This window comes from Cyanistes caeruleus, chromosome 3 (genome assembly GCF_971803275.1).
Source record: "Cyanistes caeruleus chromosome 3, bCyaCae1.hap1.1, whole genome shotgun sequence".
In the NCBI taxonomy this organism is placed as follows: domain Eukaryota; kingdom Metazoa; phylum Chordata; class Aves; order Passeriformes; family Paridae; genus Cyanistes; species Cyanistes caeruleus.
Window position 1 is genome coordinate 1,003,196 of NC_141703.1, and position 136,846 is coordinate 1,140,041.

The 136,846-nt window shown below is 58.6% G+C and overlaps 4 protein-coding genes across 31 annotated transcripts; 3 read left to right on the forward strand and 1 right to left on the reverse strand.

Moving 5' to 3' along the window:
* Nucleotides 1-2,494: 2,494 nt before the first annotated feature.
* Nucleotides 2,495-12,588, reverse strand: RHOG (ras homolog family member G). Its single transcript, XM_086883837.1, has 2 exons — nt 12,474-12,588; nt 2,495-3,703 (listed from the first exon to the last, which is right to left on the reverse strand). The coding sequence occupies exon 2, from the start codon at nt 3,671-3,673 to the stop codon at nt 3,098-3,100; it is 576 nt and encodes a 191-aa protein (XP_086739963.1). The 5' UTR covers nt 3,674-3,703; nt 12,474-12,588; the 3' UTR covers nt 2,495-3,097.
* Nucleotides 12,589-15,883: 3,295 nt separating this feature from the next.
* STIM1 (stromal interaction molecule 1) lies at nt 15,884-89,759 on the forward strand. 25 transcript variants are annotated; one of them, XM_086883852.1, is made up of 15 exons: nt 15,989-16,138; nt 16,391-16,568; nt 44,226-44,356; nt 49,725-49,839; nt 54,286-54,397; nt 55,573-55,688; nt 60,679-60,856; nt 63,061-63,238; nt 68,615-68,782; nt 70,305-70,405; nt 71,085-71,320; nt 77,342-77,408; nt 77,644-77,714; nt 80,068-80,086; nt 87,052-89,759. In XM_086883852.1, the coding sequence occupies exons 2-15, from the start codon at nt 16,445-16,447 to the stop codon at nt 87,599-87,601; spliced, it is 2,166 nt and encodes a 721-aa protein (XP_086739978.1). In that variant the 5' UTR covers nt 15,989-16,138; nt 16,391-16,444; the 3' UTR covers nt 87,602-89,759. The 25 variants fall into 25 exon arrangements, with proteins under 25 accessions (XP_086739985.1, XP_086739966.1, XP_086739982.1 ...); XM_086883847.1 differs by lacking the exon at nt 15,989-16,138 and adding an exon at nt 73,513-73,593 and having other exon boundaries at nt 16,244-16,568; nt 44,223-44,356; XM_086883840.1 differs by lacking the exons at nt 15,989-16,138; nt 80,068-80,086 and adding exons at nt 15,893-15,952; nt 73,513-73,593 and having other exon boundaries at nt 77,342-77,714.
* A 2,338-nt stretch (nt 89,760-92,097) lies between these two features.
* Nucleotides 92,098-109,237, forward strand: RRM1 (ribonucleotide reductase catalytic subunit M1). 3 transcript variants are annotated; one of them, XM_086883865.1, is made up of 19 exons: nt 92,098-92,343; nt 93,436-93,546; nt 95,347-95,524; nt 95,971-96,071; nt 96,659-96,718; nt 97,389-97,428; nt 98,527-98,689; nt 99,455-99,596; nt 100,128-100,211; nt 100,479-100,640; nt 101,160-101,239; nt 101,666-101,867; nt 102,360-102,509; nt 103,391-103,612; nt 104,499-104,575; nt 105,407-105,542; nt 106,539-106,634; nt 107,554-107,742; nt 108,205-109,237. In XM_086883865.1, exons 1-19 carry the CDS (start codon nt 92,341-92,343, stop codon nt 108,391-108,393), a joined length of 2,385 nt encoding a protein of 794 aa, XP_086739991.1. In that variant the 5' UTR covers nt 92,098-92,340; the 3' UTR covers nt 108,394-109,237. The 3 variants fall into 3 exon arrangements, with proteins under 3 accessions (XP_086739991.1, XP_086739992.1, XP_086739990.1); XM_086883866.1 differs by lacking the exon at nt 92,098-92,343 and adding an exon at nt 92,355-92,500 and having other exon boundaries at nt 93,458-93,546; XM_086883864.1 differs by lacking the exons at nt 92,098-92,343; nt 93,436-93,546 and adding an exon at nt 94,434-94,997 and having other exon boundaries at nt 95,200-95,524.
* A 17,992-nt stretch (nt 109,238-127,229) lies between these two features.
* On the forward strand, nt 127,230-130,268 carry SPANXN2 (SPANX family member N2). 2 transcript variants are annotated; one of them, XM_086879510.1, is made up of 2 exons: nt 127,230-128,639; nt 128,755-130,268. In XM_086879510.1, exon 2 carries the CDS (start codon nt 128,780-128,782, stop codon nt 129,965-129,967), a length of 1,188 nt encoding a protein of 395 aa, XP_086735636.1. In that variant the 5' UTR covers nt 127,230-128,639; nt 128,755-128,779; the 3' UTR covers nt 129,968-130,268. The 2 variants fall into 2 exon arrangements, with proteins under 2 accessions (XP_086735636.1, XP_086735635.1); XM_086879509.1 differs by having other exon boundaries at nt 127,282-128,699.
* The last annotated feature ends 6,578 nt before the right edge of the window (nt 130,269-136,846 follow it).

Below are 136,846 nucleotides of genomic sequence, written 5' to 3' on the forward strand. Positions count from 1 at the left end.
GATGCAGATCCCTGCAGGGTGGGGATCTCTGGGGTGTGGGCTCTGGATCCTGGCTGTTGGGGCTGTGATGTAGGACGTGGCCCCCGGGTGCCGGATGGAGCCTGGGAAGGTTCAGCGAGGCTGGGAACTAGCCGGGATCTGGGCTGGAGGCGTGGGACTGAGCCCAGCCTGCAGCTGGCGGCCCTGCTCCCCACCCAGCTCTGGGGACCGCTGACTCGGCTGCAGATCCTGCAGATCTTACGGATGCTGCGGGGCCAGGGGCCAGCCCAGCCCCAGGGACAGACCCTGGAGCCAGGAGGGCTGGGGAAGGGCCAGGGGCAGGGGAGCTGCCAGAGGCTTGGTTCCTCCTGTCCCGGGCCTTGGTGGGGCCCTGCCCTCGCTGTGGCCGCTCTGGAGCAGCTGGGAGGGGATGAGCCATGAGCTCATCCTGCTGTGCTGGGCCAGGACAGGGCTGTGTCCCACTCATGGCATCACGGGGTCCCCTCCCCATCCCAGCACCCACTTCTAAACCAAACCCCACCTTGTCAGCCCCACAGCAGGAGCAGGACATGGCCATGGGATCCCCACAGTGGGAACAGGACATGGCTGATGGGATCCCCACAGCAGGAACAGGACATGGCTGATGGGATCCCCACAGTGGGAACAGGACATGGCTGATGGGATCCCCACAGTGGGAACAGGACACGGCTGATGGGATCACCACAGTGGGAACAGGACATGGCCATGGGATCCCCACAGCAGGAGCAGGACATGGCCATGGGATCCCCACAGTGGGAACAGGACATGGCCATGGGATCCCCACAGCAGGAGCAGGACATGGCCATGGGATCCCCACAGTGGGAACAGGACATGGCTGATGGGATCCCCACAGCAGGAACAGGACATGGCCATGGGATCCCCTCATTGGGAGCAGGACACGGCTGATGGGAACAGGACACGGCCGTGTGGATCCTCGCATGGGCAGACCAGGACAGGGCTGTTGGGTGCCCATGGTGGGAGCAGGATTTGGTGCAGCCGGGACCCAGGAGCCCGTGGCTGTGCAGCGGTCCCGGGGCCGTGTCCCGTGTCCCAGGACAGGGCTGTGCAGCTGTCCCGTGTCCCAGGACAGGGCTGTGCAGCTGTCCCGTGTCCCAGGACAGGGCTGTGCAGCTGTCCCGTGTCCCGTGTCCCGTGTCCCAGGACAGGGCTGTGCAGCTGTCCCGTGTCCCGTGTCCCGTGTCCCAGGACAGGGCTGTGCAGCTGTCCCGTGTCCCAGGACAGGGCTGTGCAGCTGTCCCGTGTCCCGTGTCCCAGGACAGGGCTGTGCAGCTGTCCCGTGTCCCAGGACAGGGCTGTGCAGCTGTCCCGTGTCCCAGGACAGGGCTGTGCAGCTGTCCCGTGTCCCGTGTCCCAGGACAGGGCTGTGCAGCTGTCCCGTGTCCCAGGACAGGGCTGTGCAGTGGTCCCGTGTCCCGTGTCCCAGGACAGGGCTGTGCAGCTGTCCCATGTCCCAGGACAGGGCTGTGCAGCTGTCCCGTGTCCCAGGACAGGGCTGTGCAGCTGTCCCGTGTCCCGTGTCCCAGGACAGGGCTGTGCAGCTGTCCCGTGTCCCGTGTCCCAGGACAGGGCTGTGCAGCGGTCCCGGGGCCGTGTCCCGTGTCCCAGGACAGGGCTGTGCAGCTGTCCCGTGTCCCATGTCCCGTGTCCCAGGGCAGGGCTGTGCAGCTGTCCCGTGTCCCGTGTCCCAGGACAGGGCTGTGCAGCGGTCCCGTGTCCCGTGTCCCAGGGCAGGGCTGTGCAGCGGTCCCGGGGGGCTCCACGGGGCACAGCCGTGGGAGGGCCGGAGCTGGGCTGTGGCCGGAGCCCCCCGGCCCGCTGCCCACGCCCGCCCCCGGCTCTGGCTGCAAACGGGAGCGGGGAACAAAGGCGGCTTGTGGCGGGCGCCGGGTCTCTGCCCTTCCTGCAGGAAGGCCCCGGGGCCGGACAAGGGGCCCGTGTCCGGGTCTGGCCACCTGCCAGCACGTGCCGGGGGGGTGGCGAGGGGGTGGCGAGAGCGGCTGGGGATGCCACCGGTCCCTCGCTGCTGCCATCGCCGGCCACAGGACACGGGGAGCCCCAGGACACCCCTGAGCATGAGAACACGGGCTCTGCCCTCTACCTGCCACTCCAAAGGCAGTACTGAAGCTGGGGGTCACTCAGGAGGGAACCCCACTCGTGTGCCAGTTCCTGCACTGTCCCTGTTCCTGTCCTTTACAATGTCCCCAAGCCCCTGAGCGGGAGCTCAGCTGAGCACAGAGATGGTGGGGTCAGGACTGGCCTGGAGGGACATCCCGAGCTTCCCCTGGCAGTTCCCCCTGGAAGAGAGCCCTGGTGGGCACCATGAGCACCCCCAGCTTGGCCCTGGCCATGTGAGGGGTCCCAGGCCAGCTCGGGCCGGTGACACCCCTGTCCCTCCAGGGAATGTCCCCACGCCCAGGAAGGGTGGGTGCGCATGGGAGAGCACAGGACACGGTGGGCCTGGGCAGGTTTTTATTTAAGGAGAAGCAACTCTGGGGGCAGCTGGTTACAGGTGAGTCCTGCTGCCCTGTGGAGCTCCAGCACCAGGCAGGGCAGGAACTCTGGCCACCCTGGCTCTGCTCTCAGCAGGGCTGGAGGTCCCTGCTGTGGGGCTCACCCCAAACAGCCCCCAGAAGCCACCAGGATCCCGGAGCAGGATGGGGCAGTGCCAGCAAAATGCTCCGGGCTGGCACAGAGGGGCTGGGGATGCCCTGTGCCCCAGCTGGTGTAGAGGGTGGAGCTGGCAGGTCCCCATGGAGGACTCGGGGTGGCAGGTCCCTGTGGAGTGCTCAGGGCTGGGGTGGGGCTGGCCCACCCTGGGCATCCCCTTCTCAGGAAGCGTTGCTGTGCCGGGGCCGGAGAGGCGAAGGCTGACAGCCAGGGCGCGGAGCCCCGCTGTCCCCGGGCGGGCGGCCAGTTAGTGCAAACAAGGTGTGAGTTATTAAAGCTGCAGGTTTGGGCTGGCCCCGGCCCCAGCGAGGCTCGGGGCGGCACTGGGGCGGGTGGGACAGGAGGTGTGGGGGCTGTGGGGCAGGGGCAGGATCGTCTCTCGGCAGCCCTGTCACAAGAGCACACAGGGCTTCTTGGGCTTGGCCGGGACGGGGTTGAGCACGGCCCTCACGGCCTCGGTGAACACATCCTTGATGCCCTCCTGGTTGAGCGCCGAGCACTCCAGGTACTTGACGGCGCGGATCTGCTTGGAGAGGCTGATGCCCTGCTGGGTGGTGATGGGCGCCTGGTTCTGCTCCTTGAGCCGCTTCATGGTCTCGGGGTTGTTCCTCAGATCCTTCTTGGTGCCGACGAGGAGGATGGGCACGCTGGGGCAGTGGTGGCACACCTCGGGGTACCACTTGTGCTTGACGTTCTCGTAGGAGGGCGGGCTGGCGATGGAGAAGCAGATGATGAAGACGTTGGTCTGGGGGTAGGAAAGCGTCCGCAGGCGGTCGTACTCCTCCTGGCCGGCCGTGTCCCACAGGTTTAAGTTAATAGTCCTGCCGTCCACCGTGTTCTGGGCGCTGTAGTTGTCGAACACGGTGGGGATGTACTCCTTGGGGAAGGCGTTGGTGGTGTAGCAGATGAGCAGGCAGGTCTTGCCCACCGCCCCGTCACCCACCACCACGCACTTGATGCTCTGCATCCCGGCGGTCCTGGCGTCCCCTTCAGCAGCCTGCGGGAGGAGAAGAGCCTCAGGGAGGGGTTGCTCCAGGGCTGGGTCGCCGTGGTCCCCCTGCTCTGACACCCCCAGGCCCGGGAGGGGTCACACCCCCTTGGTTCCCATCCAGCCCAGCTCCCGTATGAGCTTCCCAGGCAGGCACATCCCCCCAACAGAGCCCCTGCAAGGGATCTGCCCGCCGTGACCCAGGGGTGTGTGTGCCACCATGGACAGTGTGCGTGGGGACCACATCGTCCCCAGGGTGCTGCGTCCATGGCAGCCAGGCTGTGACAGCGCCCCGTGCCAGCCCGTGCCGTGCCAGCCTGTGCCGTGCTGTGCCAGCCTGTGCTGTGCCAGCCTGTGCCGTGCTGTGCCAGCCTGTGCTGTGCCAGCCTGTGCCGTGCCGTGCTAGCCTGTGCTGTGCCGTGCCAGCCTGTGCTGTGCCGTGCCGTGCCAGCCTGTGCCATGCCAGCTTGTGCTGTGCCGTGCCAGCCTGTGCTGTGCTGTGCCGTGCTGTGCCGTGCCAGCCTGTGCCATGCCAGCCCGTGCCGTGCCGTGCCAGCCTGTGCCGTGCCATGCCAGCCTGTGCCGTGCCGTGCTCCCAGCCCGGAATGGGACGGAGGGAGCAGGGCAGGGACATTTCTGGGCTGTGGCAGCCCCGATCCTGCCCACACCAAGCGGGGCCGGAGCCGGTCCCGGGGGCAGGGGCTGTGGCCGGGGTGCGGCCGCTGGCGGGGCCCCCGGAGCCCACGTCCGCTCCGCAGCTGTGTTTATCCCCAGCCCCGGCGCGTTTTCCTTCCTCTGAGTCCCTCTGCAATTCCCATTAAGGGCGCATCCTGCTCCCCTTCCTGCTGCTGGCCGGAGCCAGGCGCTGCCCGGCCCAGCCGGGGGCGCGAGTGCTGGGCTGGGCTGGGCTGGGCTGGGCTGGGCTGGGCTGGGCTGGGCTGGGCTGGGCTGGGCTGGGCTGGGAGCCCACCCTGGGGCCGGCAGCCCCTTTCCCCCCGGGGTCCGGCCACGGGCGGCTGGTGCCCACCCAGCGGGCACTGCAGCCCCACTCGTGTGCCCGTGACAGGCAGCGAGCGGAGGTGCCGGGGCGGAGAAGCCGCAGTGTCCCCGAGGGTCCCCGTTCCCCGGAGCCCCCTGGGGAAGGGGGAAGGGACCGAGCCCCGCCCCGAGCCCCGGCCGCTCCCTGCCCCTCGGATGGGGAAGTCGCTCTTCCTCTTCCCGGCCCGACACGCGGCCTCCTGCGGCCGGGGCTGTGCCCCCCGCCCTGTGCCCGAGCCCCGGGACCCGCACGGGGGCTGCCCCGCAGCGCTGTGCCTCAGTTTCCCTCTGCTTCCACGGGCAGGGGATCCCGCACCCTGCTGTGTGAACGGGGAGCAGCGGGGCCAGCACAGCCCGTGCCCCCTCCCCACCCCCGCAGGAAGCCGCTCGCAGGGTCCCAGCGGGACCAGCGGCCACAAAGACAGTGTCCCGGCCTCTGGCCTCCGCTCCGGCAGCAAACACAGCCCGCAGTTCCCTCACACCGGATCGCAGCGGCTGCTCAGCCCCGGGCCACTGGGACCCCCTGGGCTGCAGGAGCCAGAGCCACAGCAGCGTGGTGGCAGGAGCAGGGGAGAGTGAAGGGGACAGAATGAAGACAGTGGGATCAGGATCAAGGAGAGCAGGAGAGCGAGAGGAGCTGGAGCAGGAGCTGGAGCAGGACAGGAGGAAGTGGATCACAGCACTGGGAGCAGGAGCAGAGGCAGAAGGAGCAGGGCAGTGGAAGGAACAGGATCAGGGTCATGGGACCAGGATCAGGGGAACCACGATCAGGACTGTGGGAGACCGAGGTCCCTCTGTGGCTGCACAGGGCCACCCTCGGGGACACGCACCTTCCACAGGGGCTGTAACTGCCACCGCCGTGTCCCCTGTGCCCCTCCTGTCCTGCAGCCACCCCATCCCTTCACCCAGGGCTCCCAGGGCAGCCCCTGCAGTGGGACAAGCTGGCCTTGTCACCCCAAGGCCCCGTTTGGCCCATCTGACTCAGTCTGGACCCTGAGCACCAGCCTGGCCCTGTGCCCATCCCACAGTGGGACATGGCTCACGCTGCTCATGCCGAGCCCAAAGCCTGCAGCCCCAAACTGTGGGCACCTTGGGGTGAGCTGCACCTGGCAGGAACCATCCCCATCCTCATCCTCATCCCCATCCTCATCCTCATCCCCATCCTCATCCCCATCCCCATCCCCATCCCCATCCTCATCCTCATCCCCATCCTCATCCCCATCCTCATCCTCATCCCCATCCTCATCCTCATCCCCATCCCCATCCTCATCCCCATCTTCATCCTCATCCTCATCCTCATCCCCATCCTCATCCTCATCCCCATCCTCATCCCCATCCTCATCCCCATCCCCATCCCCATCCCCATCCCATCCCCATCCCCATCCTCATCCCCATCCTCATCCTCATCCCCATCCTCATCCCCATCCTCATCCTCATCCTCATCCCCATCCTCATCCTCATCCCCATCCCCATCCCATCCTCATCCCCATCCTCATCCCCATCCCCATCCCCATCCCCATCCCCATCCCCATCCCATCCCCATCCCCATCCTCATCCCCATCCCATCCCCATCCCCATCCTCATCCTCATCCCCATCCCCATCTTCATCCTCATCCCCATCCTCATCCCCATCCCCATCCTCATTCCCATTCCCGTCCCCATCCCCATCCTCATTCCCATTCCCGTCCCCATCCCATCCCGATCCCTGTCCCCATCCCAATGTAGAGGCAACACTCATGCCCATGAGAGCATCACCACGGAGAGGAGGAGGGAAAGGAGGAGGAGGAGGAGAGGCTGAAGGTAAGGGGTCACTTCTCCATCACCCAGCACCCCTGGCGCTGTGGAGCCCCAGAGTACCCCCAGGTTTGTCACCTCCAGGCCACGGCAGGACCCGAGGCCTCACAGCCAGGAGTTTTGGCTTCTGCCAGCCCTGGCACTGCCAGCACCAGGTACGAGGTGGCACAAGGAGGGGACCGCAGGCACGGCCCACACTCACAGGGCGAATGAGGAGGGGCTGTGTGCAGGGCAGAGCCCCCGCAGCAGCTCCAGGTCTGTCTGGGTGCCAGGGAGGGGGATGTGGGTGCAGGGGCCTCCGGCTCTGGCACAGCTCAGGTTTGCAACCACAGCCACCACATCACGGCCCCGACCGGTCCCCACGGCCCCTCACACTCATCTGGGGAGGGAGCTGTGCCCTGCCTCCCGTGCCCTGTGCCCCGAGTCCCCCGGCAGGGACAGGAGGGCAGGCAGGAGCCCTGCCAAAGGGCATGTCCATTCCAGGACAGAGCCAGGGCTGCCGGTGGCATCCTCATGGTGCCAGGCAGGGGCTGGAGATCGCCCGTGTCCCGGCAGCCACGCTGGGGCTCCCGAGGGTCCCCCTGGGGGCCAGCATGGGCCAGTCCGGGGACACTGGGTGGGTGCCTTGGCCCTGGTGTGTCCCCACCGCCTGCTGCCAGCACAAGGCCAGCTCTGTTCTCCCAGGAAATCCGCGGCCGGCAGCACGTTTAACCCCTTGTGGCCCGGGGTCAGAGCGGCCTCGTGGGGCTGAGGGGACAGCCCGCGGGGGACACGGCCCATGGGGGCACCTGCCCCTTGCCTGCCCCACGGGAGGGGGCCCGGAAAGGCCGGGTGGGCTCAGGGGGGCGGCACCGTGCCCAGCGCCAGGGGGACTCTGTGCGATGGCACTCGGGCGGTATTTGGGGCGCTGGGAAGGGGGGCACACACCTCTGTGTGTGTGTGGGTGACACACAGAGATCCCCCCTCCCATCGGCACCCCCGGCACGGGAAAAGCGACTCATGTCTTCAGCAGAAAAGGGAAGCAAAACCCTCTGCCAGCGCTCCCGGCCGGGGCAGCCCCCGGGGGTTTCCATCGGGGAAGTGGAGCAGCCGCCCCCGTCAGCTCCTGTCCCACGGCCCCCAAACCTGAGCCGACCCCCCTGAACACACCCTGCACCCCCCAGGCACCCCCTCCCCGCTGGCACACCCCACCTGGAGACCCTCACACCCCACCTGCCCCAGCACCCCGCCCTGTGCACCCCACCCTGCCCCGGGCACCCCTCCCCAGCCGCCGGCTCCATCCCGGCCCGGGGATGTGCCCAGCTCCACCCAAGGCTGGGGTCACCACCCAGTCACTGGGGTCACTCCTGCTCTGGGGGGGCCGCCACGGCCTTGCCCCGCTGGGCCTGCCACCAGCTCAGCAGCAGAAAGAGGAAATTAATAAAAATACTAAAATCTCTAAATCCCAAGCAGGGACCCCACAGGGGTCCATGGCTGTGGTGGGGACCCAGGGACCCCCCAGGGGCCCCCAGCTCTGCCGTAGCAGCTAAAATAACTTCCATGCTGAGTCGGAGGATTTTGATTTCCCTCATTTTCCAGCTGTCGTGACTAATTTCCTCTTTTTATTTCCCTCCCAGGCAGGGTCCTGCTCTGCCCCTCGCCAGGGCCATGGCCACTCCTGAGCCTTGGCCTCTGCTCCAGGCGCTGCCAAAGCTCTGCAGCCCCAGGGCTGGAGCCTGAGCCAGGCCGCTAAAGGGGAGGGGGTGACCCCCTCCTTGACCTGGCCGCTGTTCCCAGCAGCCACAGTGCCAGCAGCAGTGGGATCCCGGGATGGATGGATGGATGGATGGATGGATGATGGATGGATGGATGATGGATGGATGATGGATGATGGATGGATGATGGATGGATAATGGATGGATGGGTGGATGGATGATGGATGGATGGATGGGTGGATGGATGGGTGGATGATGGATGGATGATGGATGATGGATGGATGGATGGATGGATGGATGGATGGATGGATGATGGATGGATGGATGGATGGATGGATGGATGGATGGATGGATGATGGATGGATGATGGATGGATGGATGGATGGATGATGGATGGATGGATGGATGGATGGATGGATGGATGGATGATGGATGGATGATGGATGGATGGATGGATGGATGATGGATGGATGGATGATGGATGGATGGATGGATGGATGATGGATGGATGATGGATGGATGGATGATGGATGGATGATGGATGGATGATGGATGGATGATGGATGTATGGATGGATGATGGATGATGGATGGATGATGGATGGATGGATGATGGATGATGGATGATGGATGGATGATGGATGATGGATGGATGATGGATGGATGGATGGATGGATGATGGATGATGGATGGATGGATGATGGATGGATGATGGATGATGGATGGATGGATGGATGGATGATGGATGGATGGATGGATGATGGATGATGGATGGATGGGTGGATGGATGGATGGATGGATGGATGATGGATGGATGGATGGATGGGTGGATGGATGGGTGGATGATGGATGATGGATGGATGGATGGATGGATGGATGGATGATGGATGGATGATGGATGGATGGATGGATGGATGGATGGATGGATGATGGATGGATGATGGATGGATGGATGGATGATGGATGGATGGATGATGGATGGATGGATGGATGGATGATGGATGATGGATGGATGGATGGATGGATGGATGGATGATGGATGGATGGATGATGGATGATGGATGGATGGATGATGGATGATGGATGATGGATGATGGATGGATGGATGGATGGATGGATGGATGGATGATGGATGGATGGATGATGGATGGATGGATGGATGATGGATGATGGATGGATGATGGATGGATGGATGATGGATGGATGGATGATGGATGATGGATGATGGATGATGGATGGATGATGGATGATAGATGGATGATGGATGGATGATGGATGGATGGATGATGGATGGATGATGGATGATAGATGGATGATGGATGGATGGATGGGTGGATGGATGATGGATGGATGGATGGATGGATGGATGATGGATGGATGGATGGATGGATGATGGATGGATGATGGATGGATGGATGATGGATGATGGATGATGGATGGATGATGGATGGATGGATGGATGGATGATGGATGGATGATGGATGGATGGATGATGGATGATGGATGATGGATGGATGATGGATGGATGGATGGATGGATGGATGATGGATGATGGATGATGGATGATGGATGGATGATGGATGATGGATGATGGATGGATGATAGATGGATGATGGATGGATGGATGGATGGATGGATGGATGGATGGATGGATGATGGATGATGGATGATGGATGGATGATGGATGGATGGATGGATGGATGGATGGATGGATGATGGATGGATGGATGGATGATGGATGGATGGATGGATGATGGATGATGGATGGATGATGGATGGATGATGGATGGATGGATGATGGATGGATGGATGGATGATGGATGGATGGATGGATGGATGGATGGATGATGGATGGATGATGGATGATGGATGGATGATGGATGGATGGATGGATGGATGGATGGATGATGGATGATGGATGATGGATGATGGATGGATGATGGATGGATGGATGGATGGATGATGGATGATGGATGATGGATGGATGATGGATGGATGGATGGATGGATGGATGGATGATGGATGGATGGATGATGGATGGATGATGGATGGATGGATGATGGATGGATGGATGGATGGATGGATGGATGATGGATGATGGATGGATGATGGATGGATGGATGGATGGATGGATGGATGCATGGATGGATGATGGATGGATGGATGATGGATGATGGATGGATAGATGGATGGATGGATGATGGATGGATGGATGGATGGATGGATGGATGATGGATGATGGATGATGGATGGATGGATGATGGATGATGGATGGATGATGGATGGATGGATGATGGATGGATGGATGATGGATGGAGCCAGGCAGGCCAGCCAAGGCTCCAAGGCCTCCTGTGGAGCTGTTGGGTTCCAGTGCTGGGCAGCAGCACCGCACTGCTCCGGCACCTCTCTGGGCCACGGCCAAACCAAACCAAACCGAACCCACTTCCACGCACGTGCGCACAGCCCACACCTGCACCCATGGCCAGCACCACCCGGCACCTCCACAGCTTCCCACAGATGCTCCTGGCACCTGCAGCCCTGGTGCCGGCCCCGTCCCACTGCTCTCCCACCACAGCCCATCCCCGTGGTCCCTCTCCCACCGCTTTCCCACCACAGCCCATCCCCGTGGTCCCTCTCCCACTGCTCTCCCACCACAGCCTGTCCCCAAAGGCCACAAATGGTACCGGGTACCTCAGTGACTTCTCCTCCCAAGCAGAGTGGAGGAAGCCCAGCAGGCCCCAGCACCCACCCACACCCCCACAGGCTCTAGGGGACCCACAGGGGTCCCTGCACTGGCTGAGTGACCCAGTGAGCCTGGGGGAGACCCCAGGGGGACCCCACAACAAGCACCCATGTCAGGCACCCCACCACAGGTACAGCCCTGCCACGTCCTGGCTGCTCCACACGGGTGGCAGCGCCTGCTGGGACACGTGGGGTCAGTCCAGAGCGGTCAGTGGGGTCAGTGTGGGGGGACAGTGGGGTCAGTGGGGTCAGTGTGGGGGGACAGTGGGGTCAGTGTGGGGGGACAGTGGGGTCAGTGTGGGGGGACAGGTCAGGGGGTCAGTGGGGTCAGTGTAAGGGGTCAGTACAGAGGGATCAGTGGGGTCAGTGTGGGGGGACAGGTCAGGGGATCAGTGGGGTCAGTGGGGGGGGTCAGGTCAGGGGGTCAGTGGGGTCAGTGTAAGGGGTCAGTACAGAGGGGGTCAGTGGGGTCAGTGTGGGGGGTCAGGTCAGGGGGTCAGTGGGGTCAGTGTGGGGGGTCAGGTCAGGGGGTCAGTGGGGTCAGTGTAAGGGGTCAGTACAGAGGGGGTCAGTGGGGTCAGTGTGGGGGGACAGTGGGGTCAGTGTGGGGGGACAGTGGGGCCAGTGTGGGGGGTCAGGTCAGGGGATCAGTGGGGTCAGTGTGGGGGGTCAGGTCAGGGGATCAGTGGGGTCAGTGCAGTGCAGCAGTGCTGGGGGGAGGTCAGAGGGGTCAGTGCAGTGGTGGTCACTGTGGGGGTCAGTGGGTCATTGCACGGGAGTTGTGGGGTCAGAGCAGTGGGGAGCAGTGCAGTGGGTCGGTGATTGGGGGTTCGGTGCAGGGGGTCAGTGCAGGGAGTTGGTGGGTCCGTTGGTCAGTGCAAGGGGTCAGTGGGTCAGGGGTCGGTGGGTCGGGACAGGGTGTCAGTGGGTCAGGGGTCAGTGGGTCGGTACAGGGGGTCAGGGGGTCAGGGGGTCAGGGGGTCGGTGGGTCGGGACAGGGGGTCAGGGGGTCCCGCGGGCCGTGCAGCGCCCCCCGGTGTCAGCGCAGCCCCCGCAGAGCCGGGCCCGGGAGCGGGGCGGGGGCGCGGCTGCAGATTCGGCGGGGCCGGGCCGGGGGTCCCGCCGAGGGGGTCGGGCCGGGCCAGTTTCTGTCCCCGCTCTGTCCCGGCTGCTGCCGGCCCCGCTCCCGGCCACAGCTCAGCTCCTCCGGCAGCCCGGTGCCCCGCTGTCCCCGGCTGTCCCGCTCTCCCTGGACCCCCGTTCTCCCCGGCGCTCCCGTTCTCCCCGGCGCTCCCGTTCTCCCCGGCGCTCGTTCTCCCAGCCCCGTTCTCCCCGGAGCTCCGTTACCCCAGGCAGTCCCGTTATCCCCGTTGTCCCTCTCCGGGCGGGTCCCGCTGCCGCCGCCCCCGCCCCGGCCCCGACAGGCGGCTCCTCCCGGTCCCCCCCGGACCCCGGCCCGGCCCCCGCCCGCGGGACCCCCGGCCCTTCCCGGTGCCCCGGGCCCGCACTCACCCCGGGGCATGGCGCGGCGGGGCCGGGGCGGCAGCGGCAGCAGCACGAAGAGCAGCACGAAGAGGAGGACGAGGAGGAGGAGGAGGAGGAAGTCTGCGGCCGCCTCCGCCGCCGCCCCGGGCGGTCCCGCGAAGAAACTTCCCCCGCCGCGCCCGGCCCCCCGCGCCCGCCGCTTCCTTCCCCCGGCCGGGCCGGGCAGCGCGGCCCCCGCGCCCTCCGCCACCGCCCCGAGCCGCGGGCACCGCGCCGAGCCTGCGGCGGGCTCGGGACACGACCCCCGAGCAGGGACCCGCAGCCCCCGGGGCCGCCCGGGCAGCAGGGACCCCCCTTCTGCGCCCCCCGAGCCCCCATCCCCGAGCCGCCACCCTTGACCCCAGTCCTGCCCCTCCAGCCCTGGCACCCATCCCTGACCCCCAGCTCTCACCCCCCGACACCCCCTCGGCCCCCTCGGCCGGGGACAGGGCTGGGGACAGGGCTGGGGACAAACTGGGGACAGGGCTGGGGACAGGGCTGGGGACAAACTGGGGACAGGGCTGGGGACAGGGCTGGGGACAGGGTTGGGGACAGGACAGGGGACAGGGCTGGGGACAGGACAGGGGACAGGGCTGGGGACAGGGCTGGGGATTGGGCTGGGGACAGGGCTGGGGACAAACTGGGGACAGGGCTGGGGACAAACTGGGGACAGGGCTGGGGACAGGGCCACGCCGGGGCGGCCCGGCCAGCCCAGGGGTGCAGGGGGTGGGGAGGGAGGGGAGCGCACCCCACTCTGGGTTGATATCGGGGGGAGGTGACACCCCCGGCCCGTCGGGGATGGGGTGACAGCACGGTGGGACCGGCTGCTCCTGGGGAACTGGGGATCCGCTGCTGCAGCTCGGGGGGATCGGGGGTCCCGGGGTTCTGTGGGAGCGCCCCCCGAGCTGTGCTGGGTCAGGGCCAGAGGAGCCCGGCTGCTGGGAATCCCCACAAGGGCCAGGTCCCCCCGCAGCACCCGCAGCCCTGAGGGTCCCCGGGGCAGCAGGGGTTTGTGGGGGGCACCCGGGGATGCAGAGGAGGCAGTTCCCCGGAGCGAGTGGTCTGTCCTCATCCTCATCTCGGGGTCTGCAGGTGCGGGACCCCCACCCCAGCTCCAGCACGGGGAGCAGAGCTGGCACCCAAGGCAGACTGGCCAGGAGCCAGCCCCGTGTCCCCTCGAGGGGCCGGCCTGGGACCCGCATTCGAGTGGGGACGTGCGGCTCCGGGCTGGGAGGAGTTCCAGGGACCGGGGTGTCGCTTCTTGGAGCGGGACAGGACGGGAGCAGTGGGACAGGAGCAGTGGGACAGGACAGGAGCAGTGGGACAGGACAGGAACAGTGGGACAGGAGCAGTGGGACAGGACGGGAACAGTGGGACAGGAGCAGTGGGACGGGACAGGAGCAGTGGGACAGGACAGGAGCAGTGGGACAGGAGCAGTGGGACAGGACGGGAGCAGTGGGACAGGACAGGAGCAGTGGGACGGGAACAGTGGGACAGGAGCAGTGGGACAGGAGCAGTGGGACAGGACGGGAACAGTGGGACAGGACAGGAGCAGTGGGACAGGACGGGAACAGTGGGACAGGACAGGAGCAGTGGGACGGGAGCAGTGGGACAGGAGCAGTGGGACAGGAGCAGTGGGACGGGACAGGAGCAGTGGGACAGGACAGGAGCAGTGGGACAGGACGGGAGCAGTGGGACAGGACAGGAGCAGTGGGACAGGAGCAGTGGGACAGGACGGGAACAGTGGGACTGGACGGGAACAGTGGGACAGGACAGGAGCAGTGGGACAGGAGCAGTGGGACAGGACAGGAGCAGTGGGACAGGAGCAGTGGGACAGGAGCAGTGGGACAGGACAGGAGCAGTGGGACAGGAGCAGTGGGACAGGAGCAGTGGGACAGGACAAGAACAGTGGGACAGGACAGGAGCAGTGGGACAGGACAGGAGCGGTGGGACAGGACAGGAGCAGTGGGACAGGACAGGAGCAGTGGGACAGGAGCAGTGGGACAGGACAAGAACAGTGGGACAGGACAGGAGCAGTGGGACAGGACAGGAGCGGTGGGACAGGACAGGAGCAGTGGGACAGGACGGGAGCAGTGGGACAGGACGGGAACAGTGGGACAGGACAGGAGCGGTGGGACAGGACAGGAGCAGTGGGACAGGAGCGGTGGGACAGGACAGGAGCAGTGGGACAGGAGCAGTGGGACAGGAGCAGTGGGACAGGAGCGGTGGGACAGGATGGGAGCAGTGGGACAGGACGGGAACAGTGGGACAGGACGGGAGCAGTGGGACAGGAACAGTGAGACAGGACGGGAACAGTGGGACAGGACAGGAGCAGTGGGACAGGAGCGGTGGGACAGGACAAGAACAGTGGGACAGGACGGGAGCTTCCTGACCCCCGTGGGCTGCTGGCTCCGGGCACTGGTGGCACCGCTCCAGCGATGGCACCGGGGGCAGGTGGCCATGGAGGTGTCACAGCTGCAGGAGGGTTGAAATTCCCTCAGCCCCACTGCGAACAAAGAGCCACATGCTGGGACCTCAACGTGTCCCTGCCCAGAGAGCGGGGCTGCTGTGACCTGGGGGGTGGGACATGGGGTGTGTAGGGTGTGTGCCATGGGGTGTGTAGGGTGTGTGACATGGGGTGTGTTATGGGGTGTATGAGGTGTGTTATGGGGTGCGCTATGGGGTGTGCTATGGGGTGTATAGGGTGTGCTATGGGGTTTGCTATGGGGTGTATAGGGTGTGTTATGGGGTGTATAGGGTGTGTTATGGGGTTTGCTATAGGGTGTATAGGGTGTGCTATGGGGTGTATAGGGTGTGTTATGGGGTTTGCTATAGGGTGTATAGGGTGTGTTATAGGGTTTGCTATGGGGTGTATAGGGTGTGCTATGGGGTTCGCTATGGGGTGTGCTATGGGGTGTATAGGGTTTGCTATGGGATGTGCTATGGGGTGTATAGGTTGTGTTATGGGGTGTGCTATGGGGTGTATAGGGTGTGCTATGGGGTTCGCTATGGGGTGTGCTATGGGGTGTATAGGGTTTGCTATGGGGTGTGCTATGGGGTGTATAGGGTGTGTTATGGGGTGCTATAGGGTGTATAGGGTGTGCTATGGGGTTCGCTATGGGGTGTATAGGGTGTGCTATGGGGTGTGCTATGGGGTGTATAGGGTGTGCTATGGGGTTCGCTATGGGGTGTATAGGGTGTGCTATGGGGTGTGCTATGGGGTGTATAGGGTGTGTTATGGGGTGTGCTATGGGGTGTATAGGGTGTGCTATGGGGTTCGCTATGGGGTGTCTCGGCCCCGCCATTCCCCGCTGTGTCCGCCAGGGGTCGCTCTGGGCCAGCGCCGCGCGGGCGGGGGTGGAGTCGTGGGCACGTGCCCGCCGCGCTGGCCCCGCCCCCGGTGGGTGTGGCCCGGTTGCGCTTGGCCACGCCCCCTGTCAGCGCGCGCGCGGCGGCGCCAGGGCCCGGTGCGTAGCGCGGCGCGCGGGGGGGCGGGCGAGACCACCGCGGCGGCGGGGAGGGGGGGGTGTGCGGGGCCGTCCCGGCACAAACAGAGCGGGGTTTTCCGGGGAGCACCGCTGCGAGAAGGCGGCGGAGGGACGGAGCGGGCCGGGGAGACGCCAGCGGAGGTGGCGGGAAGAACGGTTATCCCGGTAGAGCGGCGAGAGGCCGGCGGGGTTATCCCGGGAAGAGACCACTGAGGGCGGGGGGACTGGGGCTGTCCCGGGAGAGACCACTGCGGCGGGGGGAGCCTGTCCTGGGAGAGACCACTGCGGGGCGGGGGGGGAGGCGGAGGGTTCCGGTAGCCGGTGCGCGGCCGCAGCTCGCGGCGGTGCCGGGATAGGCGGGACAGCCGGGATAACCGGGACAGCCGGGATAACCGGGATAACCGGGACACCCCGCAGCCCCTCAGCCGGTGCCGATGCCGAGGAGCAGCTGACGGCGGCGGGGACGCGGAAATGGAGCCGCGGCCGGGCCGGGCGCTGTGCGGCCTCTTCCTCCTCCTTCTCCTCCTCCTCCTGCAGCATCCCGGCCGCGCCGAGCGGGCCCCCGGCTCCCACCTGGACGACTCGGCCATCGCAGGTGAGCCCCGTGCCCGCCCCGCCGGGCTCGGCCGCTGCCCGGGGCAGGCCCGGCACCCCCGGCTCCGCTCTGGGGCCGCTCCTCCGGATCTCGGGCAGGAGCCCCGGGCCGGGCCCGCTTCGGGACCTCGCAGTGACCCGCGTTTGTTATTGCAGCGGGCTCCGGCTCTTTGGGGCAAAAGTTTTACGCTTAAGCTCATTTAAAATACTGCGCTCCTCTTCGTTAGACCGCACGGACCGGGAGCGGTTCGCGGCATTTGGGATTATTCGTGTTACTGATTTTCCCCTGTGGTAAGGAGAGGCTGGCAGGGAGTTGGGATGTGCCGAGAATGCCGGTGTCCGGGTGTTTTGGAGGACGTTCCCAGCCGTGGGACCCCCGGAGCTGTTTCCCCTGGCTCCCCCAGGAGCGCTGCCCCGGCCCCGGGCCCCGCTCCCCGCCCGCAGCCCCCACCGCCCGGCCCGGCCCCGGGTCCCCCCGGGCCGCTGCGGCCGCCCGGAGCCGTGGCAGTGTCCTTGTGGCCGTGCCCGAGGTCAGCGGAGCCGGCAGGAATCCGGCTGTGCTCCTGGGACGGGACCCCCGGGCCCAGCCGCAGCGGGGCCCCGGCCCCGGCCGTGCCCGCAGCGGGGGAGGCTCGGGGCTGCAGGGAGAGCCGCTCGGCGGTGCTCGGTGTTTGGGGGAAAGGCGTCCCGGGAAGGGCCGGGCTCGGGGCACGGAGCGGGGCCTGTGGCTCAGCACAGCCCGCTGGGTGAGCCCCGGGCACGGAGCCTGGCCGGGGATGGGCTCTGTCCCTCCCCGGGACCAGGGGCTCCTCAGCCGCTCCGCCCGTGCTCCTGAGCCCTCGGGCCGCTTCGCCTCCAGTCCGCTCCACTGAGGAAACTGGATCTCTGCAGTCCTTCTGGAGCAAGCCGTGTGCCCCCAAGGAATTTGCAGCGCGGTTATTTTTGGAGGCCCTGCAGAAGTGTGGCAGCCCGGGTGAGTGAGCTGCTGCCTCTGCCCTCAGAGCGGCCCCAGCGCCGGGACATCCCCCGCGGCTCTGCCCGCTGCCTTCGGCTCCCTGTGGGCCGTGCTGTGGGTGCTGCTGCCTTCCCAGAGCCGCCAGGGATTCCCGGGGGGCCCCAGGCGAGCGGGGATGGGTGGGCTCGGGAGGGATTCCCGGCCCCGCTCCGTGTCCCCGGCCGGTCCCTCCGTGCCCTCCGCTGCCTCCCGCTCTCCTCGGAGCTCCTGGGGCTGCTGCCCCCGGGTCACGGCAGGGAATGTCCCTGCTGCTCCCGGGTCACGGCAGGGAATGTCCCTGCTGCCCCCGGGTCACGGCAGGGAATGTCCCTGCTGCCCCCGGGTCACGGCAGGGAATGTCCCTGCTGCCCCCGGGTCACGGCAGGGAATGTCCCTGCTGCCCCCGGGTCACGGCAGGGAATGTCCCTGCTGCCCCCGGGTCACGGCAGGGAATGTCCCTGCTGCTCCCGGGACGTGCTCTTGGTGCTTGCCCTGGAAGCAGAAGGTGCTGCTCGCTCTGAGGCTGAGGTGAGTGCTGGGCGCCGTTCTGAAACTGAAAGCGCTCGGGTTTGACATTTTCCAACGTGCAAAGGTGCTTTTCCTTCCCTTTTGTTTTTTAAATTCTTTAATTAGGATGGCAGGACTTTAATGATAAAATGTCAGCAGCGGGGAAGTTTTTCAAACGATGCAGGGAAGTGTTTGCAGAGAAGCCTGAGCTGCAGCGCTCCTTGGGCTGCCGAGATCCCTCTGCACACTCAGGGATGCATCAGCAGCTTCTGAAGAGGATGATGATCCCTTAGTGAATGATCCCAATTCCTGGCATATATTTTTAAGCCAGAGTTTGTAAGGAGTGGGTTTATCCATGCAGGAAAATCCGAGTTGGTGACTGAACCCCGGGGAAAACCAGATTTTCCCCTGGCTTTGACTCACTCGGAGGCGAATTGAGGCCTTAATCTTTGATCTGTAATCTTTTCCTGCCGGGATCAGGTTGAAGTTTGGCTGCACCCGCAGGAGTTTGCCCTTGCCCAGCGGGATTTGGGATCGTGTGCCCGGCCCCACCGCATTGTTTGAACCTGCCCTGGTTATTTTCAGCCCCAATTCGTCAGGCTGCAGCCCCCCCCGGACCTTTTCACACCCCCGAAAAGGGGGCAAACGAGGCTCCTGGGGACAAACTGCACTTTCTGGGAATTTTTTTCCCCTCTTTCTGCTCATTTGCTGTAATCTGGCTGTCGCCCGAGTCAGCCAGGTTTTGGTCTTCTTTCTGGTCCTTATCAGAACATCCTCGGGGTTGTGGCCAGTGTTTTACACAGGTGTTATGTGTGCCATCAAAAATGTGAGCCGTTGTTTGGGTCAAAGGTGTTAAATTTCATCTCATTTAAAATACTAATCTTGCTCAGTTGGCTCTTCCTCCTTAAATCACCTCCAGGCTGGAACCAGTCTGTGGGATTTAGGGTTATTTTTATTTTAACTGTTTGCCCTCTGTGCAGCCCAGCAGAGCTGGGCTCTTGTTTGTAGGAGATCCAGGGAAAGCTGGCTGTGGAGAGGCAGGCTTTGGGTGGCTGGGGTTCATCCCTGGTTCCCTTAGTGGTGACAGCTTTTACCTGCCCCATCTCCTGCAGTCATGTGGGAATGGTGCAAGTCTGCATTGCCCTGGGCCTTATTTCACTGTGTGTGGAATTCCTTCCTGGGGTCTGGGGCCTCCTGGGTCCCTGTCCTGGCATCCTTGAGGCAGGTCAGGGATCCTGGTGTGGCTTTTCCCTCTTCCCTGCAGCAGTTCAGAGGTGGGCTGTGAATTGGGATTGATTTTTCAGAGGTGGGCTGTGAATTGTGTTGGGATTGAGGATTTTTCAGAGGTGGGCTGTGAATTGTGTTAGGATTGAGGATTTTTCAGAGGTGGCTATGAATTGGGATTGAGGATTTTTCAGAGGTGGGCTGTGCATTGTGTTGGGATTGAGGATTTTTCAGAGGTGGCTGTGAATTGTGTTAGGATTGAGGATTTTTCAGAGGTGACTGTGCATTGTGTTGGGATTGAGGATTTTTCAGAGGTGGGCTGTGAATTGTGTTAGGATTGAGGATTTTTCAGAGGTGACTGCATTGTGTTGGGATTGAGGATTTTCAGAGGTGGGCTGTGCATTGTGTGTTGGGATTGAGGATTTTTCAGAGGTGGCTGTGAATTGTGTTAGGATTGAGGATTTTTCAGAGGTGGGCTGTGCATTGTGTTGGGATTGAGGATTTTTCAGAGGTGACTGTGCATTGTGTGTTGGGATTGAGGATTTTTCAGAGGTGACTGCATTGTGTTGGGATTGAGGATTTTCAGAGGTGGGCTGTGCATTGTGTGTTGGGATTGAGGATTTTTCAGAGGTGGTTGTGCATTGTGTTGGGATTGAGGATTTTTCAGAGGTGAGCTGTGAATTGTGTTGGGATTGAGGATTTTTCAGAGGTGGACTGTACATTGTGTGTTGGGATTGAGGATTTTTCAGAGGTGGGCTGTGCATTGTGTGTTGGGATTGAGGCATTTGGGGTGATGTGGAGCTCGTGGCTCAGGGTGTGCCGAGGGCTGGCTCAGGTCTGGCAGCTTTTCCTCTTTCCACAGCAGCTCCTGTCTCTTCCTGGCTCCTTCTGCCTGGTCTCCTGTCTTCATTCCTTGCTCACAACATTTCTTGGGTCATCTTTGCTGCTATCCCAGCGGTTTAAAAGACAAGTTCAAAAAGCATGCTGAGAGTGTCTGGAGGGCTGTGCCCATCTCCGTGTGCCTGGAGCACCCTGAGCTGCCCTAAAACCCAGGGAAGCTGCTGGGGACACAGTCAGGGTGAGGAGGGGGCACTGCAGCCTGTCACTGATTGCAGAGGGGGAGAACAGAATTCCTGGGTGAGGAGGCTGTGCCCAAGCCCTGCCTGTCCCTGCCATCCCAAGGCCCAGGGCTTCCTTGGAAGTGAATCCTTTGCTGCAAAACCTCTGCCTTGGGAAGCGATGGCACTGGGCTTGGAACCTGCACTGAGAGCTTTTGGCATCTGAGCAGGACGTGGTGGCTCATCCTGCAGGTGGGAACAGCTGGCTCTCCGTCCCTCCAGACCTACTGTGCCCTCCTTGCTTGGATAAAATGCCTTTTAAAGGAGATTTTGCTGTGAAATGACTTCCTTGGAGGAGGGGTGCACGTTCACTGAGTAGAAGTTGCACCTGTGAGTGGCAGCTTTGGGTTGGGCGAGGGAGACAAAGCAGTTGTGAGAATTCTTGGAGAACTCTGCCAGGATAAAGTCCATGTTCTTCCCCAGCTCAGCTGGAAGCCCCAGTGGATTGCACTGCCTTGGCTTCCTTCAGGAATGAAACTCATCTCGAGGAATTGCCATTCTGTGAGGTGGAAAAATTGTGTTTTGGCAGCAAACTGGCCCCATGTGGAGGAGGAGGAGGAGCAGGGCTGGCTGGGCAGCACTGGGGCTGCTGGGGAGCTCCTGGCTCCCTCCAGCTCATTCCCTTCTCTGCTTGGCCCAGAAACTTGGAGTAATGCTCAGCTGGATCAGAGAAAGGATCTTAATTTAATTTCTTGTTATACTGATTTATTTACTCCCCTGGAAAGCAGCTGTCTCCATGTCTCCTGTGCCCCTCGGGTGGTCCCTTCCCACGGGGGGATCAGGGGGAGCTGCTGGGACACTGGGGGGCTGCGGGGGGAGCTGGATCTGCTGCTCCAAACCAGCCCCTGGGGCTTGGCCTTCCTTCCCCACGGTGGGGCAGGGACACACATCCATGGGGAGTGCAAGGCAGCAATTCTTCTGCCTGTTCCATCCTTTGCTCTCAGGAGGGGATGGAGCAGTAAATGTGTGAAGAAGGAGCTGACATCCCTTGTGGTGCAGCTGCAGGGTCTGGGATCCCTTCGTGGTCCTGGAGTGGAGCCTCATCCCAGGAGGAGTGGGAAGGAAAAGCACTTTGTGTTTCTCTGGCCTGCTCAGATGGTGTTTGGCTCGTGGGCTGCCTGGGCGTGTTGTACATCACAATTCCCTGTGAGAGCTCTCTGCTCCTCTGGGCAGGGGCTGGAGGGATGGGTCAGCCCCTGGGGATGTCTGGGGACAGCCCAGGGGAGTGGAGGTGTCCCCCAGGGAGGTGCAGTTCATCTTCTGCCTGGGCTGTGGGGAGGGAAGGCAGCTGAAAGCCAAATGCCATCCTGGTGTTTAGGGGCTGCCCAGGGAGCTTTGCAGTGCCCATCCCTGCAGGTGCCCAAGGAAGGGCTGGATGTGGCACTCAGGGCTCTGGGCTGGGGACAAGGTGGGCATCGGGCACAGCTGGGACTCCCTGGGCTGCGAGGGCTTTTCCAGCCCCTGGGATCCTGGGGTTCAGTCATTTGTTAGTAAAAAATCCCTTTGTGTGAGCAGGTGGCTGAAAAGCAGCACTTTTCCCTGAGGTTACCCCTCTCCTGCTGTTTGTCCCACTTGGAGGCTGAGCTGGTGGAAAAGGTTCTGGCACTGGCTCCTGTCCCTGGTGGTTCCAAGCCCAGGGTCAGTGCCAGGCCTGGACACCCTTTGGTGCTGGACCGTGCCCAGCCTGGCATCCTGCTCCCAGAGCCCTGATTGCACAAACTTATTAGAGTTAAGAAAGCTGTTTCCTTCATTAGTTAGCTTTGCTTTAAATCCATTGAGGAAGAAGTGAACTCCTGAGAGGTGGAGCAGTCAGGGGGGTTGGGGCTCTCCCTGGGCAGCTCTGGGATTCCCACTGGAAAGGCCCTTTGGGACCAGGGAGCCTCCTGTTCCTGCCTGGTCCAGCTGTGGGGAACTGGAGGGGCAGGAATGTTCTGGAAACAGGCGATGGGAGCTTCACTGCTCTTGGGTGAAGGTCTGGGGATCCCCCTGGCCCAGCTGGAGAAGGAGGTTCCATCACTGCTCCCTGTGTCAGTCAGGAGCTCCTGGGGATAAACCCTTCCCTGGCAGGGTGGGCAGGGGCTGGGATGGAATTGCCAGAGCAGCTGGGGCTGCCCCTGGATCCCTGGCAGTGCCCAAGGCCAGGCTGGACACTGGGAGCAGCTGGGACAGTGGGAGCTGTCCCTGCCATGGCTGGGCTGGGAATGGGTGGGATTTAAGGTGCCTCCAAGACCAAACCAGCGTGGGATGCTGTGAATAATGGGGGTTTTAGCCTGTTTTCTGTCTTCTCCCTGTTCCAGATGCATCCCTGGGACCTGCTGCTTCCCCCTCCCACCCTCCAGACTCTTTGCTGCTGGGATTTTTTGGGGCTGTTTCCTGTGGAGGCAGTGCTGTCATGCTGAGTTGTCTGCTCTGCTCCCATGGCTGATCCAAGCTGGGCTCTCTGGACCACTTTAATTTTCCCTCACCTTTGTTTCCCCAGCCCCTGCAGCTGTGCCTGATTAATTCTCTGGCACCTCCGGAGCTGTGGTTCAGTTTTAGGAGCTGGTGCTGGCAGGGAGGAAGAACTCTTTAATTAAAGCCAGTGCTCTGTCAGTGCTGCAGCACATGGGAGCCTTGAGGAGCTCCTGCCTCACACTGTGCCTGTGCCAGGGCCTCGCCACTCCCAGGGAACAATTCCTGCCCAAGATCCCAAGATCCAGCCCTGCCCTCTGCCCCTGGCAGCCATTCCCTGGCTCCTGGCCCTGCAGCCCTTGGCCCCAGTCCCTCTCCAGCTCTCCTGGAGCCCCTTCAGGCCCTGCAAGGGGCTCTGAGCTCTCTGCAATAATCCTAATAATACAATTAATGATAAGGAGTGTGGCAGGACTGTGCCCAGGAGCTTGTCCTGGCAGTCCTGGCCGAAGCTCCAGGCTCTGCAATTGATGGAAAACCTTCCAAGGAGCATGAAGAAGTCATTGGGAGCTGCACGTGGTTCTGTCCCCAGGCTGTCCCTGCCTGCTTGTTTCCCCTCCATGAAATAGTACCAGGGTGCTTGTTTGTTTGGATTATGGACCTATTTTTAAGTAACCCATTTTTTCCACTTTGGAAAATGCATTAACTCACTGTGTGTCATGGGCACCTGTGGGGTTGGACTTTGGGAACCACCAAGTGCTCCTTGGCAGTGTCTCACTAGCCTGGGTGGCTGCCCCTGGCACACACACACATATATATATATATTTATCATATATGTTTTTATCTACACCTTGCTGAGGTTTGCTGTAAGAGACATTTGCAGGATCCACAGAGACTCTTCCTTGGAAGTGCACCTTGTCCCACCAAGGGGCTCTGCACGTTCTCAGCTCCACCATCCCTTCACCTCCGCTGGGATTTGGAAATTGCTGATCCCAGCAGCTCCCAGAAAGTGGACACAGCAGCAGTGCAGTGCAAACGGGGATGTTTGGTAACACTCACACACATTTTGCAGGGTAAGACACTATTTTTGTAGCCCAGAGTTTGTTTTTCCCTGGAGGATGGAGTTTTAAGGTCAGTTTAATTCTCTGCAGGTCTGGAGCTCTGGTGCTGTAAATTTGGCATTTCTGGGGGGGTAAAACCACAGCAAACAGGAGAACTCGGGGAATGTTCCTCTCTGAGCTGCAAAGGAACAGCTTGCTGCTTGGAACAGCCTGCCCCTTCCTAGGCAAGGGAGGCTTTGGATTGCAGGAAAGGGAGGAATAATTCAGGATTAAAGCTGCTAAGCAATGCATGTGTTTAGATCTGTAAGAGTGCCAGGACATAATTAATGGGTGAGTAAGCCAAAGGGAAAAAAAGTGATTTTTAAACTGGATTGAGATGGATGGAGGATAAAAACTAATTTTTGGGGGGGACAGAAATAATTCTGGAAGTATTGTGCTGCAAGCAGCTGCTGCTGTTGAGGGTGCCTGGGTGGGTTTGTTCTGGCAGCTGGAAGGCAAAACTCCAGGTTTGGCACCTCGTGCTTGTCTCAGAGCAGCTCCAGGACTGCAGGAGAGGTGAGGAGACCTCCAGGCCAGGCAGGCTGTGCAAGGGTTAATCCCTCTTAATCCCCTGGGTGTAATTCCCACTGCTGGGGCTGAGCTCAGGGGATGCTGCTGAGGGAAATGATCCCATCTCAGGGGGGCAGATCCCCCCGGAGCTTCCCAGGTTGGCATTTCTGGAGCTGGATCCGAGGCCAGGGGTGAAATGGCTCATGAAAGCTCCCAAACCTCGGAGTGTTTGGGGAAGGTGGCAGCAGCTCCTGGGATTTCACTGTGGGTCTGGCCTGTGAACTGCAGAGCTGAGATGTCCTCAAACCTGTGGAAGGGATGAGGAAGGGAGTTCTTGTCCGTGCCATGCTGTGGGATGTGTGGGTGCAGGTGACTGGCCTGGGGCTCGGGTCACTCTGTCCCAGCCAGGGCTGGGGCACAGCGCAGCTGCTGGTGCTCCCTGGGGGTTTGGGGCTTGCGTGATGCCAGGCTGTGCAGAGCAGCCCCATCTCTGCCTTGTCCTGATACCCAGGCTCTCAGCTCCCTCCTGGAGCCCAGGCTGGCTCTGCTGCAGTGCTGGCAGGATGAAGAGGTTCCTCATCTTCATCAGGGAGTGGCATTCCTGCAGCCTGGCCTGCTGCGTCAGTGAATTAAGCTGTGTCCTGGAAGGCCTCTGGATGAAAGAGGATGTGCTCCCAAAGAGTGAAACTGGTTTGGAGATGCTGATGGTTTAGTGGGAATGGTGATGGCAGCACACCTGGCAGAGGGATCTCCTGGTGGGGCTGTCCTCATCCCATCCCATCCCACTGAGGGTGCTCTCCCTGTCCCACCCAAGGCTGTCCCCAGCCCATCCCAAGCTCTGCTCCTCTCCTGGCCTCTGGTCCTGCTGCTCTCAGAGGTTTCTCATGGACCACACTGTTTCCTGGAGATTTGCACTCTGGGTGTGGAGATAAACAGGTTTTCCTGTTTGTTTCATTTGCTGTATCTTTAACACAAAAAGAGGGTGGAAAGGGATTTTTGTGGGCATCCAGTGCTGTTCTCCTGCACTGCAGGGTGATTCCTAGAGAAGCTTTCCTGACATCAGTTGGTGTGAGAAGTGGGGGTTGCTGGTTATTTTTTCTCTCATATTTAATTTTTCCTCTTGGGAAAGCAGAAAAAATGTTTCATGCTTCAAAGGGTGAGGCTCAACCCTTGGAGTTTGTCATGTCAGAGCAGGAGCCTTAATGGGAATGTCTGGCATTCCTGTGCCATCCTGGAGATGGGTATCTTCAAAGGTTTGCTGGATGGGGCAGTGCTCTCCCTGCCACCCCTCCCTTCCCACGGGCTGGCCTGGGGCATGCTCCTTTGGCACTGACCCCTCTGGAGCTGGGGCAGGAGAGAGCTCGAGGCAAGGGCAGGACAGAGCTTGGGGCAGGGACAGGACAGAGCTTGGGGCAGGGACAGGACAGAGCTTGGGGCAGGGACAGGACACAGCTCGGGCAGGGGTAGGACAGAGCTCTGGGCAGAGCTCAGGACAGAGCTCAGGACAGGACAGAGCTCAGGACAGGACAGAGCTCAGGACAGAGCTCAGGACAGAGCTCAGGACAGAGCTCTGCTCCCTGCTAGCCAGAGTCCCCTGCTTTGGAGAACTTGTCCAGCTGGTTTGTTTTCCATCCCAGGGCTATTTTCAGCTGCTCAGCCTAACAAGGTGAAATGGCTGAGATGCTTTCCTGCTCCCTGGGACTCTGCTGGGAGGAGGTATCCTGCTGTCCCACTGTCCTGCTGTCCCACTCTCCCAGCTCACCCCAGCCAGGATCTCTGCAGGACCTTTGGCTCTTTCCTGTGTTGGGTTTTGGGCTCTGCACAGGCACCCTGAGCACAGGGAGCCCCAAATGCCAGCACTGGGATGGCCTGGTGCCCTCCTGAGAGCTGGGGCAGGATCCAGGACAAAGCTGAGCTCTGCATGGGAGGAGCAGCAGCACAGCCAGGGATCAGCACAGGGCTGTGGGATGTGCAGATTTGGGTCCTGAGGACAGCCAGGGATCAGCACAGGGCTGTGGGATGAGCAGATTTGGGTCCTGAGGAGCGCCAGGGATCAGCACAGGGCTGTGGGATGAGCAGATTTGGGTCCTGAGGAGCGCCAGGGATCAGCACAGGGCTGTGGGATGTGCAGATTTGGGTCCTGAGGAGCAGCAGCACAGCCAGGGATCAGCACAGGGCTGTGGGATGAGCAGATTTGGGTCCTGAGGACAGCCAGGGATCAGCACAGGGCTGTGGGATGTGCAGATTTGGGTCCTGAGGAGCAGCAGCACAGCCAGGGATCAGCACAGGGCTGTGGGATGTGCAGATTTGGGTCCTGAGGACAGCCAGGGATCAGCACAGGGCTGTGGGATGTGCAGATTTGGGTCCTGAGGAGCAGCAGCACAGCCAGGGATCAGCACAGGGCTGTGGGATGTGCAGATTTGGGTCCTGAGGACAGCCAGGGATCAGCACAGGGCTGTGGGATGAGCAGATTTGGGTCCTGAGGACAGCCAGGGATCAGCACAGGGCTGTGGGATGTGCAGATTTGGGTCCTGAGGACAGCCAGGGATCAGCACAGGGCTGTGGGATGAGCAGATTTGGGTCCTGCCAGGAGCCTTGGAACTGGGCTTCCGACCTCCAGCTGGAGGTTGTCTGAGTTGTAGGAAGAGGGGACATTTCACCCCACCTCCTCCTTTTTCCCACTGACAATGTGTAATGGCTTCATTCTCGTGGTTCTTCTGGGACTGGGAGAAACCCCAGCTGCTGTTCATTTGGGGAACAGGAACTGTTAAACCGAGTCTTGCTCTGTGGTTCAAGCTCAGGTGGCTTCTTCAGTGTCTGCCAAGCACCTGTGCTGGGAATGTCACTTGCAGCTCCTCGGGGTTCCTGACGGGCTCGGGATGTTTAGGCTGGTGGTGCTGTGGGATCCCAGGGCAGGATCGAAGTGCTGAGATCTCCCTGCAGTGCAGGAGGGTCACCTGGCAGAGCAGGGACTCCAGAGCCTCTCCAAGGGCAGCGTGGCACATCCAGCATTCCTGGGAAGGCTGGGGCTTCACTGGCACCTGCCCTGGCTCTGGGAGTAACTCGAGCACCTTCGGTCCTAAAGAAACAAGGCAGTTTGTGCTGGAGAGGAGGGAAGAGGCTTTGTTGTTCAGTAGAGCCTTTGTTGTGAGCGTTGGTGGAAGTGCTGGTGAAGGCTTTGGTGTGCTGGGTGAGAAAGGGCTGGGTTTGCTGGAGAGGATCATGGAATTCTTTAGGTTGGAAAAGCCCTTGCAGAGTTTAACTGAGCCCTGTCCCCAGGTGCCACATCCACAGGGCTGTTAAATCCCTCCAGGGATGCGATTCCAGCCCTGCCCTGGCAGCCTGGGCCACTTGTGATCGGTTTGGACAAGGGTTTGCAGGGAAGTTCCTGTTTGCAGCCGAGGAGAGAGGGAAGCTCGTGGCTCCTTTTCCCCTTTTTGCTGCTGCTGGAAGGAATACTGTCTGCTTGGAGGGTATAGAGTGGTTTTTTCCTGAATAATGAGGTATTAAAAAAGATCCAGAGGAGTCTGGGCTTGTCTTCCTGAGTCACCTGAGTGTTTGTGTTGGGATTTGGCAGGGAGCTTCCCTGGTAGCCAGAGTTATGCCTTTGGTAAACACAGCTCTTCAGCGTGGCTGTGGCTGGTGCTGAGCACCGAGCCAGCCCAGCACAACACAAATAACACAGAATTTCACACTCTGACAGGGTTTGTGCAGCCCAACTACCCAAGTGTTGCTGCTCAGACCCTGGGGCTGCTGCTCCTCCGGTCCTGGAAGAGCTGCAAGGAATCAGCCCCGAATAAATGGTCAGATTTGGGGGACTGCAGAGCTCTTTGCAGATGGTTGGGTTTGCTGGTGCCTCCTTGGCTCTGGGAGTGGACAGGGGTTAGGAGGGATTTATCTGTGGCCTGACTGTGGCTAAACTTAGTCCTGTGTGTTCTGGCTGGGGGGGAAATGCTGCAGAGGTGACACGACTGCTCTTGGGAGAGAAATAGCAGCAGTGCAGCCAGCGCTGTGTCCTGTGCTGCTGCTGCTCAGGAGAGTGGACAGAGAGAAACTCAGCTTCCTTTTTTGGGGGTTTCCTTCAGATCAGCTGATGTAGCCTGAAAATACAAAACTGAAAAAGTAACATTCGTTTTTCCCGATAAATGCTTTTATCTCTCCAAGTGAAGTTGCCAAAACTCTGGGCAAATAAAACTTCCAGCCAGGTGATCTGGGAGTGGGATTGGCTGGGATGGGCTCTGCTCTCCTCCAGCAGGGAAAGCTCCAGCCCCAGAGCCCCTGCCCTGGGCTGACCCCACAGCAGAGCTGCTCCAGCTTGGGGGTCCTGGCACAGGGAGCACCTGGAGCTGCTGGAGAGAGCCCAGAGGAGCCACGGAGCTGCTCCAGGAGAGCTGGAGAGGGACTGGGGCCAAGGGCTGCAGGGGCAGGAGCCAGGGAATGGCTGCCAGGGGCAGAGGGCAGGGCTGGATCTTGGGATCTGGGGCAGGAAATAAGTCCAGGCCAGTTTCTGTGATCTGAAGCACATGAGGCAGCCCCAGCCCTCTGGAAGCTGTGCTGCTCTCTAATGGAGCTGTGCTAAGGCACATCCTGTGTTCCCCAGCAGCCACAGGGCACTGTGCTGTGTTCCTGGCTTGTTCCAACATCTTCTGAGCTGCTGCTGCCCACAGCTGGAGCTTTCTGCTCCATGGTGTGTGCTCCACACAGCTGGAGCTCTCTCTTCTCTGCTCTGTGTGTGTGCCCCACACAGCTGGAGCTCTCTGCTCTGTGTGCCCCACACAGCTGGAGCTCTCTGCTCTGCTCTGTGTGCCCCACACAGCTGGAGCTCTCTGTTCTGCTCTGTGTGCCCCACACAGCTGGAGCTCTCTGCTCTGTGCTCTGTGTGCCCCACACAGCTGGAGCTCTCTGCTCTGTGTGTGCCCCACACAGCTGGAGCTCTCTGCTCTGCTGTGTGTGCCCCACACAGCTGGAGCTCTCTGCTCTGTGTGTGCTCCACACAGCTGGAGCTCTGTGCTCTGTGTGCTCCACACAGCTGGAGCTCTCTGCTCTGTGTGCTCCACACAGCTGGAGCTCTGTGCTCTGTGCCCCACACAGCTGGAGCTCTCTGCTCTGCTCTGTGTGCCCCACACAGCTGGAGCTCTCTCTTCTCTGCTCTGTGCTCTGTGTGCCCCACACAGCTGGAGCTCTCTGCTCTGTGTGCCCCACACAGCTGGAGCTCTCTGCTCTGTGCTCTGTGTGCCCCACACAGCTGGAGCTCTCTGCTCTGTGCTCTGTGTGTGCTCCACACAGCTGGAGCTCTCTCTTCTCTGCTCTGTGTGTGTGCCCCACACAGCTGGAGCTCTCTGCTCTGTGTGCCCCACACAGCTGGAGCTCTCTGCTCTGCTCTGTGTGCCCCACACAGCTGGAGCTCTCTGTTCTGCTCTGTGTGCCCCACACAGCTGGAGCTCTCTGCTCTGTGCTCTGTGTGCCCCACACAGCTGGAGCTCTCTGCTCTGTGTGTGCCCCACACAGCTGGAGCTCTCTGCTCTGCTGTGTGTGCCCCACACAGCTGGAGCTCTCTGCTCTGTGTGTGCTCCACACAGCTGGAGCTCTGTGCTCTGTGTGCTCCACACAGCTGGAGCTCTGTGCTCTGTGTGCTCCACACAGCTGGAGCTCTGTGCTCTGTGCCCCACACAGCTGGAGCTCTCTGCTCTGCTCTGTGTGCCCCACACAGCTGGAGCTCTCTCTTCTCTGCTCTGTGCTCTGTGTGCCCCACACAGCTGGAGCTCTCTGCTCTGTGTGCCCCACACAGCTGGAGCTCTCTGCTCTGTGCTCTGTGTGCCCCACACAGCTGGAGCTCTCTGCTCTGTGCTCTGTGTGCCCCACACAGCTGGAGCTCTCTGCTCTGTGTGCCCCACACAGCTGGAGCTCTCTGCTCTGTGCTCTGTGTGCCCCACACAGCTGGAGCTCTCTGCTCTGTGTGTGCCCCACACAGCTGGAGCTCTGTGCTCTGTGTGTGCTCCACACAGCTGGAGCTCTCTGCTCTGCTCTGTGTGCCCCACACAGCTGGAGCTCTCTGCTCTGTGCTCTGTGTGCCCCACACAGCTGGAGCTCTCTGCTCTGTGCTCTGTGTGTGCTCCACACAGCTGGAGCTCTCTGCTCTGTGTGCTCCACACAGCTGGAGCTCTCTGCTCTGTGCTCTGTGTGTGCTCCACACAGCTGGAGCTCTCTGCTCTGTGCTCTGTGTGTGCTCCACACAGCTGGAGCTCTCTGCTCTGTGCTCTGTGTGCCCCACACAGCTGGAGCTCTCTGCTCTGTGTGTGTCCCACACAGCTGGAGCTCTCTGCTCTCTGCTCTGTGTGCCCCACACAGCTGGAGCTCTCTGCTCTGTGTGTGCCCCACACAGCTGGAGCTCTCTGCTCTGTGTGCCCCACACAGCTGGAGCTCTGTGCTCTGTGTGTGCCCCACACAGCTGGAGCTCTCTGCTCTGTGTGCTCCACACAGCTGGAGCTCTCTGCTCTCTGCTCTGTGTGCCCCACACAGCTGGAGCTCTGTGCTCTGTGTGTGTGCTCCACACAGCTGGAGCTCTCTGCTCTGTGTGTGTGCTCCACACAGCTGGAGCTCTCTGCTCTGTGCTCTGTGTGCTCCACACAGCTGGAGCTCTCTGCTCTGTGTGCCCCACACAGCTGGAGCTCTGTGCTCTGTGTGTGCTCCACACAGCTGGAGCTCTGTGCTCTGTGTGTGCTCCACACAGCTGGAGCTCTCTGCTCTGTGCTCTGTGTGCTCCACACAGCTGGAGCTCTCTGCTCTGTGTGCCCCACACAGCTGGAGCTCTGTGCTCTGTGTGCCCCACACAGCTGGAGCTCTCTGCTCTGTGTGCCCCACACAGCTGGAGCTCTCTGCTCTGCTCTGTGTGCTCCACACAGCTGGAGCTCTCTGCTCTGTGTGTGCTCCACACAGCTGGAGCTCTCTGCTCTGTGCTCTGTGTGTGCTCCACACAGCTGGAGCTCTCTGCTCTGTGTGCTCCACACAGCTGGAGCTCTCTGCTCTGTGTGTGCCCCACACAGCTGGAGCTCTCTGCTCTGCTCTGTGTGCCCCACACAGCTGGAGCTCTCTGCTCTGTGTGTGCTCCACACAGCTGGAGCTCTCTGCTCTGTGTGTGCCCCACACAGCTGGAGCTCTCTGCTCTGCTCTGTGTGCTCCACACAGCTGGAGCTCTGTGCTCTGTGTGGTCCACACAGCTGGAGCTCTCTGCTCTGCTCTGTGTGCTCCACACAGCTGGAGCTCTCTGCTCTGCTCTGTGTGCTCCACACAGCTGGAGCTCTGTGCTCTGTGTGCTCCACACAGCTGGAGCTCTGTGCTCTGTGTGCTCCACACAGCTGGAGCTCTCTGCTCCATGCTCTGTGTGCTCCCCACTCCGAGTGCTTTGCTCAGGGGTTGCAGTTCCAGGAGAGCTCCTAGTGAGAGCTGTTGTTCCAGGGGCACAGCTCCCATAGGGAATATTCCCCGTGCAGCATGCCCAGCTGTCAGGATGTGAACAGGGACTGGGATCCTGCTCCCAGAGCCCCTCTCCATGGCACTGAGCCCCCCGTGAGCACTCACAGCCCTTCCTCTCCTGTTTGTGATCAGTCCCGAGCCAGGCCTGGAGCTGTGCTGGGAATGGCTCCAGGGGCTCCCACCTTCTGCCTCCGTGTGCCTGTGGGATTTATGGAGCGCTGGGGAAGGTGCTTGAGGAATTTATTTGTTTGCCCTTGGAGTGCTGCTCCGAGCACTGCCCGTGCCATGGATTCCTGCTGGGGCCACCGGCTCCGGGACCTCAGCCTCTCCATTCCCTCACAGTGATTTATCCCTCCCCGAAACCCAGGGGGGCATTTTCTCTCCGAGTTGCTGGGTGTGGGAAGGATCTGTTTGTTCAGCTCCAGTGAGGACGGGGTCAGACCCAGCCCCGCTCACCTGGCTCCGTGCCCGGGGTGCTCTGAACGTTCCAAAATGCGTTCCCTCCTGGGCGCTGGGGATTTCGGGGGACAGGGATTGTGGGGCTCTGGGAAAGCAGCAGCAGGGTGGGATCTGGGTGTGCAGTGACTGTGAGGCAGGTGGCAGTGGCACCTGGACCCCCACCCCACAGCCCTGGGGGCACTTGGGGCAGTAAAAGGTGTGTGTGCAGGTAGATGGTACAAGGGACAGAGGGCAGGGATGGGTTAGGAATTCCTGGGCAGGAATTGTTCCCTAGCACAGGAATTGCCAGAGCAGCTGGGGCTGCCCCTGGATCCCTGGCAGTGCCCAAGGCCAGGCTGGACATTGGGCACTCCTGGGACAGTGGGAGGTGTCCCTGCCATGGCAGGGGTGACACTGGGTGGGCTCTGAGGTCCCTTCCAACCCAAATCATTCTGGGATTCCATGGCTGGGGTGTCATAGCCTGACTCCTGGTGCCTGGGGTTTGGAAAACTGCCCCTTTCCTGCCTCAGCTTCCCCTGAATCCAACTCCTCTCCTCACAGGGCTCAGAACAAGGGCACATCCCAAGCCCCAGCTGCCTGGGGGGAGCCACAGCTAAATCATGGTTTAGGGATGGTGGGGGAAAGGTGAGCTGCCCTTCCGAGGGTAACCCCAGACCTGCTCAAATCTGAAGATTTTCTGGCTGTTCCACACTCCGTGTTCCCAGGTGACTCTGGGCAGTCTCAGGGAGGTTTAGGCTGGGCTTAGCACAGGCAGTGGAGCAGCAGCTGTGGGGTGGCACTGGAGCTGGGCTCAGGAAAGGTTTGGGGGTTTCCTTCCTTGGGTTTTCACTTACACAACATCAGTTTAAAGTGCTGAACTGCAACAGGGGTTGCATCACGGCAGAGCTCTTCCCTGTGTGCTGAGGATGAAGAGTGTATTGTCCAAAGAGTTCCCAGCTTGTCCTTTAAAGCCTCTTCATTACTGCAAAGGGCCTGGAGGATTTTGGAAGGTCCATGTTCAGGGAAAGAGCATCTGAGGTTTGGGATCGCTCTAAAATTCCTGCTGGAGCACAAGTGGCTGTGTGTCTCCTGGTCCTCAGGGAAGCCAGGTGTGGGAGCTGCCTCTCTGCCGATTTTTCAGGCCAAGGGTGAGGTTTTAGGAGCTGCTAAGCTGATGGAATCACCACTTGTCACTGGAGAGCATTCCCTCCTTCCCCCCTCCCCTCCTCCCTTCCTTCTCTCCTTCCCCCTGGGCAGCACAAGAGGGAACGGCCTCAGGCTGGGCCAGGGGAGGCTCAGGGTGGACAGCAGCAGGAATTTGCCCATGGAAAGGGAGCTCAGGCCTTGGCAGGGGCTGCCCAGGGAGCTTTGCAGTGCCCATCCCTGCAGGTGCCCAAGGAAGGGCTGGACGTGGCACTCAGGGCTCTGGGCTGGGGACAAGGTGGGCATCGGGCACAGCTGGGACTCCCTGGGCTGGGAGGGCTTTTCCAGCACCAGGATTCCGGGATCCCCTTCTGGTTTTGGCAGCTCCTGCTGTCACCTCCTGGATTTCATGGCCTAGAGGTGACACATCGTGTTTTGTGTCACCTTTTGCTGCCCCAGCATCATCATCCTGAGATGAGGAGCCTCAGGGTTCCAGTGGTGCTCTTGGTCTGTATCTGTTCTAGAAAGTTCCTCTTTCCCTGATCACCCTCCGAAAACAGCCACTTTAGGAGAGGTGTTTTTTTATCTGAGGGGTGAATCTCCTCCAAAAGTAGCATTTCCATCTTGCAGTGTAGCAAAGCATAAAATTCCCAATTTAATCCTGATTCCACAGTGACTCATTTCAAGACTTTCTTTTTAAATTGTTTTTTTAGTAACAACCTTTTCAGTGAGGCAGCTCCAGGCAGGCAGGGCTCATTCATTGCTGGCATGGTGCTGCTCAGAGCTGGGGGGGCTTCTCATTTTCCCACTGGATTAAAAACCAGCAGCTCTCACTTTGGGGCAGAAGGTTTAGAATTTAGAATTCAGCCTTGTACCAGCACGTTTGAGATCATTGCTGTTTGCCCTTCCCATTCATGGATGAATTTTTCAGCTTGTGAGAGTGGCTGGAGCTGGCCCAGCAGGGATTTAGGTTGGCTCTTAGGGCAAGGCTCTTCTTTCCCCACAGGCTGCTGCCACTGCCCAGGCTCCCCAGGGAATGGGCACGGCCCCGAGGCTGCCAGAGCTCCAGGAGCATCCAGGGATGCCCAGGCTGGGCTTGTTGGGGGGTCTGGGCAGGGCAGGGGGGCACTGGGGGATCTCTTCCAGCTCAGGACATTCTGGGATTCTGTGATTCTCCTGGCCCTGATGTAACTCAAAGTGCTCATGTGTGGCTGGCAGGGAAGGGAAAATATTTTAAAATTGCTCTTTTCCTAATGTGACTGATCTTTGCTTGCTAGAACAGGGATTTATTTTCATTTGTGCCACTGGTGTTGCCCCTAAATTGCTGCTTTTCACACTCTGCCACCCCTGTGCTGCCTGGTGGCCCCTGGCACTGGCTGGGCATGGGGACAGGAGGTACCTGGGGCTTGGGGTCATCTTTTACAGAAAAGATGTGTGGGGTTTTCTGAGAAGAGTCTTTTTCCTCCCCATGTCTGGAGGTCAGGATTCCCCTCGGAGCAGTGTGGCCACTCCAGCAGCCTGTCCTGCAGGGAGATCTCACTTTCCTCCTTTTACCTCTAGGCCTGCCGTGTCCCTGACCTTGTCCCATCTGGGGTCTGGTAGCATTCCCTTGCTGAGGCTCTGCACAGGCAGTGCCTGGCACATCCAGGATCTTGTTCTTCTCCCAGGGTTCCTGGCTGTTTTGTGCCTGGAGCTGAACAGGTCTGGGAGCACCAAGAATAACAAAACTCAGCTTTTTTGTGGACTTGTGTTATTCACAAGCTCCTTCCTCCTCCTGCTCCTTTCCTCCCCCTTCTTCCCATCCCTTTCTGCTCCTCCGTGTGCTGGGATCCACATCTGGGATGGATGGGTCCTTCTGCCTTGGGTCCCCTTGGCTGCTGTCCTGGTCCTTGTGGGAAGGGAATTATACAGCAGGGTGGCTTTGCTGGAGTTCAGGGAAGTAGAGGATAACGGGATCACTGGGAAGGGTTTTTATTCCTGAAGAAGTCAAGGTGATGCTTGCAGGCTGTTGCTGAGGTTGGATAGTTGGGGTTAGGGATTTCCTGTGGGATCAGCTGTAGGAATCTGGGGACAGGCAGGGCTTTGCCCTCTTGGTGTCCTGTTCCTCAGGGGAAGGGAAGGACTTTGCTGGGAACGCCAGGAGCTGGCTGCAGCAGGGCCACGTCCCACAGCGTGGGTGGCTTGGGAGCAGCTCATTCCTTCTGGCTGTAGGAAAGGCAGATTGTGCAGTGTGTGCCATGGCCAAGGCAGAGGCTGTTGTCACCCTGTTTCCTGCTCCCCAGGGTTCCTGTGAACATGGAAATCATCAGCTCCTGCTGAGACACATGAGGGATAAATATGGCTAAAACTGGGAGAAGCTGTCCTTGTACGGCAGTGTGGGAATGGTGCTGCTTCCCTTGGGTTAATTACACAGCAGAGTGTCTGGGAAGGGACCAGGGGAGTCCTCGGAGCCTGGGCTGCTGGGGAGGAGCGGGCACAGGCCAGGAAATGAGGGGAAGAGCCCTTCTGAAGGTCCACGTTCCTCCTGGGGCACTGGGCTCCCTCAGCTGTCCTGAAGAGACAGAACCAGGCTGTGAGCCTGCATCTTGGGTCAGCTCTGAGCTCTCCATCCCAGCCCTCCAGCTTGGAATGGACATGGAGCTGCAGGAATGAGTCCAGGGGAGGCCATGGAGATGCTCCAAGAGCTGCAGCCAGGCTGGGAGAGCTGGGGGTGCTCAGCCAGAGAGGAGAAGCTGCAGGGAGAGCTCAGAGCCCCTTGCAGGGCCTGAAGGGGCTCCAGGAGAGCTGCAGAGGGACTGGGGCCAAGGGCTGCAGGGCCAGGAGCCAGGGAATGGCTGCCAGTGCCAAGAGCAGTTTGGATGGAGCTGGGAACACCTGGGACAGTGGGAGGTGTCCCTGTCCATGGCAGGGGTGGCACTGGGTGGGCTTTGAGGCCAGTATGAGCCTTTCTGCCATTCTGTGATTTCTCAATAAATTCTGACGGCAGGAGAGCAATTCTGTACTTCTGTTACCTTGTCAGAGCTACCAGAACTTTGGCTTCTGTGTCTCAAGCTCTTCCTGCTCCAGGTGTTCTTTGCCATGGATGTCACAGAGCTCGTGCCCAGAGCTGGCCCTGGGGGTCGCTGGCTTTGGGCAGGAATGGCTCTCCTGGCTCAGGGCTGGCGGGGTGCAACAGCAGGAATCTTGTGCGGTTTTCTTTGACTTCTGCTAGGCTTTCTTTGGCGTCTTCCATTTCTCAGGCAGGGATGACTCACTCATCCATTATGTGGTTTCCTGACTTTCAGCAATTTCTCTTTGGCTCAGTGATTACGAGTTTGGATCCCGGTGTGCGGCAGCTGGCGCGAGCGCCGTGGGCTGGGGCTGCCTGGAGCGCTGACTCACGGCTGGGACGGGGGCTCAGAGCACTTGGATTCCTTCCCACCCCTCCCTGGGAGTCTTTCAGAGTACACAGAACAGAAGCTGATGCCGCCCTTGCATCCCTGGAAGTGTCCAAAGCCACCTTGGATGGGGTTTGGAGCAGCCTGGGACAGTGGAAGGCGTCCCTGCCCTTGGTAAGGGCTGAGACTTGATGATCTTTGAGGTTCTTCCCAACCCAAACCATTTTGGGATTCTGTGAAAATCACTGGAAAACCGGTGTGGGCTGTGGGATAATCCTGTCCCTTTGCAGGGCAGGAATGTTGATCCTGGCTCCCTGAGACCTGAAGCAGGTGCCACAGGATTGTCCAGTGCCGTGGATTCCACTGCCAGGGCTCTGCAGAGCATTCCCAACACACGGAATCACACAATCCTACAGGGGTTTGAGCTGGGAGGAACCACAAAACTCATCTGCCATGGGCAGGACACCTTCCACTATCCCAGCTTGCTCCAAATCCCATCCTTGGACACTTCCAGGAATCCAGGGACAGACACAGCTTCTCTGGGCCAAGGCCCGAGCACCCTCACAGGGAGGAACTTCCCCCCAGTCTCCAATCTAACGCTGCTCATAGTTCAAAACCATTTCCCCGAGTCCTGCTCCTGTCTGCCCGTGTAAAAGTCCCTCTCCTGTCAGTTTTGGATGGCCCTGGCTGTGGCTGCACTTTCAGTGACTCAGTTTTGTTCCACACAGCGGGGCAGGAGTGTGTCAGCAGTCAGATTTCTGGCTTTATGGTTATGAAGTAACCCAATCTCCAGTTATTTCAGCTCCTCAGAACTTCCCTGCCCACGGGGTATTTTGGCTTCTGCTGCTCCTCTGGAGAAGGCCCTGACATGGTATTTTGGAGCTGTCCGTGGGCAGAGCCGCTGTGCCTGACAGGGTGGGACCAGAACAACCTCTGTTATCTTATTTGTTCAGCCCAGGAGAAATGTCCCACGGGCCTTGGCAGTCACAGAGCCCTCGGGAAGGAAACGGGTGAAGTTGGCACTTGGAGGCCGGAGCACCCAGGCCAGGGTGCCCAGATCTGCTCTGGGCAGGTTTGGGAGCCACAGGGAGGGTGGGGTCATTCCCAAAAACTGCTGGGCACGGGGTTGGTCACAGATGGAGTGCATCATTGGGCAGCGTGGGCACTGCCAGGATGGGATGGGATGGTGGCATGTGTCCCCACTCCAGCCTTGTTTTCTGGGGGTTGTGTGTGTTGTTTTAAAGGGATGGAAAGAGTGAAGCACTTGAAGACAAACAGGGTGACAAAGTTCTGGTGGGGGGGACTGGGTGGAAGGCAGGGATGAAAGGGCTGTGCTGCTGCTGCAGGGAAGGGGGAGGATGTTTGGAAGCAATGGGCTGACATTAAATCAGTAAATTAGTGCATGGAGAGGATGAAAGAGGCTGATTGCACTTGGTGATGAGAGGATTTACAGTAGTAAATAAATGCTGAGCGTGTACCAAGGAGAGAAGCCCATTTGGGGAGGGAATTTTAAGGTTTTAATTGAGTGTAAGTTCGTGACTGTGCAGTAACCTCACTTTGCTGTTTAATTCCTTCCTGTGGCTGTGTTCAGCTGTGGTGGTGCCGGGAGGCTCTGTGGATCCCACAGGGCTTCCTCCTGCATCTGCCTGACCCTGTGTGGCTTTGTCATGCTGATCCTGTTTCCCTGGGCACTGTTATTAAGTGGTTTGTGAACATTTAGGGCTAGACCTTCCAGCAGAGACACCCGAGGGCGTTGGTGCTTTTTTGAAAGTCTCTCAGAGATCAAACAGTCCAACCTCTGCCTGGATTTACATTTTTCCTAGACTGTTTAATCTGAGTTGAGTACAAGGATTTGGGGTTTTGCATTGTGCAAGGCGCTCCCTTAGAGGAAAAAAGTCTCTTTGAACTCCTGCTGAAACTTTGTGGTCCTTGAAGGTTGGAGCAACCTGGGACTGGCTGGGGGTGGCACTGGATGGGCTTTAAGGTCCCTCCCAGCCCAAACCAGTGTGGAATTCCATGGAGTGGAAAACTGGCTGAGTGCATTGAATGCCTGTTGAACTGTTCCAGACCCTGCTGTCCCAAGGGGGATGGGACCACAGGAGCATGGGAATAATTCCCTGTTGAGCAGATATTTGAATGCTGTCTTCTGTGTGCTCTGAGCAAACCCCCTTCAGCTGCTGGGTTCTACATCCCAAAACTGCTGGGAGAATCACTGTTGGGGTTTGCACACTGTAAGGGAGGTGGGAACATGGATGAGGTCCCTGTGGGTCATGGAGTCACAGGTTTGGGTTGGGAGGGACCCCAGAGCCCACTCATTCCCCCCCAGCCATGGCAGGGACACCTCCCACTGTCCCAGGAGCTCCCAATGTCCAGCCTGGCCTTGGGCACTGCCAGGGATCCAGGGACAGCCCCAGCTGCTCTGGCAATTCCATCCCAGCCCCTGCCCACCCTGCCAGGGAACAATTCCTGCCCCAGATCCCATCCAGCCCTGCCCTCTGGGCTGCTGCCTGCCCTGAGCAAGACCTGGTGCCCTGGCTCTGCACCTCCCAGGGAAGGAGTTTGCCAGGGAAGGTAGGTCAGAAGGAATAGGAAAATGAGCAAAAACTAAAATCCCAATTCTGTTTGATGAATCCACATAATTTTTTGGAAAAATGGATTCATATGTGAATTTTGCATGTGCTTGTTGCTGAGTGTGGCACGTTAGACCTGTAGTTCTCTCTGTAGTAAACAAGCTGAACAGTGTCAGCTTGAACTATAAAAACACTCTGAGTCCTTTCCTGCCAGTGGGAATGGCTGGATACTCTCACAGCTCCATCAGGCTCTGATGTTTGGGAATCAGAGCTGGAAACCCAGGATTATTGCTGTGCCCTTTTGCCCTTGCTCTCTGTGCTGCTGCTCTGCAGCCTTGCAAGATGTCAGGGCTCCCAGGACTCCCCTTGCTATTCCAGAGGGAATGGAAATCTCTGGATACATCCCTCACAGTTTAATGCCTTCGTTAAAATTCCTGAAGTTGTCCTTGGTGTTTTTTAATTGAAACCCAGAGTTCCATGGGAGGAACCCTGAGCACGGAAGTTCAACTGAGCCCTTGTTTACACGGGTGAAATATGTAAACAGTTCTTTTTCCCCAAATATAGGGCTTTTTTCCTTGGCTGCCCTCCCGGTGTTTATAAAAGCCAGTTATGTAAATGACAATTGTAATAATTAAGCTGCTGTTTAGTGCTGTCCCCACGGCTGCTGCAGGGGCCGAGCTGCTGTTAACGAGTTTGGGGCGTTATTGAGGATAATGGGAGCTCACAGAAGGAAACCAAGGGAAATTAAACAAACAAAATCCTTGTTTGAGAGAATCTGCCATGAGAAAGGAAAGGTCTGGAATGAAATGATGTTCCAGGGGAGCTCTGGAGATCATCGTCCCCAGAGCTGCTGGTCCAGGGCCGTGTCCCGTTGGGTTTTGGGGTCTCTGTGGCCGCAGCCTCCACAGCTTCTCTGGGCAACTTGTGCCAGCCAGGACCACCACAAGACACTTCTTCATCATCTGTTGTAAAACCACCCCAAACCGCCTTCTGTGGTAGGTGAAAATGGCTGCAGATTGCACCGGCGAGGGGCAGGTTGGACATTGGGAAGAATTCCTGAATGGAAAATGTTGTCCGGCGCTGGCACAGGTGGAGTCTCATCCCTGGATGATTTCACAGCCCTGTGATGTGGCACTTGGGGACACGGTCAGTGCTGGCCTCGGCACTGCTGGGGAACGCTTGGACTCAATGGTGTCCAAGGGCTTTTCCAACCTCCATGTCTCAGTGGAATTCCAGCTCTGTTTTGGCACTTAGGCCTCAGTGTCCTTTGGTGATGTGGGTGGTGGCACCTTAGGGGTGGCAGCAGGAGCCCTGACAGAGGCTGCAGAGTGTCTTTGTGGGGACAGCGAGCCCTGAGGGGCTGAGGGTGGCAGGAGGAGGATGGGGAGAGGAGAGGGATGGAGGGATGGAAAGGCCAGGAGGGATGGGAGGCTGGCAGGAGGGATGGAAATCCCTCAGGAGGGATGGAAATCCCACAGGGGGATGTGAGGGCGGCAGGAGGAGGAATGGAAAGGCCGGGAGGGATGGGAGACTGGCAGGAGGGATGGAAGGGCCCTCGGGGGGGATGGAAGGGCCCTCAGGAGGGCTGTGAGGGCAGCAGGAGGGATGGAATGGCCCTCAGGAGGGATGTGAGGGCAGCAGGAGGAGGAATGGAAAGGCCGGGAAGGATGTGAGGGCAGCAGGAGGGATGAAAAGGCCAGGAGGAGGGATGGAAGGGCCCTCAGGAGGGATGTGAGGGCAGCAGGAGGGCTGTGAGGGCAGCAGGAGGGATGGAATGGCCCTCAGGAGGGATGGGAGGGCAGCAGGAGGGATGGAAATCCCACGGGAGGGATAGAAATCCCACAGGAGCCATGTGAGGCCCTCGGGAGGGCTGTGAGGGCAGCAGGAGGGATGGAATGGCCCTCAGGGGGAATGGAGATCCCGCAGGAGGGCTGTGAGGCCCTCAGGAGCCATGTGAGGCCCTCAGGAGGGCTGTGAGGGCAGCAGGAGGGATGGAAGGGCCCTCGGGGGGGATGGAAGGGCCCTCAGGAGGGCTGTGAGGGCAGCAGGAGGGATGGAATGGCCCTCAGGAGGGATGTGAGGGCAGCAGGAGGAGGAATGGAAAGGCCGGGAAGGATGTGAGGGCAGCAGGAGGGATGAAAAGGCCAGGAGGAGGGATGGAAGGGCCCTCAGGAGGGATGTGAGGGCAGCAGGAGGGCTGTGAGGGCAGCAGGAGGGATGGAATGGCCCTCAGGAGGGATGGGAGGGCAGCAGGAGGGATGGAAATCCCACGGGAGGGATAGAAATCCCACAGGAGCCATGTGAGGCCCTCGGGAGGGCTGTGAGGGCAGCAGGAGGGATGGAATGGCCCTCAGGGGGAATGGAGATCCCGCAGGAGGGCTGTGAGGCCCTCAGGAGCCATGTGAGGCCCTCAGGAGGGCTGTGAGGGCAGCAGGAGGGATGGAATGGCCCTCAGGAGGGATGGGAGGGCGGCAGGAGGGATGGAAATCCCTCAGGGGAAATGGAGATCCCGCAGGAGGGCTGTGAGGCCCTCAGGAGCCATGTGAGGCCCGCAGGAGGGATGGGAGGACAAACATGTTGATGTGCCCAGGTTAATGGCCCATCAAGAACAGCCCTTGGGAGGGACAGGAGACTCTTTGTTCTGCAGGGCAGATCCACCATTGAGTTGACGGCAGGAGATAAAGGGCCGGGAGCCGAGGAACAGCGGGATGGAGCCGGGAGGCTCCCGATGACTCAGAGGGGCGCTGGGACTGAAGGTGAAGGTGATGGTGTTGTTCCTTCCCTCTCCAGGAGCCACAGCCCTGCTGAGGCAGCGAGCGGCTCTTGGGGAAGCTGCTGGAAGTTCTGGACAGGGAGATTTATTTAAACAAAGCAAATTTCTCACTCATTTTGAAGCTTTTGTTCGCTGAAGGTGTGTTGGAATAGCCTGATTGCAGTATTCCAGGCCTGCTTGGACAGGGCTTGGAGCAACCTGGGACAGTGGAAGGTGTGGATGAGCCATAAGGTCCCTTCCCACCCAAAGGATGATTCTGTGCTTTGATCTTTAGGCTTAATCTTCCATCAGGCTTAGGCAAAGTGGCTGGTGCTGGTCTTTGTTCCTTCATTTGGGTATTCCCGCAGCTGCAGCCCATGGAGATAAGAGGGAGAGGAAGGGAGATAACAGGGAGGGGAATGAATAGCCCATCCTGGCTGCTGAAGTTTTGGGACTGTTCTGTTATCAGATCAGAGTTGTCTGCTGATCACTTGTGCCCCATATTCAGGCTCTTTCTGGTCTTGATGAAAGCACCGAATTCCTCCCTGGGTTTGTTTTGATTGCTGTTGATGGTGTAGTTGGTTATCAGCACCTGGCAGCTCTTGAAACGCTTGTTTTATTGTCCTTACTGCTGCTCTCAGTCCATCTTCATTCCTGGCATCTGTGTTGGAAGTACCCAGGGGTTGTCCTTGGGGTGGCAGGAAATCTGGGCAGGGTCCCCTCAGTCCCTGACTCCCCCAGTCCATCATCCCTTCCATGCTTCATCCCTTCATGTCCCTTTCCCTGGTTGAGCCCCTTGGACAGCCGTGAGCCAGGGCTCAGGAGTTCCGTGGTCAGGAGGGGGTTAATCTGAACAAATCCACTTTTACAATAACACGACCTTCCCTTCCTTTAATCCAAACTTTGCTAGAGCGTTGCCACGTTCTCCCCTGCAACAACAAGCACAGGCTCAGAACAAGATAACCATGTAATATTTTGGGAGATAGCTTAGCCCGGCTTCATTTTTCCTTCTGGAGCCGGGTCCAAGGGCAGCATAAACACAGAGACCATCTCGTGTCCCGGCTCGCTGCCTCGGAGAGAACAGGAGGAGCCCGCACAGAAAGGCCCAGCCCAAAGTTCTGAGCCACGGGAACACTCTTGCAGTGTAGGAGAGGAACCCCAAATCTCTCCAAATCAACCTCAGGGTATCCAGTGTTCCTCCGAGGTCCCTGTGATTGCGGGCGTCCCCTCAGCAGCTGGCCAGGAGTGTCCTGGGGGAGCAGAGAGCCCCAGTCAGGGTTCCCAGTTCACTCACTGGTTTGGCCACCAGGTCACAGCACTGCTGGACACTCCTGGCCACATGGACAGACCTGAGTTAGCCTGGAAAAAACTTCCCGAGGTTTGGGAAGCAGCAGGACACCAGCCCTGCCTCTGCAGGAGGCTTCAGCATTGTCCAGCTTGTCAGTGGGAAGCCATTCCCGTGTCCCAGTCCCATTCCAGCTCTCCTGGAGCCCCTTTGGGCACTGGAAGGGGTTCTCAGGTGTCTCCTCTCCAGGTGAACACCCCCCGCTCCCCCAGCCCGCGCAGCACCTTGCACTTGGCCCTGCTGAGCTCCGTGGCCTGGGCACGGTCCCAGCTCTGCAGCCTGCCCAGGTCCCTCAGGATTCCCCATCCCTGGCTCTGCTGTCACCGCCTGGCTGGATCAGCCCCGCTCGGTGCTCGCATGGACCCGGGCACGCAGCAAAATGTCAAGTGTGAGTCTTGGGAAGTAGGAAATGATGTGAAAAGCAGCCAGAGGAGCCCGTTCCATAATCAGGAAGCAGGGAAGGGTTTCAATTGCTGGGTTTTATAAACACAGAGCTGTTCCTCCCCGGCCGCACGCGGTGCCAATGGCAGCAGCCTCCAGGGGAGATGCGGAGCTGTGGCCGCGGGCAGGAGCCAGCCCCTGCCGAGAGAGCTGCCCCGCAGCGGGGGAGAGCAGCAGCCCTGGCCCGCCGTGCCCTGTGCCCAGCCCGCAGTGGCTCCCAGGGACAGCAGGAGGGGCTTTGTTCTGCTGCCTGACGTGCTGGTGTTTGCCCCCAGCAGAGTTCTGCCGCATCGACAAGGCCCTGTGCCACGACGAGGACGAGCAGCTCAGCTTCGAGGCCGTGCGCAACATCCACAAACAGATGGACGACGACGCCAACGGCAACGTGGACGTGGAGGAGAGCGACGAGGTCAGTCAGGGTCCAGGCCACTGCTGGGGGCTGCTCTCACGGTCAGGCTGCTGTGGCCAGGGCCTGGGGTTGGGCTTGGTGCCTCCTCCTCCTCACAGAGGAAGGCATGTGTCACCTTGAGATGATCCAAAGGGTGTCTCAGCATTGTCATCAGTGCTGGCTGGGGCTTTTCATCACTGCTGGGGGTTTGTAGCTACTTCACTGTTATCCAGAGCAGCTGTGGCTGCCCCTGCATCCCTGGAAGTGTCCCAGGCCAGGCTGGATGTGGCTTGGAGCAACCTGGGATAGTGGAAGGTGTCCCTGCCCATGGCAGGGGGTGGAATTAAATGAACTTTAATGTCCCACCCAACCCAAACCATTCCATGGTTTTATGTTCACTGCATTCTTCCAGCAACCAACTAAAACAGTCCATGTGTGCTCGCTGCAAAAAAGGGAACAGCTTTTTGTTGTGTCAGCCTTGGATGTTTTAGCTGATAAAGGCTTGAAGAGAAAGAAGGTTGTTGTTCTTTGTTTACACAAGCACTGATGGAAATAAGAGTCTGCTGGAAAAGGGAAAGCTCTTTGTTTTAGTGTTTCCTCACTTGTGGTGGGTGCTCGTTGGAGGTGAGGAATTCTCTTCTAGGAAGAACTGGCAGCTAAACAGGAAAGTCAGAGTAGGGGAAGCTGAAAGGAAGCACGTGGGTGCAGGATCTGCTGCCACTCACAGGTAGCTCTGCAGTCCCAGGTCACAGGATCCCAGACTGGTTTGGGCTGGAAGAGACTTTAAATCCATCCAGTCCCACCTCTGCCATGGGAGGGACACCTCCCACTGTCCCTAAAGGCTCCAACTGGCCTCGGGCACTTGCAGGGACCCGGGGTCAGCCCCAGCTGCTCTTGCAGATCCAGCCCTCACAATGTCCCTCTGGAGTGGTGACAGTCCCCAGGGACACAGGCCCCTGGTCCCAGGAGCTGCTGGTTTTGGGTGGCTGTTCCCAGCTTGCAGGGCTGTTCCCTCTGCCTCAACCCCACTTGAGTGAGTAATGAAAACAATTGAAGAGCTTCCAGTTGCGTTTCCTCCACCACATGAGGTGTTTCCCTGGAGGCAGTTCCCTGCACTGAGAGGCTGGAGCTGCAGCTCAGCCTCTCCCAGGGACTGGGGCAGCCTGGGGCAGCCCAGTTCAGCCCATGTGTGCTGCTCCTTGGCATTTAATCAGGAATAAGCCTCGTGTCCTTAGGGCTGGGCAGAACTGGCAGTTTTATGTCTCTGAGCAAACCTTGGAGTCAAACCACTGGAGTCACTGGGAGCTCCTGGTACAAAACAGTGCTGGGAATGTGTGCTCAGAGCCTTGGCACAGAGACACTGCCAGGGTGGGAGGAATCCTGTGGGTTTTTCCAAAAGGCTTCAGAATCACTGTCTTGGGGCTCTTACAGCCACTCCTCAACCCCCTCTGAGCTGCATCTGAGCACTGCTGAGCCCTGGCAGGGCTGCTTCCAGCACCTCTGCTCTGCATTTAGGAGGGCAGCAGAGCTGGGAAGGGGCTGGAGCCCCAGGAGGGGCTGAGGGAGCTGGGAAAGGGGCTGAGCCTGGAGCAAAGGAGGCTCAGGGGGCCCTTGTGGCTCTGCACAAGTCCCTGGCAGGAGGGGACAGCCGGGGGGGTCGGGCTCTGCTGCCAGGGAACAGGGACAGGAGGAGAGGGAACGGCCTTAATTGAACCCCAGGGGAGATTCAGATTGGGTATTTGGGAAAATTCCTCCTGGAAAGGGCTGTCCAGCCTGAGTGGGGCAGAAGGGCAGAATCCCAATCCCTTTCCTGCTGCCCATGCTGAAGGATCAGCCCAGGGCACAGGGATTTCAGGCTAGGGCTGATGTGGAGCATCTCCCACCAACCCCCAGCTCCCTCTCCCCAGGGCTGCTCCCAGTCCATTCCCCCCAGGCTGTTTGTGCTGGGATTGCCCTGCTTGGCTGCTCTTGGCTTGCTGCATTTCCAGTTGGACTCAGTGATTTTGGAGTGGTTTCCAAGCGCAGTGATTCCTGTCCCTGGGGTTCCATACCTGCAGTTGCAGCTCTGCCTCTGCTGAGCTTTTAGTGAAGCTGCATTAGGTTCACCTGTCAATAAGCTCTGGAGCCACTGAGGGAGGCATGGCAGGAATTTCCCTCTCTGGGCTGGCTCCTGCTGGGCTCTCCCTGTCAAGGTTATCACTCTCCCCCACACGGACCCTGCAGTCAGGTTTAACTCTGGGCTCTGCTGGGACAGCTGCTGGGGGATTATTGGGAAGAATGCAGGAGGCTCAAATTTAAACCTTTTACAGGGTTCATGGACTTCCAGGATGGTCTGGGTTGGGAGGGACTTTAAACCTCATCCAGTTCCACCACCTGCCATGGGCAGAGACACCTTCCATTATCTCTGACTGCTCTAAGCCCAGTCCAGCCTGGATTGGAACACTTCCAGGGATGGGCATTTTCCTGGTTGGTTGAGAAGTTCATATTTTCATTTATTATTTTGACCCCTACCCTTTGAGGGTAAGTGATGGGAGTATTTTGTTTGGTCTGAAACCCCTGCCTGGGCAGGAGGGGACACACAGACAATGGTACTTTTAAAAGAAGTTATGGGTGGAGTTTTGTCCCACAGCTTCACGCTGTCCATAAATCATCCTTGCAGTTTTCCTGTTGGGAAGTGAATTTTCAATGAAGTTTCAGATCACACCAGTGGCCTCGATTAAATTGAAAGAAGTGTCCCTCATGGGGAATGTTTCTAATTAGGGATCTATTCCTGTCTCCACGCTCACAGCAAAGGCAGCTCTGGCTGTTTGGGATGTGGGTTCCTGCTGCCAGGGCTCTCGGATGCTGCCAGCCTGGTTTCCTCAGGAAACAAGGTTTGTGTTGCTGCTCAGTCTTTCTCTGGCTCCTCCCAGGCCCTGATCCTGCTGCCTGGGGTCAGGCCTTGGGGCCAGGAGTTGTCTGTAATTTGGATGGAAGGGGTAGCTCAGCAAAGCTGTTGAAGTTGGGGAGCAGCGAGCTCCCGGCACGTGGCCGGGTCTGGCCCTTGGCTCCGGCACAGCGGGAGCTCGTGCTCAGGAGGGAGGGTGGCACAGATCCAGGGATGTGGGAGGGATGGGAAGGTTTGAAAAATCACTTCAGTAGTTGGAGTTTCTGCACATTAAAAAAAAAAACAACTCAAAACAGAATTCAGGGAGAGTTTGGACAACACTCTCAGGCACAGGGTGGGATTGTTTGGGATGTGCAGAGCCAGGAGTTGGACTTGATGATCCTTTTGGGTCCCTTACAACCCAGAAGATCCTGTGATTCTATGAGAAAAAAACCCTGCAGAAAATCCCATTTTGTGAGTCTGCTCATTTCTGACTGTACCTTCAGCCAGCAAGTTTGTCCCCAGTCCCTCTGCAGCTCTCCTGGAGCCCCTTCAGGCCCTGCAAGGGGCTCTGAGCTCTCCCTGCAGCTTCTCCTGTCCAGGTGAGCACCCCCAGCTCTCCCAGCCTGGCTCCAGAGGGCTCCAGGAGCAGCTCCGTGGCTCCTCTGGGCTGTCTCCAGCAGCTCCAGGTGCTGCTGCTGTTGGAGAAGATCAGCATTCCCAGGCTGAGCCTTCCCACTGTGATCCCAGTTCATCCTGGGCTTTGTAGCAGTGATTCTGGTCCTGTTGCTTTCGGCTGGTTTGACCATGGTTTGTCTTTCCCTTCAAATCCTCTTGGGATTGACTCAGTTTCCTTCTGCCCTTGTGGATTCACGGCCTGGCTGAGGTCTGTGTGGGACCTTGGAAATGGTCTGGTCACCCTCTGTCCAGGACTCAGAGCTTTGGGTGTCTCCAGGCCTGGCATCAGTGGGATCTTTAACACTTGCAAGTGTTGCTTTTTAGTGGTTTGGAGGTAGGTCAGTACTCTGCACAGTGGCTCTGGTGCCTGGGCTTTGGAATTTCTGGGATGTGGAAGGTGTCCCTGTCCATGGCAGGGGTGGGACTGTGTGGACTGTAAGGTCCCTCCCTCCCAACCCAAACCAGTCTGGGATTCCGTGGTTTTGTCTTTTCCCCAGAAGGTACTGGTGGAAAATGTGCTTTAAGGTGTTTTTGGGCTTTGGTGGGCCCAGCCCGGCCCCATCCTGCATCCTCTCCCTGCTCACTTCTCAGGACATCCCTCCAGCCCAGCTCTGTCCCCTGTGCCGAGTCCTTGGGGTTTGTTTTGGCCTTTGTGAGCCCAGGGGAAGCTGAGGGATCACTTTTCCTCTCTGTGCAACCCGAGCTAAATATACAGAGCAGCAGCTGATGGTGCTGCCGGCAGGAGCTGGAGCAGGGCCGCTGCCGTGGGTGACATTGCCCGGTCACGGCGTCACCCGGCGCAGCGACGGCGCCTCTCGCCCAGGGATCGGCACAGCCCCTGCTGAGAACACAGGTTTACCCAAATTCTCCCATTTTCCACCTTTTCTGCTGGCCAGGAAGAGCCGTGGCAGCTTTTGGGCAGCAGAGCAGGGAGCCCCAGGCTGGAGCTGCCGGGCAGGGAGCCTGGAATTTAAACCTGCCCAGATCTTGTTAAAACACCATCTCCAGAGCTAAGGGTGGTCATTGGTGTGGATATCATCCTGCTGCACAGGGAAGAGCCCAGAGGTGAAGCTGCCTGTGTGGGGATCGTGTCCTGAGGGGCAGGAATGCCGAATTATCCTTTAACTTGGTTCCATCTGCTGGGCACTGGAGTGTCAGTGGTTCTCTGTCTGCTGAGGATTTCACAGACTGCTTTGGGTTGGGAAGGACATCCCAGCTCCCCTGCCATGGCAGGGACACCTCCCACTGTCCCAGGAGCTCCCAATGTCCAGCCTGGCCTTGGGCACTGCCAGGGATCCAGCTGCTCTGGGCACCCACTGAGCTAGGACAGATATATTTAAATCTATTTTTCAGTGGAACTGCCTCCCCTCTTGCCCATGGCATTTGTTCCAGGCTGGATCTGAAGGTGCAGATCAAATCCAGTGATAATTTTTGGGTTCTTACTCCGTTGACATAAAGCTGCTTCCATTGTGCCACTTAGGTGAATTTTTGGTGATACTATAATTTGAAGAAAAGTCTGGAATCCCAAGACCCAAGGTTCTAATTAATTATCCCTTCTCTGTACTAAAATGAATTGAACATATTTACTCACTGAATATTTCCTGGCTGGTCTTCCCAGGAACAGAAATATTCAGGGGTACTGCAGGGAATATACTTATATCTGTATAAAAGATAGATGTGTATATCTAATATATATATATAATATATCCATTATATTTTTTTCATTTATTCAGATTTATTATGACTTTCCCAACAAAATTATTATTATTCAAATTTTTTTTTAATGATACTCATCTCCCTAAAAGATGAATGAAAGCCTAATCCTGCTGTTAATTCCTCTTTCAGTTCTTGAGGGAAGACTTGAATTACCATGACCCAGCAGTCAAGCACAGCACTTTCCATGGAGAAGACAAGCTCATCAGTGTGGAAGATCTCTGGAAGGCCTGGAAAACATCTGAAGGTAAAAAAGGGACAAAAAGCCAAGAAATCCTTTCCCAGGAGTGCCAAAGAGTTTGGATTTCAGATGTCCTGGGCAGTCTGCAGCTCTCAGGAGGAATGTGCTGCTTTTCTTGCCTTGTTACAAGGCCTTGGACTCTTGCAGTTCCCTTTTTGAGGTTCCCTTCCAAGCTGTTAATGCTGCACCTGAGCGTGGCCAAAGTATCAGTTACTGTTTTGTTCCCCTGCCCTAAATGTGTGTTAAATGGAGCCAAAACTGTCCAATTCCAGGTTCTCCTTCAAACACTCCGTTTCAGATGGAATTTATTGTGGTGATAACATCCTAAGTATTCAATAGAGCTGCTTGGGAGCTTTCCTGCAGGTTGTGTTTCCCTTAGCAGAAACTTTTTGAACCTGAAAAACTCCTTCACAGTGAGAAGAAAGGAGAATGAAATCCAGGAAGTGTCATAAGTACAGCCCCTGTAGAAATAACTTTTAGCTGTTCCAAAATGCTGTTATTCATCCCAGCACCCAGGGAGGGTGGGAATTCAGCCTCTGGTGAGAAACTTCCTGACACCTGGGAATCTTGGAACAAACTTAAGATTGGCAAGTGCTTCCCCAGTGCTGTCACACAGAATTCCACAGAAATTATTAATCCCATTTTTTTCGGTGCTCCTCATCTCTAGAACAGGAGTTCTGTCTACATCCATTCCTTGAAATACTGGATATTAGTCTTCTAATCAGTTCATCAGCCATAGACATTTCAGTTTCTCACTTGTGTCCTGTTTGTATTTGACTTTTCTGTATTAGCCCTTCAGCTGCTGTGGGTGGGATGTGCTGTGTGTTTCCAGAGCTCTGGATCCAGCTGCAGGGAGTGCAGCAGTCCCTCCCATCCCAGGAGCGCTGCATGGGCACTGAGGTGCAGCATTTACAGCGTGGACTGAGAGCACAGTGCGGCTGTGCATGAGAAGGGAAGGGTCCAGGGAGAGCTCAGAGCCCCTTGCAGGGCCTGAAGGGGCTCCAGGAGAGCTGGAGAGGGACTGGGGCCAAGGGCTGCAGGGCCAGGAGCCAGGGAATGGCTGCCAGGGGCAGAGGGCAGGGCTGGATCTTGGGATCTTGGGCAGGAATTGTTCCCTGGCAGGGTGGGCAGGGGCTGGGATGGAATTGCCAGAGCAGCTGGGGCTGCCCCTGGATCCCTGGCAGTGCCCAAGGCCAGGCTGGACATTGGGAGCAGCTGGGACAGTGGGAGGTGTCCCTGCCATGGCAGGGCTGGGATGGGTGGGCTCTGAGGTCCCTCCCAACCCAAAGCAGTCTGTGCTATCTGTGATGATTCCAGAGCTGTGTGTTCCAGACCAGGCTCTCTCCCATGGAGCTTTAACACATCCCTATGTGTTAAAAGTTCTTGTCCACATCACTTGGCAGTGGCACAATTGCCCAGGACAGGGATGGAATCACATCCTGGGGGGATTTCACAGCCCTGTGGATGTGGCACCTGGGAGCATGGTCAGTGGTGGCTTTGGCAGTGCTGGGGACGGTTGGACTCCGTGGCCTCAGAGGGATTTTCCAGCCTCAAGGATCCTGTGATTCCATGACTCCAAGTCCCTGCATCTCCTGTGTCCAAGGAGTGCCTCTGTAAGAAATATTTATCCCATTACAGGGCTGTTTACAGATGGCTTTGCCTGGAGTGTGTTTTGCTGTCAGCTGGGAAAGGGTAGAAATCGTTAAGGGATGGAGGAGAACATCCCTTGATACTGGCCAGGCCCTGTAATCCCTGAGCTGCCTTGGCTCTGTCCCTGCCTCTGGCACACTCTGGCTGATAGAGTAAGGGACTGGTTTCTGAAGGGTGATCTCATGTCATGGAATCACAGAGAGTTTGGGCTGGGAGGGGCCAGAAACCTCATCCAGTGCCACCCCTGCCAGGTAGGGAACCTTCTACTGTCCCAGGCTGCTCCAAGCCCTGTCCAAGCTGGCCTGGAACACTTCCAGGGAAAATTAAAGCCTAATTTTGGAGTTTGAACTGAAGTCATGAAGCTGGAATCAGGCTTGTAGGAAAGGTCTGCTCCTTCCTGTGGGTGTGAAAAGCAGCTGTGAAGGGCACTGACATCCTGCAGGGACGGCGTGGATGGGGCTGTTGCATTTGTTTGCAAGCCACTGCTTTTCCTCCCTTCTCTTGCTGCTGTTCCTGGTCACATGTGCACAGTAAAAAGATATTTCTGCCCCTGAATTATTGCAGAAGTTAAAGGTTGTGATGCCCTTAGGAGGTGCTGGATCCAGCAGGTGATGTCCTGGGCGAGCCTGGCTCCACCAAAGCCGTGGAAGTGAGGGCAGATCAGCCCCCAGGCAGGGTTCTTGGTGCCTGTGCATGCCGCCAGCTCGCTTCTCAGGGACTTCTCCCAGAGGAAACAGCCCTGGATGTGGAAGTGAGAGAAGCCAGGGGCTCTGGAGGGGCCCAGTGCTGATGGCTGGGCACGTGGCCTCAAGCCCTGTGGCGAGGCACCGGTGCTGTCACCATGCAGGGCCTGTGGCTTCTCCCACCCCTTCCATTGGTAACACCCTGCTTGTGCCCCCAGTGTGGGGGACCCTGACCAGGAGCTGTGGGGAGCTCCCTGCAGCCAGGACGGCTCGGTGGCTTGGCCTGTGCCACCCTGCAGCTGAGTCAGCGTGCCAGTGTCCATGGGGATGGCACCTTCCTTTGGAGCCTTGCTGTCCTTGCTCAGCCCTGGGCTCTGCCTCAGCTCCCTCAGCTTCATCCACTCAGCTCTCTGAGCTCCATCTCTGAGCCCTCTTACCTCCACCAGAGTCTTCATCTATCTCCCTCAGCTCTCCCAGATCCCTCATCTCGCTCATCTCTCTCATCTTATTTCTCTGAGCTCCAGCTCCCTCAGCTCTGAACTCCCTCAGCTCCCTCATCTCTCCCAGACTGCTGCTCCCTCCTCTCCCTCAGCTCCCTCATCTCTCCCAGACTGCTGCTCCCTCCTCTCCCTCAGCTCCCCGTGGGTGGTGTTGGGCTCCCTGGAGCTTGGGAAGATGTTTCTCCTGCTCGTGGGCCCGCTCAGGGCTGGCACTGCAGCAGAGCCCTGCAGCCCTGCCCACAGCAGGGACAGAGGATGATGAACTGAAGTGTGACAAAGCTCCAATAAAAACATCTGCTGTGTCCAGGCCAGGCTGGACATTGGGAGCACCTGGGACATCGGAGGTGTCCTGCCCATGGCAGGGGTGGCTCTGGGTGGGCTCTGAGGTCCCTCCCAACCCAAACTAACGTGGCATTCTGGGATTGTCTTTGCCTTCAGAGCACTGCTGTAAGTACAGCACAACAAAGTGGCAAAGGCAGGAGCTTGGTTTCCTAAGGTTCCCTCACTTACGGCTCTGGAGCTGCAGGAGAGCTCCAAAAATAATCCACTGGTGCTGAGGGGAGGAGGTTTAGGAGCAAAGTTCAGCTGGTTCACTTGTGCTGCAGCACCTGCTCCACCTCCTCCCACAGATCCCTTCTCAAGTCAGTCTTCTCTGGTATGGCTCCATATGTGCGTTTTTTAGTCAAAGCTCAGAGGGAATCCCAGACTGGTTTGGGTTGGGAAGGGGCCTCAGAGCCCACCCAGTGCCACCCCTGCCATGGCAGGGACACCTCCCACTGTCCCAGGAGCTACAAGCTCCATCCAGCCTGGCCTGGGACACTGCCAGGGATGGACAATCCATCCTGGAAGCCACATCCTCTGGATGGTGCCTGGATCTGGAGCAGGGGGTGAGGCTTCGGGAGCTGCCCTCAGAGTTCCAGGGCTTTGGGCATGTGTTGAGGATGAACATTCCCTGGTGGGAGTTTGGAGGCAGCAGGATCACCGGGCTGATGGAAATGCCAGTGGTGCCAGCTGTCACCTGGCAGCACTTTGGGTGTTGGCCCTGCCAGGGTGCCAGGCCTGAGCTCTGCTGGTGCCATGGCAGGAGGTGGAGCCCCTGCTGCTCCTCTATCTGATGGCCTCCTTGCATGTGTTAATTTGGGGAGCTGGGAACACAGGGAAAACCAACCCTGGGAAAGGAGTGCTGTCACGGGGAAAGCTCCAGGCAGCTCTTCCCACACCATGTGGGGTCTGTGGGGGCTCAGGTGCAGCAGAGCTTCAGGAGTTCCTGGAGTCTGGGCAAAAATATTCCCATGAGGGGAGGCTGAGGTCCTGCAGGACTGCCCAGGGTGTCACACTGCCAGAGGGCAGGGCTGGATGGGACCTTGGGCAGGAATTGTTCCCTGGCAGGGTGGGCAGGGGCTGGGATGGAATTGCCAGAGCAGCTGGGGCTGCCCCTGGATCCCTGGCAGTGCCCAAGGCCAGGCTGGACATTGGGAGCAGCTGGGACAGTGGGAGGTGTCCCTGCCATGGCAGGGCTGGGAATGGGTGGGATTTAAAATCCCTCCCAACCCAAACCTGTGACTCCCTGATGCTCCATGTACCCAGAATGAGCTGTTGGCCTGTTTTGCTCTCCTCAGTGTACAACTGGACGGTGGACGAGGTGGTTCAGTGGCTCATTTCCTACGTGGAGCTGCCCCAGTACGAGGAGACCTTCCGCAAGCTGCAGCTGAGCGGCCACGCCATGCCCAGGTCAGTGCCAGGCCCTGGTCAGAGCCAGGCCAGGGTCAGTGCCAGGCCCTGGTCAGTGCCAGGCCAGGGTCAGCGCCAGGCCAGGGTCAGTGCCAGGCCAGGCCCTGGTCAGTGCCATGCCCAGCTCAGTCACAGGCCAGGCCCAGGTCAGTGCCAGGCCAGGGTCAGTACCAGGCCAGGGTCAGTGCCAGGCCCTGGTCAGTGCCATGCCCAGGTCAGTGCCAGGCCAGGGTCAGTGCCACACCATGCCCAGGTCAGTTCCAGGCCCAGGACAGTGCCAGGCCAGGGTCAGTACCCACAGTGTCCCCATGGGATGTGTGCAGGGAGGGAACCAGGGCCTGACAGGAGTCAGCTCCTGTCATCACCTGAAGTTCCTTGGCATGTGCCCAGCCTGATTCCTGCTCCAGCTGAGAGTGAAAAGAGGGGGAATTGGGGTTAGATATAGGGCAGGAATTGTTCCCTGGCAGGGTGGGCAGGGGCTGGGATGGAATTGCCAGAGCAGCTGGGGCTGCCCCTGGATCCCTGGCAGTGCCCAAGGCCAGGCTGGACATTGGGAGCAGCTGGGACAGTGGGAGGTGTCCCTGCCATGGCAGGGCTGGGAATGGGTGGGCTCTGAGGTCCCTCCCAGCTCAAACCATTCCATGATTTCATGTAAGAGAAACACTGGCTGGGAGTCCACCTAAACTTGTAACAGGTCTGAGACACCTCAGGGCAGCTTTTTTGGATGATGGTTCCTGTTGCTGAAAAAGGAGCTTTTCAACTGACTGGGAAGGAGGGATTAACTGGGGATAAACTGAGGATGTTTCTGAGGCAGCACAGTGTGTGTCCACATTCCTTCCAAGGGAGAACTGTGGTTTATGGTCTGTGACACAGGATATAAAATTGAAATTTGGTTCAAAAGTAGTTATTAGTGACTGGTAAGACACCAAAAGATGGGAAATCAGTCCCTCATGCTGTTGGGTTAATGAATTAGGCCTGGCCCTGGTTTTTCCTGCTCTGTCCCAGTCCTAAAACTGCTGCAGTGAAGTGTCCTAGAGACACCCTGGTTCAGGGACAGCAGCAGGGAGGGATTTGTCCTGGGGGCAGGGAGCTCCCAGGCCCTGCTCCATGTCTCCCCAAGCCCTGCTGTGTTGCTGGTGGAGGTACCCACAGCTTGTTTCTCCCCCGTTGTGCAGGCTGGCAGTGAACAACGCCACCATGATGGGGACTGTGCTCAAAATGACCGACCGCAGCCACCGGCAGAAGCTGCAGCTCAAGGCTCTGGACACGGTGCTCTTCGGGCCTCCTCTGTGTGAGTACCCAAACTCCAGCTGCCAGCCCTGGGAGGGACCCCCAGGCCCCTTGGATGGGGATCTGTGTGTGCTCAGAGGGCTGGCTGGCCCAGCGCAGCCTCTCCCAGGCTGCTCCCAGCACGGCTCCCCTGGAGCAGGAGCAGGAGCAGGCTGCTCCCCTGGAGCAGGAGCAGGCTGTTTCTGGATGCATGGGAGCAGCTCTGGAGGCACCCTGGGCTGGCACTCCCATCTCGGAGAGCTGTTCCCAGAGGTGCAGCTGGGATCTCCCCTGTCCTGCTGGGATCCCCTGTGTGCACAGCCTGCTGCCCCTCTGTGCTGCTGAGGGTGGGGGCGAGGTGCCTGAGGGCAGCGACCCTGCCTGCTCCCAGGGAAGCTGCTGCCATGTCCTGGAGCTCTCATCCTGTCCTGGCCTTTCCTGGGGCTGCTCTGTCACATCCCGAGGCTCTGCTGGTGACTCAGGCTGTGAATTACCCACCTCTGGAGGAGGGAAGGAGTTGAGGATGGCTGCTGTGAGGCCCTGGGCTCCTTTGATGCTTTATCAGGATCTCAAGCTCTCTGATGTGTGTCTCCACGCTCCAGGTGCTCCCTTTGCCATCCATATTTGCTCCCTATTAAAGGTACTTTTGTCTCTCTCCTTCTCTGGCATGGCTTTCTCCTGGGCTTTGGGTGCAGAGACTGGAGTCCCTCCTTTCCTGCTGCCCCTGCTGGGGGATCACCAGAGGAATTTAAGCTAGGGCATGTCCAGCCTCTCCCACTCCAGCACCCCCAAGTCCTTCTCCCCAGCCATTCCCACCCAGTCCTGGGAAAACTGCCTGCCAGTGTGAGCCACAGCGTGAGGCTTGGCAGAGCCAGAGGAAGGCAATCACAAGCCTGGGTTGTACAATCAGCCATTTTTGCCCACAGGTATTGAAAAGCCTCCTTTTGTACAGGCACAGTTTGGTTTTTATTTCTTGCCTGTGTTAAACACGAAGCTCTTTGGTGAGTTGGTGGCCTGGTGGAGCCGGCCTGGGTGAGCTCCTGCAGCAGCAGCTCCAGCCCAGCCACTCCTGTGCTGGGGGTGGAATTCCTCCAGCGCTGCCGTGTGCTGTGTAAATGGCTGAGGGAATGGCTTGTACTGGCTGGGAATTAATGTGTGTTCCCCAGGCTGGAGCTGTTCTGTTCCGCCCCACAGCTCCCCTGGCCCCGCAGCCTGGCCCTGCCCGGCTGGCGCGGATCAAAGTGCGCAGGGGAGCGCGGCGGGCGGGCTGCTCCGCACCCAGGGCTGCTCTCACCCTCAGCCCCCTGCCTGGAAACCTTCCAGGGCTGGGCTGGACGGGGCTTGGAGCAGCCTGGGACAGGGGAAGGTGTCCCTGCTCACGGCAGGAGGTGGAAGGATGAGCTTTATGGTCCCTCCCAGCCCAAACCATTCCATGGTTCTATGACTGAGCATACAGGGTATGTGAGGAGAGGAAATACCCTTGAAATCTGCAGCTGAAGGGGAGATTTATCCCTTTTCAGAAGGTAAAATTTTCTGGTTTCTGGTCACCTGAATGGCTTTGGCTCCAGTCATGGGGGAGAGGCTGTTTATCTAAACCAATTCCTTCAGGAATGGATTGCAAAACACCTTTCAGCAATGGGCTCAGTGAAGTGCTCAGTGACCTTTTAAGCTGCAGAGGCTGCTCTACACCTTTCCCAGGGGAGGTGGCTCTGGAGGGGAGCTGGGCTCTGGGGCTGGCAGCAGAATGTGGAGCACAGGTACAGAGTTTCAAGGCTTTGTCTCCTCTCTTGAAGCTCTGTGTTGCCAACTGTGTAAAAACATCAAATGAAAACAGCCTCGGTTGGAACCCCAGTCCTGCTGCAGGCTCCTGAATGCAGAGACACCCTGCTGTCCGTGGGGATCACAGCACGTGGGCACAGTGCTGTTCCTGCTGCTGGGTGAAGCTTTTCCCAGCCCAGGGCTCCAGGGGTGGGTGTCTGGCTCGTGGCAGAGGTTTCAACCAGTTTCCATGGCCAGTTTCCACATGGATTTGCAGGCTCCTGCTGTCCCTCCAGCTCTGGTTCCTGCTGCCAGACTCCAGCCCTGCCATTTCCTACAGCAAACAGGTCTGACCACCTCAGTTCTGTAATTAATCCAAGTGCAAGGGAGCATGGTACAATTATAATCTAAGCAAGATGAGGTGATTGCTTCTTCTGTGTCTGTCCCTTTGGGGTTCTGTTCTTGTGGTTCAGGAATTTATCTGGCACAAAATAGCACAACTTCAGGTGAAACATGGAATCCCAGACTGGTTTGGGTTGGGAGGGACCTCAGAGCCCACCCATCCCAGCCCTGCCATGGCAGGGCCACCTCCCACTGTCCCAGGAGCTCCCAATGTCCAGCCTGGCCTTGGGCACTGCCAGGGATCCAGGGGCAGCCCCAGCTGCTCTGGCAATTCCATCCCAGCCCCTGCCCACCCTGCCAGGGAACAATTCCTGCCCAAGATCCCAAGATCCAGCCCTGCCCTCTGCCCCTGGCAGCCATTCCCTGGCTCCTGGCCCTGCAGCCCTTGGCCCCAGTCCCTCTCCAGCTCTCCTGGAGCAGCTCCGTGGCTCCTCTGGGCTCTCTCCAGCAGCTCCAGGTGCTGCTGCTGTTGGTGTCCCAGGGCTGGAGGCTCTGCAGGTGCAGCTTTGCTGCTTCTGAACTTGGGAGAGAACTTTCTGTAATTTCGGCTCTTTCCCTGCTGCTCCTGTGCCCCAGGCAGAGACCGAGGGCACCGCGGCCGTTCCACGGAGCCTCAGATCGTTCCTGTGCACTTCACTGGGATTTAAATCCCTCTGGATTTGTCCCTGGCAGCGGGGCTGGCACAGCCTGTTGTGCACTCATGTGGCCATGGCTGCTCCCAGCACAGCTCACACCTGCAGAGGCTGCAGGAAGAGCCACACACACCATGGAAAACAGACTGCTGTGCCCTTCTCCTTTGCTTTTATTGAGGGAAGGAGGGATTTGGGAAAGGCACAGCTTTATCACAGACTGATTGTTCTGCTCAGCTGCAGGGCTTGATGTCCTGCCGGGTTTGCAGCTCTGCCTGGGCTTTGTGTTTGAAAGAAGGTGAAATAATTGAACAAGGGGGAAAGGTCTGGAACTGCAGGAGGGTTGATTTGGATTAGATACCAGAAAAAAGCATCTATATTGAAGGTGAGAAAATGGAGATGCTCCCAGGGCTGGAGCCCTCTGCTCTGGGGCTGCAGGGCCAGGAGCCAGGGCATGGCTGCCAGGGGCAGAGGGCAGGGCTGGATCTTGGGATCTTGGGCAGGAATTGTTCCCTGGCAGGGTGGGCAGGGGCTGGGATGGAATTGCCAGAGCAGCTGGGGCTGCCCCTGGATCCCTGGCAGTGCCCAGGCCAGGCTGGGCATTGGGAGCAGCTGGGACAGTGGGAGGTGCCCCTGCCATGGCTGGGCTGGCACTGGGTGGGCTCTGAGTCCCCTTCCAACCCAAACCATTCCATTGCTTCTACATTTCCATCCAAGCTGAGTTTTCCTTAGAGTTTCCTCGTTCGGGTGTCTTTGGGCAATGCTGGTGAGGAGGAAGGATGTGTGCAAGCGCTGCTGAGCACTGGGGCAGGAGGGGGGTCACGCTGGGCTGGGGCTGGCAGGGATTGCTCCAGGCAGCTCCTGGATGTGCCCAGCTCCAGCCAGGGAATGGCCCCGGCGGGGGCAGCAGGGCAGGAGAGCAGGGCTGTGGTGGCTGTGGGAGCTGGAACACAAATCCTCTGAACACATCAGCCTCGCTGCTGTCCGGATGGGAGCTGAAAGGATTCACACTGAGGGATCTGTAGCCACTTGCCAGGATCTGCTCCCTCGGAAGAGGATGTTGTGTTAATCCATCCGGAGGGGGAGCGGGGCCAGCTCTCACCTCGTTTAGTTCTGAGTGTTGAATTTACACTGGGTGTTTGCAGGCAGGGATGGATCACATGTGCTGGGGGTGTCCCCTGGGCCTTGGGGGGGTCCTGTCCCTGTCCCTCCACAGGGAAAGGAGCAGCAGCACTGTCCCCCATGTGTCCCTCTGGTGTGGGGCTGCTGGGCAGCTTCCACCTCCCAGGTCCCCTCCTGTGTCCCCCCAGCTCTGCCAGCGTGACAGACGTGCTTTAGCTGGGATCAAAGAGCAGCTTGGCTTGGGAGGGGCTTCAGCCCCTGTCTAATCCACCCAGCCATGGCAGGGACACCTCCCACTGTCCCAGCTGCTCCCAATGTCCAGCCTGGCCTTGGGCACTGCCAGGGATCCAGGGGCAGCCCCAGCTGCTCTGGGCACCCTGCCCCCTTCAGTAGAGATATTTTTCCCCTGTACCTGGTGTGAATTGCCTGCTGTTTGGTTCAAAACCAGTGGATGCTGATCACTGAAGTCCCAGCTCACTGAACTGAGCTGCTCTTTCATTTGTGGCTTTTCCAGCACACATTTGGTTGACTTAGAGGAAAAAATTGTGTTTGACTCATCTTTTTGGGCTTTGTTTAGCACTTGAGCCCCCACTTAATGACTTTCATCCTCTCACATGCATCAACACCTTTTTTTGAATTAACTGTTGAAAAAGGGAGTTTCCAGACTGAGTTGTGATTCTGATGGAAGGTTTGGCAGCTTGACAGTTGGACACTTGAGCTGCCCCAGCTCTGCCATCTCAGCAGTGTTTTGCAAGTAATTATTTTGTTCCTAGCTACCTGTGCTGCCCTGTGAGATCACAGCCACTCTGGATGTGCAGTTTCCCCTGGACCACTTATTGCCAGGCAAATTGGAGATGGAAGATAAAGAATTTTATCTTTTTTTGTTGTTATTGTTGTGTCTCCAAACCCAATAAATGTCATCAAGCTTCTGTTTTTCCCCTTAAGTATTGACCCAGGTCAATTTTTCCCCTGGTGGATCCTGTGCCACAATTCCTTGTAGGATTCCCCCGAGTTCCCCTGTCCCACCCTGGTGCAGGCACAGCCCTTTGGAGTTTCTTGCTGTGATCCTGTGACTCCAGCAGTGTCTGTGCTCTCTTGCAGTGACTCGTCACAACCACCTCAAGGACTTCATGCTGGTGGTGTCCATCGTCATCGGCGTGGGCGGCTGCTGGTTTGCCTACATCCAGAACCGCTACTCCAAGGAGCACATGAAGAAGATGATGAAGGACCTGGAGGGTCTCCACAGGGCTGAGCAGTCTCTCCATGACCTACAGGAGAGGTGGGTTCCCATTGTCCGTCCAGCTCTCCCTGCTCCTTATTCCTTTACATTTCACAGTCACAGCCCCAGGGAATGCTTTGGGTTCAGAGGGACCTTAGAGCTTGTCCCACCTCCTGCATGTGGAATTTGTCATCCAAGGTCGTTTGATGGGGGGAAAGCGTGTTGGAGCAGTGGGAGCAGTCAGAGGATTTACAAATCCCCCCCTTGGATTCTTGGAGCTGTGTGGGGAAGCAATCAATACCTCAATCAAAGCGTATTGCTTGGAAAGTTAAAAAAATACATCATTTGGAAGTATGAAATAGGAATATCTGGGCTTCTGGCATATGGATCAAATCCTGCAGCCTCAGGAATGGGGTCTCTACTCCCAGGAATCACTGCAATGTTGCCAGTAAAGCTCCTGATGGGAGAATGTGCTCCAAGAGACCCTCTGGACACTTCTGGCATCTTCTGGAACAGGGAGGAGCCTTCAGCCCTGGTGATGACAAACCCGTGGGGTGCTCTGGCAATGGAGTATTTTCAGGGTGGATTTAGGAAATAACAGAGCAGGATAGTCTGGGGCTGGAACCATTTTCTGTGAGGTTTCAGTGGAGTTTGGGAGGATAAACCTTAACTAGGCTGCCCTGTGAGCTGTGAGTGGAGCCCCTCGGGGAACTCCCTGGCCACGGAGGCACACTGGCCACGTGCCCCTGGCACAAGGTCCAGTCCCCTCTGTGGCTCCAGTCCACAGCTGGTTACACACAGCCTCGTGGGGTCTTATGTTCCAGCTTGGAAATACTCCCAAAGAATGTCTGGTTTATTTTTTCTGCATCTGGGAGGAGACAGGAATCCCTTCTCCGTGTCCATCTCTTGGAGCAGCGGTGTTGGGGCAGGAGGGCTCAGCTGGGTGGCACCTCCAGCTCCAAACTGGGAATGTGCCTGTGGGGAACGACCTTGGGCCCTGCTGCCGAGGGCAGAGCCATGTAAACAAGTGGATGTTTCTGGGAAGTTCAACTAATGCTCTAAAGCCCCTCAGGAAGAAACACAAAACCGCTGGAACTTGGCACTGCCTTGAGCCGGAGCAGCTCGGGAGGGCTCGTCCTCCACAGAGGGCAGCGAGCTCAGGGGCTGGGAGGTGAAGGGGGAGCTTTGGGAGCCTCCTGAAGGGAAATATTCCTTCACTTGCTCATCCTTGCCCAGCGAGGTTCAGCTGGGCTCTTCAGCTGCCACAGGGACAGTGAAATCTCCAGACAGCCCCAGTGCTCCTGGAGAAGTTGTGCTGGAGTTCTGCTCAGAGATGTCTTTGCCAGAGATGGAAGGGCCTGGCTGTGCTGGCTGGGAGAGGCTCAGTGCTGAGCACACCCTGGAAGGCACGGGATGCCTCTCCAGTGCCACTGCTGCTGCAGTTTGAGGAGTTGGGAACATCCATACCAAACCCTGTATTCATCTTCAGAGCAGCTTTGAGAGCATCCTGCAGCACTGACACTTCAGCCCCTTGAGTGACTCAGCAGGATCAAGCCTTGGCACATCCTGCTGAAGCCTGAGGGGTGGGCAGGTGTGCTTTGGGGATGCGTGGATGGTATGGAAGCTCCTGGGCTGTGAGCCCCAGGTAACAATGGGATGCTCTCTGAGAGTCACTGGCCCAGCTAACACCCTGCCAACCTCACAGCCCTGCTGGGAGCCTCAGCACAGCTCAGCTCCTCAGGGAAGATCCACTGATCCATGGAGATCCAGGCTTTCATTGCTGCCACCATTCCCGAGTTGTTGCTGTATATTCCTACTGATAAAACTCTGTCATGAGGAGGAATGAGAACATCCGGGCAAGATGAAGACATGTCTGAATTTGCAGGATTTTGCAGGAGGAATGCAGAGCTATCCCTTCTGGGTGGTCTGATGTGCTCTGGCAGATCTTCCCCTGCTTTATTTTCTCAAAGTCTTCACTTTGGTAAAAATACCAAAAATTGATCTTAGTTTGAGACTCACTAGAGGAAATCCAGATGTGCTTTGGAAAACAAAGGAATTCTTGGTATTTGATAAACAAATAAAGCTGAGACTGAAAAGCTGACAATTCCTTTCTTCCCAGGCTAGGTGAACAGGGCAGGGTCAGGTGGGCAGCCCTGGGTCCTGGTCCTGATCCTGGTCCTGGTCCCGGTCCTGATCCCGGTCCCGGTCCCGCACTGTCCCAGAGCTGTCCCAGCACTGTCTCTGTCTCTCTCTGTGTGCTGCAGGCTGCAGAAGGCGCAGGAGGAGCACCGCTCGGTGGAGGTGGAGAAGGTGCACCTGGAGAAGAAGCTGCAGGACGAGATCAGCATTGCCAAGCAGGAGGCACACAGGCTGCGGGAGCTGCGCGAGGGCACCGAGAACGAGCTCAGCCGCCAGAAATACGCTGAGCAGGAGCTGGAGCAGGTGAGGGCTCACCTCGGGGGATGAACCTCCACAGAGACGTGGTCCTGAGGGCAGTGCTGCTTCATCCCTCTGGGAAATCACAGAAACACAGAATGTCTGCACCAGGAGGGCTCTTAAATCCCACCCAGTGCCAGCCCTGCCATGGCAGGGACACCTCCCACTGTCCCAGGAGCTCCCAATGTCCAGCCTGGCCTTGGGCACTGCCAGGGATCCAGGGGCAGCCCCAGCTGCTCTGGCAATTCCATCCCAGCCCCTGCCCACCCTGCCAGGGAACAATTCCTGCCCAAGATCCCAAGATCCAGCCCTGCCCTCTGCCCCTGGCAGCCATTCCCTGGCTCCTGGCCCTACAGCCCTTGGCCCCAGTCCCTCTCCAGCTCTCCTGGAGCCCCTTCAGGCCCTGCAAGGGGCTCTGAGCTCTCCCTGCAGCTTCTCCTCTCCGGCTGAGCACCCCCAGCTCTCCCAGCTGGGCTCCAGAGGGTTCCATCCCTGTGGCCTCCTCTGGGCTCTCTCCAGCAGCTCCAGCTGCTCCCTGTGCTGGGCCCCAGGGCTGGGGCAGCTCTGCAGGTGAGGTCTCACCTGAGCACAGGGGCACAATCCCAATCAATCCCTTTCCTGCTGCCCACGCTGTGGGATCAGCCCAGCTCCCAGTGCTCGTGGCCAGGCCCTGGGGAGCCTCTCCCAGCAATGCCCAGCTCCTTCTCCCCAGGGCTGCTCCCAGCCCCTTGTGCCAGGCTGTTTGTGCTGCCATTGCCCCGGGCCGGGTGCAGCCCCTTGCCCTTGGTGCTGCTGAGCTGCCCGAGGCTGGCACGGTGCCAGCTCTGCAGCCTGGCCAGGAGCCCGTGGCTGCCCCGTGCCCTCCCTGCGGCGTGTGAGCGCAGCACGCAGCCCCTGGCTGGCCCTGCCGGTGTGTGGGGCTGCCCTGGAGCCGTGGCCTGGCACCAACAAAGGCATTTCCCAGTGCTGGGCCCAGTGCCGGCCTCAGGGACACCACTGCTCACTGCTCTCCACCACCCCTGGATCCAGGGATGCTGCTTCTGCCTTTGCTTTCCCACTCCCCTTTGTGGAGGAAAAGCTCCAGGTCTCTTTTCCGTGGTGTCCATGACACATCTTGGTCAGTGCCGTGGTGCCAGGCAGGGCAGGTGCTGGTACCTTGTGGCATCCCAGCAGGAGCAGAGGGGTTGGAGTTGCCCTGGAGCTGCACCCTCTGGGATTTCTGACTCCCTCCTCAGTCCATAAATCATCTCTTTATGTGTGTTCATGGTTTTAGGTCGGATTTGGAATGAGTTCAGTTATGCTTCCCGTGTTTTCTCATGGATCAGAGGGTGTGTAAGGGTTGGGAAAACCCTCCGAGACCATCAAGTCCAGCCACTGCCACGGCCACCACTGACCATGTCCCCAGTTGCCACATCTTGTTAAATCTCTCCATGGACGTGACTCCAGCATTGCCCTGGGCAGCCTGTGCCAGGGCTGGACAGCCCTTTCCATAAGGAAATTTCCCCAGTATCCCACCTTAACCTCCCCAAACCTACAGGAAAATGCAAACCCACAATCCCAGTAGCTGCTTCCTATCTCCCCTGAGGGACAGTTCTCAGCTGGCTCTGAGTTACAGATCAGTTTAGACTGGAACTGGGAGCCAGAGCTGTGTGAGCCAGGCAGGTTCCCCGATGTTCCAAGGCCACGTGTGTCTCCTCAGTCTTTTCTGCCACCGTGGAGGACGGGGAAGAAAGTGAGGCAGGAATGCAGGGCTTCCCCTGGCAAGGCAGGAGCAGGTGTCCTGGGAGCCCTGGGGCAGTGCAGGGTGCAAATTCCCCTTGTGCCTGGGACAGCAGCAGAGCCCCGGTGCCATTTCCAGGAGCGCTCTTAGCCAGCCTCCTCCCGTGGCCAGCCCTCCTCTCCCGGGGGCCACTGAGCTCCCTTCCCCGGGCTGTGCATCCTGCCACGGGCACCGGGGCTCTGTGCTCTGACCCACATGGGCTGGGGGGCCTCAGGTGGGCCTCGGGTGCCCAGCCCTGGCTCCCAGCCCAGCTCTCACCCCTTGCGCTTCCCCCTGCGTTCCCGTTTGGAAGGAGCCCGGGCAGGCGGTGTGGACGTGGCCTCTGGGGTTCCTCGGTCCCTGGGGAGGTGAGTACCGGAGTGTCCCACCCGAGCACCGTGTGAGCGTAACCCCAGCACCGTGCCAGCAGCTCCAGGACACTCGTGACATTAACCAGGCACCCCTCTGACCCCACAGCTCCCCCCAGTTCAACATTCCCTGCTCCTGGGGAGCATTAACCCAGACCTTCTGCACCAGCTGGTTCTTAACACCAAAGCCACACTGGAGCTGGGGATGGAGACATGTCCTGTTCCCAGGATCTTCATCCATCCCCTCTCTCCTCACTGGGTCACCCTCCACAGACACCCATGGGGCCACATGAGACCCAGAGAACACAGAAATGTGGAATAGAATCCCAGAGTGGTGTGGGTTGGACAGACCTTAAATCTCATCCCATTTCCAGCCCTCCCACTGTCCCAGGAGCTCCCAATGTCCAGCCTGGCCTTGGGCACTGCCAGGGATCCAGGGGCAGCCCCAGCTGCTCTGGCAATTCCATCCCAGCCCCTGCCCACCCTGCCAGGGAACAATTCCTGCCCCAGATCCCAAGATCCAGCCCTGCCCTCTGCCACTGGCAGCCATTCCCTGGCTCCTGGCCCTGCAGCCCTTGGCCCCAGTCCCTCTCCAGCTCTCCTGGAGCCCCTTCAGGCCCTGCAAGGGGCTCTGAGCTCTCCCTGCAGCTTCTCCTCTCCAGCTGAGCACCCCCAGCTCTCCCAGCCTGGCTCCAGAGGGCTCCAGCCCTGGAGCAGCTCTGTGGCTCCTCTGGATAGGCTCCAGCAGCTCCAGGTGCTGCTGTTGGGCTCCAGGGCTGAAGGCAGCACTCTGGGGTCTCACCAGGGCAGAGTACAACTTTTTATAAATTTCCTTATAAATTGTTGATCTTAGTGATCCAAATGAAATCTTAAAGCTCTTCCCAGGAGAATGGAGACACAAAATAACTGCTGTTTGCACAGATTCCCTGCAGAACCACGAGGGTTTGGGTCGTGGACACTCATTTCAGCCACTGTTCCTTGCCTGTTCCTCAGCACTTCCCTTTCCCACCATTCCCTAAAATCATTCCTGTCAGCGTTACGAGCACTCCTCCCCCCCAGCCACCAGTGACAGGTTTCCTACCCGTGTTCTCTCCACATTCCCAGCTCCCAGATGCCCGTGTGTGAGGCTCAGAGCTCTCTGGGCTGGGAGCAGCACCTGGCACTGCTGGTGCCCAGCAGGAAGAGCCCGGGCTCTGGGGCTGGGTTTGGCACTCTGGGACTGATTTGGGCAATGTCCTACTGATGAACAGCCCTAAATCACACACAGACAGTGGAAGTGTTTGACCTCGTGTGTGGTGCCTTGGGGCTGCCCCTGTGTGGATGGATAAAACAGGGAGTTTCGGTCTCTGCCTGTACCCCAGGGCTGCTGGCTCCCCCCTGGGCTGGGCTCGCTGAGCTGTGATGAGTTAAAGCCGTGCAGGGAAAAGCTCCAAGCGTGAGCAATCCTTCACAGAAACGCTTGTGCATCCGCCCACCGCCGTGAGGGAAAGGGCTGAGTCCGTGGGCTGGGACTGCAGGAGCAGGGGAGCTCTGGGAGCCGCTCTGGGTGGGAGGCAAAGCTGTTGTGCAGTGGGAAACCACAGCCCCCCGAGCCTGGGGTGCCGTGGTGGCCCAGCCCCACAGTGTGTCCCCAGCCCCCTGGTGTGTCCCCAGCCCCACGGTGTGTCCCAGCCCCATGTGTGTCCCAGCTCCACAGTGTGTCCCCAGCCCCACGGTGTGTCCCAGCCCCACGGTGTGTCCCAGCCCCACGGTGTGTCCCCAGCCCCACGGTGTGTCCCAGCCCCATGTGTGTCCCAGCTGTGTGTCCCAGCCCCACGGTGTGTCCCAGCCCCACGGTGTGTCCCAGCCCCACGGTGTGTCCCAGCCCCATGTGTGTCCCAGCTGTGTGTCCCAGCCCCATGTGTGTCCCAGCTGTGTGTCCCCAGCCCCCTGGTGTGTCCCCAGCCCCCTGGTGTGTCCCAGCCCCACGGTGTGTCCCAGCCCCACGGTGTGTCCCCCACCCCACGGTGTGTCCCCAGCCCCACGGTGTGTCCCAGCCCCATGTGTGTCCCAGCTGTGTGTCCCAGCCCCACGGTGTGTCCCCAGCCCCACGGTGTGTCCCAGCCCCATGTGTGTCCCAGCCCCACGGTGTGTCCCCAGCCCCATGTGTGGTCCCAGCCCCACGGTGTGTCCCAGCCCCACGGTGTGTCCCAGCCCCACGGTGTGTCCCAGCCCCATGTGTGTCCCAGCTGTGTGTCCCAGCCCCACGGTGTGTCCCAGCCCCACGGTGTGTCCCAGCCCCACGGTGTGTCCCAGCCCCATGTGTGTCCCAGCCCCATGTGTGTCCCAGCCCCACGGTGTGTCCCAGCCCCACGGTGTGTCCCAGCTGTGTGTCCCAGCCCCACGGTGTGTCCATGCAGTGTGGGACACGCTCCCTCCTGCAGGGCTGGGAGAGCCCCTCCACAGGCTGGGCACTGCAGGAGACCATTCCTGGTGGTGTCCTTCACCCAAGGCTGTCCTGCGAGGCTGCAGTGTCCTCAGCTGCCTTCTCATTCCCTCTAATCCTGGATCTCTGTGGGATGTCAGGGCGTGCAGGAGCCTGGGCTGGGGTGGAAGGAGACACCCCAGGAATGGCTGATCCAGCCTGGCTGTTTCTTTTCCTGACCAGCAGCACATGTTCTGTGTCTAAATATTTTTCTCACTTTCTCCGTGTGGAAGTTGTCTCCTGACGAGCTCCCTGGGCTTGGCTCGGAGCTGTGGTGAGACAGGGCTCGCCTGCACGCTCCTGTCAGGGATTCTGCCTCCGCAGGAGGATCTGGGGAGTTACAGGGAGCTCTGCACGGCTTTCTGGAGGCTGCACAAAAGCCCCAGAGCATCCTCCATGCGAGTGAAATCCCTGTTCACAGCCCTGAGCACCGTGCCATCGGCTCCAGGGGCTTTGCCCGTGGCTGGTGGCAGAGGAGCTGGCGGGGAGGGGTGCACAGGGAGCACGGCGTGGCGCTGGCTGGCAATTCCTGAGGCAGGAGCCCGGTTCCAGGATGGCAGCAATGGCCCGTGGTGGGTTCTGGTGCCGGGAGCAGCGGCCTGGCACGTGGGTGGCTCCTCTCCCCGGTCCCCAGCGCGCCACCGCTCTTCCAGAGGACTTTTCCTGCTGCCAGCACTGGGATGAAGCCGCCTGGGAAGTCCTTTCCCATTTGTCAGCGGCGGGGGACGATGAGCTGCGGGAGGGCCGGGTCCCCACGGCTGCTCCACGGTGTCCCGGGCACTTCTCCGCAGGTGCGGATGGCGCTGAAGAACGCCGAGAAGGAGCTGGAGTCCCACTGCAGCTGGGCCGCCCCCGAGGCTCTGCAGAAGTGGCTGCAGCTGACCCACGAGGTGGAGGTGCAGTACTACAACATCAAGAAGCAGAATGCAGAGAAGCAGCTGCTGGTGGCCAAGGAAGGGGTGAGAGCTGGAGCGGCCTCGTGCTGGGTCTGTGGGGAGAGCTGGGGAGGGAAGCCTGGAGAGCTGATTTCTGTGCACCTTCTTTGTTTTGTGCAATCCCAGACTGGGCTGGGTTGGGTTGGGTTGGGTTGGGTTGAGAGGGACCTTAAAGTTCATCTCATTCCCTGGGTAGGGGCACCTTTGATTATCCCAGGTGCTCCCAATGTCCAGCCTGGCCTTGGGCACTGCCAGGGATCCAGGGGCAGCCCCAGCTGCTCTGGCAATTCCATCCCAGCCCCTGCCCACCCTGCCAGGGAACAATTCCTGCCCCAGATCCCAAGATCCAGCCCTGCCCTCCCTCAGCTCAGGGCAGTTTCCCTCCATGCCTTGAATCTGCATCTTGTAAAAGTGCAGCACAAGCAAGGTGTGAGCAGGGGCTGAGCAGGAGGATGGGGATGAGGATGAGGATGGGGATGGGGATGGGGATGGGGATGGGGATGAGGATGGGGATGAGGATGAGAATGAGGATGAGGATGAGGATGAGGATGAGGATGCTGAGCCATGGGCTCTCAGGGTGGGCAGGTCCCAACCTGGGCACAGTTGGAGCCTGGAGCCCTGGGAATGTGGGGCAGGGATTGCTGCTCTGGGTACCTGGGAGGCTTTGTAAGCTCCCACTACAGTCCCTGCTGCAGGTGAGGAGCACGCACAGGCAGTGGAATCTGAGATCTGAGGTGAATCACTGCTGCATTCCCAATCCAGGATTTTGTGTGCCAGCCCTGAGGGATGAGCCCAGGGAGCTGTTGAGACTCGTCCTCATCCCCATGGCCACACAGAGCCAGCAGAGCTGGCAGGAGGGAAAACTCTGTCTGCCTTAATCTGCTTTGATTGGAACATTTTACCATTCCAAGTTTTCCTTTATCTGTGTCAGTTCTTGCATCCACATCCTTGGCTTTCCTCAGTGCCAGGTTCATGCCACGGGGCTGGGAATGGAAGAACTCTGGGAGGAGACTTTAATTTGTGATACAATGACACAAATGACCTCAAACCAAAAAGCTTGCCCAGCCCACACCCTGGGGTGTGTTTGGTGGTTATTCACAGGGGAGAGCAGCCAGTGTGTGAGAGCCCTTCACTGAGTGAGGTTCCTGGTTGATGGAATCATGGAATGGTTTGGGTTGGAGGAACCCCTGGAGACCTTTGAGTCCACCTATTCCCCGAGCAGTGCCCACCACTGCCCCACACCCACAGGGCTGTGAAATCCCTCCAGGGATGGGGACTCCAACTCTGCCCTGAAAGTTCAGCCTTTTCAGTCCAGTTCCCTCTGATTTTTTGGGAAACTGGGGGAGGGGAGAATGAAATCCCCAGCCTGGTACTTGCTGCTGGTGAATTCCTCACGCCAGTGTCAGGGAGAACAGCATTCCCACTATTCCCACCTGTGCAGGCAGCTGCAGGGACTGTTCCTGTCCCATCCCATCCAGGATGTCCATGGCCTGGAGGAGACATCAGGTTGTTTTCTTCCTGTGACCTTCCTCTGTTGATATTGCAGGCTGAAAAGATCAAAAAGAAGCGAAACACCCTTTTTGGAACGTTCCATGTCGCTCACAGTTCCTCTCTGGATGATGTTGATCATAAAATCTTAACTGCAAAGTGAGTGTCTGCTCAACACCTCCCTCATCCCTGCCTCTCTCCACCCCTCCCCTGGCCCAGGCAGCAGTGGCCTCACCTCTGCAGGGCTTTGGGGCTCATTTTGCTGAACTTCTCTTGTCCTCAATGACCTGGGGTTGGACTTGCTCCTCTTCTGATTTTACCTGTGAGAAACAAGGGATCACAGTTACCTGGAGCAAATAAAACTCCTGCCAGAATGAGCTTCCAGGAGGCTGCAGGACCCTTAAGGGATTGTCCTGGAATGGTTTGATTTGAGAGGGACCTCAGAGCCCCTCCAGTGCCATCCCAGCCATGGCAGGGACACCTCCCACTGTCCCTTCCCCAATGTCCAGCCTGGCCTTGGGCACTGCCAGGGATCCAGGGGCAGCCCCAGCTGCTCTGGCAATTCCATCCCAGCCCCTGCCCACCCTGCCAGGGAACAATTCCTGCCCCAGATCCCAAGATCCAGCCCTGCCCTCTGCCACTGGCAGCCATTCCCCCTTTTTATTATCCCTGGACACTTGACTTTGCTGCATTTTTGAATGGCTGTGTTCCTGGAACTGGGATGAGAAGTGTCTCGGATTTCAGGATGCACAGCTGACCCCATGGGCTCTCCTGCAGGTGATTTAGGGGGTGTTTTCCCTTCGCTGCCTCCATTGTCCCTGTGTGTCCCTGTCCCCAGACAAGCTCTGAGCGAGGTGACGGCGGCGCTGCGGGAGCGGCTGCACCGCTGGCAGCAGATCGAGCTCCTCTGCGGCTTCCAGATCGTCAACAACCCCGGCATCCACTCCCTGGCCTCCGCCCTCAACATCGACCCGGGCTGGATGGGCACGCCCCGGCCCAACCCCTCCCACTTCATCATGACCGACGACGTGGATGACCTGGACGAGGAGCTGGTGTCACCCATGTCCATGCAGTGTACGTCAGCCCTGGGAATGGGGGATCCCTGGGAATGGGGGATCCCTGGGAATGGGGGCTCTCTGGGAATGGGGGCTCTCTCTGCTGGGCTTAGGGGCTGTGACTCAGAGCTGACCTGCATCTGTAGTTCACCTGCATCAGGAGGGGTTGATCCAAGTTGGGGTTTCCATGCCCAAAGACCACAGTTGGTCCATTGGGATCAGGAGCATCCCTAACAGGGCAGGCCCCACTGCTGGGGTTGTTGGGAGCCTGTTGATTCCAGCAGAACTGGTAATTTAGCAAGTTAATCATCATTGCATTCTATCTGTGCTGTTCTGGTGAACTCAGTGATTGAAGCATTTACCAAAAACCCCCCGGCCAAAGGCATGGGTAGCCATGGCAGTGAGACAGGAACAGGAATTATCCCGATGTCCCCTTTGCCCAGGCACTTTTTTGGGATTTAAAGGACTCAAAGCTCCCCCTCCTGAGGCACAGCTGGAGCTGCACCATCCTGGCTGGGAGCAGCAGTCTGCTGACCTGGGGGTCCTGTTAAACATCCCCTGGAGCAGAGGCTGGGCCCCCGTGTGCAGGGCTGGGGGTCACCCAGGGGGACACCCAGGGTGGCTGTCCCTGCTCCACCGAGTCCAGATCCCACACAGGGAGGGCTGAGCATGGATCACCCTGTGCCTCTGAGCCCCCAGCTGCTGAGCTGGGCTGGGTGACACTTCTGTGCAGCAGCTGGGACTCAGCCCTGCCTGTTCCTGCCTTTAGCTTGCCCAGATCCTGCCTTGCTCCTCCCAAAAGGGCGTTTTCCAAACAGTTTCCCACTGGGTATGAGAGAGTGAGGGAGCTGAAGAGCAGTGCCAGGGGCTGGGGGCACAGGAGCAGCCCCTGGCCAGGGCTGTCAGTGAATCAGGGAGTCACAGAGGGCACTGGGTTTGAAACTCATCCAGTTCCACCCACACCTGCCACTGTCCCCAGCTGCTGGCAGCCACAGCTGCTCTGGCCCCTCTGCTCCATCTCATCCAGGGCAGGGCTGTGTGGGCAGCAGGAGAAGGAGCACAGGGGTCTCGGGGCTGGCACTGTGTGCTGCAGGAGGGGACTCTGTGCCAGGGCCACGTCCCCTCAGCCTGGGGCTCAGGGCAGGGGGAGACAGAGCTTTGGGTGGTGCAGGAGGAACAGGGGTGCTGCAGGCTCAGGGCTTGGAGCCACGGTTTGTGGGATCAGGTGTGCTTGGGGACATTACAGCTCCAGGGGACAGAGACCTCCTGCTCTTTGTCACCACCAGTCACCATCAGAATCCGGCTGGACGTGTCTGATAAAGGCCTGGCACAGCCCCAGCTGGGCACTGATGGCAGGGATGCTTGGGTACAGTCCCAGGTGACACCTGAGACCTCAGCTGGGCCGGGTGTGAGCCTTCAATCCTGATTTCAGCCTTAGTTTCTTCAGACTTGAGACCCCTGGAGTGAGACATTTCCAGGGAGCAGTTCCAGTTCCACCATGGCAGAGCTGGGCAGAGAGCCTGTCCCCCTTGTGCCCCCCCTGTGTGCCCGGCTGCCCCCTGTGTGCCCAGCTGCCCCCTGTGTGCCCAGCTGCTCCCCTTGTGCCCCCTGTGTGCCCAGCTGCTCCCCTTGTGCCCCCTGTGTGCCCAGCTGCCCCCCTGTGTGCCCAGCTGCCCCCCTGTGTGCCCAGCTGCTCCCCTTGTGCCCCCTGTGTGCCCAGCTGCCCCCCTGTGTGCCCCCTGTGTGCCCAGCTGCTCCCCTTGTGCCCCCTGTGTGCCCAGCTGCCCCCTGTGTGCCCCCTGTGTGCCCAGCTGCTCCCCTTGTGCCCCCTGTGTGCCCAGCTGCCCCCCTGTGTGCCCCCTGTGTGCCCAGCTGCTCCCCTTGTGCCCCCTGTGTGCCCAGCTGCCCCCTGTGTGCCCCCCTGTGTGCCCAGCTGCCCCCTGTGTGCCCAGCTGCCCCCTGTGTGCCCAGCTGCCCCCTGTCCCTCCCTGCAGCTGGCACACCCTGCAGCGAGCGCTGGGAGCTCCAGTTCCCAAAGCAAGGGAGCCTTTCCCTGAGGATTTATTTCCTTTGTGTACAAACCCTGCCTTAGGAGAGCAGTGCTGAGTTTCCCCTGCTCAGATGTGTCACTGAGGACCCGTGGTGCTTCTCCCAGTAAATCCCATCTCTCTCTTTGCTGTTTTTCCTGTTCCCACCTGGCTGCCCCCCCAGACGCAGCCTGGCTTTTCGGGCGCAGGTTCAGCGACCGCTCCTCGCTGTCCTCGGAGGATCAGTCCCTCTGGAAATACCCTGGTTTGGTTCTCTTCAATTATATTTTCTTTTTTTTTCTTTCTGCCCTCTGGCCTTTTTCTGGACTAAAATACATCCACCAGTTTCCCACCTTTCTGGCACGGGAACTAATGAATGTGTCTCTCCTCACTGAGCCATCGCCACCTGTACTAACCCTGGGAAGAGTCTGGTGGGATGAAGAAGAATCTCAGCTGCAGCTCCCACGTGCTCCTGGGTGCAGTTAGGGAATCTGGAGGGTTGGACTCACTCCATTTTACCCCTGAGGTGGGGATGAAGGACCCAGTGAGGCCAGGAGGAGGTGGCAGCATTCCCTGTCCCATCCCACCTCCTTCCCTGCTGCCCCATCCCTCCCTGCAGGTGCAGCTGGTGCCGTGCTCCCTCAGAATCCCTGGGTGAACTCTTGGGGAGAGCTGTGCCTGGAGCCCAGTGCCTCCTGGCCTTGGCTTCCCCTGGATGCCTTCCCCTGGGAGCAGGGCCGAGCGCTGGCTGTGGTGGGAGGGAGCAGCTGATGTGCCAGCCCTTCCCTTCCCTTCCCTTCCCTTCCCTTCCCTTCCCTTCCCTTCCCTTCCCTTCCCTTCCCTTCCCTTCCCTTCCCTTCCCTTCCCTTCCCTTCCCTTCCCTTCCCTTCCCTTCCCTTCCCTTCCCTTCCCTTCCCTTCCCTTCCCTTCCCTTCCCTTCCCTTCCCTTCCCTTCCCTTCCCTTCCCTTCCCTTCCCTTCCCTTCCCTTCCCTTCCCTTCCCTTCCCTTCCCTTCCCTTCCCTTCCCTTCCCTTCCCTCCCCTCCCCTCCCCTCCCCTCCCCTCCCCTCCCCTCCCCTCCCCTCCCCTCCCCTCCCCTCCCCTCCCCTCCCCTCCCCTCCCCTCCCCTCCCCTCGCCTCGCCTCGCCTCGCCTCCCCTCCCCTCCCCTCCCCTCCCCTCCCCTCCCCTCCCCTCCCCTCCCCTTGCCTCCCCTTCCCTTGCCATGCTGGCTGCTCATGGGGAATGTGGGGAAACCCTGGGGCTGGCAAGCGAGGCCCCAGCCTGTGCTCCAGAGCAGGGTGAGCCTTGGAGAGGGAGAGCACAGAGGTGGGAAGTACTGAGTGGGGAAATGAGGGGTGGAACACCAGGGAAAAAACTGGGAATCCTTAGGGAAAAAAGCTTGACTCAAGGGAGAAAGAAACCGGCAGCAGAAACCAATCACCCCAGTGAGTTACTCTGCAGTCAGATCCTGTGAACCCTGCACAGTGAGGTGCCCAAATTGGAACTGCAGCTCTGGAGCTGGAAAAAAACATCTTGCAGTAGAAGGTGGATGGTGTGAAATTCCAGTTATGGAATGGATGGGCACTGTAGGGAACAAGGAGCAGCAAACCTGAGCAGTGGGAAAGACCAGGATTCACCTTGGGGGTGTGGAAACAGCCAAGTAGCCAGAATTATTCCTTCTTATTCCTTCTTCCACTGGAAATATATCCCTGAGGATCCTTCAGTCCTGAGTTGCTCTGCCAGAGGAGCCCTGTGTGTCCAGCTGGGAGTTTCCAGAGCTGGTTCTTCCATTCCCAAAGGAGCTCTCCTCCTCCTCCATTCCTGAGCTTTCCTGTCTCTGCATCTTTTTAACCCATTTGTACATTAATTTCTTATGCACATAAGAAATCCTGAGCAATCCTGAACACCTTATCTCCTGCCAAAGGAGGAACATCTTGTATGGAATGGCAGCAGGGGGATGGAATAAAGCCAGCCTGCTTGGCTTGGGATGGGGCTGCAGCCCCGGGATCCTGTTTTCCATGGAGGATGGGAGCATTCCCAAGGCTCCAGGCTGGTGAAGGGGCCTCCCCTGGCTCTGGGGGTGACCCTGGGGCAGGTTTGGGGCACAGGCAGCTCCTCAGGGATTGCTGAGCTCCAGTTCAGGAGCTGGGGCTCCAAAGGACATTCCCCCAACCAAGGGGAATTGGCAACCAGAGAATATTTCTCAGGGTGGGGGTTGTTCTGATCAGTCACAGTGCTCATGGAACAGGCTGGGAGCAGGTGAGGCCACTCTGGGGCCAGAGTCACCAGTTCAGGCATGGAGGAGTCAGGCATGAATCCCAGAAAGTCTGGGCTGGAGAGACCCCAAATCCCACCCATTCCCAGCCCTGCCATGGCAGGGACACCTCCCACTGTCCCAGCTGCTCCCAATGTCCAGCCTGGCCTTGGGCACTGCCAGGGATCCAGGGGCAGCCCCAGCTGCTCTGGCAATTCCATCCCAGCCCCTGCCCACCCTGCCAGGGAACAATTCCTGCCCAAGATTCCTCAACCCCAGTATTTTCAACCAAGCAGGGAACTGCCCCTGGATCCCTGGCAGTGCCCAAGGCCAGGTTGGACACTGGGGTTTGGAGCACCTGGGACAGTGGGAGATGTCCCTGCCATGGCAGGGCTGGGAGGAGATGATCTTTGGGGTCCCTCCTGACCCAGTCCCCTGCAGGATTCCATGGTGCCAGTGCTTTGCTCCTGGTGCTGCCCCTGCACAGCGATGCTCGAGCAGAGCTGAGCTCCAGGAGTGCAGCTTCAGGTGCCAGCATCGACCTGCTCACCTGGGGCTTCTGCTTTGGGCTGTGAAGGTGCCCCCAGGGCAGCAGGACTGGAGCCATGAGATGCCTGTGAGGGTGGAATGGCCCTGGACGTGCCCCGTTCTCGGGTGGTGGCTCCAGGTGGGGTGAATCACACAGCCACTCTCTGCGTCAGGCAAGATGCTCAGATAAGGTGTTCAGAGGCACCTACAGCAGCAATGCTGGAGTTTTCCATGGGCTGGGCATTAATCCAGCATGTTCAGCACCAGCTTAAAGCTGCTTCTGCATTAAACAGGCCTTAACTGCTGGCACCAGGTGGGACAGGGCTGGTGGTGGCACAGGGACAGTGGGACAGGGCTGGTGGCACAGGGGTAGTGGGGCAGTGCCAGTGGGACAGGGCTGGTGGCACAGGGACAGGGCTGGTGGCACAGGGGCAGTGGGGCAGTGCCAGTGGGACAGGGCTGGTGGGGCAGGGACCAGGCTGGTGCCAATGGGACAAGGCTGGTGGCACAGGGGCAGTGTGACAGGGCTGGTGGCACAAGGACAGGGCTGGTGGCACAGGGGCAATGGGGCAGTGGCAGTGGCACAGGGCTGGTGGTAGTGGAGTGGTGGCAGTGGCACAGGGCTGGTGACACAGGGGCAGTGGGGCAGGGGCTGTGGGGCAGTGCCAGTGGCACAGGGCTGGTGGTGCCAGTGGCACAGGGCTGGTGGCAGCAGGGGCAGTGGGGCAGGGGCCGTGGGGCAGTGGCACAGGGCTGGTGGCACAGGGACAGGGCTGGTGACACAGGGGCAGTGGGGCAGGGGCTGTGGGGCAGTGCCAGTGGCACAGGGCTGGTGCCAGTGGCACAGGGCTGGTGACACAGGGGCAGTGGGGCAGTGCCAGTGGCACAGGGCTGGTGGCAGTGGGGCAGTGGCACAGGACTGTGGTAGTGGGGTGGTGGCAGTGGCACAGGGCTGGTGACACAGGGGCAGTGGGGCAGTGGCAGTGGCACAGGGCTGGTGCCAGTGGGGCAGTGGCACAGGACTGATTGGTGGTAGTGGGGTGGTGGCAGTGGCACAGGGCTGGTGACACAGGGGCAGTGGGGCAGTGGCAGTGGCACAGGGCTGGTGCCAGTGGCACAGGGGCTGTGGGGCAGTGCCAGTGGCACAGGGCTGCTGGCAGCAGGGCAGTGCTGGTGCCAGCAGGGCTCCGTGGGCCTCCCTGCCCTCACTCCCCACCGTGTCTCGTTGCAGCTCCGGCCTTGCCCAGCACAGTCCGGCAGCGCCTGGTGGAGCCGCAGCACGGCCACGGATCGCAGAGGTTGGTAGAGAGTCCCGTGCCGGGGCAGCCCGAGGCCGGCCCCGTGGCCCCGCTGCGGGCGGGCCGAGTGTCCCTGCGCCGAATGCACAGCCTCAGCTCCGGACAGTCCTTCAGCTCCGACCCGCCCGGCTCCACCTCCTCCACCTCCTGCTCCTCATCCACCACCACCGCACCTGCTCCTGCTTGCCATGTCCACCCTATCTATTACCATCACACCACCTCTTATTTCCTCCAGATGGATTCCATCCCCGACCTGCCCCCTCCTGATGTCACCTCTGGAGTTCGCTGTCGCACTGGGAGCTTTGGGTATATTGCTGTTTCTTTTCTAGCTGCCTCCTGCCTGCTGTGCCTCAGAGCTGGTGCTTGCTGGGGTGCTCTTTCTCTCACATTCCTCCTGCCCTTTTTCTCCGGGCCTCTATTCCATGGTTTTATCTGCTTTTTTTCCTCCCACTGCTCTCCCGAGCCGCTGGAGCCTCTGAGGAGGATTCCGTGGGCCGTCCCCACTCCCACGAGCTCAGTGTGGGCCTTCCCAAGGTGCTCTGCTGTTGTTTTACTGGAGCTGAGCAAATGGAAATTCCCAGGTGCTCGGTATTCCCTGAACAAGGGGGTGTGAGGAGGTAACAGAACCCATCACCAAACCCGGCCTCGTTTGAAGCCTGGACCTCCCTGGGCTCCTCACAAGTGAATTGCAAAGGGAACAGGATGGGTGGGGACCACGAGGTAGCAGCTGGAGAAATTTGGGATGCCAGAGTGGCAGTTCAGGAGTGACTCCTGGAGTGACCCTGCCTCTGGTTTGGTAGGGATGAGGAATTGGGGAATTTTGGCTCAGGAATGTCTGAGGAGGGAGCTGGAGCTGCTTTTGTTTGCTTTAGCTTGGTCCCTTTCAGTTGGCTCCGGAGAGCTGGTGCATCCTCGGGACCGGTTATCCTCCATCCCTAAATCCCAGAGCTGTCCCAGTTCACCTCGCTGCTGACAGGGAGGAGCAGGAATCCCACCTGGTGCTCCAAGGGGGCTCTGCCAGGAATGCTGTGTGTCCCAAGCTCAGCACCAGGTTCCTGGAGTGGCTTTCACCCGAGTGAGACCCCGGATGTCCTCATCCCACGGGTCCTGGGTGCAGTCCCGAGCGTCCCTGCAGGTGTGGGATCCCCTGGGATCAGGGCAGGGGGTCTGTGCTCGTGGCCTCAGGTGTCTCCATGCAGGCAGTGGGAAGGCTGTGATGGACCAGGGAATGCTGTCCCTGCCAGGTTATTCCATCTCTGTTCCATGCTTTCTCCATGGCAAAACCAGAAACGCTCTCCTGATCCTCAGTACTGGGGAGCAGACTGCTGGGAGAAGGCTGGGAGTCTCTGGGTGAGGCAGAGGATGGGAGAAATGTCCTTCCACCATAATTTCTCCGGGCAGGGAAACATTGCCAGTCACCACATCTTCACCCATCCCAGCACGTTGTCCCATTATCCCCTTACCTGTGGGTCCCTGTGCCCTCAGGTGCTGGGATCTCTCCTGGCCTTGCTCACAGCCTCTGGTTTGGATGTTCCACCCCCTCCCTGCCCAAGCTGAGCAGCCCCAGGCACATTCTGGAGTCTGGAATTCCAAGGTGGAAATTCCTGGACCTGCTCCACAATGGAGAATTAAAGAGCAGCATCTCAGTGAATCCAGTAATGGTTGGTTGGGGATGATGAGAAGCAGTGTAATTAATTAACTCCTACCGTGGGAGCTTCATTGCAGCTGTCCCAGCTGGACTGGTAAAAGCTGGGAATGCTGCTGGTCCCTGCTTCCAGTGCCTCCCTGACTGCAGGAGGGAGAGCTCATCCTGGCAGCCTGGGGCTCATGTCCTGTGTCCAGAACAGCTGTTTAAATGTGATTTATTCCCACCTGAGGCCCGTGGCACACGGAATTCCTGCCCGAGTCCCTGCAGACATCTGAGGGGTCTGGTGTGGGGGCCCAGGGAGGGCAGGGGGCAGTGCCAGCGGTCGTTAGGAGGGGATGAGTGTGGGCTGCCCTGGTCAGAGCCCAGCTGGTCACCGCTGGGTGCCAGCAGCTCTGTCCTCTCCCCGCTGCCATGGCAAAGCCCAGCCGGTGACGCAGGAGAAGCGATGGAGTCAGAACCTCCCCCGTGGGATTTGCTCCAGCTGCCCCACACAGGCAGCTCCCCCCAGCCCACCCAGCCCTGCTCAGCCCAGCAGCAGAGATGAGGAGCTGGGTGCCCAAAGGTGTGGGTTTGTCACTTTTAATGGTTTTATCCAACTGCATCATTAGCAGATCCTGCTTTGATGCATCCCCGGGCCGATGGATTGCTGCTCCTCCTTGACATCCCCGGTCCTGGAGGCCTTTCCCTACATCCCTGGAGCTCCACAGCCTCCTGGGGAGGCTCAGAAAGGCCCTCCAGGGAGTCACTCCGAGGACCAGAGCAGAGCCCCAAAGATTCCTGGCTCCCTGGGTAGAAGGAATGTGCCACCCTGGTGGTGGGGGCTGCTGGAGCTCTTTAGCCTCCCCCACATCCAGCAGATGCCAAGGCTGGGCAGAGCTCACAGGAGAAACCTCTCCAAGGAGCTGCCCCCCGAGCAAGGCTGGGGATCTCCGGAGTCCTGCTGGGGTTGTGCTGGCAGGGAGCCGCTCCCTCACTCCTCACTCTTTGCTTCTCTTTTGCAATTGGCTTCAGAGGATCCGGCGCCAATAAGGTCAGAGCGGCTGCGGGGTCGGGGGGAGAGGGGCTGGAGGGGCTGGGGGTGCACACAGGTTTCTGCTGCCAGTGCCTGCCTCAGGTGGATGAAACCGATGGAGATGGGAGCCTAGCGCCAAATCCCCGTGCCCAGGCCCTTCTCCAGGCAGGAAGGGAGCGGCAGCTAAAGCTCAGGGAAGGGAGAGAGTCAGGAATGCAGGGAAATGAGTAATTCACAGCTCTGGCAGGGTGCAAGCCGCTGTTGGGTTTGCGTTGAGGCTGCGCCAGGCTCGGCCCCACAGCACATTTGGGAATTTGCTTTAAGAAAAGCCTTGGTCCCTGGTGCTGCGTGCACGAGGGCTCTGTGGCTGCTGGAGCACACCCAGGGCAGCTCCTGGGCCGCCCCGGGCTGGACCCGAGCGGGAACACCCAGAGAAATGGGCTGGGGAAAAATAGGTGTTTGTTCTCCATCCTCCTCCTCCTCCTGCTCCTCCCCTGCTCCTCCTCCCCTCCCAGGCTTCCTGTGCTCCTGGCATTCCTTACTCCATGCTTTGCTCTCTGCTTCTTTTGTTTGCCATCCCCATCTCCTCACCCTCCCTCTCTCCCTCGCTCGGGTGGATCCTGGTGAGGTGGGAGGAAGCGCAGGGGGAAGCAGGTCCGTCCTGCCTTGGGCAGGTGAGCGCTGGCAGGGTCGCTCTGTGGAGGTGGTGGGAGTGCCTGGATCCATGGAAAAGAGCAGGGAGCACTGCTGGGATGGAGGAAGGCTCGGGCTCCCGGGTATTTCCCTGTCCAGTTGCTGCTCCGTGCTTTCCAGCAGGGATGAGCTGTCAGGGGCTCCTGCTGCTCTGCAGAAACTTCCTCTGATCCCTTCCTGGGATCCCATCAAGGCCAGCCATGTCCTGGGATAGCTTTTCCTCTTGAAAATGTGCCACAGCAGTTCAGGAGCGTAATCCTCATGGAAATCAGTGGGTACAGGCCAGGCCTTGGCTGAGCCTGATCCGGGATGATGGCAGTGTCCTGGGAATGCTCTTTCCTCCCTCTCGTCCTGGCATGGGCTCAGGAGTGTCCAGTGCTCTTGCTGTCTCTGACCCAGGCAGTGTGATCCCGGGAATCCTGCCCCTGCTGTTGTGCACTTCCTTGTGGGAGCCACCAGGAAAAGGCTCACTGGGGGCTGAAGAGAATCCCACAAGTTCCTGGCCATTGGTGTTGAGCTCGCAGAGTCGGCCCGTGGGAGCCACGGGAGGAGTGCAGGAGGTCCCTGGGATTGTCCCTGGCGTGGTGGCTGTGTCCTGTGTGCCGGGATGTCCCTGAGCCTGGCACAGCAGGGTGGGCACTGCTGCTGTCACCAGCTCTCCCCTGTGTCCTGAAGGAATACATTCCTGAGTCACAGCTGGAGAGATTGTGCACCAGCAGAGTTAGCTTAGGCCACTGGAATATTTGGGAATTGTGCTCTTGGGCATCTGCTCCGTCAGTCCCTCCGGATGAGCCCAGAGGGAAGAAGTGGAGCTCCAACGAGGTGGAACCCGTGTGGTGCATCAGCTCCATGGCCGAGGATCCCAGAGAGCAGCCACCCCAGGGGTGGGGCTGTGAGCCCCCAGCTCCCCCTGTGCCGCAGGGAGGGCAGGCCCAGGGGTGCCACAGTGGCTGTGGTGTCACCCAGGCCCTGCCCAGCTGCTGTCCCACCTCCCCCGGCGCGGGACCGGCTGGCCTGGGATGGGGTTCCCAGTGTTCCTGGAGCAGAGCATGGCTCTCCATCTGCTCTCGTGGGTTCTCCACACGCTGCCAGCGCTGCAGGATTGCTCTGGTCCCTGCTGGATTGAAACCTGCTGAGGGAGCGGCTCTCCAGAGCCCAGCGAGGAGCACTCACCCTCTTCACACATTCCTGACGTCTCCTCAGTGGAAAAAATGCCATTTTTTCCTGTATTTGCTGCTGTCTCGCTCTTTTAAAGGATTATTATCACCAACCCTCACCCAGATGGCACCCTGTGGGATCCCTGGGATGGATTTCCCGGCAAAGAAGATTCCTGGGTGGAGTTGGGACTCTGACTGTGAAGTGTTGCTGTGCCTCCATCCCCAGCCAGGGCCCGCTGGGGCTCCCCCACCTCCTCCATGACCCGAGTCCTGAGTAAGCACTGCATTCCTGCCAGGATCCAATCCTGCCTGTCCCTGAGCCTGGCTCCAGCCAGCACCATTCCCGTGCCACTGAAGATGAACAGATCACGCGGGCGCAGGTCGAGGTGTGGTGAAAGAAAGAGCAGAGTTTATTTTTCCTCCCAGGATTTATAGGCTTGTGACCACGACCAGGGATTGGATGGTCAGGATAACACTTTCCCCCTGCACTGGCCATGAGAGATGCCCATCACAAGACGTGGAACAGAAAGAATGTTCACATATCTATGTTTGCAGTTACTGTCCTGAGAAAGTCTTTAGGAAACCATGGCAGCAAGCTCAGAAACTGAGTTTTCAGGGCGACACCATTCCCGTGCCAAGGTTCTGCCCCACAGCCTCGTCCCTTCTCCCAGCTCTGCTGGGACCCAGCGCCAGCCACTCCATGTACCAGCTCCTGCAGCCAAAGTCTTCGTGGTTCTCCTGGAAGGGAACTGCTTCCCAGGGAATTGTGGAGGAAATAAACCTCTGGAAGTGGGTGTTCTGCCCCGGTGGCATCTCAGCAAGGGCTCAGCCATGTGCAGGTGGGGGCTTCTGCCACCTTCCCTGCGAGAGGAGAGTCCAGGCAGGAATTCCCAGCAGAAATTCCCCTTTGCAGGTGTAAGCCATGAGCAAGAAACACTTGGGAAGAGCAGGAGATTGCTGAATTCCTTGCAGGAGCTGGAGGTTGTGGTGGCAGTGATTCCACCTGCAGGCCCTGGCTGAGGTGTCCCAGCCCAGGTGTGTGGCTGTGTCCATGTCCTGGGAGTCAGCTCCAACACCTCATGTATGGCCCCACAGTGTTCCATGGCTGCTGCTGTTCCCCAGGCCCAGTTATCCCAGTTTTATCCCAGATATCCCAGTTTTATCCCAGTTTTATCCCAGTTTTATCCCAGATATCCCAGTTTTATCCCAGTTCCCTCAGTTTTTTCCCAGTGACTGCCATGGGACCAGCCGTGGTGGCCCTGGCAGTATTGGCTGGTGGCCCTGGGAGCTCGGTGGCTCCACACGTGTGATCCATGGCTGCTGTGTCCCTTGGAGGGGCTGCAGCTGCTCCCTGGGAGGAGCTGGGGATTTCCCAGCCTCAGGATTGTCCCTCGGCTCCGTGTGCGAGGACAGGGCTGATGGCAGCGGTGCCCGGGCTCTGCTGCTGGGGAACAGAAGAGCTCAGGTGTTCTCCACGGCCGGGCTCCCCCAGCACACCCGGCTGAATCCCAGCCACCCCTGGGCTCTCAGGATTCCCTGGGTGTTCCTGCAGAACGAGGGCCCGACTTTGTTCCCTGGGTTTTGTTAAAGAAGTGCACTTGTTCCAGGATGAGGAGAACGTTCTGGCCCTGTCTGGCCTCCCCGTGCCGGGCGTGCAGCGCGTGCAGCATTTCTGTGGAGAGCAGTGAGCAGTGGTGTCCCTGAGGCCGGCACTGGGCCCAGCACTGGGAAATGCCTTTGTTGGTGCCAGGCCACGGCTCCAGGGCAGCCCCACACACCGGCAGGGCCAGCCAGGGGCTGCGTGCTGCGCTCACACGCCGCAGGGAGGGCACGGGGCAGCCACGGGCTCCTGGCCAGGCTGCAGAGCTGGCACCGTGCCAGCCTCGGGCAGCTCAGCAGCACCAAGGGCAAGGGGCTGCACCTGGCCCGGGGCAATGGCAGCACAAACAGCCTGGCACAAGGGGCTGGGAGCAGCCCTGGGGAGAAGGAGCTGGGCATTGCTGGGAGAGGCTCCCCAGGGCCTGGCCACGAGCACTGGGAGCTGGGCTGATCCCACAGCGTGGGCAGCAGGAAAGGGATTGATTGGGATTGTGCCCCTGTGCTCAGGTGAGACCTCACCTGCAGAGCTGCCCCAGCCCTGGGGCCCAGCACAGGGAGCAGCTGGAGCTGCTGGAGAGAGCCCAGAGGAGGCCACAGGGATGGAACCCTCTGGAGCCAGGCTGGGAGAGCTGGGGTGCTCAGCTGGAGAGGAGAAGCTGCAGGGAGAGCTCAGAGCCCCTTGCAGGGCCTGAAGGGGCTCCAGGAGAGCTGGAGAGGGACTGGGGCCAAGGGCTGCAGGGCCAGGAGCCAGGGAATGGCTGCCAGGGGCAGAGGGCAGGGCTGCATCTTGGGATCTTGGGCAGGAATTGTTCCCTGGCAGGGTGGGCAGGGGCTGGGATGGAATTGCCAGAGCAGCTGGGGCTGCCCCTGGATCCCTGGCAGTGCCCAAGGCCAGGCTGGACATTGGGAGCAGCTGGGACAGTGGAAGGTGTCCCTGCCATGGCAGGGCTGGGAATGGGTGGTCCTCAAGGTACTTTCTCACCCAGACCACTCTGGGATTCCTGAACATCTCCCCAGTGCCAGCTCTCTCGAGGAGGTTTTCCCTTGCCTTGCTGCTCTGTTCAGGTGTTGATGGTGGTGCTGTAGGAGATGATCTGGGGGTCCTGTGTAGTGCCAGGCAGGTTGGGTGAGCCACGCTCAGGGACAGTGCCAGGAGCAGAGGTCAGGGGGTCTCCAGGGCGAGGGACAGGGCAGCACCTCCCATCTCTCCTCACCCCCTTTTGCTTCTCTTGTCCCTCGCTCCTTTCCATTTCCCTGCCATTCCTGTAACCTGTGCGTGGGGTGGGGCCGGGCCCCTCGCCCCATCCCACGGCCCAGGCGGGCCATAGGGCCCCGGGGACGTGGGGCCAGCAGCCATCCATCATCCATCCATCCATCATCCATCATCCATCCATCATCCATCCATCCACCCATCCATCATCCATCCATCATCCATCATCCATCCATCCATCCATCATCCATCCATCCATCATCCATCCATCATCCATCCATCATCCATCCATCATCCATCCATCCATCATCCATCCATCATCCATCCATCCATCCATCCATCATCCATCCATCCATCATCCATCCATCCATCATCCATCCATCATCCATCATCCATCCATCATCCATCCATCCATCATCCATCCATCCATCCATCTATCATCCATCCATCCATCATCCATCCATCCATCATCCATCCATCATCCATCCATCCATCATCCATCCATCCATCATCCATCCATCCATCTATCATCCATCCATCCATCATCCATCCATCCATCCATCCATCATCCATCCATCCATCATCCATCCATCCATCCATCCATCATCCATCCATCATCCATCATCCATCCATCCATCATCCATCCATCCATCATCCATCCATTCATCCATCCATCCATCATCCATCCATCCATCCATCATCCATCATCCATCCATCATCCATCATCCATCCATCCATCCATCCATCCATCCATCATCCATCCATCCATCATCCATCCATCCATCCATCATCCATCCATCATCCATCATCCATCATCCATCCATCCATCCATCATCCATCCATCATCCATCCATCCATCCATCCATCCATCCATCATCCATCCATCATCCATCATCCATCCATCATCCATCCATCCATCATCCATCCATCCATCCATCATCCATCCATCCATCCATCCATCATCCATCCATCCATCCATCATCCATCCATCCATCATCCATCCATCCATCCATCCATCATCCATCCATCCATCCATCATCCATCCATCATCCATCCATCATCCATCCATCATCCATCATCCATCCATCCATCCATCATCCATCCATCATCCATCCATCCATCCATCCATCCATCCATCCATCATCCATCCATCCATCCATCATCCATCCATCATCCATCCATCATCCATCCATCATCCATCCATCCATCCATCCATCATCCATCCATCATCCATCCATCCATCATCCATCCATCCATCCATCCATCCATCATCCATCCATCATCCATCCATCCATCATCCATCCATCATCCATCCATCATCCATCATCCATCCATCATCCATCCATCCATCATCCATCATCCATCCATCCATCCATCCATCATCCATCCATCCATCCATCCATCATCCATCCATCATCCATCATCCATCCATCATCCATCCATCCATCCATCATCCATCCATCCATCCATCATCCATCATCCATCCATCCATCCATCATCCATCCATCCATCCATCATCCATCCCTCCATCCATCCATCATCCATCCATCATCCATCCATCATCCATCATCCATCCATCATCCATCCATCCATCATCCATCCATCCATCCATCCATCCATCCATCATCCATCCATCATCCATCCATCATCCATCCATCATCCATCCATCCATCCATCATCCATCCATCCATCCATCCATCCATCCATCATCCATCCATCATCCATCCATCCATCCATCCATCCATCCATCCATCCATCCATCATCCATCATCCATCCATCATCCATCCATCCATCCATCCATCCATCCATCCATCCATCCATCCATCTATCCGTGCAGCCGGGAGGAGCGAGCTGTGATTTGTCATTTCCCCCATCCTCCTGCCTCCCTCTCTGCAGAGGCTCCGGGAGCCGCTCTGGGCCCGTCCCCGGCAGGCACAGGCTGGGCACAAACCGCGTGCAGCGGCGGGGCTGGGCATGGCTTCGTGTGGGCTCGCCAAGCTCCAATTCCTGCCCGACTGCTGGGATTAGAGGCTGGCAGCGGCTGGGCCGGGCGGGGGGCGCGCACACGGATGTGGCGAGGGCTGAGGGACCCTCCGGGCAGCCTGGGGGGGCTCGGGGCTTGGGGCGAGCCGGGAGCGGGGAGGAGGGAGTCCCCATCCCGGTTCCGTGTCCTCGCTCCGTGCGCTGGTCCCGCGGGCACAGAGCGGGGCAGAGCCGGGGTGGGCTCGCCCGGGGGTCCCGGGGGTCCCCTCAGCCGCCGCCCCATCCGTGCGGGCGGGGCCGGGCCGGCACTGACCCCCTCTCTCCGCCCTCCCCACCGCAGAGATTTAACTCGCTGCGACTCCGACTCCTCCATCCCGCACCTGAGCGACCACCAGCGTATCCCCAGCTCGGCGCCCAAGCTGCTGGCTGCCCGGCCCACGCTGCTGAGCCGCTCCATGGAGGAGGCTGTCCCCGGGCCCCCGGGCCCCGGCGTGCCCACCCCCAACGGCGGCAGCCGGCACGGGGAGCCCCCCGCCCTGGCGGCTTTGCAGGAGCGGCTGCCCGAGAGCCCCATGGTGATGAAGAAGATGATGATGGTGAATCACGGCATGGAGAAGTCCTCCAGCCTGGGGGAGATCAGCCACCCGACGGCCGGCAAGCCCAGCCACTCGGATTCGTCCCGGTCGCACAGCCCCAGCTCCACCGACCCCGACACCCCCTCCCCCACCTCTGACTGCCGGCCCAGCGGCGCCAGGAACACCCGCATCCCGCAGCTGGCCGCCAAGAAGAGCCCGGGGGACGAGGACAGCAGCCTGACGGGCGACGAGGTTGACCCCGGCCAGAGCAAGAAAAAGTTCCCCCTAAAGATCTTCAAGAAGCCCAAGAAGTAGAGGTGGGGGGGGGACACCCCCGGACGCGTCCCGCCGGGCCCGGGGCCGGCCGTGCACCGGGAACCCAGCGCCGGCACGGGAGGAGCTATTTAAACTTATTTATTTCCCCATCTCCGAGACGAAAGAGCGCCAGGCCCGGGAGAAGAGCCGCCCCTGCGTCCCCTCCGAGCGCTGCGGTCCCGGCTTTGCTGTGCATGGCTTCCAGTTACTCCTGCTCTGCTCAGCCACGCGGCCTTTGGGTTTGGTTTCAATGTGGTTTTATTTTTTTTTTTAATTTTATTTTTTATTGTTGTTATTAATTTGTTTTGCACAGGCTGATGGAGGCTCGGGGGCTGCTCCGCGCTCCCCCCGGGCTGACTCCGGTCGCAGCGGTTCTCCCTCGTTTCTCCGAGTCACTTTTCCCCCCCGGCCCCCACGGCCGCGGCCCTGGGAAGGGGATCCATCCCCTCCTGGGCGGCCCTGGCTGCGGGGGAGCAGGGGAGGACTCTGCCCTTGCCGGTACTTGAGTGTCCCGGTCCCCAGCGCTCGGCGCTGTGCCCGGCGGGGAGGAGCCCACGCTTGTCCCCGGCTTTCCTTCCCCAGGGACAAGGGACACTGAGGGAAGGGCCAGGGCCAGCCGCCACAGCCACACGAAGAGGAGGGGGCTCCCGGGGGCAGGGCCTGTCCCCTGTGCCCGTGTCCCCTGTGCCCGTGTCCCCTGTGCCCGTGTCCCCCGTGCCCGTGTCCCCTGTCCTGGCTGGGGACACAGCGCGACACAGCGGGGCTCTGCAGGGCAGGGACAGGCTGTGCCTCGGGGACAGAGCCATGACAGAGCCGTGCCCTGGAGCAGGCCGGGTGCTGCGGGCTCTGTGCCCTCCCCAGGTTCGCAGGAGGCTCACACAGGCAGTGTCACCTTGTCCCGAGGCCACATGCCGGGGTGTCCCCGGCTGTGTCAGCCCGTGGCCGCTGCCAGCACAGCCTGACCCGGGTCTCGGTCTGTCCTGAGCCGCTGCCAGGGGCTCTCCCGTCCTCCCTCAGCACACTGTGGGTCACATCCTGCTGCTCGGGTGTCCCCCATCGCAGCCCCGGCCACTCAGGGGGTCCCCACTCTGGGCAGCAACTGTGGCTGAGTCCCACTCCCTCCGAGGGCCAGGGCCGGGTCCCAGGGCTGAGCCCTGCCCCATCCCGAGGGATGAGCCCTGCTCCATCCCTGAGCCCTGCTCCATCCCTGGGCCCTGCTCCATCCCTGGGCCCTGCTCCATCCCCAGGGCTGAGCACTGCTCCACCCCCTTGCCCCCCTCTCCCAGCTCCTCCAGGAGCATCCCCCAGCCCCAGGGCTGCCAGGGGAACCCCCAAGCCCCCTCCTGAGGAGGCTCCCTGGTGCCACATGACCCCCCGAGCCCAGGGTCCCTTTCCTCAGCCCCCCTCCAGCCCCCCGACCACCATCCCGTGCGTCCTTGGGGGTGGGGAGGGGCTGCTCCTGCCGAGGCTGGGCCAGATGCCGAGAGCCCCCGGGGCCTTGCTTTATGCCAGAGTAATATATTTGTGTCTTGACAATTCAGGAAGGGCTACAAAGGTGTTTTTTGTTCTGTAGGTGGGAGTTAAACAATTTCACTGTTGCTTTGGGATAAGTGAAAAATTCCTCTTAATGACTTTAAGTGCCTGCATTTCCCTGGGGACGGGGGGGACGCGCTTGGCCCCACAGCCAGGGCTGCTGCCTGGGCACCCTGATCCGTGGGCACCCTGATCCGTGGGCATCCTGCTGTCATGGGCACCCTGATCCGTGGGCACCCCAATCAGTGGGCATCCCGATTCCCGGGCACCCTGATCCGTGGGCACCCCGATTCCTGGGCACCCCGATTCCTGGGCACCCTGATCAGTGGGCACCCCAGTCTGTGGGCACCCCAATTCCCGGGCACCCCGGTCTGTGGGCACCCCAATTCCCGGGCACCCCGCTGTCATCACGGGCAGGGCCCCTGGGAGCGGGGCCAGCAGGGTCGGGGCCGGAGCTGCTTGTGGTGGCAGAGACCTGTGGATGCTTCTGGAGAAGGGGTTGGGGATCCCCCAAACGGCAACTGTTGACGCATCTGCCAACTCTTGATTTAAGGTGTTTTTTTGTTTTTGTTTTGTCATTTCATAAAACTTTTCAATCCAATAAAGCATGTAGTCTATTTTACGAGCTGCTGGCTGCTGCTCTCTTCTTCCTGCCCCTCCCAGGCTTCCAGCACAGTGGGGTCGGGGCGTTGGATGCCTGCTGGGGACGTGTTCCTGGCCAGGTCGGTGGGGACAGGGACACCCCGGCTCCCCCCTGCCCCAGGGCCCTGCCATGGTCCTCTCCCATGGGAATTGGATCACAGCTCCACAGGCAGGGCGGGCATGGGGCTGGATCCACCCCGGGCCCATCCTGACACTGCCACGGCCATGGGGACACTGCTGGCATTCGGTATGGGGACAGGCAGCCACCCCCGAGCTGCCTCAAGAGATGTGCCAGCTCCGTGGGCAGCGGGCCCTGCTCACAGAGGCCCCCAAAACACCTCTGAGGTGCGGGACGCTTCCAGACAAAATGAATCCCACACTGGGATGGATCAGTGGTTGGCGTGTGCCGGGACGGGGATGGCACAGGGACAGCCAGCAGCCATCCCGTGGGATGTGTCCCGGCCTTGCCAGTGCCCTGATGTCCCCATCTCCACACCCCTGTCTCTCCAGCACCCTGCTCGGGGGAGATGCTGCTCCCTGCAGCCTCAGCCTGCCCATCCTCACTCTGCAAAATCACATTTTCCATGGCAGGACCGGCGCTTCCCGAGCCCGGCCTCTCCAGGCGGCCAAGCTCCTGCAAACCGCGCAGCCCTGGGGCTGGCTGCTCATTAGCCTGGCGCTCATTAGCGCTCATTAGCGCTCATTAGCAGTCATTAGGGCCGGCTGCCCGCGCGGGGAAGCTCCCGGAGGAGGGCAGGGCTCGGGACACGGCTCGGGCAGGGATGGAGTCTCCATCCGTTCCCCGCGGGAGGTGAAGCCCGGCGGGGCCAGCAGCGGCTCCGTGCCCGGCTCTCCCCCAGCGCTGCTGCCGCGCCCCGAGGGCTCTGCTGGGGCAGCACCGGGGCTTTCCCCTGCTCCCCCGGCCTCAAACCAGCCCCCTGCTCCAGCCACTCCTGCTTCCAGGACGGGGGAGTGAAACACAGGAGAACTTCGGGGCAAACATCCCTGAGCGCAGCTCGGGCTCCAAGCAGAGCAAAATGCCATTTGGGGTTATTTTCCTAATGTAGGTCCTTTCCCAATAAAACAGGGGCACCACCCCAACTTTATTCCCATTTCCCGATCAATTCCAGACATTCCCTGTATCCCCTCGGGACTCTCTGAGCAGGACCGGGCTCACCTGGTGCATTGGGGGCCGAGGAACCCCCCATGGCACCTGCCTTGGAAGGAAAGCCCTCACCTCGGAAGGGACAGTGGCCCATCCACAAGCAATAAAAAGGTGAATTTGCAGCCCCTTTGAGCCCCGGGATTTGTCCCTGAGCCTCTCAGGACCAGCCTCAGCCCGAGGGTGACTTGCCTGCTGATGGTTCATTGTTCTGAGCGAACATCTCCGCTGTGCTGCCGCATTTGCTGCGCCCCGTTCCCCGCAGCATCCCCGACCCTGCTGGGATCCAGGGAAAGGGATGAGCCTTTCCCTGCAGAGCCTGCAAACCCCCGACAGGAGATGTTCTGCTGCCACTCTGGCTCCCGAGTGCCACAGCTCCTGCTGCCCGGGACAGCCAGAGCGGGACCGGAGAGGAGCTGGTGGAGTCTGGGGCTGCATTCTGCACGGAACCTCGGCAGGGCTTTGGTGCCGCTGTCCCGAATCCTCTCGGGATTTCCAGATCCATGGAATGTTTGGGTTGGGAGGGACCTCAAATCCCACCCAGTGCCTCCCACTGTCCCAGGAGCTCCCAATGTCCAGCCTGGCCTTGGGCACTGCCAGGGATCCAGGGGCAGCCCCAGCTGCTCTGGCAATTCCATCCCAGCCCCTGCCCACCCTGCCAGGGAACAATTCCTGCCCCAGATCCCATCCAGCCCTGCCCTCTGCCCCTGGCAGCCATTCCCTGGCTCCTGGCCCTGCAGCCCTTGGCCCCAGTCCCTCTCCAGCTCTCCTGGAGCAGCTCCGTGGCTCCTCTGGGCTCTCTCCAGCAGCTCCAGGTGCTGCTGCTGTTGGTGTCCCAGGGCTGGAGGCTCTGCAGGTGCAGCTTTGCTGCTTCTGAACTTGGGAGAGAACTTTCTGTAATTTCGGCTCTTTCCCTGCTGCTCCTGTGCCCCAGGCAGAGACCGAGGGCACCGCGGCCGTTCCACGGAGCCTCAGATCGTTCCTGTATTCCTTGGACACCTCCAGGGACGGGGGCTCCGCAACCTCCCTGGGCAGTGGGATCCAAAGTTTAATCAAAGATTCGCTCCTGGGCCTTGATTTCCAATAATTATAATTCCGATCGTTATTGTTCTGGCGTTTTAGGACGAGGGTATTTTGTCCCTCCGCGGGCTCTGTCTTTGGCGCCCTCGGCCCCGTCCTGTCCCTCCGTCTCCTCCCCCCGCGGGGGGGGGGAGCCCTGGCGCCGCCATCTTTGAAGCGGGCGGGATTCGCGGTGTTCCCCGGGGGGGCGGCGATTCCCGGGGGGAAGGCGGGGAGAACATCGGGATGAGGGACGGGATCAGTGTCCGTCACCGGCCACAGGCAGCGCCGGGAGCGGGGCAGTGCGGGAGGGGGCACAGCCGGGGCCGTGCCCGGAGGCAAGATGGCGGCGGCGGCGGCCTCAGCGGGGCGGGGCGCGCGCGGCGGGCGCGGGAAGCGGCGGGAGCGGAGCTGCCGGGAGGGACGAGAGGGACCGAGGGGAACTGAGGGGACTGAGGGGAACTGAGGAGGAACCGCCGCCGCCATGCACGTCGTGAAGCGAGGTGAGCGCTCCCCCCGCTGCTCGGGGGGTCACGCACGGCAGCGAGTGGCGGGGATGGCGGGCACTGCCCTGGCCAGGGCACCCCGGCCGCGGGCTTGGGACCCCCCGGCTTTAGGGGTCCCTAATGGCACCTGGAGGGGAATCCCTGCCCCATTCTGGGGTTCCCTCCGCTTTGGGGTCCCTTGCTTGGCACCCCAGGTAAGCAGATGGGAATGCCCCCATTTTGGAAGGGTCCCTCATGGCACCCCTCAGCTTTGGGGTACCTACGGCACACGGTGCGGCCGGGTGAAACCCCCTTTGGCTTTGGGGTCCCCCTCATGGCGCCCAGAGGGAGCAGAGGGGGAGCCCCTTTCCCTCAGGGGGGTCTCACGGGAGAAGATGGCACCTGGTGGGAGATGGGCTCCCCTCGGTTCGGGGGGAGCCCAGGGTGAGAGAGCTCCCCCGACACCGGGAGTGAGGGATCACACCTCACGCTTGCTCTGGGTCCCATGGCAGGAGCTTTGGGCTCGGTCCCTGCCCCTTTTGTCCCTCCCAGGGGTCCCCAAGCTGAGGTGGGGGTGACCCTCAGCTGGGTCCCCACCCTGGGAATCGGTTTGTGCAGTTCTTGCTGGGAATTCCTGGGGTGGAGGGGGAGTCTCCCCTTTCCTTGTACCCCACCCAAGCAGGCTGTTCCTGGTGATTCCCACACCAAATTCCCCCACAGGAGGGGCTGGGCAGGGGCACTCTGTACCAGGCTGGTTCTTACTGGGCAGCACTGGTGGGGCTGGGAAGGGGCACTCTGTGCCAGGCTGGTTCTTACTGGGCAGCACTGGTGTGGCTGGGCAGGGGCACTCTGTGCCAGGCTGGTTCTTACTGGGCAGCACTGGTGGGGCTGGGCAGGGGCACTGGTGGGGCTGGGCAGGGGCACTCTGTGCCACACTGGTTCTTACTGGGCAGCACTGGTGTGGTGTGTCCCCAGATGGGCGCCAGGAGCGGGTCATGTTCGACAAGATCACGTCGCGCATCCAGAAGCTCTGCTACGGCCTCAACGCCGACTTCGTGGATCCCGTGAGTCCCACCCTGCCCTGGCCCCGACTTCTCCTGGGCAAAAGCCCTGTGGAAACCCAGGCAGGAATTCCCGGGGTGTCCTGGGCTGGATTTGAGGGTTCCTGTTCCCACTCAGGACGGTCTGTGATTCCGTGAACTCTTGGCAAACACATCCAGAACGTGTTTGTTGGAATTGTGTTCTGAGGGGTTTTGCTTCCCAGCTGCAGAGACCCTGGAGGGGAAAATCCTCTTTCCCTGCCGTAGATCCTTTTCCTCTCAAACCTTGTGGAAACTTTTTTTTTTTAAATAAAGAGTTTTGTTGCTCCAGTTCCCATATTTTGGATTTGGTGGGCTGCTCCCAGCATCAGTCTGCAAAGCTGGAGCAATGCCCCATGGAAGTAGCTCTGGATCCCATCCTGGTCAAACCAGGACAGCATTCCCTGCCAGTGCCACATCCCTGCTTGTTTTTCTGAGCTGATTTGGGGTGGACATTGATCCCACTCAGGGAAGCTTCTCCTTCCAAAGCCTGTGTCCAGGATGACTCCCTGTTGGATCCACTGATGTCTGTGAGATTTCTGTGCAGGACTCAGACCCAGCATGGCCATTTGCAGTCACCAGTTAAGGCTCTTCCCATCTCCCAGGTTCTCATGATCCGTTCTCTGAAATTCCACCTGTCAAACAGTTGCCATTGGTCCTGTACCCAGCAGTCTTTGGGATGGACAGCAGGAGGAGGAGGACACTGCTGACCACAGCACGAAGTGTCCTGACTTGTCCCCAGTGACTGGGAGTTGGTGCTGAGGACAGAAGTGAAATTCTGAGTCCTTGTGCCCCTGAATTGTTATTTATTCTGCAGTCGTGTGTGACCTCTTTCCCTGGAGTTCAGTTTCTCCTTTGGGACTTGGATCTGCCTGTGCCAGAAGCTTCCCAGGCCAGCAGTGACCCTCCCACACCTGTGCCAGTGCTCCCAGGGAGGCTGGAAATCTCACCAGTTGTGCAAAGGTTCCCTAGAGACTGGTCATTCCTATTGCCTGGAAACCATCCTTACACAGAATCCCAGAAGGGTTTGGGTTGGAATGGGCTTTCAAGCCCACCCATTCCCAGCTCTGCCATGGCAGGGACACCTCCCACTGTCCCAAGAGCTCCCAATGTCCAGCCTGGCCTTGGGCACTGCCAGGGATCCAGGGGCAGCCCCAGCTGCTCTGGCAATTCCATCCCAGCCCCTGCCCACCCTGCCAGGGAACAATTCCTGCCCCAGATCCCGAGATCCAGCCCTGCCCTCTGCCCCTGGCAGCCATTCTCTGGCTCCTGGCCCTGCAGCCCTTGGCCCCAGTCCCTGTCCTGGAGCGTTCCCAGCTCCCCCAGCCCGCTGTTCCCGTTTGCTTTCCCTGTCCTGGAGCATTCCCAGCTCCCCCAGCCCGCTGTTCCCGTTTGCTTTCCCTGTCCTGGAGCATTCCCAGCTCCCCCAGCCCGCTGTTCCCGTTTGCTTTCTCTGTTCTGGAGCATTCCCAGCTCCCCCAGCCCGCTGTTCCCGTTTGCTTTCCCTGTCCTGGAGCATTCCCAGCTCCCCCAGCCCGCTGTTCCCATTTGCTTTCCCTGTCCTGGAGCATTCCCAGCTCCCCCAGCCCGCTGTTCCCGTTTGCTTTCCCTGTCCTGGAGCATTCCCAGCTCCCCCAGCCCACTGTTCCCGTTTGCTTTCCCTGTCCTGGAGCATTCCCAGCTCCCCCAGCCCGCTGTTCCCGTTTGCTTTCCCTGTCCCACGCGGTGCTGCAGGCGCTGGGATCCACCCGGGGCTCCCTGACCTCGGGCATTTCCCTCCTGCAGGCCCAGATCACCATGAAGGTGATCCAGGGGCTGTACAGCGGGGTCACCACGGTGGAGCTGGACACTCTGGCCGCAGAGACCGCGGCCACGCTGACCACCAAGCACCCCGACTACGCCATCCTGGCCGCCCGCATCGCCGTCTCCAACCTGCACAAGGAGACCAAGAAAGTCTTCAGTGGTGGGTGAACGTCTCCAGCTGCTGGGGGGAGAGACAGAGTGGGAGGTTTGGAGCACAGAAATATGGAAATCTCGCAGGTGGGAGTTCCTGAGGACCAAGGCTGGCAGAAAATGCCATGGAGATGAACCCCACGAGTTCCCAAGGCAAATGGAATTGCCTGGTTTATGAAAAGCAGTTGTAGAAATGGAATGGTAAAAAATGCAATGGATTGAGGTTAGGTTGTGCCCACTTTCCTCTTCATTTGTCACTTTTTACAGTGGGGTTTTGGCAGCATTTGTAAGAGCTGTGTGTTGCTCAGCTGACACTGTGAGCAGAGGAGCAGTTGTGTGTTTGAGGGGCTGGAGGGGGTTATTCCCGAGGGTGGGCATTCCTGCCTTGCCCATCCCTCAATCCCAGGGACAGGGACAGGCCTGGACGTGTCCTGCTCACATCCCTCTCCCTTGCAGATGTGATGGAAGATCTCTACACCTACATCAACCCTCACAACGGGAAGCACTCCCCAATGATCTCCAAGGAGACTCTAGACATAGTTCTGGCCAACAAAGATGTAAGTACTGGGGTTTTTTTCACTTCTGAACTATTGCACTCCATCTTGAAGACTTCAATAAAGTTTGCTTTTCTTATTTTTTTAGCAAACCATCTTTGTTTTAGGGTAAAAAGCCAACACAGAAACCAGTGCAGGGAATGAGTGGAGAGTGTAAGAGGAGATGTAGGAGTTTTCTTCCTCTGTGGATGTTTTTGTAGTAAAATTTGTTTTTGTGGATGTTCCCATTGCCATGATCAGCACAAGCAATTAATTTGAGAAGAAGTACCTTGTGCTGGAGCGAAGTGAGGCAGCACAGGAGGGAGAGAAGAGATTTGGGTTCAGTTTCCAGGTCATTCCAGGTCTGTGTTCTGGCCAGGAGGTTCCTTTCGTCCTTTGGTTCTGTGTTTTGTTTGTTCTTGTCCGATCAGATTTCAGTAAGTTCAGCCAAAAACTGTGTGAGAAAAGGTTGTTGAAGCTGAGGGAAGTGCTGTTCCCTCTTCATTGCTGTGCTGGGGTGCCCCTCACACCCCAGAGCTTTGGGGCCAGGAATGCCAGCAGGGATAACATTGTTACACCTTGTAAAAGTCACTTTTGGTATTTCCTGCCAGCGCCTGAACTCTGCCATCATCTACGACAGAGACTTCTCCTACAACTACTTTGGCTTCAAGGTAAAGAGCACGTTGCTCCTGGCTCTGTTGGGAAGGGTCGGAATGCTTTGGAATCGTCTGGGCTGGGGCACAGGAGGAGGTGGCACATCAGAGGGGCTGTGAAGATGAAGGGACCTGCATGAAGCAGCTGCCCAGTGGGATAAATCATGGAGTTTCCTTGCTGCTGGAATATTCTAGCAGTTGGGCTTGGCTTCCAGCACATCACACTGAGTGCTGCTGGATGCCATTCCTAAAGGAAATACTCTGGTAAGCCCAAGGAGGGATTTTTGCTTTTCCCCTTGCTCAGGGGCAGCTCTCAGTGTGTCCTCCACACGTTGATGCTGGAACAGCTCCCCCAGCAGCCCAGGGGCTGCTCTGCTGCCCTCACTCCCAGCTCAGCTGTGCTTGGGCTCTGACTGGGGCTCAGGGTCTGGAGGGATCCAGAGAGCTCCTGCCCGTGCTCCACTCTCTGTAATCCAAAGCACTGTTGGAATCTTCCAGTGGACTTGTGTAGTTTCAGTCATTAATCACCTAATTAAGCTAATGAAGAGAGGAGCAGCAGCAGCATGCAAGGGTGGTGAGGCCTGGGACAAGGGGTGTGGAGGTGACTGAGTTTGGAGTTAACAAATTCAAACCTGGAGTTAAAAATTCAAACCTTCCTGTCTGCTAAAATCCATCCTCTCTTTTGAAGACTCTGGAACGCTCCTACTTGCTGAAAATCAACTCCAAAGGTAAGGGCTGGTCCTAGTGCTGAGCACTTCTTGAAAAATTGGAGTTAATTTAAATTAAATTGAAGCTGAGATTAGGTACTGTGCTGTCAGTGATGCAGGCCCTTGGCTTGGATATCCTGGGACACCAGAAGGGTCAGAGATAATTTATAATATCATAAAGCAGAAACATAATTAGATTCTGGAGTGCATATTTGATTGGATTTAACTGTTAATCCAGGTGGGGTTTTTCCCTCCTCCATGAGAGCAGTTGAGCACTGGAGCAGATTTTTCCTTGAGTTTTTCAAAGCCTGATGAGATGAAGTCCTGGATAACCAGGCCTGGTGCTCTTCTCAAGCAAGAGTTGGGCTGGAGAGCTCAAGTTCCTTCCAACCCCAATCACTCTGGGATTCGTTGTAAACTCTGGCTCCCAAGTGTCCCACTGCAGCATTTGGAGCTTCCTGCTGTGACCTCTGTGACTGGCACATGGAGTCTCCTTGTGCCTTGGCATCCCAAAATCCTCCTGCCCTGGGCTGAGCCCCAGCCTGGGCAGCAGGAAAGGGATTGGGATTGTGCCCTGAGCCCCCTGAGGTGAGACCCCACCTGCAGAGCTGCCCCAGCCCTGGGGCCCAGCCCAGGGAGCTGCTGGAGCTGCTGGAGAGAGCCCAGAGGAGGCTCCAGGATGAGCAGAGGGATGGAGCAGCTCTGCTGGCAGCAAAGGCTGGCACAGCTGCCATTGTTCAGCCTGGCCAGGAGAAGCTTTGGGCTGAGCTCAGGGTGGCCTTGCAGGGCCTGAAGGAGCCCCAGGAAAGCTGGAGAGAGACAATTGCCAAGGGCTGCAGGGCCAGGAGCCAGGGAATGGCTGCCAGGGGCAGAGGGCAGGGCTGGATCTTGGGATCTTGGGCAGGAATTGTTCCCTGGCAGGGTGGGCAGGGGCTGGGATGGAATTGCCAGAGCAGCTGGGGCTGTCCCTGGATCCCTGGCAGTGCCCAAGGCCAGGCTGGACATTGGGAGCTCCTGGGACAGTGGGAGGTGTCCCTGCCATGGCTGGGGTGGCACTGGGTGGGCTCTGAGGCCCTTCCCAAGCTGCCCCGTGGAACTGCCTGCTCTGTGTCCCTGCAGTTGCTGAACGCCCCCAGCACATGCTGATGAGGGTGTCTGTGGGCATCCACAAGGCCGACATCGACGCTGCCATCGAGACCTACAACCTGCTCTCGGAGCGCTGGTTCACCCACGCCTCGCCCACGCTCTTCAACGCGGGCACCAACCGCCCCCAGCTCTCCAGGTGCTCTCCCTCTCTCTCCTGCACCCTGGGCACCCACATCGCTCAGGGATCAATCACATCTGCTCAGCTGAGACGCTTGCACGGCCTCTGAGACAAGCAGCTGAGTTTCTGTCTGTGGTGATGATGTTTAGAGCAGCTGCTGTCACGTTAGAGCTGTACTGGGGAAAAGTGCCCAGGTTTCTGTAAACTCTAGAGATAATGGAAACCTTTGCATGGCTCTGTTATATTGGAAAGCTCCTGATGTGCATGGCCTGCTGCAAGTTAGCAGGTGACTCCTGGTAATTGTTCTCTAAAAGCAGCAACTGTAACTGATAGGTTTTTGATACTATATGTATCAGGAAAAGGATTATATTTTATAAAGATTTGTATCAATGTATTGGGAAAAGGCTCTTCTTTCCCCACAGGCTGCTGGCACTGCCCAGGCTCCCCAGGGAATGGGCACGGCCCTGAGGCTGCCAGAGCTCCAGGAGCATCCAGGGATGCCCAGGCTGGGCTTGTTGGGGGGTCTGGGCAGGGCAGGGGGGCACTGGGGGATCCTGGGGGTCCCTCCAGCTCAGGACATTCTGGGATTCTGTGATTAAAATGTTTGATAGCAGAGGTGTCAGCAGTACAAGTACTGCTCCTGATGTTTTCTGTTTTGTCCTTTATTCCACACCGGTGGGATTGCTTTGTGAGCACGCCAAAGGTCCCATGTTTGCCCTGGGTTTTGCAGCCTGGTGAAACACAACTTTTCCTTTGTCCACTGAAACCATTTGTTTCCTCCAGCTGCTTCCTGCTGTGCATGAAGGACGACAGCATCGAAGGCATCTACGACACCCTGAAGCAGTGTGCCCTCATCTCCAAGTCTGCTGGGGGCATTGGCCTGGCCGTGAGCTGCATCCGTGCCACGGGCAGCTACATTGCTGGGGTGAGTGCCCAGCACAGGGACCCTGCTGCTCCCAGGAAATGCCCTCACACTGCTGCCAGTCTCAGTTCACAGCACTGAGCCTCCCTCACTAGTCCCTTGGCCTAAGGCAGGAAGGTTGGTTTTCCTCGGTGTTTTGGCTTCCTAATAGAAACCCTTCCTAAAAGAGGATCTCATTATTCCACTGTTTGGTCAGACAATTCCAGTGTTTATCTATTAACAGCCCAGGGACTTGTGCCGTGGCCCTTTGCCTTTCTGTGTCTCTAACTGCCCCAGACTGTGTGTGGATGTGTGTTTGGGGTTTCTTGTCACAGTGTGTGTCAACCCAGCAAGCCTTTAGGTGGAAAGAGGTTAGGAGAGCCATTTATTAACTCTGGGATGTGTAGCTGATATACAGGTTTTTGTCAGAAAAGGAGTGGGGAAGGGACTAGAAGCAATTGGTGGTGATCAGTATTAGAGCTCTGCAGACTGAGGAGAGACCCACAGGAAATGCAGGGAGCTGCTTTGACTGATGTTTCTCCTGTGCCTCTGCAGACAAACGGGAATTCCAACGGGCTCGTTCCCATGCTGAGGGTGTACAACAACACCGCCCGCTACGTGGATCAAGGTGGAAACAAGGTACCTTAACCCAGGCTGCAGAGGGGAGCCTGGGCTGATGGGGGCGCTTCCACACTGGGAAGGGTTGTGCCATCAACATCAGGCAGCTGATGCAGTGGTTGTGGGTGACACATAATCATAAAAGGGCATTTTTCCCCTTGTGTTGGTCCCTGGTGTTGCCCCCACAGTTCCCAGCTTGTTTGGGGTGTAGTGGGCACTCAGGAGCAGGGCAGGAGGTTTCTCTCCAAGGACAGTTTGTTCTGATCTGGACTGTGTTCCGTGTCCCAGAGACCCGGGGCTTTTGCCATCTACCTGGAGCCATGGCACTTGGACATCTTTGAGTTCCTGGACTTGAAGAAGAACACTGGGAAAGAAGAGCAGCGAGCCAGGGACCTGTTCTTTGCGCTCTGGATCCCTGATCTCTTCATGAAGCGAGTGGAAACCAATCAGGTGAGAACTTGGCTGGCACAGAAACGGCCTGGGAGTGGAGGAGCAGCCCTGCAAGGAGCTCAGGAAGGGCTGCAGAGCTGCTTTGCTCTTTGTCCCTTCCAGGACCTTCCTGGAAGAGCTGCTGCACCTTGTTTGAGAACTTGGCTGTGCAGGTGGAGAGTGGAGCTGGACAACTCCAGCTCAGTGTTTTGCTCCAGGGCTTAATCTTACAGCCCATGACTTGTTCTTGGACTGTTGGGCTATTTTGACTCTGGGGTTTCCTTAAAGCACCAACATTTTCTCAGTAAATTGTTCTTCTTGTGCCTGCTTGTATTTCACAGAATCCCAGACTGGTCTGGCTTGGGAGGGACCTTAAAACTCCCCCATTCCCACCCCAGCCATGGCAGGGACAGCTCCCACTGTCCCAGGAGCTCCCAATGTCCAGCCTGGCCTTGGGCACTGCCAGGGATCCAGGGGCAGCCCCAGCTTTAATTAACAGAGTGCCTAAAGATTTCCTGGGAATATTTTTCCCCCTTACAGGACTGGTCCTTAATGTGCCCGAATGAGTGTCCTGGCCTGGATGATGTCTGGGGAGAGGAATTTGAGAAGCTCTATGAGAGGTAGGAAGAGTGAGCAGACCTGTGAGTGGTGCCATGCTCTCCCAGAGCTGCCTGTGTCCCATGGGATCCGGGGCTGTGGCACAGGTAGAGGTGGCCACTGGGCTTCCTGTCTGATACAATGTGAGGATGGGGATGTGTCCTCCACACTGTGAGCTGTCAGGGTGGAGCTGTGTGTGAATGACATTTGAGATGTTGGAGGGACAGTGTCCCTGCTGGAGGGACATCCTGGAGCGCTCTGTGGAATTGCTGTTCCTGCTGTGGTGGAAGATTTGTGTCCCTTCCACAAGGGCAGTGCTGCTGCCCTGCTGTGAGGGCTCCCTGTGCAGAGCTGAGCTCTGGGCCTTGGTGCCCCAGAGCCCGAGGGGTTGAAAGGGCTGTCCCTGCTCCTGGGGGCTCTGGGCTGACGGGGCTCTGTGTGTGTTGCAGCTACGAGCGGCAGGGCCGCGTGCGCAGGGTGGTGAAGGCCCAGCAGCTCTGGTACGCCATCATCGAGTCCCAGACCGAGACTGGCACCCCCTACATGCTCTACAAGGACTCCTGCAACAGGAAGAGCAACCAGCAGAACCTGGGCACCATCAAGTGCAGCAATCTGTGCACCGAGATCGTGGAGTACACCAGCAAGGAGGAGGTGGGTGCACAACGGGAGCTCGGAGCCTCGGGGAGCCTGGCAGTGCTCCTTCGGCAGCGCTCTGGGATGTGTCTGGATGCTGCCTGGGGAAGGGAACAGGCAGCTGAGAAACCCCTGACCTGAGTACTCACAGCTCTTCCACTGACTGTGGGTTCCCTTCCCACTCCTGGGGAGGATTTGGGATGACACAAGACATCCTTCAGAGGGAAAGCGACAAAGAACAAATCCTCCTTGGAAATTCCTTCCAACGCAGACCCCTCTGGGATTCTGTGTGGGGATGGTTTCCAGGCAGTAGGACTGACCAGGGCAGGATTTTTCCAATTTCTACTGGACTATCCTGAATGGTCGTTACTTTTTGCACAACTTGTGACGTGTCAGAGGACAGAGGGGTGTGCTTTGCCAGCCTGGCAGGTTCCCTGGCAGGTTGTTTCCGTGCAGTTTGGGGCAGAGCTGGGTGTTCTTGGCCCGTTCCCAGCCGGTGTCTGCCCACAGGTGGCCGTGTGTAACCTGGCCTCCATCGCCCTGAACATGTACGTGACCCCCGAGCACACCTACGACTTCAGGAAGCTGGCTGAGGTCACCAAGGTCATCGTCCGAAACCTCAACAAAATCATTGATATCAACTACTACCCTGTGCCAGAGGTGAGTGCTGAATCCTGCCCACAGCAATCCCAGAGCAGGCTGGGACACAAGGAATCACAGGAGAACTCCACAGACCTGTTGGGAGCCTCCTGAACCACCTGTTCCCAGGTGGGACCTGTCAGTGCCTGCCTCAGCTTCAACCCAGAGCACTCCTGCAGTGAAGCACTTGTGGGAAAGCTTCCCACTCTGGTTCTGCCATGGGAGTTTTTTCACGTGCAAGGATTTCCATGAAGCACTGACCAGCAGTGGGAACAGAGTGGGAAGTGGAACAGGGAGAAGGATTCTGGAAAGATCCTGAGAAAGTGTAACTCATTTTGGTTGGTTTTACAACTCCCTGAGAAGTGGGGGGCAGCCAGGTGGGGATCAGGCTCTGCTCCCAGAGATGAGGGGAAAAGACGTGAGGAAATGGCCTCAACCTGTGCCAGGGGAGGTTAAGGTGAACATTAGGAAAGAGTTCTTACTGGAAGGGGCTGTCCAGGCCTGGCACAGACTGCCCAGGGCAGCGGTGAAGTCCCCATCCCTGGAGGGGATTTAATATCCATGTGGATGTGGCACCTGGGAACATGGTGGCCTTGCCACTGCTGGGGAACAGTGGGACTTGGTGGGCTCAGAGGGGTTCCAACCTCATGATCCTGTGATTCTGCTTTGTTAAATGTCTTCATTTATCAGAACGTGCTGAGTGCTCACTTCTAAATCCTGGCTCCCTTTGGGTTAAACAATCACAGTCCGTGCTGAGGTCAAACAAACTCAGCCTGGCCTCAGCAGACGGTGTCAGGGTGTGTGGTGTGTGGATGCAGAGCTCATGGCACGCTGCAGCAGGAGGTTCTGCTCCCAGAGCCCCATCCCAGCCGTGCCGAGCTGACCCCTGTCTGTCCCCGCAGGCCGAGCGCTCCAACCGCCGGCACCGCCCCATCGGCATCGGCGTGCAGGGCCTGGCTGACGCCTTCATCCTCATGAGGTTCCCCTTCGAGAGCGCCGAGGCACAGCGCCTCAACCAGCACATCTTCGAGACCATTTACTACGGGGCCCTGGAGGCCAGCTGTGAGCTGGCCAGGGAGCATGGCCCCTACGACACCTACGAGGGCTCTCCGGTCAGCAAGGGGGTGAGTGCCAGGGACAGGCACAGGGAAAAGCTCTGGAGAGCTGATCTGTGCCTGGGCTGCTGCAGAGACCTGCAGGGACCTGGTTCATGGCCAGGGGAGCTGAGTCAGCCGTGCCCTGGAGCCAGGAGGGACATCCCTGTGTGGGGACACCGGGGCCACCAGCACCGGCCAGAGGGGAGGGACTGTCCCGCTCTGGGCTGGGGCAGCCTCACCTCCAGTGCTGGGGACAGCTCTGGGGGGCTCCAGAAAAGATCAGAAGCTGTTGGAAAGTGTCCAAAGGAGGGAGCCGGGGATGGGGAAGGGTCTGGAGGGGCCCCACGAGGTGACTGGGTCAGTTCAGCCTGGAGGAGCCTGAGGTCAGAGCTCCCCGGGGCTGCAGCTCCTCCCGAGGGGCAGCGCAGGGACAGCTCCGGGCTCTGCTCCTGCCACAGGGACAGCAGCAGGGAGCGGCTGCAGCTGGCCCAGCAGGGATTTAGGTTGGCTTTTAGGGCAAGGCTCTTCTTTCCCCACAGGCTGCTGGCACTGCCCAGGCTCCCCAGGGAATGGGCACGGCCCCGAGGCTGCCAGAGCTCCAGGAGCATCCAGGGATGCCCAGGCTGGGCTTGTTGGGGGGTCTGGGCAGGGCAGGGGGGCACTGGGGGATCCCTGGGGGTTCACTCCAGCTCAGGATATTCTGGGATTCTCTGATTGGAAAAGACAAGCAGCCTGTGCTGGCCGTGCCCTGGAGCAGTCACAAGATGGAGTGTTTGCTAGGTCATACTGGAGCTTCACTGAGATCTAATTGGAGAGAAGAATTAAGAGAAATAACAGGTCCATTTCCAATGGGATTTATAAAACATGGAGGAAAGAGTGCCCTCTGTGATCTGGACCAAACTGTGTTCCTCAGATCCTGCAGTATGACATGTGGAATGTCACCCCCTCTGACCTTTGGGACTGGAAGGCTTTGAAGGAGAAGATTGCCAAGTGAGTAACCCTGTGCAGTTTGTGGGAGATGTCAGATGAAACCCAGACTGGGTTGGGAGGGACCTCAGAGCCCACCCAGTGTCCCCCTGCCATGGCAGGGACACCTCCCACTGTCCCAGCTGCTCCCAGCCCCAGTGTCCAGCCTGATTTTCATATGAGTCTGGTGTGTTCTGTCTGCTAAAGGCAGGGTCCAAGTGTGACAACAGCCCCCACCAGCAGATCTTTCCTCTGAGCTGTTTTTTGGGTGGCTTTCTCTCATTTTTGTCCTTCCAAGGCTGAGGAGCCCACCCTCACTGCTCTGCCTTAGCTGCCCTCTAATTCCATTTTGGATGCATCCAGCAGGAAGATTTGTGTTCCCATTAAATGAGTAGTGAGGAATGAGCCATGAGCTGGCCCTGGGGGCTCTTCCCTGCTGCCAGGGAGAAGCTGAGCCTTGAACATCCTGAAGACAGGAATCACTGAGGTGTGGAGTGCCTGGCAGGGTCCAATGCTGTCTTTTTTTGCTCCAGTTTTTAATGTGGTAAATCTGTCTCCTGTCCTGTGTGTGGAGAAGTTTCAGCCTCTTTGTGGGCTGCTGGTTCAGCTCTGCCTCAGGGCTGTGGATTGTGCAGTGCCTGGCAGATTGTCTCTCCTACCCCCCATGGCACGACTGAATCATTTGGGAAAGCCTCTGATGAAGGATGGGAAGAGCAAAGCCCCTGATTCCACTTCCCCTTGAGCCACAGTGCCACTTCAGTGGTGCTTCCCTTTCCCTGGGAGCCGTGTGAGGCTTTGCAGGTTTCCCACTGCTCTTTCCTGTCCTGCCTCCCTAACCTGGCGTGTTGTCCCCAGGTACGGTGTCAGGAACAGCCTCCTCATTTCCCCCATGCCAACAGCCTCCACTGCCCAGATCCTGGGCAACAACGAGTCCATCGAGCCCTACACCAGCAACATCTACACACGCAGGGTGCTCTCGGGGGAGTTCCAGGTGAGCTCTGGGGACAGCTGTGCCATTTCCTGCCCTTTGTGACTGAGGAAGACAAGGGGAGCCCTGACACCTGGGGGCTCAGTTCAGCTGGGTGTTTGTGTCCAGGCTCCAAGGGGAGCACTGGGTGCTGCAGGAGTGCAGCTCCGTGTGTTCCACAGTCACCGTGGGATTGGTGAAATCAAACAAGTGCTGCTTTTGTCTGGGAAGATCCTTCGTGGGGGCTCGAGTGGGCTGCAGGAATAACTGCTGAGGGGGTTGGTGATGTGATGGAAGGGACATGGGAAGAGTTGAGGCCATGGTCTTGAGAACAAAGCACTCAGGGGTCTGGAGGGGCCAGGGAAGAGCTCCACAGGCTCCAAGGGGTTGGTCACATAGGAAAGGGAGTGAAACAAGTTCTGGAGGCTGCAGTGAGCAAAGACCCCTCTGGACACAAGGGGAGGCTGTCCCTGTTTGTTTGGGAGGTGTGTCCATCCCCTCTGGGGTGTCCCAGTGCTCTCCATTCCTCCTGGCTGCAGGGTCACCCCAGACAGGAGGATCACTGCCCTGCCTCCCTGTGCAGGGCTGGGGACAGGGACCCCAGTCCCAGCTGGCAAAGGTGGCTGTGTTTTCTTCCCAATTCTCAGCCTGCCCCTGCTCTGTTCTTTCCCCTCCTGACATCAGTCTTGATTGTTTACACCCTTGGTTAGGAACTCGGGTTGTGGCCAGTGCCCCTGAAACAGCAAGATCTCTCCTTTTCCCATCTCTTGGAGTTCCTCATGCAGGGCAGTTCCCTACAGCCCCCTTTCTAATTTGCCATGCCCAGCAGGATCCCAGGATGGTTTGGAGGAACCTTAAAGATGGTGTAGTGGCAGCTCCTGCCATGGGCAGGGACACCTTCCACTGTCCCAGGCTGCTCCCAGTCCCATCCAGCCTGGGACACTTCCAGGGGACAGTCTGTCAGGAATGAGCAGGATCTTGTTCAACCATTTAAAAACCTTTGGCTTCTCCCCCTCCCAGGTTGTGAATCCCCACCTGCTGAAGGATCTCACGGAGAGGGGCCTGTGGAACGAGGAGATGAAGAACCAGATCATCGCCCACAACGGCTCCATCCAGGTACAGGGGGAGCAGGGCAGGGACTCCTGCCAGGCAGGTCCTGCTCCTTCGGGAGCCCCACTTTTCAGGAAGGTGGTAAAGGGGTGATTAGGGAACATCCTGAGCTGGAAGGGACCCATCCAGTGCCCCCCTGCCCTGCCCAGACCCCCCAACAAGCTCAGCCTGGGCATCCCTGGATGCTCCTGGAGCTCTAGCAGCCTCAGGGCTGTGCCCGTTCCCTGGGGAGCCTGGGCAGTGCCAGCAGCCTGTGGGGAAAGAAGAGCCTTGCCCTGGTCTCCAGTACATGGATTCATGTAACTGCTATGGGGGAGCAGAGGGTGTTTGCAGACACAGGATGTCCAGAGGAGGCCACCAAGTTATCAGAGGGATGGAGCACCTCTCCTGGAAGGCTGAGAGATTTGGGATTGTTCAGCCTGGAGAAGAGAAGACCTCATTTTGGCCTTCCAGGACCTAAAGGAGCCCCAGGAAACATGGAGAGAGACCATTCCCAAAGGATGCAGGGCCAGGAGCCAGGGAATGGCTGCCAGGGGCAGAGGGCAGGGCTGGATCTTGGGATCTTGGGCAGGAATTGTTCCCTGGCAGGGTGGGCAGGGGCTGGGATGGAATTGCCAGAGCAGCTGGGGCTGCCCCTGGATCCCTGGCAGTGCCCAAGGCCAGGCTGGACATTGGGAGCTCCTGGGACAGTGGGAGGTGTCCCTGCCATGGATGGGGGGGATGAGGTGAACTTTAAGCTCCCTCCCAATTCAAACCAGTCTGGGATTCTGTGTTTGGATTCAGGGATAGAACTCAGGTGTGCAGGCCTCAGTTCCAGTCAGGATTGCTGGAGCCCTGGCAATCACTGAAGAATTCCATGTTCTAAATGGGGACATGTGGGCACTCAGTGCTTTCCTCGCTGGAAAACTCCTCCTGTTCCTTCCAGAACATTCCTGAGATTCCAGATGACCTGAAGCAGCTCTACAAGACGGTGTGGGAGATCTCCCAGAAAACCATCCTGAAGATGGCTGCAGACAGAGGGGCCTTCATCGACCAGAGCCAGTCCCTGAACATCCACATCGCCGAGCCCAACTACGGGAAGCTCACCAGCATGCACTTCTACGGCTGGAAGCAGGTGTGGGCAGGGCTGCATCCTCCTGGGGCGGGGGTACATCCTCCTGGGGCAGGGCTGCATCCTCCTGGGGCAGGGCTGCATCCTCCTGGGGCAGGGCTGCATCACCTGGGGCATCACCTGGGGCAGGGCTGCATCCCCCTGGGGCAGGGCTGCATCCCCCTGGGGCAGGGCTGCATCACCTGGGGTATCACCTGGGGCAGGTGGTCCTTCCCCCTGGGGCATCACCTGGGGCTGGGGGCTTGTTCCCAAAAACAAGAGCAGGAGCTGGGACTGGGGGGTTGTTCCCAGCAAATGGGGCCCAATAAGTTTGGCCCACGGGGACTGATAAGCTGTGGCACAGCAGCTTGGTGTCAGGGGTTCTGGGAAGGGCAGAGGGCTGTTTGCTACTTCCCCTGGAGTATCTGCAGAGCTGGGGTGCCTGCCCTGCTGCTCCCAGCCCTGAGGCTCCCCCCGTGCCCCCAGGGCCTGAAGACTGGCATGTACTACCTGCGCACAAAGCCAGCTGCCAACCCCATCCAGTTCACCCTCAACAAGGAGAAGCTGCGGGAGCGCGAGAAGGCGTCCAGGGAGGAGGAGGAGAAGGAGAGGAACAAGGCAGCCATGGTGTGCTCCCTGGAGAACAGGGAGGAGTGCCTGATGTGTGGCTCCTAAGCCATTCCAGAGCCGTTCCACCTGCCTGGGGCTGCTGGGCTGGGAGCATCGGGAATGACGTGAGGATGCCGAGGGCTGGGGCTGGGAGGGGGTAGGGTAGCGTCCCCATCCGCAGGGGTGGGGCACAGGGATGGGTGAGCATCACTTTAGCAGCTGGGCTTCCCAGGGATTTCAGTGCTCTGGCCTTCCACGGAGCCCTGCGGGGCCGGGGAGGTGCTGGTGCCGCTCACGGGTCTGTCCTGGGCACGCCAGCCTGAGCCTTGCGCTCTCCAAGGGCTGCTCCTCGTGTCCCACAGGGAGCACGGCTGGGAACCCCTGGGCAGCTGTGTGCAGTGTCTGCCAGGCCACAGGAGCAGCTGGGGACACTGCTGTGGTGTCCCCACCCTGCCACAGCCTCCTCCCAGCGCTGCTCCCTCTCCTGGGCCCCTGCTCTGCCCTTTCCAGACAGCCTTTGGAGGGAGCAGACAGCTGGAGGGGGGTTCCTCCTGGCACTGCCTCCAGCGGGGCCGGGAAAGGCAGAGCTGCTGCCCTGCATTTTATTCTGCATTAAATTCACTAATTTAGTCTAATTGTGCTCAGGCAGTTTTCTGGCAGGGGCCAGTGCTGTCCTTGGCCACGGCTCAGGTGCCATCCCGTGAGGGCCACATGCCACTGGTGAAGGTCACCTGCCATCTCTTTTCAGGGAGCTCTGTTCTCCACCCAGGTAGTTCTTAGATCTTCTAAACCCCTTATCACTGTACTGCTCCTGCACTCGCTCCCTGCTCCAGCTCAGCGGGCTTTGGGCAGTTCTGCAGTATTTATTGAACCCAAATCCAAGCTCAATAAAAGCTGGAATGTGGCAGGAGCGAGTGGTGCTGTGATGGGAACGATCCCTGTGCTGCTGCTGCTGCTGCTGCTGCGCCACTCCCCAGGGCCCGCGAGCGCCGCTCCCTGCGCACAGCCCCGAGCGCGGGGACAGGGGGACAGGGATGGGGACAGGGGGACAGGGACAGGGGGACAGGGACAGGGGGCTGGGACAGGGACTGCGGGGCCGGGACAGGGACAGGGACAGCGGGGCCGGGACAGGGACAGGGACAGCGGGGCTGGGACAGGGACTGCGGGGCTGGGATAGGGACAGGGACAGCGGGGCCGGGACAGGGACAGCGGGGCCGGGACAGGGACAGGGACAGCGGGGCTGGGACAGGGACAGCGGGGGGAGCGGCCTCAGCCGGGCCCGCTTCTGGCCCGGTGCTGGTCCCGGTTCTATCCCGGTTTTGTCCCGGTCCTGTCTCGCTTCCGACTCCCCTGCAGTTCCGCTCGGCACCGCCGGGGGGCGCTGGTGGCGCGGCCGCAGCGGGGCCGGGGCCGTTGGGACCGCGCCCCCCCCCCGTGTCCCGGAGTGTGTCCCCAACGTCCCCAAATGTCCCCAAACGACCCCAAACCTCCACAAACCTCCACAAATATCCTCAAACCATCGCTGATTACTCTAAACATCTTCAAGTGTCCCCAAACCTCCCTAAATGTCCCTGAAGCTCTCCAGATGTCCCCAGGTGTCCCCGAAGGTCCCCAGGTGTCCCCGAACCGCCCCCCCCCGATGTCCCCGGAGCTCCCCACATGTCCCCCGATGTCCCCGGAGCTCCCAGCCCCGGCACAGCTGTGGGTCCCGGTTTCCCCTGGCGGGCTCTGCCGCTCAGGTCGGACGGGGCTCGCGTTTCCCTGCAGGGAAATCCAGCTGGGGACACATCCTCAGCGGGACCTGGGGGTGGGACATGGCACTGGGGACAGGACAGGGACACTGGGGACAGGATAGGGACACTGGGGGCAGGATGGGCTCTGGGGGGCAGGATGGGCACTGGGGGACAGGACAGGGACACTGGGGACAGGACGGGGACACTGGGGACAGGATAGGGACACTGGGGACAGGATAGGGACACTGCGGACAGGACAGGGACACTGAGGGACAGGATGGGCTCTGGGGGACAGGATGGGCTCTTGGGGACAGGATGGGCTCTGGGGGGTCAGGACAGGGACACTGCAGACAGGACAGGGACACTGAGGGACAGGATGGGCACTTGGGGACAGGATGGGCACTGGGGGGTCAGGACAGGGACACTGAGGGACAGGATGGGCTCTTGGGGACAGGATGGGCTCTGTGTCCTCACTGCTCCTTTGTGCCAGGCTCTGGGGTCGCTGGGGCTGTCCCAGCTCGGGCAGGGGCTCCTGGCTCGGGATCCGCTGTTCCTGCTGTGGGTAAATGCTGAGATCTCAGAGCCAGGAGCTCTCCAGACCCTGCCCAGGATTTCCCGGGGTCCCCTCTGCGGTGGCCGCTCCAGCAGCCCCGGGGCTCAGGGATGTGGCTCGGGGATGTGGCTGAGGGATGTGGCTGAGGGATGTGGCTCGGGGCTGTGGCTGAGGGATGTGGCTGAGGGATGTGGCTGAGGGATGTGGCTGAGGGATGTGGCTGAGGGCTGTGACTGAGGGATGTGGCTCAGGGATGTGGCTGAGGGATGTGGCTCTGGGATGTGGCTGAGGGATGTGGCTGAGGGATGTGGCTGAGGGATGTGGCTCTGGGATGTGGCTCTGGGATGTGGCTCTGGGATGTGGCTGAGGGCTGTGACAGGGATGTGGCTCTGGGATGTGGCTGAGGGATGTGGCTCTGGGATGTGGCTCTGGGATGTGGCTGAGGGATGTGGCTCTGGGATGTGGCTCAGGGCTGTGGCTGGGGGATGTGGCTGAGGGATGTGGCTCTGGGATGTGGCTCTGGGATGTGGCTCTGGGATGTGGCTCTGGGATGTGGCTCTGGGATGTGGCTGAGGGATGTGGCTGAGGGATGTGGCTGAGGGATGTGGCTGAGGGATGTGGCTGAGGGATGTGGCTGAGGGATGTGGCTGAGGGCTGTGACTGAGGGATGTGGCTCGGGGCTGTGGCTCGGGGCTGTGGCTCTGGGATGTGGCTGAGGGATGTGGCTCTGGGATGTGGCTCTGGGATGTGGCTGAGGGATGTGGCTCTGGGATGTGGCTCAGGGCTGTGGCTCTGGGATGTGGCTGAGGGATGTGGCTGAGGGATGTGGCTTGGGGATGTGGCTCGGGGCTGTGGCTCGGGGCTGTGGCTCTGGGATGTGGCTCAGGGATGTGGCTCGTGGTGGCCGACAGGCTGCACTGCTGCTCACCAATCTTCGCTCCAGGTACCGCCCTGGGGCCGGGGAAGGGCTCGAGTCCGGCCAAAGGGAACTTTGGGCAGGGGCAAGAAGGAATGGGATCCTGTCACCCGTGTCCCTGGCTGAGCCTTTGGAGTTACCGGCTCGGGGAAGAGGCTGGCATGGGTTTGTAAGCTGGGAAGTAACAGGGAATGCAAATAAAATAAAAATAAAAGCAGGATTTAATGGAGACATTTCTTCAGTGCCTCCAGGAGAGCCCTGGAGGGGCTGAGGGAGCTGGGAAAGGGGCTGAGCCTGGAGCAAAGGAGGCTCAGGGGGCCCTTGTGGCTCTGCACAAGTCCCTGGCAGGAGGGGACAGCCGGGGGGGTCGGGCTCTGCTGCCAGGGAACAGGGACAGGAGGAGAGCTCAGGCCTCAGGCTGGGCCAGGGGAGGCTCAGGGTGGGCAGCAGCAGGAATTTGCCCATGGAAAGGGAGCTCAGGCCTTGGCAGGGGCTGCCCAGGGAGCTTTGCAGTGCCCATCCCTGCAGGTGCCCAAGGAAGGGCTGGACGTGGCACTCAGGGCTCTGGGCTGGGGACAAGGTGGGCATCGGCCACAGCTGGGACTCCCTGGGCTGCGAGGGCTTTTCCAGCAGCAGGGATCCCGGGATTCTGTGTCTGCTCCTATGGCTTATCCAGCAGCAAACACTGCAGGGAAAGGCTTGCAGGAACTAGTCTGTGTCGTTTTTCTCTGGATGTGACCATTTTCAGGCACTTAGAGGAACAGACTCAGGTTTATTGCAGTTTATTGGATCCCAAATGCGCTTCCAGCAGCGATTCCCAACAAATCCACCTGGCACAAAGTGAGGAGCTGAAATACAGACTGGGAATGGGAAAATCTCCGTGTTTCAGGGAGCAGGTGGATCTTCAGAGAGCAGGAATGTTCCCAGCTGGAACAGCCTCACCCCTGTGTGTCATTCCTGGAAGTCAGAGGGAACAGTTCTGGAGAAAATTCCTTCTGCAGAATGAATAAAGCACAGTTAATGAATAAACACATTGTACAAACACAGGGGGTTTATCCACAGACTGTCAGGAGTAAAATCACTCAAAAGCCCTGGGAAAAGCCCTCAGGACTGAACGTGGTGCTGCCTTTGGCACAACTGCTGCGGCAGCGTGGGGCACACGGGGCTGCTGCGGTGCCTCAGCAGCCTCAGCTCACCTGGACACAACTTCTCCACCTCATTGCAGCAGATTCAGTTGATGGTTTCATCAAGACTTTTCCTTTCTAAAATGCAATCTCACCTGTTCCCTGTTTTCTTGTCAGGGGCAGACCCCAATGCAGGAATTGTCTCAAAACCAGCGAATTGCGGGGATTTGGGAATCCATGTGGGAGATTTGAGTCAGGATGGTTTTCACATTTGTAATTATTTCAAGTTATTCCCTGGGATTTGTACCCAGCCCAGGGAGTCCCAGCTGTGCCCGATGCCCACCTTGTCCCCAGCCCAGAGCCCTGAGTGCCACGTCCAGCCCTTCCTTGGGCACCTGCAGGGATGGGCACTGCAAAGCTCCCTGGGCAGCCCCTGCCAAGGCCTGAGCTCCCTTTCCATGGGCAAATTCCTGCTGCTGCCCACCCTGAGCCTCCCCTGGCCCAGCCTGAGGCCTGAGCTCTCCTCCTGTCCCTGTTCCCTGGCAGCAGAGCCCGACCCCCCCGGCTGTCCCCTCCTGCCAGGGACTTGTGCAGAGCCACAAGGGCCCCCTGAGCCTCCTTTGCTCCAGGCTCAGCCCCTTTCCCAGCTCCCTCAGCCCCTCCTGGGGCTCCAGCCCCTTCCCAGCTCCGTTCCCTGCCCTGGACACTCTCAGCACACAAGAACTGTCCTGGTGCTTCCAGCCACTCCCATAATTGACAGTTACCACCAATCCCCACAATTATCCCAAATGCTGCCCTGAAAAATGAACATTTGGAGAGGTGCCAGGCTCTGAACTCCCGTGTTTATGATCACACCACGCAGGCGATGCTTCCTTTCACCGAGGGGGGACAATGAGAAGCAAATGACAAAAGCATTTGATTTTATGTGTGTGGTCTTCATCAAATTAGGAAAAAAAAAAAAAAAAAAAAAAAAAAAAGCTGGGCGGGCAGGGGGAGTTTGCAGGAGCATTAAAGAAATGGATTTTTAAAGGACCTTGAAAGAGGCTCCGTGAGTGGGGGGAGACCGGGTGGGGTTTGCAGCCGAGCAGGGAGCGAGGGGGAGCAGCTGCTCTCACTCCGGTCCCAGCCCCAGAGCTCTGGGAATCCCTGGGGAGGCTCCAGGCTGTGCAAACAGGACCTGCCGGAGGCTCCCAGAAGGGGAAATGTCCCACACGCTGCTGTTTACATGTGGAAATCCCTGACACCATCCGCCCGCTGCCCTCAGAGGCGTTTCGGGGTTTTATTTCCCTTTCTTTTCCATGAAAAGTAGCTGGGCTTGGCACGTGTAACAATTCCAGCATCTCCTGTTCCCCCGGGGCAGAGGATCCGGCACTGAGGCTGCTCACTGCTGTTCTCGGCGCTCCTGCAAGCTTTTGCACCAGTGGAGCAGGTGAATACTGGTGGAAAATTTAAAATAAAGATGCTACAGGTGATAACGAGGTCCTGCTTTACTCTCCATCAACTCCACACACGCTAAAGCTTCTCTTTGTCAAAATTCAACCCAATTAGTTCCCTTATTCCACATGCAGAAAATGCCTAATGAAGGTGGGAGTGGCTCAGGTGCTGTAAATACAAATGAAAGGTCAGGGTGGAAGAGCTTCTGGTGTGAAATCCCGGTTTAAAGGGAGCGATGTTGGCACTGATCTTTTCCTTGTCCTGGAGATGAAATTCCCGAAGCAGCAGCAGCCGCTCGGTGGGGCAGGTGAAGTGTCAGCCCCACCACGCACCAAACAAAAACCAAATGAAACCAAATCACTTCTTCCTCCGGCCAAAAGCTCTTGAGCAGCTCTCCAGAAAAAGAGATGGCAGAGGAGAGGAGGATTTTTCCCGTTTCAAAGTCCGTGGAATATTTCCCTGTTATCCCTTTTGCCACCTCATTAGGAGAACCAAAGGCTTCCCCCTTTTCCAGTCTGCCATTTGCATTTATAATAACGCGTTGCCATGGCAAAATCTGATAATCCTGGACTTCTTGGGTGGAATCGCATCCTCGCAGGGTCCGGGCAGGGAAGGGAACACCGGCGCACCCCTCTGCAGCCGGGGTTTGCAGGGGTTGTTGTTCCCCAGGCCCTGCGGGGGCTCCGGGCAGGCTCAGGCAGGACGGGGCTGCAGCTCCATCCCCTGGGACACCCCTGGATGTGTCCCCAGAGCGGAGCCTCGGAACGGGGGAGCTGCCTCTGCTCCCCCTCCTGCTGGGAAATGAGGGGTTCGGGGGGGAGCAGCCCCCCCTGCTCCTTGGGCACACTCAGGAGCGGCTCCTTCCCAAATTCTGTGACAAGGGGGCTTCTCCTGAGGGCCCCACGGACAGCGCCGGCCACACAAAATTAGAAAATTAATTTTAATTAATACTTATTTTCTTATTAATTAATAAGAAAATTAATTTATAATTAATAATACTTATTATTTATTAATTACTACATCCCAGGTAATGGGAAGGATCCAGTGGTGGCATTTCCCCAGATGCCACCGTGGGAAGAGCTCCCCAGCCCGGAGCTGGGGAATTGGCAGGAGGAGCCGATTGGCACTGGGTCCCTTCCCCCTGCTGGGAGGGGTGGGTGGGATCCCTCCCCAGGCACGGGACCCCCAGAGGCTCCCCCAAACCTCTCTGCTCCTCCCCAGGGTGTCAGAGCAGCCACTCAGGGACTGTCCCCTCCCCACTCAGCACAGGCCCTGCACCCCTGGCAGTCCCATGGGGACAGTGGGAGGGGTCCCTGCCATGGCAGGGGGGTTCTGGGGGGGCTCTGAGGCCCCTCCAGCCCAAACCTTCCCCTGTTCTTGTGATTCCACTGAAGATAACAAACTGTCCCCCGGAGAAGGCAGCGGCAGTGTCGATAATTTGAAAGCCCCTCTGGCCCAGCAGGTTGGTGACAAAGCTGGGGAGGAGCCTCAGCTCGTGTTTGTCACCCGCCCTTGGCTGAGCTGGGGGTTCAGGGCTGGGCTCTGCTGCCCCCAAACCTCTGACGTTCCTGTGGGCCCGCACTGGGGAAGCTCTGGGCTCCCCTGGGCCAAACAATTCTCTCTGGACACTCAGGGTGGGCAGCAGCAGGAATTTGCCCATGGAAAGGGAGCTCAGGCCTTGGCAGGGGCTGCCCAGGGAGTTTTGCAGTGCCCATCCCTGCAGGTGCCCAAGGAAGGGCTGGACGTGGCACTCAGGGCTCTGGGCTGGGGACAAGGTGGGCATCGGGCACAGCTGGGACTCCCTGGGCTGCAAGGGCTTTTCCAGCCCCTGGGATCCTGTGGAACTGCAGGACACTGTGACTGTCCCACCACAGCAATCCCAACCCCTCCAAGACACTTTTCCATCCACCCTGATCCCGTAGCCACGAGGCCATTGCAGGTGGCCACCCCACACATCCCCTCCCAGCACCTCTCCAAAATCCCCCCACCAAAGCCAAAATCCCACTTTTTCCTTGGATTGTGCAAAGCCTCGCTCCTGCTCTGACGGGGAGATTCGGATAAAGGGAAGGGAAAGCCAAGGCCTTATTAAAAATCATCTCCCCTGGTCTGGTTTTGCAGCGGTTGGGAGGAGGAGAAGGGTCTTTGGAAGCTCTTTTTCATCGGAGAGCGAGTCGGCAATTAAAGCTGACTCTGCTTATTCATTAGATCACATTAAAAACCGCAGCAAAAGTGGAGGGGGAACTCTCTAAACAAATTTGGGCCACTCTCCCGTCATTCATCGCCAGTTAGGAGCCCTCAATGTGCTCCATTTGTGCTCTAACTGCTTCTGAAGCACAACCATATGGTTGCGTTAAAACATCTTTTTCCTGCTTAATTTGAGGCACTGATGGCCCCTAATCAGCCGTGTGGGGATGAGCCCCCTAATTGATGACTAATGAGTCACGTGCTCACGCTCTGATTGCGGCGTCCCCCAATTAATCTCGTTAATGGCTGTTAAAGGCCGAGTCTGGGGCTGCTCCTGTCCCTTGTCCTGGACCCTCGGCCCGGCCTCTGCCGGTGCTGGTGGCACGGGACCGGTGTCCCCTGGTGCCAGCTCCTCCTGTCCGTGCTCATCGTCAGGGGTTGGGCTGGAGAGACCCCAAATCCCACCCAGTGTCCCCCCAGCCATGGCAGGGACACCTCCCACTGTCCCAGCTGCTCCCAATGTCCAGCCTGGCCTTGGGCACTGCCAGGGATCCAGGGGCAGCCCCAGCTGCTCTGGCAATTCCATCCCAGCCCCTGCCCACCCTGCCAGGGAACAATTCCTGCCCAAGATCCCAAGATCCAGCCCTGCCCTCTGCCCCTGGCAGCCATTCCCTGGCTCCTGGCCCTGCAGCCCTTGGCCCCAGTCCCTCTCCAGCTTTCGTGGGGCTCCTTCAGGCCCTGCAAGGGGCTCTGAGCTCTCCCTGCAGCTTCTCCTCTCCAGCTGAGCACCCCCAGCTGGAATGCTGGCACGAGGCTTTCCCTGATCCACAGGAAGAGCAGAGCAGGGAAGAGCTGTCTCTGCCAGCACTCAGCACCTCAGGGCTCCACGTTTCTGTCCCTGGGTCTGTGGGTGCCGATCCCTGCTTGGGAATTGTTCTCCCTCCGATCCCAGGCCCGGGGTTAAAGGAATTTTTGGATGCAGCCGAGTCTGGCCCTTCCCCTCCACAGCAATCCAGGATGGGAATTTTCCTGCCTGGCATTTTCCTGCCTGTTCCCTGAGCAGACACTGCACCTGCCACGAGGAGACTTTGCTGCATTCCCAAATTAATGTCCTCGCTTACATCAGGACAGAAACTGAACTTTAAGGCAAAATTCTAAAGTTCCATTTAATCAAAGCAGATACTTGTGCTCTGGCACTTAAAATAAGTAAAAACCAGTCAATAATGACTTGTCTGGTGTTCATTAGGGCACAGAAACGTTGGCACGGAGTTATTTTTCCACTGCTACCTCGGAGCCTTTCATATGGAGGCTGGATTGATTATCCCTATCTGTCAGAAGCATCCAGCTCTGGCATTATTGACCTTATACCGTTAATTGCACAATTATCTTTCAACTCTGCAATGAAGTGCTGCTCATTCTTATGTTTTGAATTTTAAAAATCTTACTGTTGAACTCCTGTGCACAGACCTTTAGCTGCAGTGAATAAAAATCCCTATTTCCCTTCTTCCTCACACTAATAAACATCCCTGGGCTGTGTTTTTCCATTTTTAATGGGAGCAGGGTTCCAGACTGCTTCAGCAGCACAGAAACATTCCAGGTACAGCTGCTGCTGCCTGGGGGTCTTGGAGAGCTACAAACAAGGAGGTGAATTTACACCAAGAGGGTTTGAATGTTTGAAATTAAAAGGTGAAAAGCTCAACAGCACCGGAGTGGAAAATTGTTCCAAAATGTTGTGGTGAGCAGGGCAGGGATTGTCCCCCTGTGCTGAGACCCCTCGAGGGTCGTGTCCAGCCCTGGGTCCTGCAGGAGAGCTCTGGAGGGGCTGGAGCCACGTCCTGCCCTTCCTTGGGCACCTGCAGGGATGGGCACTGCAAAGCTCCCTGGGCAGCCCCTGCCAAGGCCTGAGCTCCCTTTCCATGGGCAAATTCCTGCTGCTGCCCACCCTGAGCCTCCCCTGGCCCAGCCTGAGGCCTGAGCTCTCCTCCTGTCCCTGTTCCCTGGCAGCACAGCCCGACCCCCCCGGCTGTCCCCTCCTGCCAGGGACTTGTGCAGAGCCACAAGGGCCCCCTGAGCCTCCTTTGCTCCAGGCTCAGCCCCTTTCCCAGCTCCCTCAGCCCCTCCTGGGGCTCCACACCCTTCCCAGCTCCCTCAGGAATTCTCCAGCCCCTTCCCAGCTCCCTCAGGAATTCTCCAGCCCCTTCCCAGCTCCCTCAGGAATTCTCCAGCCCCTTCCCAGCTCCCTGGGTCTGATGGGGAGCAGCCAAGGCACAGCTCTCTCCACACATGGAGCTGTCCCAGCTGGGAGGGAATGAAGGGCTGGGGTGGGAATTTTGATAGAATATGGAGCTGGGGTGGGAATTTGGATGGAATGAGGGGCTGGGGTGGGAATTTGGATGGAATGAGGGGCTGGGGTGGGAATTTGGATGGAATGAGGGGCTGGGGTGGAGAAGCTGAGCACAAGCTCCAGGCTTGGCTGTGCCCTTGTGTGGGGAAGGAGTTTTGCACACCCTGTCCTCAGGTGGGGCCGGGGCTCACAAGTTATTTCAGACACGTCCCAGATTATCCTTGTTTGTCACTTCCAAACCATATTCAGCAGCTATTTTGGGGCTTTGTGGAATGATGGTCATTATGTGATATTGCAGCCAGCTATTATTCCTGCTCCGGCTTTAATAAATGCCCGGCAGATTTAATAAAACTGATCCAGATTTAAAGTGTCCCTCCGGTGATAAATCACCTGGTAAAAATTTCCCAGCCCACTCTTGCTCTGGGATTTCTGCTCAGATCAATTCATGAAGTGAAATAACTCTGCCTGATGAAAATCAAGCTGTTTCCACCGAGTTTGTGCTTAGCTGCCGAACAAAGGAGTTCCCCAATCAAAATAATTACGGCTAATGATTAATGCAATTAAAAAAGTCCAAAAATATTGCAAACAGTTTTAACCAGCAGGTGTTAAAAATCATTGAAATGAATGCTGCAAATCCCCGGGATTTGGGAATTAGCTCAGTCGGGTGTTTCAGCGCTTTGGGGAGAAGCAGCTCAGGGCTCGGGCCCGGCCTTTGCCGACGGAGGCGCTTCCTGCTCGGGGAGGAAACAACCCCTAAAACAAACTCATTTTTGGAGCTTCTCCCCCCTGGGCAAACATCTCGACTCGTCCTTCCCAAGGGGGACACGGAGGGAGCCCCCCGCACACGGCATTAACCCTTTGTGTGCCAGCCTGTCCCCCAGGCCGGCCCTTTGTCCGGCCCTGCCCGCTGTATAATGACCAGACTGTTTCATTAGGAGCACAATTCCCTCACCAGAGCCAGCCCAAACAAGTCCTTGGAGCGTTTGTGAGCAGAATGGCACCGGGGGGGAGGCAGGGCTGAGTGGCACACAATGGGCACCGCCACAAGTGGCCGGGCCGGCCGGCCGCGCATGCAGAGCGAGGATTAGGGGGTCCCACTCCGGGTCAAGTGTCTCGAGGGGAGCTGATAAACACCCCAAACCTGACAACAGCTTTTCCTTTCTTCCTGCCCCACTTGTTAAGTGCCAGAGCAAATCTCCTGAATGGCGCTGGAGTTTACTTAGGGGCCTTTTCTCGCAGAAGACGCTCTCTCCATTTTCTGAAGGCCGTTTCAGGCGCTCTCCGGAATAAATTTGCTCAAAAACCGCCCCCCTGCCCTCCCCCTCAGCCTCTTTCCTGCAGCCTTTGTCTCAAGGTGTGTGAACAAGGGGGAAAAATCTGGGCTGAGAAAAGCAAGATCGAGTTCCCCCACGGATTAAGTCGAGCACTTTGAAGGTTGGCTGAATGACTGACTTTTCATCTTTCAAAAAAAGGTGCTTTTGGAAAAAAAAAAAGAAGAAGAAGAAGAAGAATTTGTTGGGTTTTTTTCCCTTGGTTCTACTTTCAAATAAATATAATAAATATCTTATTTTCTGGTATTTTCACCTGCAGTGCCAATTGCTGGGCTGGGGTCCTGGTGGAGGAGTCTCTGAGGGAGGGATTCACTGACAGAAAGTACCTAAAGCACCTTCGTGCTCCACTGATGATCCCAGCTCTCACTGGGGACAAGTGGAAGGGCACAAAATGGATCCAAAATACCAAAAATCCAAGCCAATGTGTTACAGGAAGGTCTCTGCAGCCCAGGGCTTTGGGGATGCTGGGGAAATCTGCAGCTTTCCTGCTCTGCTGGGCACTGGAGAGTCGGGAATGTCGCTGGAACGAGCTGATCCTTCCAAGCCAGGCCATCCTGTGGTTCCATGGTTACTTACCCGGGGGTGAGAGGGCTGGGGACAGCAGGTGACAGCAGCAGGTGACAGCAGCAGGTGGCAGCAGCCTCCACCCTGCACTCCTTTGGTCCCTTTGCCCTCCCAGAGCCCCCGGCTGGGATGGTCCCAGGCTCTGGGAACCAGCCATGGGTTACTCCCAGGTTTAGGTGCCGGTCCCACTGTGGGGCACATGGAGAGATTGGTTGTGGGGAAGCTCCTGATGGGAGCAGAGGTCCCAGAGCACCCACACAGATCCCACCTCCCTGCTCTGCTGCCAGGGGCTCTGGCCTGGAGTCCTGAGCTGCTCTTTATCTTCATCCCCTCATTCCCATGGCTGGCAGCTTTTCCATGTCATTGTCCTGGTGCTGCTGCCTGCAGAGACCCCGGGGCTGGGAATGGAGCTGGGATCCTGTGGGAGCTCCAGGGGAGCCCAAACCTCCCCATGCTGCTCCCTCACACACCCTCGAGAGGGACCTGCCTTTGGTCTTTCTGTTTGCAGATGAAAAAAGAGACACAGACACCTCCCAAACCGGGGCAGAGACGGGCAGAACAAACTGTCCCTGGGTGAGGGGACGTGGCACTCAGGGCTCTGGGCTGGGGACAAGGTGGGCATCGGGCACAGCTGGGACTCCCTGGGCTGGGAGAGCTTTTCCAGAGATCCAGGGATTGTGTGGATGTGCTCTGGTGCTGTTGCTCCACATCCACTGGGGATCCTGCAGTGCCAGAGCTGGGGGTGCTGGATCTGCTCCCCTGGAACTGCCCCGGCACGTCCCCTCGTGCCTCCTGCAGCTCCTGCAGAGCTCCTTCACCCCAGGATCTCGGTCCTTGGAATGTTCCCAGATCCAACTCCCTGTGTGTGCTTCTCCTGCTCAGCAGCTTCCTTTCAAGATTATGTGATTCCAGAAGGGTTTGGGTTGGGAGAGACCCCAAATCCCACCCAGTGCCCCCCTGCCATGGCAGGGACACCTCCCACTGTCCCAGCTGCTCCCAATGTCCAGCCTGGCCTTGGGCACTGCCAGGGATCCAGGGGCAGCCCCAGCTGCTCTGGCAATTCCATCCCAGCCCCTGGATCCCTGGCAGTGTCCCAGGCCAGGCTGGACACTGGGGCTGGGAGCAGCTGGGACAGGGGGTGCCATGACCCCCCCTGTCCTGTGGATTTCACCCACTGCCTCTCCCTGAGGTCTGGGGTGGCTCTGGGGCTGCAGGATCAGCAGTGACAGATGGGACCAGGGTGCCAGGGCAGGTCTAACACTGCTGCTCTGAGGATCCATTCACAGCCAGAACTAAGGACGAGGCTGGGACTTGCTCTTTTCAGTGTACCCAGGGACAAAGGGAAGTGGGACCCCCAGTGTGCAGTGGTTGCACAGGGCCTGCTGCATAACCCACAGCTTTATCACAAGTTTCCAGACTGAGGTGCAGCTTCCTCTCCTCGTTATTGAATTAATTGTTTTCCCAAGGAGGGGATTATGAGCAGGTTGGTCTCACTCTGATTCCTCAAATAGTAAATCCTGTGAGGAGCAGCTGAGGGAGCTGGGAAGGGTGTGGAGCCCCAGGAGGGGCTGAGGGAGCTGGGAAAGGGGCTGAGCCTGGAGCAAAGGAGGCTCAGGGGGCCCTTGTGGCTCTGCACAAGTCCCTGGCAGGAGGGGACAGCCGGGGGGGTCGGGCTCTGCTGCCAGGGAACAGGGACAGGAGGAGAGCTCAGGCCTCAGGCTGGGCCAGGGGAGGCTCAGGGTGGGCAGCAGCAGGAATTTGCCCATGGAAAGGGAGCTCAGGCCTTGGCAGGGGCTGCCCAGGGAGCTTTGCAGTGCCCATCCCTGCAGGTGCCCAAGGAAGGGCTGGACGTGGCACTCAGGGCTCTGGGCTGGGGACAAGGTGGGCATCGGGCACAGCTGGGACTCCCTGGGCTGCGAGGGCTTTTCCAGCCCCTGGGATCCAGGAATTCCTGTTTTGGTGCAAGATGCACCTCGGATCCAGCCCCCCTGAGCAGGAGCAGCCCCTTCTGCTTCCCCAGCCCTGGGAGCTGCTCTGGGCTGGCTCCTGGAGCAGCCTCACCTTTCCCACTGCACCAAAGCAGAACCATCAGAGGAGCTCAGCCTTTGATGGGGAGTGTGAGCTGCACACAGGTCAGGGCTCATAATGAGATAAACTTTCACTTGAAACTAATTCTTGAGCTTATTATGCTGTAATAGCTTTGGGAAAATCACTTTCCACGGACATATTGCAGTCTCTGAGCTACAGCTAAGCCAAAGAGGTGATTTTCCTCTTTATTTCCAAATGCAGCAGCTTTAAAGGACGCTTTCATGGATTAGGAAAACATGTTTTGGGTAAATCGTGCTACCCACGTCGAGGCTGCAGGCAATTAAATCCTGCCATTGAAATTACCAATTATTAGATTATATATGGATTTTTTAAAGCAGCGAGCTCGGTTCTTCTCGTGTGACAAGGGGCTGCACGAAGAAAACAGCAGAATGTGCAAAGAATTGTTAAATAACTGATAAATAGGCTTAAGTTCTTTAAACCGGCAGCAGGAGTAGCTTAAGCAGTATGGTTTGGATCATCTAAATTTCCAAATACCTGGAGTATATTTGTAAACATGGCAATCTAACATTTTGCTGAGCAGCACATTCGCGTTCCAATTAGCATAAATGAGGATTTAACAGCTGATTGCACAGTGTGAATGATAGGGACTAATTGTCAGAGCGGGGGAGTTGGGAGATGATGGTCCCGATGGCCGGGCAGGGCTGGGGAATCCCGCATGGCTCGGGGGGATGCGGGAGGGTCCCGGTGCTTCTGCGCTGCTCCCGGGGCTGGGGCTGCTCCTGCTCCCGGGGCTGCGGCTGCTCCTGCTCCTGCTCCTGGGGCTGGGGCTGCTCCTGCTCCCGGGGCTGGGGCTGGGGCTGCTCCCGGGGCTGGGGCTGGGGCTGCTCCCGGGGCTGGGGCTGGGGCTGCTCCCGGGGCTGGGGCTGCTCCTGGGGCTGGGGCTGCTCCTTTCTGCAGGAGCCGATGGCTCAGGTGAGCCCAGGGCTGTTCCTGTTCCTGCAGGAGCCGATGGCTCAGGTGAGCCCAGGGCTGTTCCTACAGGAGCCGATGGCTCAGGTGAGCCCAGGGCTGTTCCTGCAGGAGCCGATGGCTCAGGTGAGCCCAGGGCTGTTCCTGTTCCTGCAGGAGCCGATGGCTCAGGTGAGCCCAGGGCTGTTCCTGTTCCTGCAGGAGCCGATGGCTCAGGTGAGCCCGGGGCTGTTCCTGCAGGAGCCGATGGCTCAGGTGAGCCCAGGGCTGTTCCTGTTCCTGCAGGAGCCGATGGCTCAGGTGAGCCCAGGGCTGTTCCTGTTCCTGCAGGAGCCGATGGCTCAGGTGAGCCCGGGGCTGTTCCTGCAGGAGCCGATGGCTCAGGTGAGCCCGGGGCTGTTCCTGTTCCTGCAGGAGCCGATGGCTCAGGTGAGCCCAGCCCTGCTCTGCCCGAGCGGGGTCTGTGTTCCCTGCTCTCTGTGACCGCCCGGGATGGGGCAGAGCCGGGTGCCCAGGGAGCCCAGGTTTCCTCCAGGCTCCCTCTGGAGCCCCAGGAGAGCCTCACCTGCGGGTTTTGTCCTCACCTGGTGGCATTGCCACCTGTCAGGCACCTCCTGTTCCCTATGCTCCGCAGCCCCGGAGGGAGCATGGAAAGGGAGGTCAGGGCTAGGTCGTGTCTGACCAAGCTGGTCTCCTTTCATGAGCAGGTGACGCCTGTGGATGCTGGAAAGGCTGTCCATGTGTCTGTCTGGATTTCAGCAAGGCCTTTGGCACTCTCCCACAGCATTCCCTGGGAAAGCTGCAGCCCAGGCTTGGACAGGAGCTCTTTGCTGGTTCAGACCTGGCTGGAGGCCAGAGAGTGGTGGGGATGGTGCTGTATCCAGCTGGGGGGCAGTGAGCAGTGGTGTCCCTCAGGGGTCTGTGCTGGGGCCAGTCCTGTTCAGTATCTTCACTGATGACATGGATGAGGGGACTGAGTCCTTCACTAGTAAATCTGACACTAAGCTGGGAGTGTGTGTCCATCTGTTGGAAGGGATGAGGGCTCTGCAGAGAGACCTGGAACGTTGGATGGGTGGGCAGAGTCCAACAAGATGAAGTTTAACAAGTCCAAGTGCAGAGTTCTGTATTTTGGCCACAACAACCTCTGCAGTGCTGCAGGCTGGGGACGGTGTGGCTGGACAGTGCCAGGCAGAAAGGGACCTGGGGGTGCTGGTGACAGCAGCTGAACGTGGGCCAGCAGAGAGCCCTGGTGGCCAAGAAGGCCAATGGTCCCTGACCTGGATCAGGAATGGTGTGGCCAGCAGGAGCAGGGAGCTCATCCTTCCCCTGTGCTCGGTGCTGCTGAGGCCACAGCTCGAGTGCTGTGTCCAGTCCTGGCCCCTCAGTTCGGGAAGGACACTGAGACACCTGAGCACGTCCAGAGGAGGCAACGAGGCTGGTGAGGGGCTGGGAACACAAACCCTGTGAGGAACCACTGAGGGAGCTGGGGTTGTTTAGCCTGGAGAAAAGGAGACTCAGAGGTGACCTCATCACTCTCCACAACTCCCTGAAAAAAGTTGTTGTTGTTCTGAAGCAAAACCATTTTCAAGCAAGGTCTGTGTTACGATGTAACGTTGGTGTTGCAGTGTAATGTTGGTTACAAGGTGTACCACAAAGTTAAGAACGTTGTTGCTGTTTCTACCCCATGTGAATTGTATTGAGTTCATCTCTTCCCCGAGTGTTCCAATCCCTGCCGGTCGGGTCACGGCCGCTGCTCCCCAGCATGGGGTACCCCCAGCCTCAGTGTGCAAATGAGGGGAAAAGGGTCAGGAGTGCTGAGAGAGCCCCTGGATCAAGCGGAGCAGATGAAAGACAGACAAAAGAGCCTCATAACCAAACTGGCAGAGACACCAGGATGTTCCCAGCCTCGACTCGGAGTCCGTGCCATCCCCAGGGAAGAGCTTGACTGGGATGACAGCCCTACACAAACCAGCCACGAGAGATCTTCCAGGGATTCCCGTGAGGACGGAAGCCCCAGGCCTGCCGAGGGCACAGGACTGAAACACCTCCTTCCCGGTGACCTCGTGGGAGCAGTGGCAGCGTGCGCAGCCCCCCGAGCCCCCACCCCGCAGCCGATATCTGAATAAAGGCACAAAAAGGACTCAGCTGTCCTGCCCGTTCATTTCAGCTGGAACCAGGTGAGGTCGGTCTCTTTCTCCAGACAACAACTGACAGAACCAGAGGACACAGCCTTTAGCTGCACCGAGGGAAATACAGGCTGGATATTAGGAAAAGGTTTTTTACAGAAAGGGAGATAAATTATTGGAGTGGTTTGTCCAGGGAGGAGGTGGAGTCACCACCCCTGGATGTGTTTAGAAAAAGCCTGGATGTGGCACTCGGTGCTGTGGTCGAGTTGAGGTGTTCGGGCTGGGTTGGAGTGAAGGATGTTGAAGGTCTCTTCCAAGCTGGTGATTGTGTGACTGTGTGATTCTGTGAATGTTCCTTTCATTCTTTTCCACACCAAAGGAGACTCCTGCAATGGGAAAAGGAATTGTTCTTGGTGGAGCTGCCCTGCGAGGCTCCAGCCCACACGAGAGGCCTGGGGGACATCAGGTGTGGTCTCAGCTGCAGGTTGGCATGTGAAAGCAATGCCAGGAGTGGGAAAGTTGGAGAGAAAACAGATTATCCAGAACCACACTTGATCTGTCTCCTCTCCCTCGGCGCACTTGGAGGAGGTTCTGGATAAATGATGCACGGCAAGGCGATGAAATCAGGAGTAACTCTGATTTTACTCCTGGCGTGCTGCTGTGCAGCCTCGGGAACCAGAGGTGCTCTTGTGCTTGTCTGAAGCGAGCGAGTCCTGCGGGAGTTCACAGCGATCCTGAAGCCTTGGACCCAGCTGTTGATTTTTAATTGATGCTGCTCAGTTTGGCTTCGAGGCTTCCAGAATGAATGGACAACAAGAAATAAATTTGAAAGTTCAAAATGAGAAGAACAACAAGTGACAAAACTGTGTAAGTAGTTTATAGCATAGTTTTATTAAGTCTTTTGTCAGTAGTTCTGTTGCTCCTAACTACCTCTTTATGACTTTTGAGCCACATGTATCTCTAATTATAACTTTCTAGCATCGTTATGCCTTTTAAGACCAGTGCAGAAGAGAATAGTGTAATCAGTAGGGGTTTTCTGTCCCAAGTAAACGAAAAAACTCGTTTACCCCAAGCAGACTAAAGCCTGTGGGTTTCGTGTCCCATGTCACCCAACGGGGCCGTGTGGCGATGCTGGCACAGCCGAGCGCAGCCCTTGGGGCCGCTGTCCGAATGCATTTGGAAGGGCACGGACACACTTGGAGCGCCGTGTGTCTTTGTGCTCCGTGCTTTTGTTGCCCGTGCGGGCGGAGCGGGGCCGGCGGGAGCCGCGCTCCCCTCAGAGCCCCTGAGGGCGGCAGCAATGGCGGCGCCGCTCCCTCAGCGGCCGGCCCCGGCCCCGGCGGGCGGGGAGCCCTCGGCAGCGCCCTGCTGGCAGCAGGGAGCGAGCCCCGGGCCCGGGCTCTGGCCCCGTGGCGCCGCACGGCCGAGGGGAGAGCTGCGAGAGTCGGGGCCGCGGCCATTGCCCCGAGCCAGGTGGCCCCGGCCTCGCGTGGTGCCCCTGGGCCGCTGAGCTCCCCGGGCCCGGCCGAGGCGCCGCGGCTGCGCTCGGTGCCCCTGCGTGTCACTGCTGAAGGCAGCCACGAGCCCCGCTGGCCGGGCAGAGCCCTGAGGGCCAGCCCTGCTCCCCGGCCTCCCGCGGCACCTGCAGCCGCTGCCCACGGCTCCCTGGCACGGCGCTGCAAAGGCCAATTGCTCGTGGCCGGCGCAGCGCAGGCTGCAAAGGCCGGGCTCTGCAGTGCGGGGCTGGGGCTGGCACACGTGTGCCAGCGTGGCCAAAGCCTCTCAGGGCTCTGGGCACAGCAGGGGCCACAAGGCCACGGGTCCGGGGGCTGCTCCGGGCCGCTTCCTGCCCGCTGCGCTGCTGGTGGGCTGCCGGGGGTGGCCCTTTGTGACACGGGCGCGTGGGGTCAGGGCCCTCTGTGATGCGGGACACGGTGGTGGCCAGAGAGCCTTGTGACATCAGGGAGCCCCAGCCTGGCTGAGGGTATCCAAGGGGCGCAGAGCCGTGGGGTGCCCAGTCCCAGGAGAGCCGCTCTCTCAGGAGGAAGCAGCTCCCTGCGTCTCTCTTCATGAGAAGACAGTGGACATTACATCAGATTACACGGAAGATGGACAGAGAGAAAGAGAATCCCAACTCCCAGCCCACCCAAGGCCACCTGCTGAGCCTGCGGAGGAGGCCAAGAGAGAGGGATGAGGCAGGAAGGAGAGGCCAGCGGACGGAGAAGGCCAGGATCTTTGCTTTGCCAAGGGAGCCGTCTCCGTCCCACGTGTCCTCATCCTCCTCACAGGTGCCCCTCAAGCTGCCACTGGTGGAGGTGAGGCAGCCAAAGGTGGGACCCAAAAACCTTAACAGACCATCGGTCTCACCAGTGGAGCTCAGGCAGCCACAGGCAGCACCGCAGGGCAGCCAGAGCCAGGCCCTGTCCCACTGTGGGGACAGGCTGCCACCGCTGCCACAGCTGCCACCACTGTCACCGCTGCCAAGACTGCCACAGCTGTCACCGCTGCCACAGCTGCCACCACTGTCACCGCTGCCAAGACTGCCACAGCTGCCACCACTGCCACCGCTGCCCTGCCTGGTGAGTCCCAGGCACACTCACAGCCAGGGCACAGAGCTGGGGAGCGCAGGAGAGAAGGGGCCCCAGCCCTGCAGCCCCTGTCCTGGGCAGCCACACACCCCCGTGCCCAGGGTGCTCTTGCCCCCGCTCAGGGTGGCCCAGGAGGGCACAGCCCGTGTGTCCCCAAGCTGGCAGCTGCAGCCTGTGCCACCCATCCCCTCGGGGGCTCGAGTCGTGGAGCGCAGCCTCACGGGCACAGCTCCAGGAAAATGGCATAACAATGAGCTGTCCCGAGGGGAAAGTGACAGTGACCAGGAGCTGTCCCCAGTGACAGAGGACATTGAGCTCTCTCCAGGGGACAGCAGGAGTGACCTGGAGCTGTCCCCAGTGGAAGATGACAGTGAGCTCTCTCCAGTGGACAGCACAAGTAATGAGGAGCTGTCCCCAATAGAAGAGGCCACTGAGCTCTCTCCAGGGGACAGCAGGAGTAACCTGGAGCTGTCCCCAGTAGAAGAGGCCACTGAGCTCTCTCCTGGGGACAGCAACAGTGAGCCAGGGGTGTCCTCAATGGAAGAGGCCATCGAGGTGATTCCAGGCGACAGCATGAGTGACCAGGAGCTGTCCCCAGTTGGAAAGGACATTGAGGACATTGCAGAGGACAGCATGAGTGACCTGGGGCTGTCCCAAGTGTCAGAGGACATCGATGTCTTTCGAGGGGACAGCATGAGTGGTCAGGAGCGGTCTCCAGCGGAAGAAAGCACTGAGGTAATTTCAGGGGACAGCCCAACTGATGAGGAGCTGTCCCCAGTGCCAGAGGACATTGAGAGCAGTGCAGGGGACAGAGAGAGTGACAAGGAGCTGTCACAAACAGAGAGTGACAAAGAGCTGTCCCAAGGGCAGAGCAACGAGGGTGAGAAGGTTTCCCCAGAAGAGGTCAAAGATTATTCCCAGCTGTGCTCTGGGGAAGACTGTGGTGTCCAGGGCATGTCCCAATGGGAAGAAGCTGAGGATGAAGATCTCTCCCATTGGGAAGAAGATGAGGATGAAGAGCTCTTTCACTGGGAAGAAGATGAGGATGAAGAGCTCTCCCATTGGGAAGAAGATGAGGATGAAGAGATACCAAGGATGGCCCTGCTTGGTGGAATGGAGAGAGTTCTGGGCTCATCACGTGAACTGCCAGGAATGGAGGAAATGTCGTGGCATCAGAAGGTGCAGGAATGGCTGGATGCCTATTTCCCCAATGATTATGGAATCGAGGAGGAGGAGGAGGAATGCTGTCGACCCACAGAGGAAGAGTACGAAGATTATGGATACGAATTACTGTCCTCCAAACTGTGGAAACGGTGGAAGGAGAATGTGGAGGCCCGTTTGGAAGAGGTGTTGTGCTCCATGTCATTCCTCGGTTTCATAGTCGGTGACCTTCTGCTTTCTAGAAGGAAGCGCTGCAGAGACCGAAAGATGTCCCGAGGGGAAGATGGCACCCGGGCCAAGGTGTGGAATAACCACGTGGGCCTGGTGGATGATGAGGATCCCCTGGAGGGACCCAGCTCCAGGCATGTGGGTGCAGGGCCGGCAGCAGAGGCAGCCCGTGCCCTGCCCGAGCTGGCAGCTGCTAAGGAGAAGCCCCGGCAGCCTCTCGGTGCAGAGGAGCCAGAGGCACAGAGCCGGGTCTCCGAGAAACGTCCCTCCCGCTTCAGGCGGGCGCTGCGGGCGCTGTTCCTCTGCTCCTGCCTGAGGCCACAGCCGGAGGAGTAAAACAGGGCACCGAGAGCAGGGATTGCTCCCACAGCCTCCCTCCCGGCAGGACTGCGGCTCACACGGGGCGGCCAACACCAACGGGAGCTGGGACACCAACGGGAACAGGAAGAGGAGCACAAAGGAGGCGGTGACCATGGGGAAGAGGAAGAAGATGATGAAGAAGGGGAAGGAAATGAAGATGAAGAGGGCGACCAAGATGAAGAAGGCCAAGAAGATGAAGACGAAGAAGATGAGGATGCTAAAGATGAATAAGACAAAGAAGATGAAGAAGACTGAGATGATGTAGAAGACGAATAAGGCGAAGAAGAAGATGAAGAAGCAGGAGAAGGAGAAGAAGAAGAGGACGAGGAGGAGGAATACTTTGAAGATACATAGGAGAAAAAGAATAGTCATAAGAGTTTTAAAAATACCTAGAAGTAGAGGAAGAAGAGAAATAAGAATAAGGATAGGAATAGGAGTAAGAATAAGAATTTCACAATGTAGAAGATTAATAGGAATAGGAATTTGAATTTTGAAATGCATAGATGAAGATTAAGAAAAGTAAGAATTTGAAGTTTAAAATACATAGAAGAAAAGGAAAGGAAGAGTAGTAAGAAGAAGGTGTATAGAAGAAGAAGAAGAAGAAGTAGGAGAAGAAGAAGAAGTAGTTTAGAATCCATAAATGAAGAAGAGCTCAAATGAATAAATGAAATTACCAAATAATTTGTATTTATTACAGACTGTATTTTTACATTATGGTACTATGATATAAAACATGATTATGCCATATGTTGTAATTATGATACATTCTGATTTCCCAGAAAATAACCTAAGAAGGAGAGAACACTGTTGGAGTAAGAGAAGAATTTGTCTATTTTTGCTAAGCAAGTTTGTAAGGGCCAAGAAAAGCGTCTCCAGATTTGATGTCCCGTCTGTGCGAGGTGCCCATGGATTCTGACGCTGGGTGCCAGTGAGTCCCCTGTGAGCAGGGAGTGCTGAGCCCCAGCGGCAGCGGGAGAGTTCCCGGCTGGGCCGGCAGGGCAGGGCTGGCCCTGCTCTCTGCAGGCAAACGAAAGGCGCCCGTTGAGGCCGGCTGAGAGAGAAGTGTGCTGGGAAGCCTTTGCAGCAGGGCTGGAGAGAGAAGTGTGCTGGGAAGCCTTTGCAGCAGGGCTGGAGAGAGAAGTGTGCTGGGAAGCCTTTGCAGCAGGGCTGGAGAGAGAAGTGTGCTGGGAAGCCTTTGCAGCAGGGCTGGAGAGAGAAGTGTGCTGGGAAGCCTTTGCAGCAGGGCTGGAGAGAGAAGTGTGCTGGGAAGCCTTTGCAGCAGGGCTGGGCAGCCGAGCCAGCCCGGCCCCGCTCTGCCGCTGCCCATGGCCAGGGGCACACCACCAATGGCGTTTTTGGGTCACTTCCCCAGTGATGGATCTGGACAGTCCCGTGAAGAGATCAGACAATCTCCATGAACACTTTCTGTCTCCATGTGGCTGCAGGGGGGCAGAGGAAAAGGAGAAGGAAGAAAATGGGACGGGATAAATCCTTACACAGAGTTGTTCATGGCATCAGGGAATCCCAGACTGGTTTGGATTGGAGAGACCCCAAATCCCACCCATTCCCAGCCCTGCCATGGCAGGGACACCTCCCACTGTCCCAGCTGCTCCCAATGTCCAGCCTGGCCTTGGGCACTGCCAGGGATCCAGGGGCAGCCCCAGCTGCTCTGGCAATTCCATCCCAGCCCCTGCCCACCCTGCCAGGGAACAATTCCTGCCCAAGATCCCAAGATCCAGCCCTGCCCTCTGCCCCTGGCAGCCATTCCCTGGCTCCTGGCCCTGCAGCCCTTGGCAATTGTCTCTCTCCAGCTCTCCTGGAGCCCCTTCAGGCCCTGCAAGGGGTGTTGACCAAAGGGTGGCTGCAGCAGTGGACAGGAGGGTCCCAAACCCGAGCTGTGGGGACAATAAACCTAACAGCCACAGAGGAACTCGGATTCACTTCCTCTCCCCTGGGTTCATGGTGGGATTTCAGCTCTCTGTGCTCCCTCCCCCTGGAACAGCTCTGAATCCCTTGGGATCTCTGCAGGGCATCTCTTGGAGGCAGCTGCTCACCTTTGCCGAGTCACCCACACGGCTGGAAATCCAGAGCTGGATGTGCCTGAGCTCCCCTCATCTGGGGTTTTATCCTCTGCTGGAGCCCACAGTTCCAGCACCAGAGCCACTTCCCGGGCTGGCTCAGCAAGGGAGGGAATTCTGGACACGCTGCAGGTTTCTCTTTTTAACCAAGACCTCCAGGACAATCAGCATTATCCAGGGTGACTTTTATTGGGAATGATCACTTCGGGAGATCTAGAGACCAAAACTAAATAACTACCAGGGCCAAAAATCTTAAGGAGATCTCCAGTTTCTAATAAAGACATTGTACTGCATCAAATATTCAACCAAATGGGTAAAATCCTTCCCACAAAATGAAATGTTTTATTCAAAGAAACAGCAAAATCAGGTCCAAAATGACAAGAGAAGGAATTTTGAAGCAGGCCTGACATCTTGTGTCACCAAACACCAGCGGTGCCAGCCTGGTGTTTTCATCTGAAATCAAAGCACATTTGGCTTCTTTTGGGCCCCAAATCATTAAATTCCAAATGTGTGCTTGGAGTGTGGCCATGGGCACATCCAGGGCGAGCAGCAAAGTGCAGGTCTGGTGGAGAGGGACTCTAAAACCACAGCTCAGCTCTGCCACCAGATTTAGGCTTTGCTTGGCAGTGCCCCAGCACAGCACGACAGGATTTAATTGTTCTTGCAAAGAGGAGGATTGAAGCAGTGCTTTTAGAACAAAATTCCCTTCCAAGTGGTGAATCTTCAGGAGTAACCAACGTGTCCCATACAGGCAGCTGTGGGGGGAGAGTTCTGATCCCAGACCTGTCAGAACAGCTTGGGAATTCAGCAGAATTCAGCGGAATGATGAGGTTGGGATCATCCTGTGAGCTCCAGCCAGGACAGGAGGGGAGCAGCTGGGGGCTGGGGGCTCCTGGGGCACCTCCAGGAGACACAGCCAGCCAGCCTGGCCTCAAACCCACCATGGCTGGGGCTTGCAGCAGGTCCAGGGAGCAGCATCACTGCCCACAGCAGGAATTCCTTAACCATTCCAGGGTTTTACAGAGCACACCAACCCCGTGGAACCCTCCAGGCTGGGGCAGAGGGGCTGAAACTGCCCTGGGGGTGCTGGTGGCAGTGGCTGGAGGTGAACCCAGGTGGGCAAGAGCCTGATGGTCCCATGGGTGTCCTAGGGCAGGGATTGTCCCCTGTTGCTGGGCACTGTGGACACCTCCAGGGCTGGGTCCAGTTGTGGCTCGTGCAGGAGAGCCCTGGAGGGGCTGGAGCGTGTCCAGGGCAGGGAACAGAGCTGGGAAGGGGCTGGAGCCCCAGGAGGGGCTGAGGGAGCTGGGAAAGGGGCTGAGCCTGGAGCAAAGGAGGCTCAGGGGGCCCTTGTGGCTCTGCACAAGTCCCTGGCAGGAGGGGACAGCCGGGGGGGTCGGGCTCTGCTGCCAGGGAACAGGGACAGGAGGAGAGCTCAGGCCTCAGGCTGGGCCAGGGGAGGCTCAGGGTGGGCAGCAGCAGGAATTTGCCCATGGAAAGGGAGCTCAGGCCTTGGCAGGGGCTGCCCAGGGAGCTTTGCAGTGCCCATCCCTGCAGGTGCCCAAGGAAGGGCTGGACGTGGCACTCAGGGCTCTGGGCTGGGGACAAGGTGGGCATCGGGACTTCAGAGATTGCTGACACTTCCTTTATTCCAAATTAGATCCAAACATAGTGGAGCCTGTCAGTTCCTTCTCCCTGGGTACAAGAATTGGAAAAACAATATCAGGCTGATAATTTCCTGAGAGGATTTGAGGCAGAGCCCTTGAAGCTCGTGATGTGGAGCTGGGAGCAGGACAGGGCTCGAGGCCATCTGCCCTGGCTGCTCCTGACATCTGCTGTCCTCTCTGGCCACGCTGGGATCAGGACAAGGACTGTTCATTGCTGGATTTGATTGTTTTGAAATCATTGAAAATGATTGTTCATTTTCAGCTGTGCCAGCCTGGCCGGGGTCAGTGCGGGGCCCATTCCCAGCGAAACCCGAACGCCTGACCCAGGCAAAGTTCAGAGCAGAGACCAGAGACCAGGCCTGACCTCAGCCCGGCCTGGCCTGCAGGACCAGGATGGAATTACCTCTTGGAATAATGCTCCCAGCTTCCCCAGGGGCCGTCCTGCAGCAGCTGGTGCCGGAGGCTCGACGGGAGAGCGGATTCCCACGCAGAGAGCTGGGAATGCAATGAGGGCTCTCCTCAGCTCAGGGCCCACGTCCAGCGTGGCACAGAGGGGTTTTGGGGCAAGGTGTGACATGGACAGGACTCATGGTGTGTCCAGCTTCAGGGGACACCGTGAGGGACACACAGCCCAGCCCCACTGCCCCAGAACAAACAGGAGCTGCCCAGATGGGAACCACACTGGGGCTGGTCAAAAACCAACAGGGAGGACAGGCCTGCAAGTGTCCCTTTGGAATGGCAGCACTTCGGGACACGTTCTGGCCTCCTCCCCAGGGGTGGCTGAGGGGATGGTGGCAGAAAAGATCCCTCCCAGCTCAGGAGATTCTGATTCCCTGAAGGCATGAGGAAAGGAAGAGGTGGGAGGCACCCAAGAGCCTTCCTTGTGGAAGGAGAGAGTGAAGTTCCCCGTGGGAATGACCGGGGGCACCGTCGGATCAAGGGCTCAAGGAACAATGAATGGAAGGACAAGAGCAGAGACTGGCTGTGTGTCCAACCCTGGGGACAAAAGGGACAGCAGAGCCCCTGAACACGTTGTCCCCCTAAGGAAGGTAAGGGATTATCCTAAAACCAAGCAGGAAAACCCTGCCATGGATGGAAAGTTGCTGCTTGGTCTGGGAGAAGGATTTTCCCCTCAGCTCTGGATTGCAGTGAGTCAAGCCCTGTCTGGAAGCACTATTTCCTATACACCCCCAAATCCCATATCCCATATCCTATATCCCCAATATCCCATATCCTATATCCCCCAAATCCCATATCCCATATCCTATATCCCCAATATCCCATATCCTATATCCCCCAAATCCCATATCCCCCAAATCCCATATCCCTCAAATCCCATATCTCTCAAATCCCAAATCCCATATTCCCCTTATCCCTCAAATCCCATATCCCTCAAATCCTATATCCCATATCCCCCATATCCCATATCCTCCAAATCCCATATCCCTCAAATCCCATATCCCAAATCCCATATCCCCCAAATTCCACATCCCTCAAATCCCAAATCCCATATCCCAAATCCCATATCCCAAGTCACATATCCCCCAAGTCCCATATCCTCCAAATCCCATATCCCACATATCCCCCATATCCCATATCCCCCAAATTCCATATCCCTCAAATCCCAAATCCCATATCCCAAGTCACAAATCCCCCACATCTCCCAAATCCCATATCCCAAATCCCATATCCCCCAAATCCCATATTCCATATCCTCCCATCCCAGAGGAGCAGCTGCTCCCCTGGGGACCGGAGGCTCCAATTCCAGCCAACATTTCCCATGGATTTCCTCTCCCGTTACCAGTCCCTTGCCGGGTGTGGGCTGTGTTTTCCCAGATTTCATTATTTCGGGACACCCCAGTGTCTGCCTGAGCCCCAGCAGCGCTGCCACAGCTCTGGCTTCTGTCCCAGCTCTGGTGCTGCAGGAGCTGTGGGATGGGACTGGATGTTCCCAGAGCTCTCCAGGATTCACCTGCTGGACCGTGCATCCAACAAATGGCAAATCCCAGCCTGGCTCCAGGGATCTCTCAAGTGGATTTTGCTGTGGTTTTGCTTCAGGAAGGAAAATTCCAGCGGTGTTGGGTATTTTTGTCTTTTTGAAATGGAACATTGTTGGGTTTTATTGGGTTCTCAGCAAGGTTCTGTGTGAAATACCCTGGATTTTGTATTATAGTGAAGAATGTAATACAAATGTGGGTAAAAAGAGATGAAATAGGATGGAGCAGCTTGATCAGAATTTGCATTTTTATTTTATTTCATTTCCTCTATTAATTATTTTGTTATTTGTTTCTTTTAAGTGGCTTCCTTGGATCCTTCCTTTTAATGGAATTGCCACTGTCAGAATGGAATGGAAACTGTTTCTCTGTTTCTCCTGCCCCCAGCGCTGTGATTTATTAAATCTTATTAAATTTACCATCAACCAGCCCACCTTTCCCTCTCCACAGGTGGGAAAGAGGTGCCACATTCCCATTTCCTGCAAGTTCTTCAGGACTGGATTTTTAAAGGCAACAAAAATCCTTCTTTTGCCGACAGGGAGTCTGATGAATTTAACTCCAATTTAGTTCCTGCCTGTGCAGGGCTGACCCCTCCCAGCCCAGGCCCGGGGTGTTTGCAGCATCCCCATCACTCGTTTTTGGGCACCGCTGCCAGGGAGGAGAAGGCAGATCCTGGTGGAAAGCAGCGTGTGGGATAAGGCAGCTTTGAGCTCAGGTTCCCAAGTGCTGCAGGAGCTCTCCTGCTGCTCCCTGCAGGAACAGTTTGGCTCAGGAGAGAGGTTCTGAAGAGGTTCTCATCCCTCTGTCTCCTGCCCCGCTGCTGCAATCTGGCAGGTTGGGAGTGTAGCTGCTTTTCTTGGGATAATCTAGGCCTGGAACTCATTGTTTCCCCCCTAAGTTCATTCATTCATTCATTCCCTCCATTCCTCTTCCACGGTCCTTGGTCACCTTTCCATCCCTGTTCTCAGGGATGCAGAGCGGCTCACCTGCACCCAGGGGTGTCCTTGGACTGGGCTTGGGCTCTCCATCTCTCCAAATAAAGCACCCAGTGCAAAGTGAGCTCCAGGAGGGCTTGACTTCACTGGGGGGGACTCCTCAGATTCCCTCAGTTTGGCA

What these genes read in the sequence shown, in the direction of transcription:
- RHOG (XM_086883837.1), bottom strand. Translation starts at nt 3,673, where the DNA reads ATGCAGAGCATCAAGTGCGTGGTGGTGGGTGACGGGGCGGTGGGCAAG.
- STIM1 (XM_086883838.1), top strand. Translation starts at nt 16,445, where the DNA reads ATGGAGCCGCGGCCGGGCCGGGCGCTGTGCGGCCTCTTCCTCCTCCTT. An exon ending in GCTCTTCGGGCCTCCTCTGT is followed by an intron (nt 55,689 to 60,678) that starts GTGAGTACCCAA and finishes GCTCTCTTGCAG; the next exon opens with TGACTCGTCACAACCACCTC. An exon ending in CATAAAATCTTAACTGCAAA is followed by an intron (nt 70,406 to 71,084) that starts GTGAGTGTCTGC and finishes CCCTGTCCCCAG; the next exon opens with ACAAGCTCTGAGCGAGGTGA.
- RRM1 (XM_086883864.1), top strand. Translation starts at nt 94,599, where the DNA reads ATGGGCTTTCAAGCCCACCCATTCCCAGCTCTGCCATGGCAGGGACAC. An exon ending in GCTGAAAATCAACTCCAAAG is followed by an intron (nt 97,429 to 98,526) that starts GTAAGGGCTGGT and finishes GTGTCCCTGCAG; the next exon opens with TTGCTGAACGCCCCCAGCAC. An exon ending in CGGGCAGCTACATTGCTGGG is followed by an intron (nt 99,597 to 100,127) that starts GTGAGTGCCCAG and finishes GTGCCTCTGCAG; the next exon opens with ACAAACGGGAATTCCAACGG.
- SPANXN2 (XM_086879510.1), top strand. Translation starts at nt 128,780, where the DNA reads ATGGAAGAGGCCATCGAGGTGATTCCAGGCGACAGCATGAGTGACCAG.